Source organism: Kryptolebias marmoratus, linkage group LG13 (assembly GCF_001649575.2).
Source record: "Kryptolebias marmoratus isolate JLee-2015 linkage group LG13, ASM164957v2, whole genome shotgun sequence".
Lineage (NCBI taxonomy): Eukaryota > Metazoa > Chordata > Actinopteri > Cyprinodontiformes > Rivulidae > Kryptolebias > Kryptolebias marmoratus.
Window position 1 is genome coordinate 7,901,209 of NC_051442.1, and position 111,837 is coordinate 8,013,045.

Below are 111,837 nucleotides of genomic sequence, written 5' to 3' on the forward strand. Positions count from 1 at the left end.
ACTTTTTGTCACAACAAAAAATAGTGTCTGGTAAAATATTTGAGTGGCTGGTAAAAAATTTTGTCCACCAGCCACTATGGCTGGTGGACAAAATTTTTAATTTCCACCCCTGGTATAAACAGATGTTCAGTTGAACTGTATATTTATTTTTAAAGTCTGGCAACTTTTTTTTGTTAGCATCTCTGCATTTCTCTTAAGAAGGTATCATGTGTTTTGGTTTTGTTTATGCAACTTTTACTTTTTTTCTTTCAATGTGTTCCTCTTTAAGTAAGATAGTAGCCCTGTTACCTCACACTTACTACATTTTTCTTACTTTTTAGTCCAAATATTTCTATCGTAGTAACTACCAAATATTGTTTTTTTTATTATTTTTAGTAGCTGCCTCATTTCACGCATTCTGAGCTGATACTAAATGGCGATAATGAAGTGGGTGAAGGTGACATGGATTCGTGTTTATTTTAGAATCTGTAGACAAGAGTTTTGTGAATTGTGATCGAGAAACAAATCACATAGCTTCATTTTCTTGCATAAAGTGTTTCGCTGTCAACTCACTGTAACGAGAAGAGGACTCCAAAGCTGGAGAGGAGGATCATGGGGAGGAGGCAGTATCCCAGCACGCTGGCCACGCAGCCGAAGGACACACCTGTCATGCTCATAAGGTTGAGCAGGCAGTACATGGCGAGGCAGCCGATCGCACTGATGCCGTATACATAACCAAACTGGATTTTACCTGACTGTAAACAGAAAAACAAATTAAAATGTAAACGCACACAAAAAGATACATATACTTCAGTATGTTTAATTAAAATTAACTTAGTAAATGCCACATTAAAGTTCCAAGTTTCAACATTAAACTGAGTAAGTTAGAAAGCAAAGAGTGAAATCTCACACCTAACTAACAAGCTTTCATGCTTCTGCTTCAATATGACTCACAGTAAACCAGTTATTTAAAAAATGTGTAGAGTTGGGCTGAACGCCCCAGACAGAAACAGCACTGGAATAAACATCAGAATAAGTTTGGAGGTATAAAAGTACACTCCATATGCTCAGTGAAGTTTTGAGATGGCAATTTCATTACTGAGCAAGTTAACAGTTGTGGCACATTTAGCGGATCGTAGACATTAGTTGAGGATCAAAGATTTTAAGTGTTTTAACCTTAATTTAATTTGAGTAAAGTTCTAATAAAAATCTACTCAAATTAGCTGACACTTAGCAATTTCATTACCATATAGCAAATTCAGCTGATTGACTGTAGTGTAAAACCAAAGAGCCAAAAATATGTAACTGTCAAAATGCAATCATTCGTATCTGGATTTATTTTATTTTATTTTTGGCATCAGAGTGATTTACCAAGAGGAGTGTTGCCCCAAAGGCCAAACAAAAGACCATCGGGCCAGCCAGGTCTGTCTCGTTCATGATGCTGCCATCTGCTGCTTTCAGCGGGTGGAGCACTGTCAGAGTCTTCTGCCAGATGTGGTCAAAATTGATGCCTAATTCTAAGACGAAACACAAATTGCACATTCAGAATAGACATCAGTTGATTTATACAGTCACTTGATTAAATGATAATATCGACACTTGTCACTCTTAGGAAAAAACACACAAAAAGCAGTTTGTTATAATCCAGAAATTGTAGTGTTCGTGCTGTGCCTAATTTACCTTCTAGCAGCGGTGGCTCGTCATCGAAGCTGTTACTGTACATGGACTGTGGCGTGGATGGGTTGTAGGTCTGTGTAGGCTGAAAGATTTGTCCTGTGTATGGCTGCTGAGGCTGCATCATTCCCGGGGCAGAATAGCCCATGGGCTGGGAGTAATCATACTGACCGTACGGCCTGGAAAATGCATATTGACAGTGAACGATGGGACACAAAACAGTCTAACAAAAACCCTCTGCATAATCTGGTACTCGGAATAAAAAACATACATAACAGTACGTAACAAAGGAATACATTCTAAAACCCCCATCTCCCTCATACACACACAGAGATATTTTTGCAATCTCTAATCATCACTTGAAATATCAACAACATTAAATACAGTGTAGGCAGAGGCTACACTGCATGTCACACAGAGTAGGTTTTAGCTCCTTAAGTGGCACTTTAAAGACATGATTGTTTCTTTTAAAATGTGTCTGGAGAATCAGACAGAAACAACTTTTCTTTCTTACTTGTTGTAGGGGTTTTCAGAGTTGCTGTAGCCATAGCCACCCTGGCTTTGGTCATCTACACTGTAGCTGGACTGGTAAAAGTCTGTGTTGAAGTTATCAAACCCCGACATTTCTTACTCTGTGGGGAACAAAGAGACACAAATGACATTATGAATCATGTCAGACATTTCAGTTTTATTTTTAATTTGGTTTGAATTATGCATTATTCAAATGACTGCTAAGAAGTAGCCATGTAATAATTGCTTTAAAGGCATATTTAAAGTTTAATGTTTCTGATGTAAAGTAGACCTGAAAAAACAGGAAGCTCAACAACTGCAGCAACGTTTTCGAACAAATTTTTGGCAATTTACCTGGAGAGTTTAGGGTTACAGCTATATGAAATTTGGTCAACAGCGATGGCATTACTTTTGATTTAATAATACACATAAACTGTATGACAAGAGTAAAAAAAAAACCCATTTCAATCGAACATAAAATTGCCTTTGAAGGACTAACAATAAATAAACAATTGAGTCAATTTCTGTTTCATGGAAATGTATGCCCTCTTTTAATTAAATAACTATAAAGCTGGAAAAAACAGTTTTTATGAAGGCAAACACAGACAGCTGCTCAAAAGATGCAACCAACATCATCTATAACATATGTGGGGCATTATTGTGTTTGATCCACCGAAAGCAAAAAATTAGTTTTTGATGGGACGAAATTTAATATGTTGTAACAACCAAAATAAATATCTGCTTTCAACTCAATCAAGTGAGTTTTTAAAACCTCAAAACACAAAAAGCTGAACTTTACCTCCATCTAAAGCCAGAAGCAGTAAAGGTCTCAGAAAATGATGTTCAAGGGTACAAAACGTCTCTGCTGTCAGTGTATTATTTTTTCTTAACAAAACATCCAAACTCATATAAAGTAATTAATACAAATGAGTCCTTAAAATGTGATGTTCTACACAAAAACAGAGACTCCCCCACTTCTCTCTGAGTTTGAATTTGATACAATAACATCAAAACAAAGCAATATCAGTCTGCGTTTTAAGCCTACAAAACAATAATTAAGCCCAAACATGTTCCTGGAAGTGTCGAAAGTGATATTTGTATCAAACAAAAACAATGGGGCTACGGAAAGTTGAATATAGATAAACAATCAAGGTAAAAATTACAGGCAGTGTCCAAATAAATGCTTTATGCCTCACTACTGTCTCTCCAAAAAGCATCTGGATATTTGTGTTTAATTTTGTTTAACGACGAGGAGAGCAGCGTTAGCTTGTTAGGGATAACGGTAGCTTCCTTAAAAGATGCTACCACTTTCACTAACAAAAAACAAGACAACTACAGGCTGTAAACCCTTTTTTGGATCTTCACTATTAGGTGTACCAACTAGCAAACTATTTAAAAAGCGAAATCACCTATAGATAACCGACATGACTGCTTTAAAGCTGTTAGCATCTACTAATCTTTAGAAGGCTAATCGTTCACTCTGTCGCTAGTTTGTTAGCTTTAACAGTTGCAGAGACGTAACTTACAAATACTGCGCATATTACCAATGACGTGTTATTTTATTTAACTTATTTAAACGGAATCGTTATCTTTATTTTCAAAAAGCATTATAACACAGTGACTTGCCTGTATGACAGCGTACAACTCTAACCAGAGCCCTGCCAACTTGACAGTGGTTGCTACGTGTCAGGAGAAAGGTAGCGGACGGGAAGTCGTAAGGGACATGACACAGTACTCGTTGCAGAAAATGTGGCGCCATCTAAAGACAAGGTTTGGTACTACAAAAATCAACTTTTTTTACCTCTAAAAGAAGACACGTTGTTCTTTCGCTTCAATTTAAAAAATCATTAAATTAATTCAATTAAATAGCAATTTAAAGGTCAACACAAAGTGCAGGGAGTGTTTAAGGAGTTACAGACTAGAGAAATGAAAATGTCACTTATAACAACGGAAGTTGATCTAAGCGCTTCACAGTTAGGCCAAAACAAAGATATATTAAAAGATAATGTAAAAACTAAATGTAAGTTTCAATTAATAGAAATAAAAGATAAAAAAAACCTAAATCTATATAAGTTATACTGAAGCCTTATGGTCTATTAAAGTCTTTTTTAACAAAACCAAATGAGTCTTAACCAGAAATTTCTTTATCTCTACAGTCTGAGCATTGCACATAGAAAGAACTAAACTAAAGCCATAGCAAATGCCCGATTAGATTTGTTTTAATCTGGAAAAAACTGACTGGTTAATTGTATAGTTCTCAGTGTTTAGATGTTAAGAGCAATTAAACAACTGAGAGAAGATTGATCTAGATCAACATATAGAACATTAAATGTGACAAAAGCATAAATAAAAAATAAAGATCTCTAACAAGGAGATACAGCTTCATGTTGACATATACTCTGAGTAAATTTCAGGTCAATTTCACAACTACACCCACATGTTTATCATTTTTAAAAGAATCGCACACAGGTTTTTTGACAGCAGAATGAGAGCCAGATTATCCAAAGTAAACTAAATTGGATTAGATTTTCAAACCCAAATTACTTTGGTCTTGTTTCCACTGAGGTTGAGAATCAGCATCAGCCTTCATGTAATTCATTTTCTATGGCTGCAGCTTAATTATAACACCATAGACCAAAATCATTTTCTATGGCGATGCATATATTTTGTATTTCAAGCGCCAATAAAGTATTAAAGTGCCAGAAACCCTTTTGTTACAAGGTAGGTTATCCATCCTTTTGTAGAATCATGACAGGCAAATGAAAGAGTTTACTTAAAACACATTAAAAGCACATAAACTCTGCACATCATAAATTTAAAAAAAACTGCTGCCCGTTTGAGACCTAATTATGTTCTGACATGTAGTTTTTAAACACCAAAGCTTAATGGTTGCAAATAGATTCAGAGCATAGATGACAATAAAGGGTAACGGAACAGAACAAGCACCGGGCAGCTGGGAAGAACAAAGGTTGTCGCTTTGAACAGGAAGCAGAGGGGGAGATCAATCACCCTGTGTGTGCAGGATAGTACAGATAATGCAAAGTAATGGACCCATGACCTCTGCTGAGAGGAAGTAGGGACAGTAGGAAATGAGAAACAGTAACAGAATAACAGATGCTGACTGTTATAAACAGAAAATTAGAAATGAAGAAATGCAAGCAAAGACAAAGACAGAGACAGTGAGATTGAGAGAGAGAGAGAGAGAGAGCGAGAGTGTCCACAGTTCTGACACTCTTTCGTCTTTATTTTTTACAGATCAAAAGAATGTAAAAAGGAGGAAAAACAACTATATAAACACAATCAAATTCTTAAAGTGACAATTTATGTTTTAAAAACAGACATTCAAGCCAATTTTTTAACAATTACTGACTGGATCTCTCACTCTGAGTTTCTTAAAATTGAAATATTTCCTGTCTCTGTGCTGAAACAAAAACACTCTTGCCAATCCTAACATAGAAATACATTAGACATAAATTAACTTCAACAGTGTGGAAAGGGAACTAAATTATACAGTTTTTTTTTCTTCGCTCCTGGCCCGGAGATACAGAAATATTTTACAAATGACAGGTGGGAAAATAATACATGCAGAGAAATGCATGAAGAAATAAAATCTCATTATTCACATGTGACATATTGAGTGTTTTACACCTTTGATGGTAAAGATTGTTTGAGTTCTGGTCTCTTTAGGGAAAAAGAGCTTTCTGGTAAACATACAGAGCTGTTTCCTCATCAAGGTTTCACAAAGAAAAGTGGCATGCAGAAAAATCTGTTTGAAGCTACTTAAGAATAAATGCTATTGTTTACTGAATACATACATTGTATTTTAAAACACTTTTATGAGTGGCATTTTTTATGCTGAATGACTGCTAAAATTTGTTGAAGAAGCTAAAACTGAGTTTTTAAAGTTAAAACAAGCAGAACGAAGGCTAAAAGAAGCTAAACAGAAACTAAAGCTGAAATTAGCAAAACAGATGCTTAAAGTAGCAAAACAGGAGGTAAAATGAGTTAAACAGATGCTAAAAAAGGAAGACACTAGCAAAAAGTAGCAGAACAGTAGCAAATGCTAAAAGTAGTAAAACTGTAGCTAAAATGATTAAAATTTTCCTTAAAAATGAACAAAACCATTGCTGAGATGACCAAGTGTAGGAAACAAAAATATAGCAAGTGTGTTGAATTAAACATAACATAAAAATTTATTGATGAATTGAAGAGCTGTCATTGCTTTTCAGTGAAAATATTAGTAAATCAAGTTAAACTTGAAAAGCATAAACGTTTTGAAAAGTATAAAAGTTACAAAAACCAAAGGTCATAGCACACTATCCCCGATCAACCTGAACCTTAGAATATATAAATGGTTAAAATAGCACAACGTATGCAGAAATAGTTTCATTGCAAAAAAAACAGAAGAAAATATAAACTTGAAAACAATGGTGTGAATGCTGAGTCAGCATTCACACAAATATGGAGCACAGCAACCTTCTTGACTGGATTATTACTGTAAGAATAAACAAAATCACTTGGACTAATGAAACATGAATCCTTTCAGCAAGAGCCCATGACTACTCACGAGTAAGAAATGAGTCTCCTCTCCTTCATTGCCTTTCATCATTTTTAGAGTTTTAATCCATTCTATACATGAAGAACATGTCTTCCGTTTTAATCCACTTAATTAAAAAAATCTAAAAGTGCCAGAGAGGGTAATTGAATTTAAAGCAGCATATTGCCTTATGCTGTCATAATTGCTTTTTTAAATACAGGCTCTGCTGTAATCCTGTAGTCACTGTTGGGGTGGATGAGTGGATTAAAACCACTGAAGTTCCTCTGTGGCAACAAACCCTCATCTTCAGCCACCTACCGTATCCTCAATTATAGATTTTCTCCCCACCTCCACAGCATCCAGGAGACGGGGAAACTGGCATAATCTATGCTCTTTTGCACAAAACCTATGCAAATGGTGGGTCATTTAAATTGTAAATTTTCAGCTTGTTGAAAATGTCACAGTGGGAGAACTATTTCTGGCTAAATTGTAGGGGCACATATTTTCAAAATAGTTACAAAATTAACCTCCTTTAATATATTAAATTCAATTTTCTGCCATCCAACTGTTGTGGCTGCAGCACAGATCATAAATTAGTCGACATCTGGTGTTTGCAGGCTTCTTTCACTGGAACATCTTTCTTCACTTTATGAATGACTTAACACAAGCTCAGAAAGAATCATCCACAGCTGAGCAGTTTCTATCTTTCATTCCATTATGTCATATTCATCCACTTAAGATCTAAGAATTCATAATACTGAGAATAAGCCTCCTTCTTGAATGTTTTGATTATACTGATAACACCACAACATTGAGAAGAAATAAAACCAGGACATTATAAGTTGTTCACAATTGCTTAAAAAGTATTTAGATTAACAAAATTTTCCTGTCAAAAATTTTTCCAGTTACCAAATATTTGCAGGGCATTATTAGTGGTTGGGTGCAACATTTGAAACATTTGTATGAAAATAAAATTAAACAAAGAAGACTGAACAAACTGAAGAAACACAGGAGGCATATTTTGGAATTGTAAATTTATAAATAATCGACTCCTGGAAAGTGTACAAATAACAAAAGACATTTAAAATGAAAATGAGGAAAAAAAATTAAAAAGTGTGCTAAAACTTACATTTTACTCAAACACATACAGTTGTTTGCCCCATTTTACAACCTTTGTTTCTGATCTCACAAATATTATTTTTTTAAGGTTCATTTCATTTCAAGTAGAGTGTGCTGTGCCTTGTTGTCCTTTTCTTCGTTGTCTCTGTTGGACATCAGGGACTGCACCAGTCAACCCATGTGTGTGTTCTGTCTGTCAAAACAGATTTAGAGGCTTCTAAAATAAGCCTCATTTTATAAACAGTTACATTGTTCTCTTTTTTTTCCCGTTCATCCTAGCCTCCATGGCCTCTCAGCAAGTTTCACTGTGCCGTTTTCAGAACTTTTGTTTCAGGGACTGACTGTGGTGATTCCATTCACTATGATGGATGTCAGGCTGCTCATAAATGCTGCAGCATTTTGTTAGAGCACATCTACTTGGAGAAGTTTTTGTTTTCTACAAATAACTCAACTTCTTGCTCAATAGGTACACTGAAGGCAAATCTCAACAGGGACACTGATGCCAACAGTTTGTTTTACTGCTAATAGGTGGTAGTTTTGCACAATGTCACAAAAATAAAGTTGGTTGAATTTTAGGTTTCTATTTATAGTGCTCCTCTTTATTGCTAGTTAGAATATTGCTCATTTTTACATTTGAATAGTTATCCAGGATTATACTCCACTTCTGTCTTTGTACCACTCTGTAAGCTCATGAATCTGGTCCAATCTCTATTCCTCCAAAGTGAGGCCATTCAAGGAGCTATCTACAACAGGTAAGATATTAATTGCCTTTCCTCTGAAGTCCACTTCAAATGATCTGAACTATCACTTTTACAAATGCAATGCCCATTGTGGGAAATATCAGAGCTCGTTAATGCTTTTTTGTGGACATCTACAAGATTTCCAGTTACTGTTTGGGGATTTATTGAGGTTATTTTTTTAATAATGGTTATGAAACTGCAAGCATCATAATGAAACCTATTAACTTGGCCCTCTTGAGGAAAAAGATTCTGCAGGCAAATGGAAATGTTGATTTCTTTTCCAACAGTCATGGCAAATCCCTTGAGAAGCTGTCTCTGTGTTCCAGACCTCAGCTTGACCTCTGAGGTTCATATTAGCAGCAATTTTCTAATTATGATATGATCTGAGGTACTTTGTCTACTAGGTGCTTTTATGCAGCAGCTCGAAACCTAAATGCTAGGGATATTTGGGGCAATGTTTGAGTTTTGTCTTTTGGAGCCCAAACCTTTGTTCTGCCTCCCATTTTTCCACCACATAATATTCGTCAGAGCTGATGCAGTTATCTTGCCTAAATGTTGAAATGAAGGTTTAATCTTTACGACTGTGCTTTTTCTCTTGGTCAGTTCATCTTTTATCGTTGTTCACTTCTCAACTTCTGATGATCTTAGCCTAAAAATCTGTCATAAAAGGCAGCAGACGATATGCATTCCTTCAAGGAATGCGAGACTTTTATTTTTAAAGTAATTAAATAAGGTATGATTTAACTACATTCCAAAGTTTCCTTCAGTGAAACAATTTGTACGTTTTCTCCTTCCATTTCAGAACAGGTATGATCTTGTTGTTTTCCATTCTATTTCTGCTAAATGTCAGACTCATCTCCTTTTGCTCTTTTCAAGCCCCCGTCACATTGTTGCATAATTAAAGCTACTGTGAATAAAGAAACAAACATTTGTGTCATTTTAAGTGATTTCTGTTTCCCAACATCTTGACATGGTTCATGTTCTCAATCTGATGAATTATTGCAAACTTGGAAAACTAATTTGCTACTGACTATTTTGCTATTTATTTCAACCCCTTAGTGCCGAGACCTATTGGATTGATCTTGCTGGCAGTGCTGCTGCCCTCGGCATAGGGGCCAATAGTGATGTAGGAGTTAACATAAAGTTTGACCCAAATGCTTATTTTTCAGATAGCAGTGGCGAGCAATATTCATAGTGAGATTGTGCTCAGTAATGGTTCATGATACTGGTTTCTTTTCCCACATATGAATCAGTATACAGACTAATGTCGTCACTTTTGCTGTATACACTAATTTATTTTTTATTTTTTGCCACAACCCACATTTTCTGAACAGAGCATCCCAGAATCCTCTGAGCACCAGGCAGCACCAGGATCTGTAATTCCTGTCAACTCTTGTTCTTTGTGTGGGGTGGATTCCCCACTGGATGCTCTGCTTTCCTGAAGAAATCAATGATGGCAGGAGTGAACAGAGACCCCCAGCATGTTCAGTTATACATCTTCTACTCACCAACTGTCACAGCCACTTTCGCACACACCCAAATGCTAAATATTATATACGCAGCATCCTTTAGACATATTAGACAAATTACTGCTGGGTACTGCATCTTTAAAACAGGTTTTACAGTTCAAAGGACTTTCAAAGATTTGGTCCCCATCGAGAGATTAGTCACATGCTGAGGACCTGTGGAAACTATCTTTTAATCCCAAGAAACTGTAAGGTACTGCACTGGAACACCTGGACACCTGAGGAGAGAGAGAGACATGTTGTGCTGTGACAATGCCACACACACATACACAAACACTCCTACACACTGACAGAAACACACACTGCAGCAGAGCTGATATGGAAGTAAAGGAGCAAAGCGATTTGCTGCTTTGCAGAGTTCCCTTATGGCCTGCGAGCTGGCAAAGGGAGAGCGGATGCTTAGCAACATCTCATCTACATGGTTTGCCACATCAACAAGGTGAGGATCCCTTTAGGTTCAGTAATCTTTGCTGCGGAGTACACCACCAAGGAGTGGCCTTACAGAGACTTGTAGGAGCCAGAGTTCACTCCTTTCACTGCAAATACCTCTAAAGTTATGGTGTTCATCATAAAGAATCATCCTAATCAAAACAAGAACATCTTCAGTCAATCTATTTGTTTTTTGTTTTCGAAGCTTTTAGGACAACATTTTCAAAGACAACTTTTTAAACTGTAATATACAGTTTTAAACAAAACAAACTGTACTGTACAAATAAAGTCAGAATGTGTATATAAAGCCAGAATGTTGCATAGAATAAGTTAAAGAAATGTGATTTGCACATTTTTAAAACTGTTATTTAAAACTAAGTAGAGAAACTGCATTTTCTGTGAAAAAACGGTGAGTGCTGAATGACCTCTAAAATTTGCTAAAGACACAGAAACTGAGTTGTTTAGGCTTAAAGCAGCAGAACACTCGCTCAAAGCACCAAAAACACTACCTAAAAGAAGCAAAACACTAGTTCAAAGCTAAAAGTAGCAAAATGCCAGTTAAAATACCTCACCTCTTGCACAGTGATTGACTGCTGGAGATAAATACCAGCTCCTGTTGAACAGGAAAGGAAATGTGGGTGAAGAAAATAGATAGATGGATGGTTTGCATGGGAACAGAGGAACAACCTGATGGCCTGATGCTACCACTACCATGACTGACAATTGGTACATCATTCTTAGGTTTGAAAGCTTTAACCTGACTCCTCCAAACATAAAACAACTTTTGTGGCCAAAAGTACATAGTGTACTGATGCGTGCTGTGAAATTTCAACCATGACGCTATGCTTCTTAATTTTAATTTGTCATGTGGATTGAGAGCCTAGGGATAGAACAGCTTAGTGTCAAACAAAGTATATGACAGAATTGGGCAAAATCCAATTTCTGCTAACCAAAGCACCGGAATTTCCTCCATTTTCAAATCAAAGTAAAATGGCCCACTCTTTAAGTTAAAACTAGATTATTGGGGCCTGCATAGAAATGCATTAAACCACTCACCAAGCACAGACCCCTTCAAATTTTTCTCCAGGAATTTCTAGTATAGTTTTTATTCTTCTGTCAAATTTTAATGTGGCCTGAATGGACCAACATTCCCACGCAAATTATATATCAAAATGACCGGCTCTTACTGTTATTACTTTAAGTGAGTTACCATGGTGACATAATTGCAGTTTATTGTCTTTTTTGGTTTAAAAGCATCTTTTAACTTGATAAAAAAACGTGCACTATTAGATTTTTATGGTTGATATGGTTCAAAGGGCCTTCATTGCTATTTTCTGATGGGTTTTGTATGATTTGTCATGGATCTGGTTTCAGCTCAGCTGCGTTGTACATCTTATCACAGCTCATCTGCGTCTGATGCTTTCTGCATAGAACAATGAGTCAGTACACATTGGCACACAGTCTGACTCACTAGATGCTGTCTTTTTCCCTAATAAATAAATGAATAGTGATTTCTTCCTTCGCTGTGGAACCATCAGATCCTGCCATCCTTTCACAACACCCACAACTTCATTCTGGCCAACTGCTCGTTCAGAGCCACATGGTGCAAACTTAGTCAAGTTCCAGCTATTGTAAGATACAAGCAGATCTTATTGGTTTTAATACTGCATTGGAAGTTGGATTATCTCTGAGTGCACATTTGTTCTAAACAGTGAATAAGAACATCCAAAAAAACCATTTATTAATATTTTAAAACATCATCTTCATGTTAGAATATAGATTAATTGTGTTGGTTAAAATGTGTTATGGCAAAATTTTCTTCTTTTTTGTCATGGAACAAAGAAGAGGTGAATCTGCCAAAAATCCCCCCCACTACACACACACACACACACACATATATATATATATATATATATATATATATACACCAGCTAAAGCAACAAATTAAACTGTATGTAGGTAAAATGTTTGACTGATTTTCTTTTCTTTCAAAAGAATGAATCTATCCTTGAAAATCTTAGCAAAAACATCTATTAAGATAAAACATGTAGAGATTAACCAATGTGTTAACAACTAAAACATTTTTAGGTATAATTAACTTATCAATGACATAACACCTTCTTCTTAAGAACTAAAGCATAATGATAATCCCAGAACACAAGACTTTAGACCACAAAGAAGCCTTTTGTTGCTAAAAAGACAAGGCGTTCAACAGATGTGTCATCAAGACAACATTAAATACAAACAGTTTTTTTTTACAAGTTTTAGGCAAAAATATTATGCAGTGTGTTTTAATCAGATAATGAGGATAGTGCTCTTCTACTACCACACGCCATCTTGAATTGGGCTGACTCCAAAAGTTAATCAGTTGTAGAAGTCAACCCATTGATTACTTTGTGAAAGTTTAATTAGCATCCATTCTGTGGTTCATGAGGTATTTTGCTAAAGGTACCAACTAACAAACACACGTACACAGATACAAACATGGGGGAAAGCATTATCGCTCCTACTTCACATTTGGCAGTGGGCGATAAAGAAACTATCAGAGCAGAATTTGTAAAAGACTGTGGGTCTGTAGCTCAGACTTACACACAAAAAAACATGTATTTATATATCAACAACTTCTATAATCTGATTTCAGAAGAGTTTGGAACTAAAATATATATAATTAAAAACTGGATTTAGATAAAGACATTTCACATTTTCAGAGAGCCAAATGAATTAAAACAACATTTTAAGCACAATAGTAAGCCCCGACTCAGCTGGCTGAATCCAAAAATAGATTTTACATTCTCCTGCTCTGTTTGGACTTACATTGTCTTCCTCAATGCCTGTCTTGTAAACTGTACAACACACACCCACACACACACCTGCAGAGTAAGTCAGTGAGTGAGATGACAACTATGCTGCTATGTTGCAGACCCAATAAACAAGCTGAGATGTTCAACTTCCGAGCTTTCAGCTCTGTCTCGCAGGCTTCCACTTCTCTTTACTCGAGTCAACCTGCTGTGCTCTGGTTGCCAGAACTCCTGCTGTTCTGTGGGCTTCCTGGTAAATAGCCTTCTCTCCAGGGACAACAGTGGGCTGGTCTTTGCAAGAAAAACTTCACTGGCTTGTGCACAAAGTGGAAAAATAAAGAGAGGATTCAACGTCAGAGACCTAAGGTGACACAAAGCAGCAAGAGGTGGAACTCACTTCTTACTAAATACGAATACAGAGGCGCAGTTATTCAGATGCTTAGCTGCAAAAAGAATATTACCAAGGAACATGTTCCCCATTTTGTCATAAGGTTCTGAGCCTAGAAAATATTTGAACATCAAAGTATCACAGACCTATTTGTGATGTGATAATAAAGATAAGAACTGTTTGCGCAGTTTAACTCTATTTTGATGTATTCCTGTTAGCTGGAATAAGCTAAAAATAACTTGTTTTGATGGCAAAACTGGGGCATTTGGACTTGTTGCTGATTCCCACAACGACTTCATGTACTTTTGAAGATCAATGCTTTAGAGATAAGACATCCTGTTATGATTATGGCTTCATTGGCATACTTCTTACGCAAACTAGAAGCTTGCTTAGCAAATCTTTAAAGACACGTTTGAGACTGATGACTCACAGTTGCTGCCTGTCTGTGTGCACACATGCTAATTAGGACAGCAGTTCAGATCAGCACTTGGAAAAATCCCCACCACAAAGGCACAATGATAGAAGCACTGATAGAGGCTATGCATCAGCGCTAATTTAATTTGATTACCACAATGTTGTTCAAGGAAGAGTGATGATCCATTCTCACCCACATTCACATCTGGAAGCCATGTTCCACAACTACAGGTGCAGAGGGGAGTAAAGGGCATCTATAAAGAATACATCTGTTCCCCCAACTGTTTTTCTCTTTTCTTTTTGACAGTTCAGAGTTTGTTCCACTAGATACAGGTTTTCATCTTTACCATTTTAAACAGTTGAATTGTACAAAAACTAAATAATAATTTAGCTTTTGCTGAAGGAACGCTTATTGCCCACCACCTTCATGAATTTTAGCCTAAGATCATCTCGTTTTGAGAAATGCTGGAGATGTAGCTTTTCATCAAACCTTTGAAAAATATACAGATATGCACAGTCTCATGTGATACTGTAAGATGTGATGGTCAGAATATGTGTTTTGAATGTCTGTCAGCTTCCCCTAACATTAGATCCTAATTAGTTCCATGTCTGCAAAATTGACTTTTATAGCCACTTTTGTGTTGGTTAATGTTAATTAGCTGTAGTGGCCATATTGATTTAAAGTGACACCAGTTGGGGATGTAGATCAAATCATTAATTTGAGAGTTTAAGTAAAATCTGTTCAGTGGTTCTTAGACACACACACACATGCACAGACATCAGAAGCTATGTCTTTTGCGTTGCTTTCCGTGTTTGCTGTTAGGTGTTTCAGTTTTTCTCAGTGTTCCCTGTGCCATCAGTTCACTCTTTCTCAGTCAGTCTTCACTCCTCCCACTCTCACCTGTTCCCAGTTATCATCATGCCCAGGTGTCTCCACTCTACTCATCAGCCCCTGTCCATATAGTCCCTCAGCTTTTCACCTTACCTTCAGTCTGGCGTTGTGCTGCTGTGCGTCCTTGAGCTCGTTACTATTTTGTGCTTGTTGGTTACCACATCAGATTTTGTTATTAAAATCTTCCACATTTTCTCAAGCTCCTGAAGTTTGTCTGCTTTTCTGGGTCTGACTCTGAAAACATTGACAGCACAGACACGAACAACATGTACTTTGTGTTGTCAAGTATTTTGGCTCTTTTATATATTTCACTTGCACAATATAGAAAAAATGCATTATTGCAATTTCAGTATGCAATATCAATATTGCAGCAGAGAGCTTAGATTGCAGTAAAAAAGCTAATATGTTCTAAGTACTGTGTATGTACATGCTTGGCAAGCCAATCTGATGGTCTCTCACTGCCCTTGATGCCCACAGCAGGTTTGTTTTTTGAACATCGTGATGCCAGAATAAAATAAAAACGGAGTGGGACAAAATGTACGTTCACTGCAATGGAAATTGTCATCACATTAATACAGTAGTTCTTCTAATATTGTGCAGAGCCTTTTAGATAAGAACTGTGGACAATGTTTGTTTTGAACGTTAAAGTATTCTGATAGATCAACACTAAGCTGTGAATAATACTGCTTACAGTTAAATCTTTAAAGCTAACAGAGTGATTATCAGACAAAGGTTCTGCACATTATGAATATTGACTAAAACAAATAAACAAATCTTCAGGTCAGAGAAGTAGTTGAGGCTTACATAAAACATCATTTCGACCTCTCCAAGCTGAGTGAATTTATGCATTGAATGTCTGCTTGCTGTATTTGCAGATTTCTCATCGCCTGGTGACGTTCAGTGTGCGGCCGTAATGAGAGATGGAAGTGGGAGAAGTGTGCTGTTTATTTTCAACCATCTGTGACTGGCCTGAAAAAAAAAATTCCCTTCAATGCTTTACAATGCGGCGCACAGGAAGAAAATGACACACTACGGTGCGAGTAGAACTGTGCTGGGGAAGTGAAGTGAAGTGCTCATGATTTTGCTTCTGAGTGTAAAAGAAGTCAATTTTTTTTTCAAGTGAAAAATTAAAAAGCTCTCTGAAATCGTGTCCCTCTTGGAAAAATAATAAATTATGAATGTTGCTGCTGTGCTTGTGAACTGAATATTTTAACATATATTTTTGTATCGGCTAACCTAAAACTGAAATAAATTTTAAAGATATAGAATAACAGCCAAACTGCAATGGATGTTAAAGCTTGTAAACAGTAAATCTGTTGTTGTACAGCGGATTTGTCATAATGCAGTGGTTGATCTGAATAATTTATCTAGAGTTTTTTTTAAAATAAATAAAAGGCCTAACATTCATTGAAAGAATGCATATCACCCACTGCTTTTCATGCTAAAGTTATTAACTGTTTTGATCAAACTTTGTAAATGACATTGTACATGATTTAATGAAATAGTTGTTGTGAAATATTGCAAGGTGTGTTAGCACTCAGAGAATGCGTTTAAGATGAATTTCTACTACCATGCCAAAATTATGTCAATATCTGTAAGATTGGCTGAAATATAGCCATTTTTGTGTTGGCTAAGGTTGATTAGCTGTGGGGGCCATTATCTTCTGGATTGATTCCAGATGCTAATTAATTTGTAAATGTATGCACAATTATTACTTTCTGAGATATTTTTTAACAAACATACAGTGTTGATTTTTGGAGTTATTAGTTTAGTTTTAAGCAATCATGTGCACAATGTGTAGAGTTCGATAAATGTGTTAGCAATTATGCTCAGCTACTAGAGTTCCATTAAAATTCATCCAATGGTTTATATAATATTTTGCTAACACTTCAGACAAAGGAACACACTCACTCACACACAAGCAAAAACATTATTGCCGCTTCCCTTTCCCACATTACGCCAGTAAGGACTGAGGTATTTTGAAGTGCAAGAAAAAAATCCTTTAAAGGACGTATCACCTGATTTTGTGATGGTCTCCGAGTGTGCTTTGCAAGCTTTTATGTTATCAGACAGAGAGGTTGAATGCATCAGCTCAAACAAGTTTAACTCCTCACAGGTGGTCAATCATCTGCTCTTTAAATAGCAGCGCAGAGGGGAGTTTTGACGTGGGCACATGTATTTATGATGAAGCTGCCAACATGGCCTACTTCTGGGTGACTGCTCGGGTCCCAGTGAGGCTCACATCTCCCCTCTCTCGATCTCTTTCTCGGTGCTCATTTTCAGTCATTTTGTTTTAATCACTTGCCTTTTCTTTCCCATGTAGGATCAGGCCCACCAGATTAGAAAGGACATTACTGCTAGGTAAATATATTTTTTGTAGAATTTTAGAGCTAAGATTGCAAGCTGTGTTAACATTTCAAGAACTGTATTTAACAGCTTATCGCTCCTGATTACAAGCAAAAAACATTTATATCAAAACTCCTTTAAAACCCATTCTGTATTTAGTAATAGAATGAAAAAAATTATTTTTGTGTAAAATAAAAAGGCACTTGTATTATAGATTCTATATTCAGCTACATCTTTAAAATTTAGGGTTATTAACTCACAATTCCTCAAGGGGAAAAAAGAAGTACACTGTATCATGTTGTATTGTATCATCCTGCATCTGGCTGTAAGGTATAATATTGTTTTGTAAAATAAAAAAAAATCCTGCAGTTTTAAAGCACTTTAAAAGGCCCAAATGATACCATATCACACATAAAGATTTTTAAACCACTAAGCATCAGGGAATTCCAGTATTAAAGTTTAGGATTTTAAAGTTTTCCTCAGTGTTTCAGTCTGTATGTACAGTTTAAAAGGCAGGAACATATCTTTTACTAAAGTCAGAACTCTACACTAAAGCATTGCCAAATTTATTTTAAACATGGACAGTTAAAAGCCAAAGAAAACTATAAGCTATACCTTTGAGCTGAAAGCTACAATAAGAACATTGGTAATTCATACTGTTTGTTTTGAAATCTATGTAGACTGTAGATGTTTCACAATTTGGTTCATAAAGATGGTTTTTGCTCTGAAGTTTTTACATAACTTGTGGCTGTGTTGTGTGCACTTAGATCCAGGATAAACTAAAATTTAGAGTGAACAGTATTGGTTACTATGGTCTTTTTGTTGATGTTGTTGTTTTATTATTTATTTCTTGGTCTATACGGGAATAAATGTGATCATTTATTAACCAACCTAATAAATAAATTTGTTTTTCAGCAGCGGAAACCTTGTAAGGTTGCAGTTTATTTATGTTTGTACATTTAAACCAGGACATTTGATTGAACATGATGTTAAAATGTTCAATCATCACAATGATTTGCACTTACAGATGTTTTAAACAAAAGTTTGCAATATCTTAGTAAACAATATATTGTTCAATATGGTTTTATTTATTTTGTTTTCTATAGATTTGTAAAGAATTAAAAGAAAGCTAAGGCAAAAAACATAAGGCAACCAGCTGCAAAGTTATTTATTTAATTATTTTTAACATATACTTCTTGTGTTACACCAAGGTGTAAAAGTTAAGTTTGCCACTCAGTGAAAAGTTTTGTTTCACTCAACACTGTTCAAAAGGATGATGTAAATTGTACAGTACCAATACTGTATCTTTATTAATCTATACTTCTTTATTGTTACAATAGTGGTATTGTTTTTGTATTTACAGTATTGGTGCTGCATTTTTAGAGTTGTATTACTAAAATTTATTTCATTATATTGTTGTGAACTTTAACTTAAAGTATCAGTAGTGTAAATTACTTTAAAGTATCAATACTGTGTTTTTATTACAATATTAACATTTTATGTTTTTGCCTGTGAGTGTGTGTACGTGCATATGCGTGTGTGTTGGGTGGGGGTGGGGTCCATATCAAAATATTCCATGAAGCAAAGGATGGATTTTAATGAAACCTTCTATTAAAATGGAGATGAAACAGAATGTTTGAATGGTTTGAATAGCATGCCAATATACACTAATGCCGTTATGCACACTTACTATCTGTATAGTTAGAAATAAAAAAATAAATTAATAAAAATCATATGAGTAACAGAGGGAGGCGCTATTGCTCATTTTATGAAGCGAAGAGAAAATTCCCACTCAGTTACAACTCAGATCTATCAAAAATCATTCATCAGGATTGTGAACCCTCAGTGTTTTTCTTTTACACACTTAATATGTTGCAGAACAGCGTAAAGCTGACAGAACTGTTATTCGGAACCAAAATAAAAATCCAGCAATAATGCATTCAAACAAATATAAAGCAAAGTTCTTCCAACTGTGCGTACTGATATAATAAAGATGCGCTTCCATTACTATGTGCCTCGTTAAAAAGCTTTGAACTTGTTTTCTTTTTTTTGCACAGTAGATATTTTTTCTTTATGGAAGCCTGTGAATGTGTGTGCTTGTGTGAATTTGTGCTGGTGGGGGACGGGGAGTGGTGAGGGGGGCAGAGAAGACACCACCCAACTCTGTCGGGAAAGGGAGGTGGTGTGAGCGCGCGCAGGGAGGGTGAGGAGATGGGAGGAGGGGAGGCTGAGCTGCTCCTTTCAGCACCGCGGACAGCTCCGGGTACCAGCAGCCAGCAGAGACCGCTCAGCTCCTCCTGCTGCTGCTCCGAGGGGACAGGAACCATGACGGAACTGGGACTTTACCACCACAGGAGCAGAGATTAGACGTTTTTTTGAAGAGCTTTTTTTTCTCTTTAATGACAAACTGCAGTTAAAATCAACAGAGGACGGTGTGTGTGTGTGTGTTGCAATCTCTGCGAAGTTTCTCTCTTTTTTTTCGTCTCCCAGGGAATCTTTTGGTGTTCAGGGGAAGTTAAAAACCAAGCATCAGCGCCCTTCTCCTGTTTGGACTAAAATAATCCAGAAAGAAGTTTCTTCGGTTTAGTTTTAGTGGAGAAAGATTTCTCTTTATTGGAAAACACTCCTGGGAACAACAACAAAAAGAGTATTTCAAGGCAAGTGTGTTTTCCTCTCGGTGCATTAGGCTTCTTCAGCCTCCATCCTCCCTGTATAGGACTAATGCTATTTTCCCACAGGCGATAGGAGTCCGACAGCCACTAATGCAAGCCTCTGAGACGCTTTTCCTCTCACGCAGCACTGATTTTTGTCTTCTCTCTCCCACCACCGGTCTTTTTATTTCACATTTTTAGCAAAATCACAGTAATGACAGGGGACTAACTGGGATAAATCTTTAACTAGACATGATTTTTTTGAGATGAAGTTGAAGAACTTTTGACACTGATCTGTTCTATTTGATTTATTGTTTTCCATTTTTTGGGGGGGACTTGCTGTCAAAGAGGTGCCTGCTTGTTCATGACGGAAATGATGGCGCTGAGTGGAAACTGTAGGACTAATCCCAAAGACCAGGCGTCGGTCCAGAACAGTTTCCCAGATGTTGTTGAGCTAAATGTCGGAGGGCAGGTTTATTACACGCGCCACTCAACTTTGGTGGGCACTCCAAACTCGTTACTTGGTAAGCTCTTCGCCTCCAAAAAAGACGCGTCTAATGACTTGGCGAGGGACCCCAAAGGTCGTTACTTCATCGACAGGGACGGCTTTTTATTCCGGTACGTGTTGGATTTTCTCCGGGACAAGCAGGTCGTCCTCCCGGACCACTTCCCCGAGAAGGGGAGGCTCAGGAAGGAGGCAGAGTACTTCCAGCTGCCCGACCTGGTGAAGCTCTTGACCCCCGAGGATATCAAACACAGCCCGGACGACTACTTCCACAGCGACCACGAGGACGGGTCTCAGGGCAGCGACCACCGGCAGTGCCCGCCGCCCTCCCTGGTCCCCGCGGACAGAAAGAGCGGCTTCATCACGGTGGGCTACCGGGGCTCGTGCACCATGGGCCGGGAGAGCCAGTCGGACGCCAAGTTCCGGAGGGTCCCTCGGATACTGATATGCGGCAGGGTGGCCCTCGCCAAAGAGGTGTTCGGGGAGACTTTAAACGAGAGCCGGGACCCGGACAGGACCCCGGACCGGTACACCTCCCGGTTCTACCTAAAGTTCAAGCACCTGGAGAGAGCTTTTGACATGTTGTCGGAGTGCGGTTTCCAAATGGTGGCCTGCAACTCGTCGGTCACGGCCTCGTTTGTAAACCAGCACACGGAGGACAAAGTCTGGTCCAGCTACACGGAGTACGTGTTCTACCGTAAGTAACCTCTCCCAATGGCCGCTAGTGGGCGCACGTGCTCAGGCTGGTGATGTAAGAGAAACATCTGGAGGTGGGAGAATGGGTGGGCCTTCTACAGCTTCCCCTTTACAGATGTGTGGAGGTCACATTTTGACATTTTTTTTATCAATCTGATTTGACTTAGAAGTTCCAAACCCCTGTTAATGAACAGCTTGTTGGCTTTTGTTTGTGACACTGCATCTCCTTGCTGGAAATCCTGATGTCTGAGGTTTTTGTCTGAACCCAGTGCTACAGAGAAAGTGAATTTCATTGCAAATGCGTTGTGAATACGTGGTGTTTATCGGAAATTTGCTGAAGCAGCTGAAACTGCATTGTTAGCGTCAAATTTAAATGAGCTAAAGTTAAAATTAGTAGAACCATAGCTAGAAGCTAGATGTAGCATAATGATTACTATAAATACTAAAAGTTACAGAGAAGTAGCTAAAAGCTAAAGTAGCATAAAAAATAGCACAAGTACATTGGTGTAGGTTTTAAAGAGAGCAGACTTTTAGAAGGAATTGAAGAGATCTAACTGTATTTTTATTGGAAACTTTATTTTAAATAAATGTAAATATTTTGAAAAGTGAAAACTTACAAAAATAAAAGCTGAAGCACACTATTTTTGATCAAACTGAACATTTTGATACAAGGCATATGGATGGTTAAAATACCACACACTATGCAGAAGTAGTTTGAGTCCAAACAAAGTACAGAAGAAACTATAATCAGAAAAACAATTGTGTGAATCCTGACTCAGCATTCACACAATTAGATATCACCTTCTAATTGGGGTTAAGGTAGGGTGTTGTTATCACTCCGTGGAAGCCCTACAAAAACCATCTGCAAGGAAACACTTAACTGAGAGGCTAATTTGTCTGTTAATCTCAGCACTCAAACCTATTACAGCATGTTGCAACATTCAGCACATTCCTGCAAGAGTTTATATTTCAGAAGATTTATCCAGATTTTTTAATAATCTCCCTTTGATGCATCATGTCAGAGCAACGGTTTGTCAATGCTTTGCCACTTCTCATCATAGAGCAATTTGCTTCTCCACCTCCTCTCTTGCTCTCTCTCTCTCTCATCCTGCCCAGTATCCTTTCAACTCCTTCGCATTTCATTCTGGATTTTGCTATTACTCTCTTAGCATTTCTCCATCTGTGAGGCTCACCGGCTGCTGCCTATGTAGGAGGCTGATAGAGAGGTTGTGAGGAAGAGCTCATCATCAGTTTTATTGTGGCTCTTGTAAGGTTTTATGGCATCACATTATAATCCATATATTGTGATTTATCACAAGCACATGCTTAAGTTCTTTGCACAATAAAGTACTCCAGAACTAGTAGCAGTAAGCAAATTATAAATGAAATAAGGCCTATAATTGATTTGTCAACAAGATTATTAGAATTTGATTATATGTTGTAAAACACAAAAGTAACAATTGTAGATGCTGAATTGTAGATGATTCAACTCTCAACCTTATATGTGATTTACATTGAACCTTTATGTAGATTGTCATTTAATAATGTCCCCATAAAAGTATACATCTGTGTGTACCACATTTTCACTTATAAATTATTTGAGTAGGACTTTCAGCTCTAGAGTAAAGGCGTTCAATCCAATTTTAAGCTAATTTAAAGACTTCCCTAAAAGTCATTGTTTTAGTATGTCACGTGACTGAAACAAAATCCGGGCTGTGTTTTAAAATAAACTAATTAACCTGCAAATTCCCACATTCTCAAAAGACATACAATATTTTTTGCAATCATATGAGAAACCCACTGCCTGCCTCATAAATTACAAACATCAAATAAGCACATGAGCAAACAGCAGCTGAGGAAACACATGAACACAATTTCCTGGGCTGGGTCCAGGCTAAATGAGCTCTGCATTAATGGCCTACATGAAGCACAAAGACTGAATGGCTCTTGGCTCTTATAACTCCCAGAAGTAGCCCTAACAAGCCAAATCAAGAGCTGGTGAGAGCTGCTGACACATGCCACATAAACACACACGTGTGCACGCTACACATCCCACTAATGCAATATCTGGCAGTGTGTTTGTGGGCCACCGCTGCCACTTTCTGCTTACTGACAACAGTAAGAGCTTCCTGATTTTGCTGACAAATGCTCAGCTTGTTAGGGGCAGCACACTCAAAAGCGGGGGCACAAGTCGCCATGGTAAGCACACTGAAAATCAGGCAGGGAGTTTGTTTAAAGCTGCAGTCACACAGTGGATTAAATGCAGCGGCTGACAATCTACCTCCTCCATGTGCTTCTCTTTTTTTTCCCCTTCTGTCTTGTTCTTTCATGTCTCGTCAATTTGCTCGAGTCAATCATAGCTGTCTTTCTTTCTTTCTCTTGTCTCGGTTCCCGCCTCCCCTCTTCCCAGCTTCATTTTGCTCCGTGCGCCGCAGGGGCAAGGAGCACAGCGGCAGCACCAGTTGCCTTTACATGCCTCACTGCACCGTCACGCCTCCTGTCTCGCTTCTTATTCATATCTCTGTCTGCCTGTCTGTCCGACGCCATGATTTCTGCATTAACTGTCATCTTCAGCCGACTCATCTCACGTTTGAGTTAGTCTAAGGTCTGTTTTTGCATTTTGAGCAAGCCATTACTCATCGCTTTTAAAGGTACTCATTCCAAACTGTAAAGTAAAACATAGAAATGGTACCCTGAACTAAAATGGTGCGGTTTGAAAGTATTTACTCCAGGAGTTTTCCAGATATATTCTATTGATTTGAAATCCTGAAATGTGGGTCCACACTGGGTGCAAACAAAGCACTGGGGTGAATCCGCCAAAAGCAAGTTGAAGCTTGAGTCACATGATTGACCTACATTAGGCTGGTCATACTCTGTGCAGGTAAAGAAATATGGTTGAACTGAACAGGTGTAGAATCTAAGAAAAGTTTAGGTGGAACGATATAATTGAATCTGCTGCTAAATGCAAAAGAAAGAGAAGACAGCGTAAGACAACTGTCAAGAATAAACACTGTAGATAAAGCAAGGCGGTGAAGTGCCAAAAAGACTGAGCTCGGCATTCAGACATGCAACTTTTGTGAAACTTCTACTAGTCCAGCAAGTTTACAGTTTCAATGTTTTTTCAACTCTAATTTAGGATTGTTTTAAAAAGTAGTTGCCACGCTTTATTCAACAATTCTGAGTGTAAATACATATCAGTACATCACAACTCCATCCCAAACATCTCTTCTGTGGATGTCGCCATTGATGAACTATTTTCAGTCACTTTGGCTGTTTCCAAAGGCAAACAAATGCAAATAGAAGTTAGCAGCCATTCACAAGTTTTGCATACAAAGTTTTAATTTAAGGACACATTAACCTTCAATATGAGGAAAAAAGATGTGCAGATTTGTTTTCTTACTTTATGAAGAAAATGCCATGCCATTGCAGTGTCTACTTTTAAAATATTACCAATATGTGCTTTCCTGATTCAAGATTTCACTTTACTTGCATGGAAAAAGAAATCATTTTCTCAGCTTGGTGTAGAAAGAAAAAAAAAAACAGACTATCTTGTTCAAACCCCCCACCACCACCCCACCTCTACCACCCTGAACCTTATTGATCTTTTTTTCCAGGATGAGTTGCAACATCAGCTGCAAACTAGATCTTCCTAACTTCACTTTGCACGTGCCGATGCGGCTGAATGGGTACAAATCCTCCCCTTAGCTGGGTTCTTCCTGCGATAGAGGAGGCTGCTTCACATTAGTGATAACTGCTTTGTAATGACCTGAGCAACAATCACATATACTGCTGGTGTGACTCAAAACTCTTCATATATTTGCTCATGTAAAACATCTGTCTGCCTGACACATTAACATTAGTTCTGATGGTTGGATGTCATCTACTATTACCCACACACTGGTTGATTTGATGATAGAGGACCCACCAGGTGGCCAGATATAAATAACATGGAAGAAAAGTAGATTTTTTGCCTTGGACACCTGGTCCTTTAAGAATCAAGGCTAAATTTAGAAAATAAAAACTGATCTGATTATTCTGACATTAAATAATGTATTTGTTTTATTACCACAAATCTGCTTCACTGACAGAAATGTTCTTCTATATTTAGCATGAATGCAGTTGCCCATGGAGCTTGACTATTTGAGACATACTACAATCAAAATCAATACTTTTTTAATGCTTTAATGTTTTAATGCTTTAATGTTAGTGTTTTACCCATGTCTCTGAGTGTGTTTGTTTGTCTGTTGTGTTAGTAGCTAAGAGTGATCCCCAACTTATACTTCAACCTGATTGCACAAGGTCAATTTTTAAAACTCTGCTATTAACTATTGGAGGCAATTCACTCTGTCTGTTAGCAAAATAGCCTATGACCCACTGGAAAAATTGATGAAAATTTCAGGACATAATCATTGGCTGTACATCTACAACTGATTAACTTAATTTAAGGTGGCTGCCACAGCCAACTGAAATAAAAAACAAAACAAAAATGGCTATAACTGAAGAACACTACAAGGAAATGTATCGATTTTTAAACATCAAAATTCTTTCACTTCATTTACAGTTTAATGTTGAGCTGAAAGCAAACCAGTAACATAGGTATTAGTTGAATACCTGGAGATCCTGTGACCCTAATGCATAAATCTTTGCATTAGATGATAAAATCTCGGACAAAATCTCAGAGGAATATAAATCCTGGAGAATTTTTTTTAAATTTTATGTCTCCTATATTTAACTTTTCTTAACGATTTTAACTAATTTGATGAGCATTTCAAAACTGATTACCAGATTCAGAGACAACCACATAGTCTTTTAACAAAATATACATTCTTTCATTTGATTTCATTTTCACAAGTGTGTCGTCTTTACAAAAAAATATTGTTTCTATGAAAATTTCAAAGAGTTTGCTTGTACATAAATGCTAAAAAGACACATTTTAGTTGGGGATGAATTTAATATATAATATATACAATGTAAAATATATTGTATCGTATTAAAACTCACGTTCTGTTTCCAGTTTCATTGGAACAAGTTTGCCATTGTCCACTTGAAATTTTCACAATACTGTTACCCAAAATTCCAACATTTTTTAAGTATTTTCTCGCTTGTAATTTGTTATCCAGATTTGGTTTACTGACTGTAGCTATCAATCTCTCTTTTTTGTATGTTTTTTATAATCTGGATTGCCTGTGAGGCCGTGGAAGGCTAAATGTGTTTACCAATTTGCTGCATGTCTGGAGTGAATGATAATTAATCATCGCTGCTGACAGTTGCGGTATTGAATCCACTTCAGGGCCTAACAGAGCTGTCCAATCATAAAATCCAGAAACTTTGAATTTGGCACAAAGGAAGCATTTCTAAAATGTGCTAAAGGGATAGAAGAAATACTTTTCTGGCTCAGGATGTACTTTCACTTTTACTTTTTACTCAACAAACTGGCAGCTGGTGAATTGTGTCTCATCACAAATGGGTTCTCTCATGTATGCTGGTGTGCCATGCTGCACCATTAGCTTGTTACACACAGATGAGTAACTCCTTGTGGGGCAAATGTATTTTGGCAGGTGGCTGCAGTTACAGTGTGTGGGTGTGTGTATTTTTCAGTGTGTGACCCTCACTGCACTACCTGAGGCATTTGCACACCCGTTGAGCCACCAGGAAAACACACCTGCACTCCTCCACTAAGCTCCCACACACAGACGCTTGCACATGCGTATGGCAGCCATAAGCACTCATCAAAAAATAAAACCGCATGATTCTCAGAGATGCAGCTTCGCCAAGACTCATCTGAAAAGACATTAGCAGCAGAAGTCCTGTCCTGCAGACCTGTTTTAGTCTATTAGCCGAAGAGCAGAGAGGTCATGACAGCTCTGAAGAAAGACTTGATGGCTGCCTCCAGCCTCGTTTCTGCAGGAGAGTACATCACCACACCTCAAATCTGCATTATTTAGACTGAGACAAACACAGAAATGGCTACAGCTCAGTCACTTTTATACATATTGAACTAAGATCTGGTGTGGCAGTAGGCGAGAGTCATTCCCAACACATACTTTGATCACTAACGGATAACTTCAGTTTGTTTGTTGTAAACTTTGGCATTAACTGTTAGAGTGAACCCTGTCTGTCTGTTAGCAAGATCTCTAATGAACCACAATGTGCATTTTATATCCATAGCTAAATAACTTTTTGACTGAACTTTATTTAAGATGGCTGCCACAGCTAATTAAACTTATCAAACACAAAAATAGTGAAAACGTAGTCAATTTTACAAATACTGAGCAAATATTTTATGCAACAGAAACTTAGTGTCAGTCCTACCAAATACATTACAACCTTTATTTAAAACTGGCATACAAAGCAGTGGACAATATGCGTTCCTTAAAGGAATGCTAGTTTCATGATGCAGTTGTATTTTATTGTAGTCTGTATAGTACTTTTACTTTTTCTGTCCGAATATTAAATATTTATTGCATATCTTTTACCTAAGCTTTTAAAACAGTAAGAATTTGACAAGATTTGCTATCTTCTGTAATAAAACAATCTCTCTATAAGATTTTATTTTGAAAATAGGAATGTTTCAGCTTCTGTGTTCACACACACATATGCTCTGAAATTTTCAACACTGTTTCCATAGCGGCTGCTATCAAGAATACAAACATTTGCAGCAAACTGACGAGATTTTTTATAATTTACTCAGCCAGCATTATAGAATGAATTAAAAAAGAAGTTTCTAAATGAGCCAGTCTGTGGTGACTGGGCATGCATGCTGATAGCAGCTGCTGTTTCCAACTTTCTATCTGCTTGTTTTCTTGTTTCTTTGGTGATACTAGAAGTACTACATCCTGATATATGTTATAAAAATAATACACAAAAAAGTAATTATACAGATGTAAGCCTCTTCCACCAGACTTGTGCTGTAACTAGTAAAATACTGTGATTTTTGAAGCCTACTTTTTGCATCTCTAACCCAGTCTTAGGTCATGTAATTGATTTTATGAACAATGTCTTAACTTCAAGTGACAAAATCAGTTATGTTGTTTAATAGTAACACAGAATAAAGCCTCTAAATGCAAGCATTTTTTGTGACATGTCACCTTAAATGTGTGTGAAACTTGTGACTGTGTAAAGTTCATTCGACATGTAAATGTAGTAGTCTCGGACAAATTTAAAGACTTGAAAAATAATCCAGGTAAAGTAATTTGCGTCTTCCTGTTTGTTTTCTTTGGGACATTTTGTTGAGCTGATTGAGTTCAGTTCAACAATTGTGAGCTTTTACTTTCAGAGGAAGGCATCATTTTGTTGGAATTTTGACTTGGGCTAGAAAACAAAGAGAGTTCTATTTCATGAACCACGGGAAGGATTTTATTGAAGGTTTCAGGAAATGAACAATCCATGTACGTCAATGACTGATTAACTTTTGGAGCCAATCCAGTTCAAGATGGCTGTCATACCAATTGAATTTAGAAAATACAAAATAACTATAATTAAGACAGTTTTACAGATATTGTGCTAAGGTTTAGGGTGGTTATAGCTGACATTCATTATTAATACATACCACAAGTGCTATTTATTGTGTAAGATCTTTGCTTAAAACTTTACCATTAACCTATTTGTTTGTCAGCAAAATATCTCATAATCCACTTGATGAATTTTAATGAAACCTTCAGGAATTATATAATGGATGTACTGTACATCAATGATTGATTAACATTTAGAGTCAATCTATTTCAAAGTAGCCATCACAGCTATTCAACTTTAGCCAACACAAAAATGGTTATGAGTAGGTCAGTTTAACAGATATTGAACTAAAATGGGATCCAGTAGTAGCTGAGAGTCCATAACAATAAATACCCTGAGGGTGTCGTCTTGTGATATCTTATAAGATTGTGCATAACGTTATTTTCAAGGTTTGACCAGAACAGCTACAGCTCCACCATTTCCGAACATAAGATGTTCTTAGTCTAAAACTTTTGGCATGAAAGGCAGCGGGTGACATGCATTCTTTCAAGGAATGCTAAGCCTTTATTCTTTAATTAGTTTGTCTTAAACCCCTATAAGGCTGTTGTTGTTTTCGTTAAGATTAGGCACAAAAGCTATTTCATTCCTGCAACTGAGCTGCAACAATACAGAGGATGGGAAGAATGTGAATAGAAATCTGATCTATGGATGAGCACTGGAAGGAAAAAGGGTTTGATAGTGATCACTAAATACAGTTAAAGGAACAGAAAGTGAACTCAGTTTCAAAGCATTTGTTTATCATTTAAAATGATACAAATATACTCTATGTTACAAAGAATGTAAAGTAAAACAACACAGAGAGAGGTGAGTATGGAAGTTATAGGAAATTAAAAAAACAACAGCATAGGCAAAAGAATAAATAAAATGAGTCAGACATGGAGAAAGATCGTCTTTCTTGTTTGTCTCGCCTCCCTCTTGACCTTCTCTAATGCAAGCTTAGTGTAGCTACGTAGCAAAAACTCCCATAATCCCTGTTCCCTGGAGAACGTGGAGAACTATCGAGCTCTGACAGAAAGAGAGCAAGACTGGAAGACAGAAAAAAAAGAAGAAAACAAACGGAACACAAATGCAAAACCAAGCTTCCTCTGGTCCCCTGGGACAGTCTCCTCTTGTTGCTGTCTATCAGTCCATTTTCTCCTTCTGGGTGACTCTCCACTCTTTGTTCTCTCTCAGTCGGAGCTCACAGTTGATATAAAGCTGATGCTCTTCCCCTGTTGTGTTGGAATAAGTGCTCTGTGGTGCGATGAGGTGCGAAGCGTTGCTATAATGACAGAAACTGCAGCTGGAGAGACTCTTCACAAGGCTCAGCTCACCGGCTGGAGCTGCTGCAATGCATCAATGGTTTAATAGCCCCCGCTTTTTGCACGTCCTGATTGGCTGGCAATGCAATAAACGCAAAGTGAAGGGGATACAGAAGTTCTCTGGCATCTGTTTCAGCGCCGCCTAATCGTCCCAACATCTGTTTCCACGGTGGGAGAGCTTGTCACAGTTCAGATTAATGTCTCCTGCCATTTGGAGCTGCGTCCTGTATGAAGAGATTTAGATAACAAGAGACACGTTTCCAACATGTGTCCCTAAATTCTGACTGAATTGTCTTTATAGATCATGCTTTTCAAGAATGTATTGAAGTTAGCATGTCACATATAAGTTGTTGTTCTAAATAAATTCCAAATTGAAACTTGCAGTTATATTAATTGAAGGTTTTCAAGCCCCTACTATTCAGAAATGATTACTATTATTGCCTTTGGAGCTCTTTTTTTCTGAAAGTATTTATGTAAACCTAATTGTTACTGATCATGGCTGCTCATAGTTACAACATCTCCACATGTGAATCTAAGGCACAGGGAGCTCAGAACTCCTAAGTGTGAATTAACAACAAACGACTGACTGCTGATCAGATGGTCTCTCTGTCATCCAACAATTATAGAAGTGAAAATGTACCACTCACAGACTAAGAAAACAGGATGGCTTAGACTCCCAGAAAGTAATAATTTGATGTAACTTCTGGAGTTAACTTCTGGAGTCAAACCAATTCAAGATGGCCACCACAGCTAATCAATGTTAGCAAGCACAAAAAAGGCTTAAACTCAGTGAGTTTTACAGAAATTGAACTAAACTTTGATGTGGTAAAAGCTGACAGTCATTTGCAACACCCACTCCAAGTGCCAACAGATCATGCAAGATGATGTGAGATACTGCAATACAGATGATGCATAAAGTCATTTTCAAGGTTTGACCAAAACAGCTACAAGTTCATCATCACTCAACATAAGATGATCTTAGTCTAAAACTCTGGCATGAAAGGCAACAGGCAATATGCGGTAAATCAACAAATACTAGGCATTTGATTACAATTATGCCTTTTTGTGCTCCTAAAAGTATAAAGGACATGTCTTTCAAACATGCTCTGATCTGTTAAATATTTTAAAAGATGATGGCATTTTCCGTAGATGTGACCATCGGTTCTTTTTAAGAAAATACTCGGGTTTTAGATTTTTTTTAACAAAGTTTAGATTTTAGAGAGCCTTTTTAAAAAACACATAACAAGTTACCAATGTGCATTAGTTACTAAAATAAAAAAAAGTGAAATATTGTTTTGATAAACAGAATTTGATGTTTGGCTGTAAAATGCTTACATACTTCATCACCAAAGGGGATCCTTAATAAAATATGTATTATTGCTCAATAAATATGTTATGAATATATTTTTTTTCCAAATCCCATCCAAAAATACCTGTCTGATCAGCCTTTGGATAGAAAAACTGGGTCAAAACAGACTGACATTTCTTTCATTGTGTGTGTGAACTTGCACATTTTAAATTAATGTAAACATCTGCTCCATCTGAACTTTCTAGTTGGCAGCTTATAGCCCGTGAGATTTTATTGGCTTTAAAGAAATATCATCACACTGATTAATACCAAAAACAACTAACAACAGGAATGTTTTTTTTATTATTATACAACTAAATTTCAGCTGCTTGAAGAATCCTCCCAAACTAGTGGCCAAATCACAGGTCACTTCCTGATCCTATTATTCTGACATTTTTAGTGTTTTCTCTGCATTTGAACCCTTCAGGTTCATGTTCCCATGCTGTTTATCAATCTGCTGACAAACTGCTCTCCCCCCCGGAGTGAACAGTTTCAAGGCATCGTGTTAAGCAACTGCGGGTGAGCAAAAGCAGCTTTTTACTGCAAAGTTGCCCCATTTTTAATAAAGTCATCTTTTTGATCTTGTCCTTTTCACACTGGGATCAAAGAATAGTTTCACATGCTGGGCTTTTTCATCAACATTTTAACTCACATTTCCTGACAGTGGCTTTGCTCTTGTTGTTGCAATACTAAGCCACTACTTAAGTCAGCGAAATCTTAGAATGTTTCTTTATTGAGAATAGACATGACTGTCATACACACAAATGAAGCAACATTTTCAGTCGGTTGTTTCTTCTTATGTTCTTGGAGTTAATTTCTTTTTTTTTCTGAGGATGCATCATTGATTTCTCAGACAAAAACTTTTTGAATGTTAGTCCCTAAAACTTCACAGACTGATTACTTCAGGATCATTTCTTGTTTCTCTGTGCCTCATTAGAGTCACACACTGTCACTTTCTCAGCAGCGGTCCACAGATTGATCGAGCATATGGCCATAGTGCTTTAATTCCACAGCCTTGCGTCTTCCTGGGGCACAGTGTCAGTGCCATTTCATTTGTGAGCAGCAGCGAGGTCTTTATGTCCATTAAGAAAGCCAGAAGCACTAATGTAGAAACTCCAGGGAAATTAACTTGGCCAGAAATTACAACGCTAACTTGAGATAGAAGCCTACTGTGTCCTTTTCTTTCTAAATAGCATAAAATCTCGACTGGCAGAGGACATAACACTTGTTTTAAATGTATTTCTGTTATTGCTGCATAAAAATTACAAATAAATGTCAAAAATTGTTCATAAAAAGAGTGAAAACATTGTAAATAGTTGGGAAGAATAAATGAGCGATTCCTTAAAGAAATGCACATCCCCAGCCACTTTTAATGCCAATGTTTCAGTTTAAGATCATCTTACGCTGAGAAAAATATGAAATTGTAGCTGTTTTTGGTCAAACCTTTGAGACAACACTATGTGTCGTCTTATGCTATATAACAATCTGTCATCCTCAGAGTAATACTACCACATTATAATCTAGTTATAATCTTTTTTTTTCTAAAGTCAGGTGGCTGTAGTGTCTATCTTGAATTGGATTGACTCCAAAAGTTAATCGATTGTTGATGTATATCCAGTAACTACTTTCTGAAAGTTTCATTAAAATCTGTCAAGTGTTTCAAGAGATATTTTAGTAAAGGGCAATCAGGGTTGACACCGACAGGTAATCCTAAAGTTTTAAGCAAAGATCTCGTGCAGTGAGTAGCATTTGGACCGTGTGTTGTGAATCACTCTCGGCCATTACCACACCAAATTTTAACTATGCACGTGTAAAATGGACTGAATTATGGTCATGTTTGTGTTTTCTAAGGTGAGATGGTGTGGCGGTCATCTTGAATTGAGTTGGCTCCAAAGATTATTCATTTATAAAGATCCATCCACTGATTATTTTCTAAACATTTGAGTATAATCCATCTAGTGGTTCATGAAATGTCTTGCAAACAAACACACAAATAGTTAATGTCAGAATTTCAAACAAATATTTTGCATCCCTTGGCACTCAGCGTGTGTGTTCAGGATTGGTCTCAGCTACTACCACACCAATCTTTAGGTCAATAATTGTAAAATAAAGATTACTGCCATTATAGCCGTTTTTGTGGTTTTCAAGGTCAGTTGTGGAAGTAAATTAGGTAGTTGAAGTAAATACTATATATGCAATTCCAGAGGATTATTTTAAACTATAAGAATGTCTTATTAGTAATCTGTCTGAGTCATATTAGAGTACCGAGCTGCTTGCAAGAGCACACTGTCATCGCTTTTTAAACCCTGAGTATCTGTGAAGCTCTCTGCCCATCCATTAAAAAAACCCTCATGGATTCTGGTTATATGTGCACACACCATGCATGCAGAATCCCTCTCTCACCAAAATGCACATGTGGAGGTTAACTTATACAAACAGCTCATAGATGAAAAATGACTCTCATTAAGGGGGAGATTATAATCCACATTGCTCACTTAAACACACTCAGACGTCTAAAAACTCCTCACTCGTTCTTACACTGATTAATGCAAAGCAGGTTTTGATTAATGCTTCAAGATTCACGACAAAGACACAAAACATTGCTCACACCAGGCTCATATCGAGCTGCACCCTCAAGCTACCTCATGGCCTAAGAGTTCTGCCTCAGTATGCTTCTTTTTTCTTTTGTCTGGAGCTGATTTTTAAAGACAAAATAGGGTTTCTAAAAATATATTTGAGGTCTCTCTTGAACCAGTAAATTAATTTCTCTGCTCTCCCTGGAAACTTAGTAACAGCATCAGTGAATGCACTTTGTTAGACCATAGCCTAAATCAAGACTGTGCAGGCTATGAATTAGTGCATTTTATTTATGTGTTTATTTCAAACTGGACACCTGCTATGAACATTTCTGACAGTTCTTTCTTTTATACAAATAAAAGGGTAAAAATCCTACAAGAGGCAACACAAATCCTTTAGATCTTAGTTCTTTTGAAGTAGGGTTCTGTCGGACGGCTGAGGACAATTAATATCTTACCTGGTGTAACTCTTTGAACAATTTGAGTTTGGAGAAGTAGAGTTTAATTCTGTCCAGATTGATGAGCGAAATGCTAGCCCTTTACATCATCACCAGTGGTTATAAAGCTTTATAACATAGTGTTTGCATGAGCTGCTGTGTGATTTTTCTCACCTCTGCTGAGAGGTGAAGACAGACATGGATTATATTTTTGCCTGTTCGTGTTTGTTTGTCTGTATTACTAAAATATCTCATGAACCACTGGATAGAATTGAATGAAACTTTATATTAGCCAATATAAAATTAGCTATAACTCAGTCAGCTTCACAGATACTGAGCTAAAATTTGGTGTGGTAGTACATGAGAGTCATTCACAACACATACTCAGAACATGGCATCTTGCAAAGCTCCATAAGATTAGGCAGAGAGTTATTTTCAAGGTTTGATAAAAGCAGGTATAACTCCATCAACACAAAGAGATCAGTCTAAAAAGAGTTTAAATCTCTGGCATGGAAGGCTGTGGCTGATAAATGCTAGGCCTTTAATTGAAAGAGGAGTTGTTTTAAGATGACAGCCTTCCTCTCTGGTCTTGGCCTCACTCAGATTAGCTATGAAGTTTGTTAATTCGGTCACAATGAAACTATTTCTTCAACCGGAGCTTGTTCGAAGAGTTATCTACAACAGGTAACATACTGACTGATCATAATCTTTCCACAGAACCCAAGATAAAAAAAATCTGAACACTGTTCGTTTAAAATCTGTCCAGGTCAGCTCACTCAGAGTACAGCAACAAGGTTAGAGATCAGTTGTTAAATGTAACAGTTTAAATCTAAATGACTAATTTTTGTTATTATTATTTTTTTTTCCAGACATTAGAGTCCTGCTCTAATGTCTGCCACCCTGTATACAGAGAGAATGCTCATTAGGTTTATGGTCACTAGAATTGCCACGACTCCACCCAATAATGAGCGAAACAGAAGATTCACTTTAGCTGTGGCTTTGCTTGGTTGAACATCTGGTGGATTTGAAGAGTTTGCGGTTATCTGTGTTTTCTGTCTCGCAATAGCGATTTACGAAAACTACAAAAGCCTCCACAATCATCCCATCCAGGTTTGCACAGCTGTTTATTATTCACACTGTAATGAATTATTGAGTGATGTCTACAGAGGACTGCGCTTTCTGTGGCAATCCAAAAGAGGCTCTGGCTGTTTGCAAAAATAATGGGTTGCCAAGTCTGGTCCTATGCACACATACTACACGTATAATGACCTGCTAACAATTCACAAAAAATGTCGGTTGAGTGTGGAAAATGATTCGTCGGCTGTGACTGCGCATGATTATGGTCTGCAGATGGGAGGCTTGTCTGTAAATTTGTTTTGCAGGACAAAGGAAAGCATATCAGGGTGTAAACATCTGACAGCAAATATGCACAAATACACACAGGTACACGCTTGCAACACATTATACAGATAAGATCGGACTCCAGTTCGGCTTAGAGGGACACATTGTTTACTGCAAGATTAACCTGGCCAAAGCTTTGGAGGGATTAGTAAACAGCATGTGTCCTCTTAAATCAGCACAACTGTCGATTCTGTAAACTCCAACCGTGCCATAGATTGAAAGTCTAGATTTGATCTCTGGAGTGTGGTAATCAGGTGTAGCTGGCTCATAAGGACAGGTAGGGCAGCACCCTTCTAAAAAAATAACTTATCCCAAAAAATATGTTCTCCTAATAAAAAATATTAATTACTTAATTACTTAGCTGGCTGTGTGTTGTTTTGTTCTGAGTGTTTTTCAACTATTCTGACTATTTTAATTAGAATTCAAAATTGTTTTTGGTGATTTATTCTCGGTTGTTTTACTTATTTGCTGTTATGGGGCTGGAAAGACATCAGACCACTGGGTGCCATTGTTTGTCCAATCTGATGACTTCTGTCCATATTTATGAAGGGTTCATATAACCCAAGTGACTGTTGATTGGTAGTGACATTAAACAATTGTTTGCCTAACAAGCCGTAATATAACATTTCAAAGCTTTAAATGCTGATAAGAATTCCATTCACTGCCACTCAAAGTGGAGGGGAGGTTTCCTCCAAAAAAAAAGGTGGAGCATTGCCCAAAGGTGTTCCGCTACACTCATGTTAAACATTCACATCTTGTTTGGCCAAGCCTTAAATTTCATACCCTCAGCTTTACTGTTTACCAACAGTAACCACCGTCCTCTCTGTGCCGCTGATCCATCAACATATATTATTATATTTTAAAATACGGACAATGTGCTGATCAGAAATTTCACGGCACATGGCCAGCTGTGACTCCAACTGGCTCCTTGTTCCTAAATGTTAACCAATCATTGTTCCTCGTGAATCAAGTGTCACATGATCCCCTAAATATGACATAATCAGAAACAGCGTAGAAGGCTCATGACTTCCTGTTTTCAACTGATGTCCTGTGGGTAATGTAGTTTATAAGATTCAGCCGTAACTTACAGTTGGTGAAACTGGAACCTGCATACAGGCAGGTTTATGAGACGTGGCGGTACGCTATAAAAAAGTGATGGTACACTAAGGACAAAAATTTAGAAGTGCCAGTGGGTACCAGCCCACTTCAAGCACTGACGCAAATTGTAAATTTATGGGTTTAGTGATTCAGGATTTTGAAGCCAATGTCTGCTCCACTAATATTTATGCTCAGGAGCTGCTGCTGGTGGTAATGCTCATTTGGACATGAGCATAATGAGCTGGGAGGAGAAACAAGCAAATGAAGCAAGGCCATTCTGCACATCCATCAGATCATTTAGCCTATTAAAATCATTACAGGATGACATTTAGGTACAATGATCCCCTGTAATCACTAAAATTCACATGTCACTGTTAAAACGCTGGGATTAGAGCCGTAATGTAATTGTCTCACAGTATATAATAACATGCCTTCACTGAAGAGCAAATCTCATTCATCTTGATTAACTCTTTCTACGTCATACTCTTGAGTGATATGGTGCGTGTGTGTGTGTGTGTGTGTGTGTGGGGGGGTGTTGAGTGTGAGGTGGAACAAAGGACACTGGGTTTTTCAGAATTCACTCTGCTGTATTTGCACAACAACCAATAACAAATGCCCCACCATCCTGCCATCATCAGACATCACTCTCCCTTTGAAGCAGCTCCTTGTCTTAACTTCACCCAACCCCCCGGTCACGCATGGGTACACTAATAGTCCAGCTTAGTTTCTTTCTTTGGCAGAAGATGGTGCAGTTGGAGAGATGAGCCAGATTTTGCAGACAAACAAGCTCAAACTAGGCTTAAAAAAACAGACACAGTCAAGGAAAACACTGTATATGCTTATGGAGGTGGTCAACCAATAAGCTACAAATTAAGGGTCAAACTCAAAATTCAGAATGTGTTCCTCTGAGCTGAGTACTAACTGATCAGTCAACTGTGTCTGTATGTTAGCAAAATATCTCATAGACTGCTACACAGATTTTTAATGAAACTCCCAGAAAGCAATCACTGAGTGTACAACTACAACTGATTACGCTTTGGAGACAATCCAATTCAAGATGGCTGCCACAAGTCAGCAACCTTAGCAAACACAAAAAATGGCTAAAAACAAACCAGTTTTACAGATAGTGAGCTAAGATTTGGTGTGGAAGTAGCTGAAACTTCCTACACTTATTTTGAGCAATCAGCTTTGTACAATATTTTTTCTTAAAACTTAAGCATTAATTGTTGGTGTCAACCATCTCTGCTGGTTAGCAAAATATCTCATGAACCGCTGAACAGAGTTTAGAGAAACTCTCAGAATGTAATCATTGGATGTTTATCTACAACTCATTAACATTTGGAGTAAACCCAGCTCAATTTGGCCAACACAGCTAATTGACTAGAGGCCACCTAATTTTACATATATTGAGCTAAAATTAATGTGTTAGTCGTAGACAGTCATTCCCAACACACACTAGAGCACATAACATTACTATCTTGGTCTGACCAAAACAAATTTAACTCTGTCATTTCTCAATGTGGGATGATTATAGCTTAAAACTCGGGCATTTTCATGCCAGGCGGTAAATATTCATACTGTTTTGGAAAATAATTCATTCAGGCTAAAACTGATAATCTTCTTCTTTCTTCAACTCATTATCAGAATGCTCCAACTGAATGTTTGTCTGTCTATTTATTGCATCCAAGCAGCTGGTTTTATTCAAAAGTTTACATTCCACAAGACTCAACACCTGAGACAGAATCCAGTTTCAACCAGCCCTGTGCTGAGACATACAGACTGTACTTCTGTCTAAGTTAATACAGATTACTTAAAAACAGATAAACACATCCTTAAAGATTACATGAATGCATCAAACATTAAATATTATATTTTACCTTAACAATACCTTTAAGGAATGCTAGGCCTGAATGTCAAATATTTTAGGGGGCTTTTCATGCCTCTTGAAGGATATTGGAGCATTCTGATTTGTCTGTGTTTTTATTGCCAATTTTCTTTACTAATCAGTTAACACTTAGTGGATTACAATCCTAAGTGCACCATTAGCCATCTGGGTACTTGTTAATACAGTGTCCAATGTAAAGCAGGCAAAATATATTTGACATCAAATGGCCAGTTCTAGTCCACTGGTGAAGCCAAGTTTTCAGTATTTACTATGCTCAAAGCTATCAGCTTTGCAGAAATAACAATATATGCCTGGGTAAGCTTTGAGCACACACTGATGTATGTTTTTTTTTGGATTGGCATGTTACAAGTGGGCGTCAAATATGTATGCCAAAAGCATCTTTTCGTCTGTTTGTTTTGCTTTTCTTCCTAGGTCACACTTTCCTGTACCTTAACTGCTGCTTTAAGCATTTGGTTCTCAGCCAGAAGAGCAGGTCAGATATTTTGCTGTTTCCTCTGGAGCATTTGAAGCATAAAGGTGTTGTTCTAAGAGCACATCCCTCTGCCATCTGTAAGCAGGGTCTGGATGAGGTTTTAGTGATATAAAAAAAAAGAAAAGGAAAGGCCAAAGCTTCCAGTGAGATCCTCTTATGTTTTTTTTTAATTTATTATTATTTCAGTTTATTTTACTGGACTTCTTAGATTCTGCCTCTTATCAACCCCCCTCTATCCTTCTTCATCTTCCTGTATGTCCTTGACAGCCAGCTGAATTCAGTGAGGTAGTGTTATCCTTCTGTCTGTTTTTGCCTCACATCAGCATCTTTGTCCTCCAAGAGTTAGGTTTAGCTGTTATTTGGCTCTGATTTCCAGTGAGGGATGTTGCCTTTGAAGCACAGTCTTTATCTCTTTTTCTTTTTCTGATTCCAAGTGCCTGAGGAGTAAATCAGCTGCAGCAAAAACATTTTTATTCCTCCTTCTTTTTCTGCTCATCTCTCACTGTAGAGTTAAACTTCAGCACACGAGGCATTCTGCCACTTTTATGTTAAACCACAAAAACACCAGAACCAATGGACCAAACACTGTGGTCATTGAGAAGAGTGCAAAGGATATTTCTAACCCTGCAGACAAATTAACACACACACATGAACACACTCACAGACACAGGTAAAAATATTAATGCCCTTTTGCTTTCAGTGGTGGGCCATAATAATGAAGAGGTGCTGATCGAGTGAGAAAAGAGAAAGGTTAGGGATAAAAAAAGTATTTTGAGCAAACTTTTGAGGTGTCTTTGGTAATTTCATTTCAGGTATTCGTTTCATCACTGAAGAGTTTTGGATCATTGAATAGCCCTCAATTGCCAAATAACCTCATCAGCGTTAATTTGGACCAGAAAAAAGCCCTTCTCGACCTTAACTCTAGTAACCCCAATATGATTTATGTTCCAATTGAATGAGTTTCTACACAAATACTCTAAAAAAAAGTAATTTAAAATTCAACTTTTCCACAGTAGCAATTTCTTTTAAGGCCATCTGACCTTGGACAGTTTTTTGACATTTAGCCTTTGACATGTTAGTGGATCCAATAGCATATAAGAGCAGAAGGAACTAGCAGTTAATATTTGATTCCAGAAGTGATACAAAACAGGACGACGAGTGATGCATCTCATCAGGTTCATTCGTCCATCCAGTCTAACTTCAGCAAATCTGTAACCTTCACGCCCTTTTCCCATACCACGTCCTCCGGCTTTTCCTGGGATGTTTCCTGGCCAGATAGAATATTTAATCCCTCTATTATATTTTGAGTCTGCCTCGGGGTCTCCTATTAGGCTTGCGTGCTCTGAATACCTTGACAGCTAGGTGTCCTTGTATTGCAAAAGACCGGTAAATCTTCTTAGAGCTTCTCATATCTGATCTGCTTCTTCCTCCCTGAGTATTAAAAGACAAATTTAGACGTCGTAGAAAATATTTGCACTTGTCTCTGTGCTTACCGATCAGGTAACAGATGCTCACAACACTGACTTCTAGTTCAGTATTGGAGTTTATGCAGCCAAAGCGCCACAATTACACAGAAGCTTGTGTTACAATTAAGTGTAAATTGATGTACAAATTTTGTACAATGCTATATATATATATATAAATTCTGTTTTAGTGGCAACCATGCTAGTTTTCTATACTTAACCAATTGCTTTTTCAGATCTATATTTCTACATGGGCTGGCAGCTTCTCTCTGCAGAAAGAAGAGAAACAGAGGGCCAGACATGGGAATTACAGTAGATTCTAAAAAAGTTGTGTGAATAGGAAAAGCTGTACTGCCTAAAATAAATTACTGTAAATTCAGGAAAAAATGTGCAAAATCTATAAATATTTTTTTAAAATAATAAATCACATCATTTGGGTTCAAATCTGGACCAAGGCCAGACATTTGGGGACCTCTAACTTACACAATGAGCTTCTTTTACTTTAGACCTACAGGTATTACAGCCAGTAGCTTCATGTTTGAGAAGTTAGATGTTAGCTGTGACATACATGTCGCTGAAAATAAACAACATCAACACCACAATGTGAGTATTAAAAAGGAGTAAGATGATTTCAAAATCCAGTGGTTGCTCACACGCTTTTGAGGCTGTGCTTGGTGGTAAAAACTTAAAAAGGAAGAGTTTAATAATAGCCTTGTTTCATCTTAAATAAAGCTGGGAGGTAAAAGAGAATGACTACAAGTGTGAAAATGTAAAAATAAAATGGATCTATTTCACAAAAGCTTCACTCCTAAGGTGTTACCTTCTTCCTTTAGTAATGATGTCTATGAAGAATGTACTCTCTGTTAGTATTTTTAATGTGTTATGGTTTAATTAAAGCTAAGCTGTTATCTTTTACTAGTCAAAACCAAGTCATTTTGGTTTCTTATCTCACAGCAATTGAAACCAAACGTAAACAGCATTAAAAACCTGAAAACTAATTAGAAAAAAAACATATACAATTTTTCAGATGTTAAGATCTCAAACTCATATCTTAGGATTTAAAGCCTTTTAACTTTAACCAGCTAGTGTTGATTTTGATAAGTAGGCTGAATTTGGCACACAGGTGTGAGGAAAAGGTTGATCAGAGAGAAGTGAGTTCATCAGACTTTTCCAGTGTGAAAAGCAGCTACAGTTATAATATCCACTTAACTGTTATTTATTGTGTAAACTTATTGTGTAGATCTTTTCTATTTTTATATGATTCTAATAATAATGATTTGGCTTCTGAAAAAAGTGAAAACTGAAGTCTCTTACTTTCCATGGCTGCCTCTTCCCTTGTGTCTTCATGGCAGTGCTGTATTTTTTTTCTCTTTTTGCCAACAGAGATAAATACTTCATATTTTGCATTTATATATTACATTAAATCAGTTTGTCAGTCTCTAACATTAATTATGTAAGTATGTTTCAAGCCAATCTGTTCATATTTACCCCAATTGCATCTGTGTTTGTGTCTGGGTTCAGCTGTGTCAGACAATAAATGAAGAAAGTGCCAGAAATAGTATACAACAGATATTAAAATCTAAGCACTGCATCATAAACATCCAGAATATGAGAATTGGAGTTTTGGAAAACAGTCATATGCTGCACATAAGGCCACCCAGACACACACTCATGTTTCTGATAAGGCAGGAATCCATTGTGGGGTCGCTCAGACAAAGTGAGTGATGTGGCGTGAGCGGGTGGGGTGCTAATATGAATGGATGCCTCTCATATATTGCATGCACCTAGCAGTCAGCTGAACTGATGACTTTTTCCCCTTCACACTGAGCGGAGGACTTCCTGTGATCAACTTGGTCATGGTGTGATGAATGAGAGTCACAACATCTTCATTTTGGAGAGGTGACATGCTGCTGACCTCTGCAGCTGGATGCCATGACTCTGTTTTTGAACTTAGTTGAGGTGATATCTCACTGGGCAGCAACTGCTGAGGACTCAAAATTGAGAGAAAATGAACAAAATTTTCCATTAAATTTCACTGAATTCTGAGTGTTTGTGATCAATTAACCAGCGAGCCATGTAGCTGTGTTTTGAGCGGCCACATTTTTTGTGCGCACGACTTGCAAAATTGTATTCCAGCCTGTGCACATTACTCTGTCATCATACCCTCCTTGGCTGGCTCTGTACCCACCTTGGCAGCCACCCAACTTTTACGATTTAATCTGCCAGAGTACACTTTTGAAATGGAAACAGGCAATTTTTTTGAACATGTTCAAGGCTCAACTGACAGGAATGCATGCCTCAAGTTGACTCATGTGAAGAAATTGAGAATCCCTAAAACGTTTCAAGACACTTTTGAGGCTCCCTAGTGACCGCCGTTTGCTAACTAGTTGCCAGCATTCACAGCCCACTGAGATCCTACCTTTAGAAGTAACTCTAAAAGTGACTGACCAGCTGCAGGTTCTTGTGCAGATAAAGGTTTTCTTTTGCACTTTATATTTCAGATTATTGCTTAATTATGTTGAGCTACAGATCTAGAAGAAAAGCAGCAAGTAGGTGTGTAATAGTGCCTTATAAATTTGGCTGCTGACAAGTGTTTTAATCGTAGCTGTGGGAACATGTTTTCTGAAGAAGGTACAGTGAGAATGTGTAAAGTGAGAAAAGACCCAAACAGGAGCCTAATTTCCCACATTAATAAGTCATTTTCAGAAAATTAGAATTGGATTATAAACTTATATAACTGATGTGATAAATGTTTTTTATTTGTTTGCCCATTTATTCATTCCTTTTTCTAATTGATTAATTTTTGACTTATTTATTTCTTGTCACACACAAGGGGTGCTGTAGCACCCTCAGCACTCCCAGTTCTTATTGCCTTGATATTAATGCATTGTCAGTCGCTCATTTTCATCACTCTGACCTCAGTTGTTGCTTTTTTTTTTAAGCATTCATCTTTATTTTAATAATATCAACTAGATTTTAAAGAATTTTCCTGAATGCAAATTTATCTGAGAGAATAATAAATAACATTTTTGATGCAATGTTTATGCTGTGATTGCTAGATTTACTTGTGTTGGCCACTTGGCCTTTTTTCAGTCAGTGAATCAATCTAAATCCTGTGCAGGTTGTCACCTTCTTGACTGATACCTTTTTAATGCTGTCAGCTGTTCAGACTGCATGATGGGATGTCAGTGTTCAGATGGGACTTCTTATATATGGATCAAGAATGTGAACTTGTGTGTTTGTTTCATTGGCTTTTACCCTCTTTCTGCTGAGATAATATTGTTTCAGTGTTGTTTCGCTTAATTTTATTGACTCTCAAAAGAAAACATTCTCTTGTCTAAAGAACTCTATCGGGGTAATTACTGTTTAACTTTCTCAAAGGCACCTCAGCCGTGGGTGAGAGAATTACTCCTTCACTCCTCCTTCCCTGTGGTTTGTTTTTCTCGCAATAACCATCCAGGCCAGGTTATAATTTTTGTCTCACTAAGAAGTTTCCCAAGTGCATCCCCCTGCATTTTATGCACCATAAATCGTAAGGTCATGTGTGATAGAATAGGGGGTATGATCCGGTATTACCAAGTAATATTTCTACTCAGTGCTGCTTCACATGCTCCTGGATCATCAGATAAGGCAGCACTCTGACAGGAAAGTTATTGGCTGGCAGAGCCTCTGGAGCCCCCCTCCCCCCAATTCCACAACTCACACCGGCAACAATATGGCACTCATACGGTTTTCTTATTTGGTCATGCAAAATCCTGCACACACTGAGACACAGTGATTCACATTTATGTATGAATGGACATGAATTGTGCATTTTTTTTTTATTTTCAGCACAGATTAGAGTCTGCAACAGTGGGTTTTTGTCCATGCGCTTCATTCTGTGCTCTTTTCAGTGTCTATTTTCTACCACAGTTTTCATTTTATGTTTTCCCCACAAAGGATCAAAGCATCGCCCAGCCACAAACAACACTCTTTAAACTTTTTAAACCCATCATCACTCTTTGTGTCACAATTTCATTAAATGCTGTGAGGCAGTATTTCTCATTGTAGCTTATTCTGTGTCCAGGTGAGTCCAAAAATAAAGTCAAAGTGATGGTGGTCAATAAAGTGTAAAAAACTAATATATTTTGTGAATAAATAATCATCTTAGGTATTTATTTCCTTTATTAAACCAGGTTTAAAACCCCACTGAGATCTCGTTTGCAGGGGGACCTGCAAATGGAAACTTTATATATTGTATATGTGAAGAAAGAAACCAAGCAAACCACAACTGAAGCTAGAACAGCTACAACTGCATCAATTCTCCAAAGAAAATTATCTTAGTCTGAAACGCTGGCATGAAAGGCGGCAAATGATATTCACCCCTTCAAATCACTTATGTAAAGAGGTGAAAGCATTGAACTTTTTTTTCTGAAACATATTTGACAGACATGCTAATACCAAAAACAATAATTTGATCACAAAACCTAAAAATTAAGACTACCTCCCACTGTCATCTTGTCGTTAAAGGTATTTTAAGGTATTTAAAATATTTCTCTCCTTCTGACCCTCTAGTGGGACATTTGTCAGAAAGACAAGATGAAAAAGAGCAGATGATTTTCACAAGTGTTCATTTTAATAGCATCCAAAGAAACTCTTCAGTACGAAACCTGTCAGAGAAACACGACTTTGAGGTTTGCCTGAAAATGGTTTTTCACAGTTATTTCCAGGGTTGTGGTCTTTGAAGTTTAGATTGTTCTGGCTGAAACGTACCATGTGTCTTTTGTACATTATGATACCGGGACTGGTGCCTCCAGGAAATGTCTGGTCCCAAATGGAATTCTCTATTGAATTCAATTTATATGCGTCTCTGTGTGCTCTGGGGACTTATGGCTTCATAGAAAACAGTGAAAATGAAATATTCACAGAGGTTTCATCCTAATTTCAGACGATCTCATGCTGAAGCCCAGAATCACAGCAAACAGCAAGAGCCTGGTTTAGAAAGTAAGTACTGATATAAAAAAGGAGTTGTTGGTACTTACATTTTTAAATCATCTTTTTATCCCTGCAGTATTAATAATGATGAATTTTGCATCAAACACACATACCTTTAGCCATATTATACAATTTCTAGTTGAGTTTGTTTCACAATGACTGCTTCAAACTCTCTCTCTTGCGCTCTCTCTCTTTGATAACTGTGAGCTCGTTTTTATTTTCCCAAACTCTAGACACAAACCCACAACTCCAAAATCTCCAATTTCAAACTCAAAGCCAAGTTTGCCACATAACATTTTGCTAAAAATACTAACTTAGCCTTTAGAAATAACACAAAAAGCCCTCGCAAACACTACAACATACCAACAAGATCAATACAAAACACTATTGTAAAAGCTAACAATGAGTAATGTGACTGACAGACTCCAATAAAAACAACTTCTTGGCAACAATAATAAGAATAGATCGCATCTGATGCAGAGATAAAAGTGTTACAAACTCAAAGTGGGAGCTGACAAATATTCTCGGCTCGACATGAAAAATCTGCTGCGGGAGTTTAACAGCTGGGTTTCCAGCTGCTAGTTGATAAATCATGTCAGGAAAGACGCCTTGTTTTCAGGATAAAGATGCCTTTGAACCAGTTTAAACAGCAGTAAAGAAAATCGGTGATTGTCTTCACATTTTCTGTTTGTTTACTGCTTTCAGAGTTGGGAATGTCATTGTCTTTTTTTCACTGTTCCAGCTGAGACAATTTTTTTTTTTCCCGAAATGCACCAGTAAACAGGCTAAAGCCACCATTCCAGTCCAACTAGGTTGCTCATTATTTATCTGTATACGGAGGACTGTTGCATTCTCATTAATGCAGTAAAGTGCTTTGACCTGCAGTTTTCTATAATCAGATTTTTGCAGGGCAAGTTGCTCTGTGAGGAAAAGGAGAAGCACAGAAAGAGGTAAAAATTAGGCTGGATTGGACTGTCCTGCAGAAAGAGGACAACTTCACCCTGAAACATAAAGCTGTGTGATGGCTAAAATGAAATGTGTCTTAATTTTGCTCCTATACCTCAATTTATTTAAACATTTTTATCGACAAGAGATTGAGTAAACCATTTATTTCACTGCCTAATTCACAAATTGAAAAATTGTGTTTAGGTTATTAGTCATAGGCTGCACTTAGAGTATTTTACTGTATAATGAAGCTTAAAAAAAAACAAAAACAAGCAAACTATTAGCTTGTTTTCACCTCTTTATATGGAGAATGAATAATGTATAAGAAGTTTGTTACATTTATGAATTTTATGCAAATAGGATTTGCGTGTAATAACACACAATACTGCAACTGATGGACAAAATATCATTAATTATTTATGCCTGCGAAAAAACATACAATATATCTGCATGATGTCATTTAATGAATGTTTGACCACAATAGGTCAGGTCGGATAAAAAGACAAAAAATAAATGTATCTTTTTTTTTTGGTGAAATTATTTGGTCATCTTGTCCAGAGTGAGTCTATACCTTTTAGCACCACTCTGTTAAAGAGGATATAAGATGAGGGTATCTCTTAAATTGCTGTCTGTCCAAGCTGTCACCATGATTCAGCAAAACGGAGACAGCAGCCTCTCAAGCTCTGAAAAACACACTCTGCCACATGGCCATTTGCAGAATTCCATTCCATTCCTTTTCTTTTCTTTTCTGTTTTTTTGTCCTTTTCTTTCCCACACAATTAACTTACATCAATGACGAAATACCCATCCGTCTTTACCCAGCACTGCACTCTAAAAACCAATAGGACCAATACTGCCCAATCAAAGAACTTGTCCAATGTATTTAAGAATAATTATACTTGAAAAAACTCAATATCCCCAAAATTGTCAGCTATCTCAGTAAAGGTGCTTCAGAGCGCTCCACTAGGGAGCAGATACTCCACTAACAGAAAGTCAGGAAAAGCTGTGCTCTTTTGAACGAAATAGCTTTGTTTGGCAGTTTAATGTTCAGACAACTCTTTTTCACTCTTTGTTCTTAGAAGAGAAAAAGGGGACTTCATAGTTGGCGGTATGTGTTATGGTTCTTTAGTTTAACTTTTAAAGCAGAGTTTGAAAGTGTGCTACACACATATAGAAGGAGTTATCAGAGCCAAGGCATACAACATTTGGGTTGCACATGTTTAAAAAAAGAGCATGTCATGACAGTTGAATAGCTACTTTTGCAACAATAATGTAGTTTTAAGAATGCAGGGGCTGGAAGAGCTTTGAGTTGAATCTGCCAATCAGTATACATTTACATATGGACCAATCACATTCCCTTACATTAATTGAAGGTCCGTACAGAGTGGTGTGACACATCTGAGTACTGGATTAAGCCAGTAGCTGTGGAAGTGTTTAAATATTTTATCTTAGTTAAGTAAAAATCACTGAAGTTTAAAATGACTCCAAAACAGGTAAAACTACTTCAGCAAAAGTAAAAGTAATCTCTGACTTCCACACACTTGATTTTATTTGTTTATGGAGTGATGGCTTGCAGTAAACATTTAAGTATATTTCAACAAATTAAAATGGCTGACACTGTTTACCAATCAATTCCTTTCTGTGGCTGGAGTGAAACCATGAATCTCTCCTTTTTTTGCCCCTTTCTCTTTAGAAAAGCAAACAAAAATACAAACTGTTATTCTTTTACATTTCTGCTGGGCGAACTGCAACACAGGACCTTTTCAGCGCAATGTCAATATTATTCTCACGATGACCCCAACAGTTTTAAGTAGCTCATTTTCCCTTAAAACGGGGCGTGGCTGTTTGAAGGAGAAGGAAGTGATGTGATGCTGCTCCAATCTATCGAGCTGAGAAAGTGCCTGCTCTGAAGCAACAGCTAAAAAGGACCCATTAAATATAAGTGTAAAAACGGCCACAGTACTACCAGTGCAAAAACAAACTGGTTTTAAGGACTATGAACTGGTCTCCTGTGGTCTGAAAGCACATATTCCTTCTCTGCCTGCAGAAAAGGGCAGAAAAGGATTTAGAAGCAGTCTGTGTGCATAAAATCAAGGCTTTTTAGTAGCACATATGTCCTTTTAGCAGCTTTGATGACCTCACTCTGACATTACCAGTAGCAAACATTGGTAAGCCTGAACTGTCTAAAAAGCAACATAAAATTTAACAGTGATTTTCCTCAGGAGAATTAAACACCAGGTTTGAGTTTAAAGTAAAGCAGACACTAGACCTTTATCACATAATTGAGAGGACCACTCGAAGTGAGGGCTAATGAATCCTGGATATGTAAATGAGCAAGAAATGTATCCCATTATTTGAAGAGGTTTTAATTTGACTTCATAAGACATGACCTGTGATGTCTGCTGCACATACATTTACATGCAAAGTGCATATGTGTTTTATTATGCTTTTAGATAAGCCCCCCACCCCCTCACCCCGCCACACACACACACACACACACACACACACACATTGAGTGTGTTGTATATTAAAAGTGCTATGAAGATAACAATGTAATAACAATGTTTCTAAAGCTCATTCATGTCTCTGACAATCCCACAGAAAATTGACTCAGCTTTGCAGGTATTATGGAGCTTTGGGTGGAAGCAATTTTACAGTTGTGTGCTATTAATTAATTATACTGAGAAGAAGAAAGAGAGACACATAATGACAAAGAGGATATGAGTTTGGGTTTCACTTAAGGAAAATGCCACTGATAATCTTTGCGCCTGGAAGGTGAATCCTCTCTTTATCACCGTGAAGAGAGAGGTTGGTGTCCTTCTATAATCAGCAACCCTCATTTATCTGGAAAATTAATCTTAATTTTCCTCCTCTAGCACGCTCTTTAAAGCAACACAATTTATATTCATGTCACCACCTCAGGGGAGTTTTCAGAACAACAATTCACCACTGAGCAGCTTCACCACAGCGTTCGGTTAGCTCTGTGTTTCACTCAGGAGGACTTGACGTGTAACCACCCGTGTAACCTTTAGGGCAGACCCCCGGGTCAGGGAAATTGTTTTGCAAATGCCAACAAGGTGGGTGCCACTCTGGTCATGGAAAAGGTTAAACAAAGCGAAAATATGATTAAAAAAAGGAGAGAATTTCAAAATAAGCCATGGTTTTCCTTTAAGTAGAATGTCCTGCAGACTATGATCAGTAACTTCTACTTTCCCCCAGATGGCAAAAAAATTCTTTTTATTTTAACTTCTCTTCATCACAAATTCAGAATTATAAAACATCAAAGACACTGACTTCAAAGACGGTCAGATGCTTTGAGGTTTAATTTGATATATATGTGTTTGCTCTGGACTTAAGGCCCAAAGGAAAATTCTGAAGTTCGGTATTTATTAGATCAGCTTGTGAATGAATGGGCTTGTGTTTCTGTTCTTTGCTGTGCTTTGAGAGGATTTGTTTGTGTCAATATGCAGATGATGAGGTGTTAAACAGTAAGCAGTAATCTGAGAAACTACATGTTCACTGAGTGTCTGTAACATCCTACCTGTCTGCCTGTAAAAACCAACGATATGAGCCTCAATCAGAGGTTGAAGGACTGGAAACACAGAATAAGCATTTTGTCATGTTTTCTGTTTTGTTGTTTGCTTGTTTGTTTTTGTATCTGTTTTATGCATTTAACATTTTTTTCCTCAAAATCATAAATTGACTATGCTGTAATATGGAGATAACTAAACTAGTATTATCTCATTATCTTCATAATGACATGATTGTGGTCCAACACTGAGCAGTTCTTGTCCTGTACACATCATTTAGCTTTGCTGTCATGACACTTGGAAATGATCTAAAACAGCAATGGGTCAATCAGTGATGGATGTTCACTGATGTGACATTTTCAGCTTGAATAAGTTGATGGCATGACTGTCCTGAATCCTGATGAAGAACCCCTTTTTGTTTAATGTGATTTTGAAATTATTCTAGTTTTGCAAGAAAACAAGTTTTAGGTTAAATAACTAAGTATTTGAAACCATTATCTCAACACAATGATATAAATACACTGTTATCAAGACAAAATGAACACTCAATATCTTAAAAGTAAAAACAAAAAAATACATAAACGTGCATTAAAGCCAGAAGTATAGGCCTACAATTAAGATTATACTCGTCTGCAAAACATTTTTAGGCTTTGTTAAATATCTGTGTGAATGCCAGCAGGCATGTTGACCAAAATACTGCACTATAACAGGTTTAGCATGTTACTCTTTTTATTCATTTTACAACGACTGATTCCCAGCGAGATACTTGCAGAATCTCTCAAATTATTGTATTTTTTTTATTTTTTATTATTTGATTATTTAAACAATACCCAGTATGAGAAGTTGAAATTTTCCTTTAAAATCTTGGAATATTTGCTTTGTTTAGTAAAGCTCTGTATATCATGCTTATGTCTCTTCAACCAGTGGGATGTTGATAGACTTTAGGCCATCTTTAATTTTCTGACTAAGTTGCCATGGTGAGTTGCCAGGGGGATTTATGAGCCTATGTTTGGGAGATTCAGAGTCTTGTGTTGATCGACAGCAATGCAAATTATGCAAAGCATTCCTCTGTGACAGTTCAGTGCTCTCTCTGGGATGCTTCCTCTGAGCAGACGTCTGCCAAGGAGAAGAAGACTCGATGATGACACAGAAAATACTGAGCTGACCCAAACAAGAAGACAGTACAGTCAACCCCCAGAAGGACAATACATACACATGTCAAGAATGAAGGCATAATGGCCAAAGACATGTGGTATAAAAATAAATATATAAACCTACTTCAGACAGACAGTTCAGCACTGATTAGGTGGACGGGAAACACTGAATCAGTCAAGTGAAGAGAAAGCATACAAATGGAAAAAGCTAAATTATCTTCAGTATTGAATAATTTTGAACCAGAATGCTCATAACATTACAGTGCTTTTCTGTTTTATTAGATAAGTGAATGGCATGATTTAAAATGGCAGACTTGCATAATAAGATCATTAATATTAGTAAGAACAAAAAATATATATTTTTTATTGAATAACTTTAGTTTTTCATTGGACTGGGATGCATTTTTGTTGTGTTGACTGTAAAGTTGACTAGATTTTTAAAACAAATTCTGCACAGGATCCATCCAGTATAAGATATAGATGGATAAAAAAGGAATTAAAAAGAAAAAAAGAAAGAAAGAAATAGAAAGATACATGATTTTTATTGATATTGTTGAGGTTCTAGTATAAAACAAAAATGATAAAAAGCCTGTTGAGTGTTGTACAGCTTTTTTGAGCTAATATAACTTCTGTAAAATTATGAAGCCTAAAGTTTTCAACAAGTTTTTAGCCTTTTTCTTTTTTTTTAATTCTGTGAAATTACTATTTCACAGTTTTGCATAATGGCTGCATTATTTAGGGCAAGAAATGAGCAGCTGGCTTGCAGCTTGTTGAACCAGATCAGGCTGGGTGTTTTAGGTATGACGTCTTAAAAATACAAGATTCTAAACAGAAGACGATAAGAGGTAAATGTTATATATGTTTAAAATTAAGTACAGTGAACTACTCCTGGTGGATTGCTCAAATTACATACAAAATGTGTAAGTGAGCTTCATATGGGCTGTTTAAATAAACTGTTTTTTATGATTCTGCTGCACTGCATAAATAAACATAAAAGTTGGATCAGTTGTGTTGCTGCTTTTTATACAATATATTGTGCTTAGAGAAGACACAAAAGCGAGCTGCATAAATGAAGTGTGGGACAACCGTGACTGCTACTGAGAAAATGAGGTCTCCAATCACCCGGTCAACATCTTGAATTCACAGCAAAATAAGTGGAGCGAGTGAATGACAGGATGGCCATAAGAACACAATTTTCTTTGCTGTAAAGACAGATGCAGAATAGGCAAATAGCTTTTAAAACAGTTTTACTTTGTGTAACTGTGTAAGCTGTAGAGTTTAGATGTAAATTAGGAGCCGTATTGTTGTACATTCAATGTCTTTATCTTCTTTAGTGGAGTTTGTAAATCAGTCAATATTCTACCCTGCACAGTACAGAAAATAAAGCTATCACCTTTATCTATTGCCTATTTTTTTTTTTTCTTCAGTCATGACAGTCTGTGCTGGTGCTTCATAAAGCTTCTATAATCAACAAAGGTAAGACTAAACAAACAGCATAATTTGCCATGTTTGTTTAGAAAGTTTATTTGTAATTCCAAGAAATCAGCAGACTTATGATTATGAAAATAGTCTTTATCTGTATCCATGTTAGCAATAAAAGTTGCATTGATTATGTGAAATTTAAAAAAGCTTTTTTACTCCTAAAATTGTACGCTTGTGAGTCTGCTAGAAAATGGGTTATATTCGATGACATAACTTCCATCACTACATTGTTTTCCAGTGTGAATTCACCACCAACACAATCATTTCAAATTACTTTAGAATTGGGGCACAGCTTGTTCAACTCTGTGTATGTCTTTCTCTGCGGTGCTGAAATATTCAAACAGCCAGTCTCTGTGCTGCTGAAACATTCAAATACTGTCTTTTTTTTCACAAACCGGTGAGCTCTTTCTACTTCTTAGAGTCTCAATGTGAAAGCGTATTTGAACATACACAACCATTATAAAGCTTTTATGCTCAGACTCTTAATGATCATTTGAAACTTTGTTTAAAAATGAGCTACGCAATTCCATAATGGGTATCACTGCATTCACATTATAACACAAAAAACATTTTTCTTTTACCAGTGACAATCTGTGCTTTCTACCCGCCCACACACCATTAGGCAAGTTTGCCTCTCTCTTCAAATGTTTCCTCCTCTGTTTGGGGGCTTGAGAAGTCTTTTTTTCCTCAAAGTCGTATGCACATCAAAGTAGTCAGGTCACAGAGAAAAAGAAGAAGATTGAGTAAAAGAGACCACAGTGAAAGAATGGGAGGGTAGTGTTCAGTAGTTTCCAGCTGGATATGTTTCAGTTTGAGTTTTTTTCACATTCTCAGTGATGACACAATGCCTCTTTATTCCACTTGATCTACTCATCCATGCACACATCTATATGGAACAGAAGAATGGCATATAAAATATTGCTTTAACAGCAGAGCTAAGAGGCTGCATCTTCTTTGACTTAAAGGATCGTGGACTAACAAGATCATTCTGCAAACAAGACTCAGCAGAACAATGACTCATTTCTAGTTTAGTTTTCACACTTTTCTGTTTCTTTTTGTCTGTTTGCATTCCATCCATTGTAATGAAAGATCTTTTAAACCTTACCTCCACCCTTTTCTGACCCTCTATTGCTCCTTTCTATCTATCTTTCCTGGCCTGTCTTTGCCTCTGTGTCTCCTTCCTCATTACACTTTCTCTGGCTCCATCACCTACGATGCCCAAGTTCGACCCACTGCACCAATTTGTCCTGACAGCCAATTGTGTTGAAAATTATTCCCTTTGCCAAGTGGCCTGTTCTGGACATTCAGGCAGATAGAGCATGATGAGAAGGGCTGTGAGCCCAGAAATTGAGTGGTCTTTGGAAAACAGGTCGAGCAAAACAAATTACATTGTTAGCAAAGGAGGAACTTTGCAATGTAAATATAAAAATATCAGGTTTGTTTTAATGCCAACTTATTTATAAAGTAAATAATTGTTAAATGTATATAGCAATGGAAAATTCACAGAAGCATATACCTTTACAATTCAACTTTGATTATATAGTCAAGCAGAAAGCCTGCCGTTGATTTTAAGAATGTATTTGCATGTGTAAACTTTAGAAGCAACAACATAAAGCCAAAGAAGCTGCAGTTTCAGGTGAAACAATATTTTGGTTTGCAAAAACAAAAAGCTGTGTGACAACATAGGTTCAGTACTTATGGTTTCCAAATGCACTGTGGTCACCAGTGTTCACTGGTGAAGTGACAGAAGCTGCTGGATAAACTTGGAAGTATTTTGGGGATATGCTGCCATGTTAAAATCAGCCACAAACAGTAAAACTAAATGGACAGAGAATCACTGTAAACAATGGGCAATGACTCACAACATACAGCAAAAGCAGCCCTGGTGTTTTAGAGAATAAGTATGTGGATTACCAGGTGGGTGAATCACCTGACTCCAAAAAGATCAAGCTGCATTTTACTTGCTGAAAACAAAAGTGAAAGGAGGTAGACCATCAAAACAAGAAACCCACACAGGGGGAGAAGTTATTCTTCTGACAATCACTGTGAATAAAGAGCTTTTTAAAAAATTACAGTTATAGGATAAATTCCTTATTAGTTTTGGTCTTGATTGATTTACTGTATTTAAATCATTTCTGTTACCACCATGATGTACCATGATGCTACCACCACCGTGCTTGACAGATGATACAGTATTCATCAGTTTGAAAGCCTCACCTTGACTCCACCAAACATGCTTCTTGTACCTTAACTTTTCCCTAGAAAGCATTTGGCTTGTCCTTCTAATTTCAGTCAAGTTTGAAGGTGTCAAATTTGGAGCAGAAGATTCTTTGTTGGTCAACATCTTTTCAGTCAATAGCAATGCACAACTAGCTTCATTGTGGTTTGTAACACTGCAGTCAGTCATGATCACTAACAAAGAGCTAATAGGCCTCGGACATGTCAAGTTAAGATACATTACATTATTACTGGTAGGACCATTTAGTGAATGATTTAGGTGAATGTATGTAGATATTTAAGTATTGTAATTCTGACTCTGTGTAAATTAGAGACAATCAGCAATACATTCAAACTTGTGCACCCAATTGTTATTTATAAATTCATCATTCGAGTTGTATGATCCCGCCACTATAAAAATAATATCTCAAGTCAATCAATAAAAGAGCAAATTAATATCACCACAAATATAATTGTTTATCCTTGTTGAGTAACATTCAAACCCCTGAAAAATAATATTCTACATAACATATTCACTGCAAAACATAGTGAGTGAAAGCATAGACACACACATCTCCACATACACACAGACACACACATAATGGATTCTGCGGTTCCTGGCCAATGTGTTGTCTATCTGACATCAGTCCAACTGTGCTGGATGCTGACTGAGTCTCATAGCCCAGCAAGCTTTGGGGCCAAAGTCTAATTCCTTCACATTCAATAGCAATCTGATTAGAGCTCTAAATTGCTTTTCCGCTAAACCTCTTAGTGCTTTAACAGTTTCTCTCTCCTCTAACACCATATCTTTGTTCCATTCACAATCTTTTTTTTAACTGTCTCATTCGTTTTCTATCTTTCCAATTACTGTCATCTTTCTATCTCTTTCCTTTCCTGTGATTATGTATCTAACTATCTTAGCATAACTGTAATGACTGATACCGTTGCATGTCTTGCCTCCTATTTCATTTAAATCTGAATTTTATGTCACTTCATCTGGTCACATAGCCACTGGTGTTTGTTTCTTTTTTTTTTGGTTTTGGTTTTCTTTATCCTCAACAGGCAGAGTGGAAGCTGTTCTCCACTCTCACCCCATTAGCCCATTTGAAGCTGCAGCAAGATGTACATTATTTGGTTCTCAGGGGACAGCCTATCACTTTCATAGAGTCAGAAAGCCACAGAGAGAGGCGTGTACTTAAGGCAAGTGTTCCAGCACGCCTTGTTAGGTGTGTCTCAGGCTTGAACGATTAGCAATTACCCTGTCTGGCTAAACTTCTTGGGACTTGATGGAGACAGCACTCCTGCCCAATTGGACATGAGAACAAATATGTTTTTCTCCCCAGAGTAGATAAATATTTGATGTTAGTGTGTAGAAAGTTATAGGTCCACATTAAGGTTCATTTATGTTTATGCTAACACAAATTTGTTATTATTTCCACAAAGAATGTTATACTTGGAATTATTTCCCTTGTGCTAATACAACCTGTGCAAAAAAAAAAAAAAAAAATCAATCAAGCCAATCAGCAATAAGAGTATTTTCTGATGCATGCTTACCTTGGTTTTTTGTGAATTCACCAGTTTCTAAGCTGCACTTTTTAGATTAATTAATGCTCTGAATGATTCATCAGTGGCACAATCTAGCACTCTGCTGGTTTATGTCTCATCTGCAAAAGAGGCAAAGACATTACAGAATTTAAATAGTATGTCAGACACTTTGTTCCCAACCAATGAAGCAAAAGTCGTGTTTACCGACCTCCACCAACACAATGCATATAATGCCAAGTGTCACTAAAGTTTTCTTGTCATCGTTTAAAGAAGCAATTGGAAGACACAAACAAGAAACTTGGAGGCAGGCAGATGAAGGCGATAAGGGTGGGAATTCTGTCTGCATTTTCTAGGATCTGGATTATTTTGCTTTGCTCACCAGAAAGAATGAGCTCTTCCAGATCCTAAATGGCAGAAGGTAATGTTTTGCAAACCACATAGATTTTCCACATTGAAAGGCTGTTTTAGGAGATTAAAATGTTTAAATAATGCTTCGACTGTAAAAAAAAATCTTAACAATTTTCCATTGCGTTTCTGTGTAGACAATCAAAATGCAACAAGAAGGTCATAGCCCACCTCTAATCTAACCTACAACTCCAGGGCATCTTCTTGTTCTTATTGTATTTACATTTAGTATCCAGTGTGCTTTATATGCACGCTCCATACCTTGTTTCCTGTTTTTAATGTATTTTTATGATAGCATAACAGCTCCACATACAGGCTAGGCATAATTTATGCAGTGTTTTTCATGTTTCTGTGTGAATTTCTAGAAATGTTGCCATTTACAAAGATATATTTAGAAATGACAAATTAAAATTGTGTTTCCATGAGGACAAGGCCTGTGCTGAAATAGTTACAGCATAGTCTACTATATGTTCACATATTGCTGAATATAATCAATTTCTAAGAGATGTAGTGAAGTAAATTTTAATCACAAGTAAAAAAGGGTTAAAACATTACTTAATACTGTTACTTTTTCAAAGCAAAGTTTTAATGATTGTGACTTCTAAAAGACAATGTTTGTTGAACTGTGTGAGTTGCCTGAAAGATTTTCTAGACTATGTTTTTACTCGCAAAAAAAAAAATTTAAAAAAAAGGATCATAGGGAACTATCCTCATAGAACAGACTGAATTTACCTGATCCTATCTTCTGTCAACAGCCTGCTCCCATCTTTGGCCAGCTCAGCCTCTCTCAGAATGAGCCCTCCACAACAGAAACATAACTCCCCTTTTATTCCCATCCATCTTTCCATCTGTCTCTGTAACCTAAGGCTCCGCTGTGCCCCCTGTAGCCCATCAGCTCTCTGGACCTGCTACCTGGGCAGCAAAGTGATGGATTTGTTTTCATCAGACCTTGTAACCTCCCCTCTGGCCGTGCACTACACGGGCCAGACTGAAAATGACATTTAGCCCTCAGCTTCCCACCCAGTTTCTGCGAGGACTGCACATGACCTTTAAACTCTGAGCCACCACAGGCACATTTACTCTGCTGATACAACGTATATAAGGACACAGAGGAGGGGAAGGCAGAAATGAACAGAGGAGCTGGTGGCAAAGGTTTATAAGTGAGGTCAAGATCATGTAGTATCAAGTGATGACTGTCAGCAGATCGATGACACCACAAAGACAGCCCACTAAGTATGAACAGAAACACTGTTTGAAAAGATTTTAAGAATCCAGTTGTAATAGTTTGTCAGCTGTTTTAAATTGATAACCCTGTTGTGCCTTTCATATCCAAAAGCATTAAAGATTTGCTTTATTTAACATGTATAATTATCCAGTTTTTGTCGTCCCAGCATTTGTTTTCTGTACTCTGAATGCCACTAAAAACAATATTTAAGCATCTGTAACTGGCCGGTACTTCATGTGTAATGTTTTAGGTCTCAGAATGCTAGAACTCAACACACAGCCAAGACAAGGTAGAGGTTTCAAAAAGGTTTATTAACAGTTCAGTGGAGAGGAGGTGGAAGTTGTCCTGCTTAGGTCAGTTTTCACCAGAGAGTTGGGGATCTGGGTTTTGCAGGGTCCAGGAATCCAGCTCCATCAGGATAGGATGATCAAAGAAAGTTTATCGTGGAGGACCTCAGAGAAGTTTGCTGAAAGCAGAGGTTAGTCCATCCACAGTCCAATAATTTCTGGTCCATAAACAGTCCAGAGTCATACACAGGGGGTGACTATGGCTCAGTGGGTAGAGTAGTCGCGTTATAATCAGAAGGTTGTAGGTTTGATTCCAGCTTCCTCCTGTCACATGTTGATGTGCCCCTGGGCAAGGCACTTAACCCTAAGTTGCCTACTGATGTGTGTATCGTTGTATAAATGTGTGAGCGAATGTGAGTGCTGATGGGTGAATGCGGCTCTAGCGTAAAGTGCTTTGAGTGGCAAAAAACGACTGGAAAAGTCCTATATAAGTTCAGTCCATTTACAGCGGTCAGAAACGGGCCGATGAACAGCAAACTCTCATGGACCTTGAAACAAGACTTGAAGGCTGTGACAGAAGCAACATACAATGAGTAGGTGAAGCACAGGTGTTTATGTAGGGAGCAGCACAGGTGAGTATAATGAGCAATCAGCAGGAGAGGGAGAGTGAGAAGTGAGTAGCATGAATCAAGGCAGAACAGAAATTAGGACATCATGAGCACATCCAGCAGTACTCACTGTATAGCTCTGAATCAATAGGTAACACATTTGCAACAATTAGACAGATCAACAATTTATAACAATCAGTTTATTTTGTGAGAAGAATCATAATAGACCAAACAATGGTAAGGTAACAACAAAACCCAAACTGTAGAAAAAAAACAGCAAAACTCAGGATAAATTCAGTTTTTAAGAGAGAAATAAGGCTTGAATTCATCTTGAATCAACCCGATTCAAAATGAATGCTACATCTAATCAAATGTAGAAAACAAAATAAATTACTCCTGAGCTAAAATTTAATGTGGGATGGGAGTAGGTAATTTTCATTTCCATTACACACTTTAACCACCAACAGATCACATAAGATCTATGTTTTAAACTTTGGCATACGAGACAACAGGAGATACAGAATGCTTTTCTTCAAGGACTGCTACTTTTTTAATTATTGAGAGAATTCTGCTATGCTACAACATTTTATATTCCATGATAGCATTAGTGCAAGGCTAAGGAAGAAAAAAAATGACACAGAATTGCTGTCCTGGTCTTGAGCTGTGACTTGAACACATAGTTGATGTGACCTGAATGTCAGACAGATTTTAAAACTGTATGGATCAATGAACAAAGAAAGACATATTATAAAAAAACATAAAGGTACATTCTTGGTTTATATGTGAAATACTTTTATCACTGTGAGGCACATTGCAATAAAACAGTGGCCAAACTGTGACTTTTCCTTCACACAGCGACAGACATGCATATCTTACAATCCTGGTAGTGCAGCCTGCAGTGACACGAGACGTGTGCTTCATCATGACAAGCCCTTAGATCCTTAAAGTTGTTTTGGCATCACTTGTGCTGCCTTAAATCTTATTTTGTCTGTCAGCCTCTCTTTTGTCTTGCATGCTCTTTTTTTTCTGACCCACTTTATGACAAGTCTTCACCCTCCACAAGCTTTATAGGTCCAGGCAAGTCATTGCAAAGATAACCCAAACAAATGTTAAAGAGGGATGGGAGGCTTCTTCAAATCCACTCCCTCTAGGTCTCACTCAGTAAAATACCAGCACTAGAAATGTCAGACACGCTTACTTCTCTCTGTTTCTCTGTGTTTGTCTAGTTCTCTGCAGAGGCGAATTTCCAATTCCTTTTTTCTTTTCACTGCATGGCTTACTGTTAGTGAATTTAAAGCATGTACCCAGCTTGTTTAGGCCAGTGATAAGAAGGCTTGTCATGGATATGAGGTCAAAATGTTTTTCTGAAAAAGCTGGAGTGCATATAAGGCCATTTCAGATGCAGCTTCCTGCAACAAGTATTTACTTCATATTTAAACTACTGAAAAATGTGTTAGTTTTATATTAATAATAATACATATACAAAGACAAAATTGTTATCACCAGACCGAAAGCATGGAGATGAAATCACAAACATGCACAGAAAATAAATGTAAATTTAGTTCACAGTTGACTAACCCTGTTTGTTAGAAAGGTTAAAAAGTTTTCAAAAATGCAACAAAACTTTGTTCTGTAATTCAGTAATTATTTAAACTTTAATGTAAAAGAAACACTGACTGTATTTAGAAAATGAACCAGGTAGAAAACTTGATAGTAACTGTTTGGATGACAGTTAAACTGTACAAAAAAAAAATGAATTTGGTTAAAACATTAATTAAACTATGCAAATGATAGGTTAAACCTGTTCACAAGGTGACAATCAAAACTTTTCCATTTAAAACAAAGCCTTAAATGTAAAAGGTGGAGTGGAACAATGCAAAATACTGTTAATACATTCAGTGAGTCTTTGTACTGCGTACAATCCAAGAACTACAAATTACTTTTGGGCGTGTCTGACCCTCAAACTTGCAGGCAACCAACATGATCAAAATAGCCACATGGGGTCTTTAGTACTTCAGAAAATCATTGTCGTTCAACACAACTGCTTGCTACCTCATACCAGGCAACTTACAGCACCATGACTTGCTATATGTGAGCTGTCTTGCCCTGATCAATCTCTTAATAAAATTGGAAGGTTTAATCAGAACTCTTCAAAGGTCCCACCCCAGCATTGCCATTAGGCTGAGGTCTGGACATTGGTTGAGGTATTACAACAGGTTGATTTGTTTTTTTTTCAATTACTTTGTTATAGATTGGCTGGTGTGCTTGGAATCAATGTCCTGCTGCATGATCCATCTTTGACCATCCTCATTTGTAAAAAAAAAAAAAAAAATACTGTTAAATTTGACCCTAGATTTGCTGATCTACAGAGGAATTCACAATTGGTTCAATGGCTGCCTAAGTTATGTAGCTCAATCAGTCAAACCTAACAATAAAGCTAAAAGTAACTAGCAGTCCTTGAAAGAATAAATATTGTCTGTCAACTTACATGTCAAAGTTTTGAACTTTGCACTCAAAGTTTGGGATGGGGATGTCTCTCAGCTATAAACCTACAAACATTTAGCCTAGCTTCTGTAAAAACAACAGAGCTATTGTAATGCAATTTTTGTGTTTGCAAAGGTCACTTAGCTGTAGTGACCATCTTAAATCGGTTTGACCCTAAAAGTTAATAAGTTTTAGATGTACATCCAATGAATACTGACTGAAAGTTTCATTAAAAACTTTTTCACTGGTTTATGAGATTTTTAGCAAAAAAAAACAACAACAACAACAAAAAAAACAATCAACCTTTCATGGAGATAATATTTTGACTGGTAGCCAACACCACTTGTTTTTCTCATTGGTTTTACCACAGAAACACTTAAATTTGATATACGAAAGTAACAGATATACATCACAGCAGTTAATTACACTAACATCATATCAGACTTAGATGTAAAAGCTTAAAATTTAAATATGGTGTACCTAATGTTACCATGACTAAGATGTGGAGTAATTAAATGCATCTTTTAGCGAGTGTGCATTAGTAAGATATATGATAAGGATAATGCAGTTACTTCCTTTTTTAATTTTCCTTCCATTTTCTCATTCCCCTTTAATATCAGGAAGCCAATTACAAAGGAGCAAATTTCCAATTACGTAAACAATGATATCTAGCTTGGTGGTGGCAGCTGGTAAATGGTGCTCTTACTATGCTTAGCTTTTGCTTTAGTTGCCTAAACATTAATTGCATCCAAAGGAAACAGGAAATTACGTGGGTCAAGTACCCCCTAAAATAACTTAAGATTATGTCTCTTGCACTGGTAACTCTTTGGTAAGGAGCATTGTGTACACAAGACTCGGAAGAAAATAAAAAAAGAAATGAAAAGGTTTATAAATTTAGTTATAGAAACAGCAAGGCAAAACTTTAAGGACAAAGAAGACAAACCTCTTGCAAAAGACAAGAAACTCTGAGAATGATAGAGAGATAGAAGGATACACAAAAGGACTAAAAGAGAGCTGGGTGCCTCGTCGAGTAGCCAGCAGCAATCCTGCAGGTGTGACATCTAAAGACTCGCTATTATCACTGGAACACTACTTCCTCAGCCCGCTGATATCTTCTTGAGGCAAGCATATTGAGGTCAAGGCGGATGTTGTGCTAGCAGTGGAGGTTGCATTTATGGCCACACTCCAGATGCTCTGGGTTACTGATGAGCCCAGGGACCGATGCTTGGCAGGGATGTGGAGAGGGTATGGAAGAAGACGCCTCAGATGGACAAGTTCACAGTGGTAGTCCTAAGCAGTAGCCTGGCTCTCTTTCTCTTACACACACATAGAATTTTTCTATTTTACTGCAGTAAGGGAAAACAAATCCCTGTAATAACCAGAAGTGGCTTCCTCAAAAGAATCAATTCCTTGAAGCCTGTGAAGGAATAAATCTCTTTCTTTAAAGTTTTTATTGTTCAGCAGAATATTTTGTATTTTCCGACAAAAATTGATCCCAAAAAAAAACCTTTCAGCGCATTGGAACCATTATTATTAAAAGACCATAAAGTCTCAGTTAAGCTCTGGACCAATCAGACAACATCTTGTCTTACCTTTTCAACATTACTGAGTAAAAAGTCTTTGGGATTGGTGCTGGCAAGAGGAACAACAAATACTTAATGTGCACTCAACACAGGCTAAGGATCAATACGAGAAAAAGGTGGAATATTTGTAAAACACGTCAAATGTGGGGTGGACTAAATACTTTCTCAGACTACAAGAAGAAAAAATCTACAGGTTTTTCCAGAGCAGCTGATTGCCTTTAATGCTTTTTTGGTGGTTACCCTATTGTGGAACAACGTTGCAAGTGAGAGCAGCTCAAGTCACTGATAATTTTAAATCACTGATGAAAACCTGTTTGTTTTCATTGGCTTTTAGTTCTAGCTGAGCAGGACATCTTGATTTGTATTGCACAAGTTTATTTGTTTAATTTATTTTGTTTTATGTGGGATTTTTATTATATTTAGGTTTACCTGCATTGATTTTATATAAATTACTGATCATAAATTTTACATTTTGTGCAGCACTTTGGTCAACAAAAGTTGTTTTTAAATGTGGTGTAGATGACTTTCTTTGAAAAGTACATAACGTCATAGTTTTTGTCTGAAGATGACAGTTGGCCTTCGTGAATATTTCAGGCATAGTGTGCATTGTAGATGTACATTGTAAATTATACTTAAAAAGAAAAGAAAGTAAACACTCAAAAACTCCTGAACCAGACAATATCCAAGTATGTGCTCCTAAAGCGCACAAAAAAACTTTAATCTTTTTTTCTTGTCAGTAGTCCCCACATGTTTCAAGAAAACCACCATCATCCCAACCCACAGAACATAAAAGAACGTAAGCTGCCTAAAAAGAACGATCACCCCATTTCACTTGTCTCTGTTGTCATAAAGTGCTTTGAGAATAAAGTCAAAGCTCATATTGCATTGCCAGATTTGGCTGCAGGCCACTTTAACCCATTCCAGTTAAAATAAGGGGTTGCAGTGATTGAGTGTCTACTGGAATTTGCAGCTAAGTCTGAAACAAAAATGTACTACAATGACAGAGAAGATTATACTATCACTTTATAGTGATAGTATAATAAAAGTTTGTAACAAGATAATTAGACTAGCTTAGTGACTGGAAGGCATGTGCTGCTTGAGTTTGCTTCAAAAACATGATTCCAAAAATTAGTGTTCGTATGTCTCATTTACAGAGTCTAATTACCACCTGCAGAGTTAAACAACATGAAAAGCTAAATTTCCTCCAAGTAGCAAATGAACTGCAGTGCTGGTAAAAATGTCATATATACTTATCCAGAAATCTACATGAATAATAGCTTTCATCTTTTCACTGTGTTATCAAGTCAGCAGTTGGAACATATCTATATGGGCATCCATCACACACAGCTCCACGATTGATGGGCCTCGTTTGAAGGAAAGAAAACAATAATATTTCTGTGAAGTCGAGAGTAGTATCCATTTAGCATATTGACTAGGCAAAAAGTAAAACAGAAGCTCATTCATTTGTTTCAATAAAATGACAAATACTAGCTTGTAGAAATTATAAATAAGAAAATCTTGGATACTCGCTCTCAGACAAGTGAAAAATTTCAGGTGTTAAATTAACTGAATTATAGGATTGATTGTTCATTCCTGAATGTGCAAAACCATGAAAAGCTTTTTCAAAAGGTAGCATTTTTAACTGAGCTCAACCAGTTAACATTTATCAATGTATTATATGCCAAAAATGATTTGAAAAGGAATTTCTGCAGTGGGATATTAAATTTTAGACAGTACAATTGCCTGTGCAATGGCAAAATACACAATTGTAATAACACTTCTGGCTGTTATTGTGCTTTAGAGCCAACATATTGTAAGTCTAGTGTCACATCTAGAACATGCCACTGAAAATGGGATGTCTAATCACATCAGTCTGCATCTGTAGGGGAGGCATGTTTGCAGAAGTCAGCATGTGGGGACCTAATTGTAATTTGCAGTAACACAAACACAACAATAATCATAATAAAATATTTGTGTGTGTGTGAGTGTGTGTGTGTGTGTGNGCATGAAAGAGTGTCCTTTATTGCAGTACAAAGCTAAATGAATGGACCCCAAAAAATTGTCATTTTAAAACCACTGTTCTTTTACAAACATTATATGCTCTGCATCCAAACATGAGTGTTGTTTGTATGAGCAGCCTTTTGGTTTCTTTTTATTTGACAGTTTCCTTCTTTTTTTTACTTTTCGCTCCTGACTTTAGTTTTTACATTTTCTCCTGTCATCTCCCTATTCCTTTCTTTCTGTACCACACCTTCTATTTTAAGTGAGTATAAAAACTTCTCTTCCCTTTCCTCCTCTCCCTGCTGTTCTCAGGCGTCTGTAGCTCCTAAAATGAAACTAACATCATTTGCATTCCTCAGAAGTGCTCTTTGAAAGGTACTCTATTGCAAAGAGAGGCAATAAAATACAATCCAAATAAAAGAATACTGAGTCTGCTCTTTTTAGAGAAGTCAACCGAAATGACTTAGCAAGCAGGAATGAGAGACAGCTCCTAAAAGCTCATTTTTATTTGATAATGCTATAATTGTTTTACTGCATTGAAAAGATTTCTTTTTGTGTTTGTTTAAAGTGCCTCAGTTGCAGCCTCTAGACTTGTCATTTACACAAAAATACACTTTGCAAACAGAGTTACAACGCTATGAAAATTATGTGATGAGCTTACAAGATGTGGTATGAAAAAAATTTGCATTGTCCTGGGGGAAACTCCTTGCAAAGAAAACTGTGTGAGTCATATGCCAACAGCAGACAACTTCCACTTCGCAGAGTGGTAAACAACATCTAACATTTTAGTTTGGTATCCTACGAAGCTTCTATTACAGATTAATTGCACATAAGTTTCAGTCTCTTCCACAACTTTTCTGAACATGCCTAGGAAAGAATTATTTAAGGATGTCTTGCAATTAGTCCGAATTACTAAAAAAATATCTGCAGTTCTTAGGAGAGCTCAAAACCAAGTTCATTCTTACATTGAAGGCGATCATATAACACTGAAAAATTCCTTTTAGTATCAGCTTTAATGCACCTGAGTATACAGATAAGCTTAAGTGATGCATTATTATGCTATTATCTGATCACCTCACTAGAGTCAATGAGTAAAGTTATTACAGAGCATATGGAAGCAAATATTTAGCAGCTGTACATATCATACATCAGTGGTTTGAATTTAAATACATCCATTTGCCGGAGCCTACTAAACATACGGAATAATAAACTGCACATAATAACAGGACATGGAAATAATCTTTTCCTACATTTCCAGTATGAATTCCAATATGAATAGAAAATTCTATCCAAAGTAATAAAAACATTGACAAAACTAAAAAGCAGAGGTCCTAAAAAATGTTTCTCACAGTTCAGTTAATCCATGCGCATATTTTTGCTAACAGACATCATCCTGATTGACAGCAAACAATAGATCAGTGGTGGGTTTCAGGAATAATGAAATGCTGAATAAATTCTTACTTCTGGGATCAATAATATCTAAATAAACCATCAATCCACTGAAAAGTTGCAGACATTACTTATCTTCAAAAGCAGACAGTTTACCACACCCTAATTGAAATATTAATTTTCAGATCTGAACGAGCGCTTATTATTAATAAAGTCACACAAAGACAAAGATTTTCTGAAATAATATAAAGGCAATAATATCTGATTTGGTAATGAGATCTAGGTAACAACACAGACATTAGTATCGATGTTATAAACTATTTTAACCAGACTTGTAGACGGTCCCTAAATTGTTGCCAAAGTCTAGCCAGTCTAGCCAATTTGTAGCAGTCCCTAAACTTTAGTTTCTCTTAATATTAGTTGTTTGTTTTTTTTCCTTGTTTAGATCGAAAACAAAGCTAACCAAAACACTTGCTGTACATTGACACAAATGTTAATGCAAATGCTTTACTAAACTGAATTTCTATTTTCATTTTGATGCATAGCACCTGGTGGGCTCTGTAGATATTTGACCCTGCCAGCAGCAAGATCATTGTCAACTTATTTCAGTGTTAGGGTATTGAGTGTTGGAGCATTTTTACTGCTTAAACTTTTATTTCTTTAACCATCACTTGCCCCTCTTGTCTCCTAGCTGTTCAAGAGGGCCGGACTGACTGACAGTGTGATGCTAAAAGGTATATGGGGAGGAGGTCAACTTAGTCCCTATGCATGAAAAACATGGGTTGGTGGCTAACACAAGTCAGATTTCACTTGATTTTTATTTTCTCAACCTAATTTGATTACTGAGTGGTTCATCAGCAACCCACTGAGAAAAAGTATGCATATAATCAATCAGTCATTTAGAAACACAGCCATGATTTCTCCACTTTTCTCCACTTGTACCTTTCTTCCATTTTTCAAAATGGAAAAAAATCTGTTTTAGTCTGTTCCTCTCAGTCTGTTTTACCATCCCTGTCTGTGCAGACAGGTGAAGAGAGCCGGTTTTACGTTTTCTCACTCCCGCTAAGCCTATCTTTAGCCACAATGACACTGCCATCACAATGACAAATATATCATGGCACCAATCAGATGGAGCTTCACTGACATGAACCATCAACTGACTGACTGTTTGACATCTTTACTTTACTTGTTCCACACTTCGTTAGAGTTATTAACATTCTCAAATCATCTCAGCCATTTCTAGAAAAGTTGAAATGTTTACTTTCATAAATACATCTGTCTGGATTCGTGCAACAGCGTGATTTGATGCTTATCACCAGTCAGTGAAATGATGAGACACACAGCTAGTAAGGGTTGGGTCTATTGGGCTTTAAAGAGTTTATTAGATAAAAACAAACCATTGATTAACTGATGAAAAATAGGCAAAAATGTCACAGGAAAGTTTTGGAGGCCTGCTACAAAAATATGACCATTTAAACTGAGTCAAAACCATTTACAGTGCACTGACCCTATGTGCCATTACAGGATGAAATGATTATATATAGTTATTGCATATGGGTTTTGGTAATGAAACCGAGAATGTCATGTCATGTTGGCCATTGTAGCTCTGCTTCTGGTCTCTAAAGTTCTTCAATTACAAGAACCTTTCATCTCTTTAGCATTTGCTGTTTTCCCCTGGCTGAATTTAAAATGAATATAATTCTTCCCTCTTTTTTTCCATCTTCTTCTCACACCTTTCCCATTGTCCACTTAATTAAAAGGAAATAAATTGAATCATTATTCACATTCTCACACACCTCTGCACTCATTAATGTATATAACAGTGTACGTGCTCCTCAGCCTAGTTTCACTGATATTCACTGTACAGAGAACTATCAGGTGGGTCTACTTCTCATTTTTAACATTCATTAACAGGGATGATAACAGTTTTGATGTCACAATGGTCTAGAGGGAGCCAAATCTCCTGAATACTATACATGAATATTTTTGTCCTCCCTAGTAATAGGAATCACGTGCAGCTGATCAGACTGAAATGATTAATAGAGTGCCCGCTGAATAAGTAATCCACTGCAGAACTGGGGAATCTGGAATAGGCGACGCACAGGCTAATTACAGCGATGGGAAGGAGTGGAAATGGGACACCAGACAGTAGATGATCAAATGAGGAAATAGAGTGAAGGAAGGAAAGGTTAGAACAAGGACAAACTGGAGGCACTATAGGGGTGTTTGTTCACTTCAAGATGTTTGTCTTTTAGGTTATTAGTTATTTAGATAAGACTGCTGTCCTGGTTATTAAGTGAAGCCAGTTCAGGCAGCTTGGGTATTTGTCTGTCTCTAAGGGGAGGTGATTCAAACTGAATGGAGGCATCAGGGCAGACCTCAACTCAGAGAAGCAGAAGAGAAGAATTTGAATGCCTCTGTATAGACTGAAGCAGCAGTCTTGTAGTGATGTATGGTAAACCAGCTATTCAGTTGTTGTTTCGAGTCTTGTACATATTACGCCATACTATCTTTTAATTCTGATAAATTCTTTACCAACATTTAGGGCCAAAGTGTTTATTGTTTTTTGGTGCATAATTCTACCCAAAGTGGTAGTTCAGGTCTTTTAAAGTGCGAATCTGTGCTTAGGTTATGAACAGCCAATATTTTACCTGCTGTAGCTCTTTGAACAACTTTAGTTTGGAGAAATGGAATTTAATTCTGACTGGGTTTATAAACATTATAGCTAGTTCAAGCAGGGCCAAGACCAAAGTATCGTCTTAAAGCAATGGCAAAACCAAATATTTCATAGTGGCTCATGTAAACGTTTGTATGTAAATTTTTGCTTCAGCCTCACCTGCATCATCCAATTGTTGCATGATGCACTTCTGCTGTAGCCCATCAGCATAAGACCGCGCCTCGTCTTAACCAATCATCGAGCAAGCCTTTGTTTAAAAGGACCTTCAGCCATGGCTTCATCGTTCACCAGCCGAACTTCAACCCACCTCTGCCAATTATATTCCCAACTCCTTTAAGCTTCCTTCCTCTCTTTGACCTCCACCACCAGTGTCCGGCCCGGGGACACTCATCCAAGCTTTTTGCTATTCACAGCACCCTTGTCTTCTGTTGGGGTCCGAGCGCTAAATCTTTCTTTCTTTCATGTCTAATAAAACTATCTAATTAAAGTTCTCTGTGTGAGACTCTCCAGGTTAAACTATATTTAGACTTTCCTTGAACCAGGAAGTTGAAGCTGGAATGGGACCAGTTTTCCATGTAGGCTGGTTCCAGTACAAGTCCTGCTCCCTACTCATAAACAAAAAGAAAACAAAAACATTGTCCTTGGTAAAATAAAAAAAATACACCTCAATTCTTTTTTTTTCTTGCTGATTTACATAGTTGTTACCATGTTGCTGTACTTTCATATATTATTTTTTCCAAGATATTTAGCTGTAATTAATCATTTTACGGTTAAAATAAAATGTCAGGTGACATGATTGTGTTCAGAGAATAGGCAGGACTTAAAGCAACATTCCTTGTGTGCAGACTCTAGTTCCAAAAATACAGCAAGGCTGTTTCCGTAAACCATGACCTGCTGGCTTTAATTTCAAACAATGACAAAAGGCGGGGACACTTGGTCTATAATATATACAGTCTATGATGTTACAAAAGTGAACATGAGACAGCATAGAGATGGAACTAGAGACCACTTACCTGTGTTGATGTTAAGTGTCTAATGAAAAGGTAGTAATTACATGAGAAAATGGAGAGCTACCAAATGCACATTCATTTTTCTCTGAAGTGAGCACTTTGGACTTGTCTTTGATGTCAGGTTGAGCCCTTGAACTCTAAAGAAATCTGCATTGCAAATAAATTCAGCATAAAGGCAGCTAGGAAATGTGCTAGATGACTTAAAACTGAACACTGAACAGAATATCCTAAAGAGTTTGCTGTGAGGTTTAATGCAATTTGTAGCCTCAGGAAAATCTTCAGTGTTCAGTCAATAGTGTAGACACATATGTATGCTGCTTAAAACTGATAGCTGAAGTGCTGAAGATTTATTGTGTGGTTGAGATTATTTTGGTTTTTAAATTAAGTGTTGTTTTTGTAGCCTTGATTAAATTTCACAAATAGTTCAAATTCTTTTGACAAATTAGACAACCTCAGACTGAGACAGTTGTTTTACTCTAACATGTTTAGGAACACAGCAGTAGCTTCAAAAATACTGAAGGTACTTAATTTGAAAATCTGCTCCTGATTATATTTTTTCTGTTTCTATTACAGATGAGTTTGCCTCTTCAGGGGTAGTCAGAGTATATCTGTTTGTCTCTTAAAGATAAGAGTTTTAGAGTTTTTGATCAACAGAAATCCAGTTATTTGTCTTTAAAACACATCCTTTCCCTGCCAAGCTAATGTGCTAAATGTCCTCAGCTGATGGACAGAAATTATGCCAGAGCTTGCCATTTAATGTAATGGGCCCTTCGTTTGAAAATTTCTTCTGGGGCCTTGAACATTTCTGTTGCAGTCAGCACAAGGGATTGTTCAGTGTTCGCTCCCAGTTCTCCAGGGAGGACAGCGATAGCATTTAACATGTTTTATAATCTCTCATTACAGTAATAGAAGAGTTGATCCATCCTAAAATCATTATCCAGTTTTTGTGATTCTGTCGCCACTTCCAAACAGACTATTTCCAGCAGACTTGTGTAACATATCTCACCTCTAAACCTCGGGTTGCATCATTACACTTCAAAGTCATATGGTAGCATCAGACCCATTTAAACAGTATCGGTTGACTTATTTTTGCCTGGCTGATACTTGAGATCTGGTTTTAACGTTTTAAATATGAAGCTCTGCTGGCTAGACTTTGGCAACATTTGCTGTAGAGATGTAAAATATTATTTTGATTTGACATTTTTTCTCCAATAACCAACCAGTGTTTGTCAGTAAATCATTTATATATTTTTATTTTATCTTAAAAAATAAACAATTAAATAGTGTGTTACAACTCTAGACTGCCAGTAGTGCCTGTAAATCCAATTTCCAAGTAGTTTACCTGACTTGAACTCCACATTTGAGCTGTTATTGGAGTGGGACAGTAATGCATCACTGAGAACCAGACATCAGAAAGCAGTGAAGCATCTTAATGTCAAACCAAAACCACTCACAATGATTGTTATGACAGAAAAAAAAGCTAAAACAGAGTAAAAGACAAACTGTCAGCATAAACTGTTGGAATACATGGTTCGCACAAGACCTGGCTGGAAGAGGTATTTTTGCCATGTTGTTAGGTAAGTGCTAGACAACAATGGCTTCAATTCAAACTAAATCCAGGTATTAACTTACTCTTGACCAGTGTGCAAGGGAAAGACATAAGCAGAAGATTGCTACTGTCGGGATTGACCCGTTTGAGGTGAAAAAAAGAGGAAATGTCAGACAAGACAAGCCCGACAATTTGTCGCACATTTTATACTACGACGCTGTTAATTATTTAGTGTACACAAAGAGTGCTTACACCATGGAGGAGCTAAGCAGCCTGAAAGTATAGGACTCCAAAATCAGTGTTTCAACAGATTTGAAAAGGATGTCCAAACTCTTCATGGTAATAACAAAGTTTTACTGATTGGCAGGGTAAATAATATCATACATGTATATGTAAACATACCTTGTCAACAGTGTATTTATGGATCACAATCAGACCTAAAATGATGCCTTAATTTTAACACTTAATTTGTAACTATCATTCAATCATAACAATTTTTACTGTTGTGCTATATGTTATATCTCTGACAAAATCCTTTAACTTTTAAATTAATTCTTTAACCATAACATTAGCTTTGGGGTTTAGCACACAGCATAACTGAGTATTGTACAGTAAAGATGTTCTAAATCATAAAATCTGTACTTCTAGCACACATACAATTATACTCTAACATCCCTTAACTTAACAGAACTTTTATTTTTTTAAATGTTACTTTTATCATAATAAAAGTGATCGAAGCAGATTCTAGACGTCTGATGGCTGATCCATGCAGTAGATGCAACTACAGTCAAAAAAAGCCCGCAATTGAACTGAATGTCTCCTTTGCAGTGGATGAAACTGTTGCCTATTCAATGACGACAAGAGTGGGGGAATGTCCAGAAGTGTGACGTCACATGGGAACTATGTATACAATGTTTCCTAGCTGTTCTTTTGTATCTCCTTTAAAGAACCCAGTGTTCTTTTTCATATTCGTCCCACACATTCTGCAGATGAGTACAAGAGTGAAGTAGAGTGTATTTGAGAGTCCTCCATGATTGTCTGCTCTGCTGTCAGTCCCACAATAGCTCCTTGTCTACACATGGACAGACGCACTCCCGTCTCCTCTTTCTCTTTTCATCCCTCGATTGATTGCTCTAATCAGCAGGCTGCAGTCGAGCTGTATGAGAGTACTACGCTATTTTCCACTTTACTAACCCATGAAGGGTAGGAATACTCCCTATTTCAGCTCAAGCAGGTCACACAGAAAAAGGGGTCACAGGTAAAAGGAAAAAAAAAAAGCAAAGGCAAACACACACAACAGTTGCTTCAAAAATCAGATTATGCTTCAGGAAAATAGCAAGACTGATGTTTGAGTTTGTGTAGGAGCCAGACAAAAAAGACTGAAGTATGTATTTCATGTCACCGCATAAGCCAACGTTGCATCTGTTTAAAAAGAGTGAAAATCTTTTCTTCTTTGCATAAGCAGGGACATGTTAAGGTGCAAACAAGTTAAGCAGTTCCTGCAAAGAAATAAGTTGGCAGATGAGAAATCAGAGCTAGCAAGTTGTTTTGCAGCAAGAGACAGATGCTGCATCCAAAACACAAACCTTTAAACTCAGTTCAGACTTCAACTTTTGCCTGATGGAGTTGGAATATTAAAAGTATACAAGCAATCACTCAAAATGACAAAACTTCACTTTTCACATAATGCTGTTTAAACTACAGAAGAAAAAGCTATACATGCCAAAGGTTTTCTGCAATTTAAGATTTTAAATGTGAGTGACTGAAAATTAAACAAAGACTTTTATATTTACACAGAGATAATGAAAACTGCTTAAATATGGAGCAGGACCGAATGTGGTCTCACAACTGACTGATCATGTGGTTGCAAATACTCACATTTCAATGAGACTGCAACTGAAAATGTTTGGATTTTCTTGCAATATTGAGTCAAGTTTGAGTCACTAACTAGTCTCCAACAGTCAGCCCAGTGAGATACAACCTTCAAGTGTCAGTGGTAAAATCAACTTGGCAAAGACTTAGAAATTGACTCACAATCAGATCATCTTGTTTCACAACAACCACAAATGATGAATAAAATATATTTTTCTAGTGATTAACACTGACCAACTTCAAAGTTAGCATTCACTCATAACCAATTGCATTTTATTAAAAACTAGAAGTACTCAAAGAGCGCAAACCTCCACCAAGGCCAACATATCATTAAAAACATAATCAAATCTGGCTTATGATCTGGATCATCCCCCAACTATTAAACACATTTAATCAAAATTTGTCTATTGGTTTTTAAGTAAACTTGCGAACAAACCCACCAACCAGCAGAACCGAAAACACAACTTCCTTGAGTATTAAGATTAAAATTGTACAGTTTATTCAAGTCAATTTAAAGAAACACTCACTGTGATGCCACAACATTATTTGTTTATATTATATATATATATATATATATATATAGAGAGAGAGAGAGATGAGACAACACAAGGGCCCTTAAGGACAGGATAAGACATGAGATGACCTAGTGAGAAATCGGTCTTAGAGGAGGAATACAGGAAGCGAAACGTGTGAATCAGAGCAGGAATAAAAAACTGCAACAAAAGAGTGAAGCAATGAGAGTGACAGAGAAATGAGGGTGTATGTGTGTTTGTGGATGTGATGGAGTGAAGGCAAGATTAGGGAAGCGATATCAGACTGTCCATCAGTGTCACAGAGATTGTGTCCTCTGCACGTCATGTCATCCATCAGCCTGGAAATCCTGATTGTGTGTAAATCGCCTGTTTACTTATTTTACATCACAGCACTAAAATCTGTTTCTCTAATACCTGGTCTCAAATAGGCCTTTTTGGGATCATTACTGCAAAGACTTTCTGTGTAAAATTACAGGAAAATACTGGCAGAAAAAAAAACTGTATTTAATCTTTTTTTTACAGTGTGTGGGTTTTGTGTGTTATTTCAGTATTTCTTTAATCCTGCTCTCACATATAACCTACTTAAAACCTCATTAAAAAAAGTAGACAATGCAGGGTAATTATTGAAGTGTTACATAAAAAACAATGTTTTTGTAACACCTCATTCTTTTTTTAATAATTAGTTATTTCATGAGTAAGATTTCAAATTTACTATCACACCTAAAGTAACAGAAATTCATGCACAAACTCCCCCCCCCCCCCTTTCCATTGTCTAAAGCCTCTGTTGCACTATAAAAATCTTCTCTAAATTAGGTTTCATCAGCATGCTCTGTTTTGATCTGCAACCCAGCATTTCCTTGGGAGAGATAAACCACTTAACATAAGCCTTACTGAGTTTAAACAAGAGCTGTCATCAATCCAGCAACCCACTGCACTTATTATGTCAATATGAATAAAAGTGTGGGTGATGTCTGACAGGAAACAGTGTCTTATGCTGATAAATGAAATATATCCACTGTTATCGGTTAACTGACCACATTAACAGTTCATAGATATGTATAAAAGTATATTTAATGAAAAACTGTTGTTAATCCACCATTAAAACCTCACAGTAAATGATTGTAATGATGAATATCCATCCGTCCATCCATCCATCCATCCATCCATCCATCCATCCATCCGTCCATCTTCTTTACCTGCTTTTTCCTTTCCAGGTTATAACGGAGCTGGTGCCTATCTCAAGCAGCCACTATGCGAAAGGCTGAGTACATCCTGGACAGGTCGCAAATTCATCACAGGGCCACAAAGAGACAACTGAGACAAACAACCATTCACACTCTCACCTAGGGGCAAAATAGAGTAACCCAGAGAAAATGTGCTCGTATGTTAGTGCTTTGAGAATATGTTGAGATTTATTCTGATCAACTGGAACACCAAATGTAGTTCAATATTGTTAAAATTGAAAGTATTTTTGGCATTTTTGTGTTAGCTAACGCTACTTATCTGTGGCAGCCATCTTGAGTTGGGTTGACTTGAAATGTCAATGCGTTTTAGATGTACAATCAGTGATTACTTTCTGAGAGTTTCACTAAAATCTTTTTATTTGTTTAAGAGATATTTTGCTAACAGGCAGACAGTATGTGTTGATCTCAAAGTAAGTGTTGGGGATAATGCTCAGCCACTATCATACCACTTTTTAGTTCAATGTCTGTAAAACTGACTGAGTTATAGCCATTTTTGTGTTGACTATTATTGATTAGCCACAGGAGACATCTTGAATTGAGTTGGCTCCAATAGTTAATCAATTGTAAATGTCCATCTATTGATCACAATATATTCTGCTAACAGACAAATGAGCATGCACATGCACACACAGACTTGGGAGAAAACATTATTGCCTCTTACCTGCAGTGGCGGACTGCAAGAAAAAATCTTGAAGGAAAAAAAAACAAACAAACATAAAAAACAGTTTATGTAATAAATGATCATAGCTTCAAGCTTTAATAAATTAACATCACATTCAGTCTTTATGTTCTTAACACTGAACATAAAAAATAAAAAAAACAATTGGCACAACCATTCTCTGTGAACCTCTGTGAACAGCTGACATTGCATTTGACAGATGGAGTAGAGGGCTTTAGGAGGCTGCCAGTGCAACAGAGTGATTAATCCATTGTCCTCCCTTCTCGGTGATTTCTCTGTATGAAAATACCTTTTGGCAGGCAAGTTTTGACAGTTGGCTGAACACAAGCAGAGACTATCAGAAGGGTTCTTTGAGGTTGTTTTGTGAATTGTCTTTTAATTTGTATAAGAGCTTTTCAGGAAAAATCACTGATTACCAGGCTGAATCTCAGACAATGTTTTAATTAAAAGACAAGATGCAAGCAAGAGCTTCAGCAGCCCGCTCCGATCCAAATATTACTATTTTTAGCACACAGAAACACCAAACGCAATTCAAATGAATCAGAAAGCTCTCATTAGCTCTATTCTTATCTCTACCTTTTTCTGTTGCTGTTTTTTGAAGTAGGCACCCGTATACAGTTTTGGACTTAAGCCTATTTTACTTTTGCAAGACAAAGTTTATACTGTAGGACTTGGAACTGTTTTATGTTGAAAACTGATTAAAGGTCTCTTACGTTTAGTAACTGTCAAGTGTTTTATGGATTCTTCTTGGGGAGCTCGGGGGCCTGGGATTGTCCACCTTTATTACCATGTTCCCTTTTATGATTGTTTGTCAGACTAAATTTAAAGAAGCACCAATCAAAAGGCAGATGAGAGGATTTTATGTTCTACAACAAAAAAATATAAATTGCTTTGTCACCAACAGATAGCATCGACAGTTATTGATCACAGAATAAAAGCATTAAATAAACCGAAATTTACTTTTCTCTATCATATTCGTTTTCTCCGCTTGAACTTGTTTAAGTTTTTAATTTTCTGCCTTGAAAGAGAGCATCCATCATCTGCTCTTTTTTGTTGTTTGTTTGCTGGTATTTGGTCAACTGTGACAGAGCTTTATGAGGCTCTGCACAGTGTTAGAAATCACTGATTGTTACCATTTTCTAGTTCCGCTTAGGCGAATAATCTGGTGGGAGCGCTCACTGCAGGCATCAAATTACGTTTTCAGCTCTACATTTCATTCTCCCTGGAGAATTTATTCATTTTGTGCTCTGTATGCATGCAAATATTCCACGAGCCCAGATGTGACGTTGGTTCAAAAAGTTGCTTTTGGTTCACAAATTCATAATGAATGTGTATTCAATAAAATGGTGTGTGGGAAGTTTGATAACTGTTCATCAGCAGTGAAGCACTTCTGCGAGTATGTTTTTATTTGCCTCTAAACAAACGCCACTAAACTGTCTGATGATGACAATGATGTTTGCGATAATACTCATTTGCTAATAGAAAGGAGGGGGAGGAAGCAGACATAGTGACTCTGTCACTGGTGGAGACATTTCAGTTTGTTGCTGTCTCCGTTTCGGGTAATAAAACAATTAATCCAGCCGTTCTCATTTTGCCAAATGGGGAAGATGTATTTGACTTGCCTCCCTCATATATCTTCTCATCTCTCCCTTTCTCCAGCACTGTGTTCCCTCCATTTTCATCAGTCATCAGAGTCCATTAAAGGGTCGTTCATTTAAGGGGCCACTCTATAACAATAGGTGAATAATGCATCATTTCAGCCTGGTGGGAGCTGGTGGGGGTAAATTAGTGACACTGATTGAGAACCAGTTTTTCATTGATTACCTCTAAGCTGATGGAGCATGGAGAGGCATTTCATAAACCTCAATCTGTTTCATATTGAGCATGTGCAAAATATAAAAAAAAAAAAAAAAGATGAAGAGTAGACCAACAGGGCAGTAATAGAGACAAATTAAAGCAGTGTTCATTTTACCACCGCGCTGAGATTGAATGGCTGTTGCCTTGGATACCGTGAATTTAAAAAGCGAGCGACAGAAAGAGAGGGGGGCAGAGATAGAAAAATGGGCTGGGACTGAGAGACAGTCAAAGAGAAACAGAGAGAAACAGCAGGATACATCGTTTGGCTTTGTACGTCTTATCGATTCCACCCTGCCATCACTGAGAAGACGATAGTAATTAGGAGATTAGAATTGTGGTGTGTCTCAAAAGGGCAGCTCGATTGATGGAGTGGGGCAGAAAGAGGACTGTGAAAAAGATTCTTCAAACTCCAGTATTACATAAAAAAGCATAATGCTAAAAAAAGGAGTGATTCAGAGAAATATTAATTTCCTGTGTTGTCTTGCTGGGCAGTTCTAGAAGGAGTTGGATCTCGTACGAGACATTCTTCAAGCACAAATAGAAACAAATCTACTAACAACTGAAAGTCAACATTTACGCTGCTTTTTTTTGCCTTGGAGTTAAGTCTTCTCAGCAAATGCTTGTATATACATAGAAAAATGCAATAGGTGTAGTTTTTTTCAATCAATAAACCCCTTTTTCTAATTCAAAAAAGGAATAAAATAAAGTAAATCAAAAGACAGGCTTTGCTTAGCGATGTGCTGGCGCTAGTATAGATCAATTTTCTGAATGGAGACACAAGACATTAACAGTTTACTTGTATGTTGCTTTGTTGGTTTCCTTTTATAAATGTCTTAGTTCCCCAAGATCTAGATCACTTTCTGCACAAAGTATGTCATTAGCTTTGCTAGGTGGAAGATGTACAGGTAGTAAAACCAATTTTGCAAAACCAAACTGGGATTTTTGCATCTTAGTATAAGAAACTTATCAAACCTCTGATCTTACATCCAATTTAATCATCAAAAATGCCATATTTGTTTATTTACCACACATATTAAGCTTTTCTACTGCCGAAGTAGCAACGAAGTGTGAAAAAGTCTGTTTTTAGCTCACAGAGTGTTGTACACGGCTTTAAATGTTTGTATAAAACACTCAAATACAACACTTATTGTATGTTATGCAAATCTATACCTTCATGCTAATTATGGATATAATTAGGGACAAATCTTTCCAGGTAAAATTAATTTTAACTGCAATAAAGTAGAATTAATGAGTTTACAATATAGCTGAACAGCAGTTTAAATCACAAACCATATTCACAGATGTGCATTTTGAGACAAAACATTTTCTTTTTTATTATACATGAGCAAAGTATGATTAAATACAGGAGTCCAGCTGTTGTCATTTCAGCAAATTATTACAAATGTGTGTTTTGCTCCCTATTTAACAAAAATAGTTGGTCTCCAGCCTGACCAAGTGTGTTTTACACTTGTTTTAAAGTTTATTGTTGTTTATACTCTGTTAATGTTCACTTGCTGTATGGCGGGAGATAAAACTAGCTGAATTACAAAAAACTGAGCAAAAGTAGTTTTTCAAAATGTCTAACATATTCTAAATTAATGACAGTCATTTAGTCCTTTTTAAAAAGGGGGGAGAAAAATGTTTTTGCCACAATTGAAATACACATTAAAAGACTTTTGAATTAGTGTGGAAATGTTGCTTTACTTGAAATCAGAGCAGATTTGGTACGATGTAACACTTGAGTTAAATCCTCGGAGGAGGAATTAACAATTTCTCTCTTCATTTAATTGTTCACACATGGCTCTCTTCTACCCCTGAGCACCTGCTTGCATTTGTAAATAGTCCATCCTTATTTGAACATTTTCATTCTGACTCATTTTCCTCAGTGGCAACATGGCTATATTTTTCCCTAATGGGTTTAGGATATTTGTGTGGAAATCAGTTAAATCAATCAAATATAGTTTCAGAATATATACTCAACCGGCAATTGTGTAGTTTTGATGCATTTTAATCACCTCAAAAATCCTACCCTCGTTTGGAACCAATTCAGCTCTGTGTTTGCTCCTAAAACTGGCAAAATAAGTCTGTATATTATGTGTCTATAAGCAACTGTGTCAGGCACTTTAGGAAATTAACATACTTGCAAACACATGTCAGCAATGTGAGGTTTGCTATTCATGCAATAACTTTAACAGACTAGTGAGAGGCATTACAGCTCCCCGGAGCTGTTTAGGAACTGAAAACAGCTGTCTCTTTTTGGTGAGCAGAGCCAAATGATCTTTATCCCAGAAAAAAGCCATAATTTCCATCCTTAACAGAGACAAGTGTCAGATGATGAGTTGTTTAAGGAGTCAAATACAGGGGACAAAATGCAAGCGGGAGCTAATAAAGCAATTTAGAAACCTACTGGCGATAAAGTAATCAACTCAAGGAACTACCATGACATGTGCACAATACAAACAAGGATCAATTAATGTATAGAAACCATGAGGATATGTGCACTGAGGGAATTTTCCTAAAACAGGAACAGGTGTGTTGATTGACAAACTAGGACCAGCTGTGGAGCCCAAAAAACAAAATGAAAAGACAAGAACATAATTAAAACCTAACACAAAGCTATACAACTCATGACAAGAAGATGCTGTCATAGCTCTCAAAAGGTCCTTTTTAGAAATTGAACAGGAGGAGCAGAACAATCAGAGTCAGAGTTCTGAATGACTGATGAGTTTTGTTGAAGAAACTGAAACTGAACTGAAAGTTAAATGAAGCAAAACACTAGCTAAAAGCTAAAAGTTGAATAATGCTGACTAAAAGAACCAAAAGTACCAAGATACTACCTAAAAGTAGGAAAACCCTAGCTATAAGTATCAAAATTCTACCAAAAAGCTAAAAGCAGCCAAACTTAAGCTAAAAGTTAAAACAGCTACCTAAACACTAAGTAGCATAGGCAGAAGTGGTATTAGCTAAAGTAAGAGATCTTTATGTATTTTAATATTTTTTTTGTAAATAAAGTTAACTATTTTGAAAAGTCTAAAAGTTACAAAGAAGCATCCTCTCCTAAATGAGCTGAAAATTTTGATATATGAATGGATAAAATAGCACAACGTATGTAGCTAGATGCCAAAAACAAAACAAAACAGAACAAAAAAAACAACAAAAAACAGGCAAACAACTGTGTGAATGCTGAATTCATTCACAAGTTAAAGGCTTTGCTGTCTCTAATGGAGTATACAGACAATAAACAGGTGTGCATATGGTTGGGAAGGTAGAAGCAATGCTGAGATAACAGCTGCTGTAGCTGCAGGTTTACATTGACAAGAAATGTTAATGAAGCATCAACAAAAAGTAAGACAGACTGAGAGATTAAGTCATACTGCAGGGGTGATGACCTAACAAGGAGTTTTCAATCCAAAGGTAAAGTAAGAAAATTGTTATGGAAAAACTAAACTGTAAATGTATACACTATAAAACTTAAAAATTGTAATGTCAGGACATTTTTAACTCAAAAGTACAGTTGTGTTAAATAGATTCAGCATCAACATAACAATTATTCTAGTTTATTTCTGTATATATAACAAGTACAAGTGAACACTGACTGGGATGTTTCTGTATAAAAGGAAGAAAAAATGATTGTGTGGATTTGATTTAATCTATAATTGGCTTTATGAGACAGAAACTAAGAAACACCATATGGAGCTCTGTCAGTGAGCTGTGGAAGAGTAAAATGCAGGGTGCCAGAGTATATGTAGACACGGAAACAGCTTTTAAAACGTGTGCATTATTTACACACACACTGAAACACACACACTAAGGAGTGCTGTGAAAAGACATGCTTTAATGACACTTAGCTTGAGACCAACACAACAGACACTCTGGAAGTCACAATGAGCCAAAGCTGTTAAGGCTAATGACCCAACAAACTAACAAATTCATACACATGATGCAAGGGCATGAACATGAAAAATGCAGGAAATTAATTAACTAAAGTGACAAAATACCAGCAGAACACTAAACACTGTGGTTTCAGTTTGCCTCTTTGGCTTTTTCAAAAATGCGAAGTGGTGCTTTAAAAAAATAAATAAAAATCGTTCCTAAATTCTGTTTGCCATTCGCGTGGCACTTGATGGACACAGTAGTCGAGACACATCTCTTTACTGCCAGTAACTTTTGCGCTCTGTCAGACTTTTTCACACTGCCCCTGCCTTTATGTATGAATGTGTGTGCGGGAGAGAAAGAGGTGTGATATTGTGCTGTCTCTGTGTGTTTGGTTGCTGTGTCCTACTTCCTCCACATCCCCGTCATACATAGTCCCTAATGAGGCCCCTGGGAAACTGTCCAGAGCTTGTGTATCTCCCAAACAGCTCCAGTTCCAGCACCATTTCAAAGCAGTTGCCTGTAAGCCTTTGAACCACCAAGCTTGGTAACCAGCAGTTCAGTTTTGTCACCGTCCTCACAGACGGTAACACCACCAGATGCGGTCCATACATCGAGATAATATTTGAAATATTGCTGTACATCCAGTTGTTCAGAAATATTTGCACAAACTGACAAACACCTCGGACAAGCCTAACACATCATCATCTTGGTGTGATTCCTTGCTTGATGTGTATGTGTTTATGTCTTTTTCTCTGGCCAGTTTATCTGTCTGAAGGAGATCCAGTTGTTACCTAAAACAAAGTGGCCTCCAGTTGGAACAAAATTCTTGGAATGAATCACCTAACAGGAACGCTGAAAGAAACAGCTGGGAAAAAATGAGAGTACACAAATCGGCAAAAATTTAGACCAGGTTAGAGGAAAGAAAGTGACTTCCCCTGAGGGAAAATCATGCTCCTTTTGGTTCACCAACAATGCTCTGTCTTGCAAATCCTGCCATGTGCTGTTTTCTGGAAATCCTCCCTGCTGAGAATACTGCAGGTGAAATGGGACCACAACAATGAGCCATTTACCAGAGCGAGGCTCTTAACATGGAATGGATGCTTGGAGCGAAGTGTTAAAGGAGAAAAGAAACTCTAAGCTTAAGCGTTTTGTTTTTAGGGAGTTTGTGAGGATAAAATGTTAAACTCTCAAAAATGTTCTCTCTTGTGACCACTTGCGTATATAGACAGCGCAAAAGAGAGACATTCATAACCTTAAAACAATGTGCTAAAGTAAAGGCTTACCTAAATGTTTAATTGAGAATTACTCTTGTTGGCTTCAGACCAAATCTCCCTATAGAGCTCACTGGTTCTGCATACTCTCAATTTGTCATCTCTTTAAAACCAAGTCTGGTTCTGCTGGAGATTTCTGTTAAAAGACCTCTTTTTACGGTCATCCTTTGCCTCATGAATTTTGATTTCAGGGGATTGAATCAAGGTGAAGAATGGAGCCAATTCACTGACTTTCTCAGCTACATAACCCAAATAACACATTGGTATTTTTAATTACTGATACACAGAAAAAAACACTGTTAAAGTGAACCGGACTTCAAATAGATTGGATTGTACAAAATTGGAATTAAATTCATTTATTTTGGCTGAAGGTAAATCTAATTTGGCTCTGACTCCATTGGACTGCATTTAAAGGAACTGTATTGATCTGAATGGAATTAGACTTTTCATAATTGGATTTGAACTAATTTTTCTGTTTGTTTTTTCTGTATTAGCTAACTTAGATGACTTCTGTTGGCACTGATGGCACTAAATAATTAAACTGAATACAACCGGAACTGTGAACTGCTTAAAAATATAAAGATTCAGGAGAAAGACAGAGAGTAAGATTCAGTGAAAGATAAAGAGACCAAAATGGGGTACATTTTGACAGAAGTTGTATCATGACAGAGATTGTAACATTTATAAATCAATCTACATGTTTCAAAACAAACTACAGGCTCTGTAAAACTTTTTTTTTCTTTACTTTTATCACTCTGACCATCCATCCTGGACTTGAGCACTGGTTCTATATTCCTTATTTGTTCAAATTTGTTTAAACTCTTGCCTGATGTTTAGATTGTCTAAGATACGCTTTAGACCTTCATTTGATGCCAGCTACTTTCAGCTGACTATGTTATTCTATTTGTGAGCAAACATAAAAACTTATATGAGCAGTTCAAAATTAATAAACCATGTTAAAAATGAATAAACATGGTTACATTAATGTAATACTTTTTATTTTGGTAAATGTTTATAAATCAGAAGTAATATATTAGGTATTTTTCTGCAGACCATGTCGACGACATTTACAGTGCTTCTATAGGTTGGACTTAATAGGATTTGGTCCACATATTTCTAGCCCTGTTCTTTTAGATGGGGTTATGCAGAGTAGTTATCAGTTTTTGGTATCTTATCTGCTGTAGACAGTAGTTGGAACAATCTCAGTTTGGAGAATCAGGGAGAAGTTTTCATGGGGTAGTAAAGCTAATGGTTATTCGGACTGGGGCCTTTTCTGGGAGGGTGGAGGGGGTCAGTCTTTTAAAACAACTCACACCACTGACATTTCATGCTGATTCAAGCAAATGCTATTTCATAGGCTTTAACATTGTTTCAGCCTACGCCTGATTAGACATTCAGTGAAGACTGGCATGTTGGAGTCAGCAGTCCGTTACAGAACATTCATGTCGCAAAACGGATCACGTTAAACCTGGTTTTGGCATTTATACCATGACTGTAGCTGAAGTCATAAACTAATTGTCCATGTTACTGCAAGACAAGTGGAAACTCTGACTAATCTGCACATAAATCCTTTCCAACCTGTGTGTGGGAAAGAGAGTTTAACAGATGTATAATGAGAAAAAGTGTGTGACAAAGTGACACAGATAGCGGGCCTGTGAGTACTCTGCTGAGCTGTGATAATGCTTCTGCTGTTGTTTGCAGATTACAGCCAGTTTGTTCTGAAATGATCTGCAGATAAATCAGTCAGTGGACAAATCTGTTTGTTCACAGTGATGTGCAAAGCGCAGTTTTACTTTCACAAATGTGTGTTGCCACGATGTGTACAAACCTTTAGCACAATACAAAATGTGCTCAGAGTTTTATCTTTTACCTCAACAACCAACCATAGTAATAAACATTGTTTAAAGAATTTGATTTGAACAATATATTGACAATTTCTAGAGTCAGATTGGGTAAAGTCTGAAATAATCTTTGATCAGTTTCCTTTGCCTGCAAACACTTGAGACACTTTACATTTTGACTGTAGGGTGTTTACTCTTACATTGGTCATTTTATTTTTGTTAACACAGCACTCTTCTGTATGTTTGTCTCCATTTCCATTTGCTGCCCGCTCCAAGGTGCAAACATTTTCTGCTGCTTTAAGCCGCTCACTCAGATGCCTTTAGCTTTCAAAAACCATTTTATTTTTTTTATAGCCCTTCTATTTATCACCTCTGTTACAGAAGCCAAAAAGGCACCTCATAGTCACATTCACATGTGAATACCTGCCATCAGCAGGAAAGGAGGGAACTGACTGTACCCTTTTTCTACTTCTGAATGGCACTTTACCTGTAATGTTCTGACAAAAATTAAATCAGCCATTTGGTGGACAGGTTTTACAGGAAAAAAATAAATGAATTCTTAATGCAAATGTTTGTGATAGAACTATGCAACATATTAGAAGTGAAAAAAAAGCATCATGCTTCTATGCTGACTAAGAAAGTACTCGTTTTATTTCCACTTATTTTAATGAGACCAGCCCTCTTGGTTACCAACTAACGAGCACCGGCCCAGATCAGCCGTTCCACTTTAGTGATGAAACATGTTGAATTGTTGTGTTTTAAGTAGCATTATATCACATTAAGTACACAGTTTGAGCAAACATAAACAGATATGTTTAGTGCAGACACTTTTTTAAGCAGAAACGAAAAGAAAAAGAAAAGTACAACTGAGTCAAAACCTAAACAGCAACAATAAACAATGATGGTAACAATAGCATAACTTAACATGCAGCATGGATATTCATGCATTTTATCACAGAAAAAATGCTAATTGGCTTTCCCCTTGGATTCCATCTGTGGTTCAACACCTAGTTTCTAAACTTTCTGTGCTATCGCTAATACATTATTAAAGAGGTTTGGCTTATTTATTTAGTTTTGATTTAAAAAATGACTTTATTTCACATTTTTAAGAAACTTTTTCAAGTTCACTGTGTACAAAAATACTGTAAGTACATTACTGGACTGATCTGTAGATAAAAAAAAATTATGCCAACCAGGATAATGTAATTTATGGGGTCATATATAATATAAAAATATATATAACTGATCCACATGTAGCCTATAAATTAACTAGATATGTTGGAGTATTTTACATGTAACAGGTTTATATAGTAATAAAATGACTTAAAAATTTCTTTAAGTGTGACCTTTGTGTTTGAAGCAAGAATAAAGAAACTGATTTATTTTTTTTCATCTGACAGAAAGAAACCTGCAGTGAACATTTCTTCTGTAATAAACGTAACAGTCAGTGGGCTGGAAGACAGATTTATACTTTTAGAGAAAAATCTTTACCTTTGCATCCTGATCTATGTTTAATCAAGCGTATGGTGGTTTGAAAATACCAATTTTAGTTGAGATTAATAACAAATGCTAACAGATGCTGGTGTCTGTCACGAACATCTCTACATCTTAAATCTCACTTCAACACTTGGAGAGAAAGACTGATTACTAATCACATTTTTCAAAGGGGGTTAGTTTTAATGTGTCTGCATCAGCACTGCTATGAAACTTTTAATCCATTCAAATTCCCATTTGTTATTGCCCACCTCCAGAGGCGATACTGTTTTTTCCTGTCTGTGTGTGAGGATGGGTATGTTCACTGACTGTAAACAAGAAATGGAGCTAAAATATGGTATGATAGTGACGGAACATTATCAAACAAACTCTGAGCGCTGCCCATTTCCAAGGTTTGAACATAATGGCTACAATTCTGTCCCTTCTCAGAATAAGATGATTTTACTGCAGTTTCAATCTCTAACATGCATTCCTTCGAGAAATGTTAGACCTTTATTGAATCGGTTTGGGTGAAAGTAAGAAAAGGTCACTGCTGTTTTATGTTGATAAAACTTCCTCTTGTTGCACATATGCACCACAATTAAGAAAGTCTCAAATTAAAAGGTGCAGTTGTCTTCTTATCCCAGTGGATCTGAATGTTTGTTATCACCCACAGTTCAGTTTCGTTACAAATTTCAATTGAAAGAAAAATAAAAGTTTGTGTGATTTAACACAATGTACACCATTTCATCATGCTGTCATCTAAAAGAAAAATCCTGGCTGTGAATTTTTGTGAACCGTTTTTTGTGAATTATGCATTACATGCATAACCATACAGTATATGCTTTCTAAAACATATGTTTCTTAAATCACAGTGGGAGTTTATGGAAAGACAAAAAAGAAAGAGAGCATGAGAAAATGTGCAGCTAGAAGTGGAGCTTCTGTTAATATGTAGTGCCACTCTGTACATGTTATACTTATGTGTGTTTATTGTAGAGGTGAGAAAATGCTGGCATAGGAGAAGAGGGGGTGGTTTACAAAGCAAAACTCTCAAACAAATCATTTCACACTGCCTTGTGAGAGACTGATAATTTTGTGTTACAAGAAAGACAGGCGAAGGAACGTGTGGGAAGGAGGTTGGGCCATTCGTCATTCTTGTTATCAATTATGCCAACCTTGCAAATATTGTCCGAACTACGAATCTGCTTAGGAACAAACGCCCCCTGCATTCTGAATCAGGTTTTCATTTGAGGGCTGACATCTTTGCCCAGAACTTCATTCCGGGGGTGCGGACAGTTTAATCAATATATGACCAACCAAGCTTATCTTCTCACGACTAAATGCGAGACAGCAGAGATGTAAAGCAGGCTCCTGCCGGTTCATGCTCCTGACTCGACCAGCATCTGTCATGCTGAAGTGTCCTTGGGTAAGATGCTGAATCACTGCCAAATTTTATTGATGTTCTGTTGACCTCTTTATGGAGAGAGGCATGAGGGGGAAAATACAGCACTCAGTGGGACTCACTGAATCAATTTCAATATACATACATCCTTTTTATTGTAAAGGTTTACATCTGTTTGCTCTGAAGAGGGAAAATTGAAGCTAAAATTTCCAAAATACTTGGAAGAAAAATTGGCCTCTTTAGTGAACCATAAAGGTGTGGCTTGGACAAAAATGATTGATAAATAAGTCATATTTAGTTTCTATAAGAAAAAAAAAACATATACAGAGAAGGTTGTGACATTGCCTTGGGATCGTCTCCTGCTATAATATAAAAGACAAACTTTGTGTCCTCAAATGCTGTTTGTGTGTCCTTCTGAACTAAAATAAAATCCAATTTATTACACCGATACAGATCCTGAACCAGAAAATGGACTCATACGGCCAAATAATTCACACATCGTAGAGCCAGAGTATCATCTTCCCTCTTCTCTGATTGATTCTCTACAGTGCTACCGAAGGTGCTCCAAGGAGGAACAACCTCTTTCTTTTTCTAACTGTGTTTTTTATTGGTCAGTTTGAAGATGCAGTTAGAAAATCTAATCTAAATTTTAAAAGGAATCATAGCATGGACCTTTGAGGTGAACAAATAGGTCAGATTTAATATGTATAGTCATGATATCTAACCACAATTTGAGTAGCCAGTTTCCTGCTTCCAGCAGCTTGTACTGCGAAAACAACAGACATTTAGGCACTTTATACACTGGGGTTTAATTCAGAAACCCCGGTCCTACTGAGCCTTTTTTGGGTTGAAAATCTGTAAATTACATCTAAAATGGTCTTAGATAGCTGAGCTAAAATTTGGCAACATTCGGTCTAAAAGTGAACGTTTGCTAAACGTCTGAGACCAGATTTAGAAGTTCAAAAGTAACAAAGGTCAAAAGTAAGGCAAAAAGTAAATTAAAAAAAAAAAAAAAAAAAAAAAAAACTAAGTCACTACAAAGTTGTCATCCACTCTAACACATCCAACTAAACATCACACTTCTATTGCCAAAGAGAGAGAAAAATAAACACCAAATCTCAGTCACGAGTCGAAAGCTGCAGCAACACAGTCCAAAGAGTGCCACAAATGGCCCACAGCAACACGAGCAACTTCTCTCTAGGCTTTAATGCTCTGCTCCTGCTGAGCAGAGTGGAGTCAGCAGAGCTGAATTACCTGCAGGAGAACCTGGAACCTGCAGGCCACAAAGAGAAGAACCACATCTCAAGTAAACATGTACTGCAGTATGTAACACCCACATATTCCTGGCATCACTTGCTTTTAAATGTTGCTCTGTTTTCAAGCTATCAGTCCGTTTCAGAAAACCTGGTAATGGTAAATTAGTTTTTTATCAAGTTACAACATTTTCCAGTGCTTCATAATAAAACTACTGTATATAAGCTATAACACAGTTTAAAAGGAGCTGTAAATTTAATCTTTTTATCTTCTGTTTGTCTTCAGAGAGAAAACAATTATTTTGTTGAATGACAACACATTTAATTTCTAACTGCAGGAATTAGGTTTGGTTGCAAAATTAAAATTATCTAAAAACTCAACAAGTTACTTCTCAGATCCTATAAATCTTGTTGCCTTTAGTTTTCGTCTTACAAACTTTCTTCTCTTGCAAACTGAGTAGTTTTCAATGAAATGAGACAGATTTAAGGAACAAACAATTTTCCAACTCTTTTTTTTTTTTTGTACAAAGCTGTGTGCAGCTGCAGATGGGAAAAATGTCAAAACAATGACTGAGAAGACTTATAGCTTTTGCATTCTGAAACCCTTTTTGTGTTTTGCTTTGAATTTGTCTCATTTTTATTTTTTGTTTTTTTTTTAAATAATAAACCAGGGAGTACTTTGCACAACAATTTGTTTAGAAAACATCACTGAAATACTGCTTCAGAAAGCTTGAGGAACAGTGACGGTATGTGACAAAAGGAAATGGGAAGAGAGAAACGTTGATGAGAAAGTAAGAAAGAGACAATTATTAAAAGCAAAAGCCTTTTAGAGTAAAAACAGGGAAGAGAAGATGCGAAAAACTGCAGAAGAGGCAGGAAAAGAGGTGAGGACAGGAGGAAACAGACGCAGACGGCAGTTGAGATTTTGTTTTGCCAAGATCATTTATCTCCACTGAGCAGCCTCCTAGTGCAGAAAGGCTGCATGACAGAAATCAATCAGAGGGCAATCGTCCATACACAGCCACTAATGTGCCCACCTATCAATACAGGCAGAGCAGAGAGAAGAGGCATGGCAGCAGCCAGAGAGAGGTGAAAAGAGCTGAAAGTGGGATTCTGAAATGTCCTCACCAGTATATCATTAAAAATACTCAAACTGTTACAAATGACAGTCCTTATCTATTCATTTGCATCATAAACAGGTCTTTATTCTCTAAAATTAAAGTTGAAAAATGTCTTTTTATGTTTCTATGACCATAAAGCCCTCCAAACAGGTGCCTTAGCCTTGCTTGCAGCTCCATGCAAGCAGAAAACTCTAATTTTCTCCTTCTCAGAACAAAGCAACAAAATAAAGTTATTACCTGTGTCTGTTTGGACTCACCATGCTATAACAGCAGAGTCGAGTCACACCACATGAGCTCTCTGAAAACCTTTGAAAAGAAAATCAAGTACTGTTTACGTGTTGTGGTTTGCTTATGGTTCCGATACTGTTGACCTCTGATGTTAATCATAGTGTCTCAATTTTTTTTATTGCTTGTGAGTGTGGTGTGCATTAGCTTTTCTGACCACAGCTGACACAAGTTGTGGAGGTTCCTTGCTGAGATCAATACATCAGTGCCCGGAGCAGCTGTCAGGAGCCGCCATGTGTTTGTGTTTGTGTGTAATAGCATGTGACAGTCATTAGACTTCAGTCAGACCTTCGGCCCACCTGCCTGAAAAAAAGACTCAACACAAGATCACATGAATCCACAGCACGCACAAAAAAACACATCTCACAGCGGCACGTACAAAGTAATAACCCAATGATGACCAGAGGCATGGCCGGAAATCTGATGACATGAATGGGAACACCACCTGACACCAGAATCCCCTTTTCTGGACAGCAACATGCAACTAAAGGCAGGCAAGCAACTTTTATTCCCCCTTACACACACACACACACACACACACACACCTACACACACAGTAATTATGTATAATTTATTTAAAAAAAACAAGGGAAGGAATCAGTAAAATGCAGAAAGAGGCTCTCACATACCACATGGCTGCCTGTACATGTATGTATTTCTATCTGAGGTTAAACAGACACCCACATATACATGTACTCTGCCTTAAAGGCAAGCGTGACCTTTTTTCTCACATTAGAGCAGAGCAACACGTATACTTGACCTAAAGCAGAAACAACCAAACACAGCAGCACTATAAATGTAATCTGCATTTCATGACAAAGTCCAGGACATCATATATTTCAGGATAGGTGATTATGAGAATGAGTCAAAAGGAGTTAAATATATAATCTGTCTATATTTAAGCACTTTGACAATCAAAAAAAGGTCACAATTATTTAGTTAAACAATCCTGAGACAACTGATGTTGCCACATATTCACATGTTATGTTTGTTTTGAATTATGCTAAAGGAGCATGCCTTTTATTCACATCCATAGTAAGTGCTATACTGAAGGTTCTGGTTTTAATTGGGTCATAACATGTCACAATGACTGAAAAATGCCAAGTATAGATGAAAAGCCCATTTCTTCCCTCTGTATAAATGGCAGATGTGCCATATAATAGGAGAAATACATTAGACACATTTTTGGAACACAAATTGCACCTCTTTCCCACTTCTTGTCTCAAAAAAATCCTGACATACATGTGATAGTGTCTGACAGGACAAAGAAACCCCCTCTTCCTAAAATATTTCCTAACCTGAACTGCGAATCTCATTTTTTTATCTTCCGACACATGAAGGACAGGCAGTAAGTTGAAATTTAATGTGTGTGCTTGTGTTTCTTTGTCTGTTTTTTAGCAAAATATCTCATGATTGAATGGATAGATTTTAATGAAACTCTCAAAAAGCAGCCATTACATCTATACCTGTTTCTAATTAACTTCTGGATTCAATTCAAGATATCTGCCACAACTAATTTAGCAACCACAGCAATTACTATAACTACTATAAATTTGAGGAAAAAATTGATGTGGTAGAAGTTAAAAGTATTCCCCAGCACCAATTCTGAGCGCTACAAATTGCTGAAAATATTTCTTTTAAAACTTTGGCATAATTTATTGAAGTTAACCCTATCTGCCTTTTAGCAAAATATCTAATGAACCATTAGATGGATTTTAATAAAACTCTCAGAAAGTAATCCTTGGATTTACGTAAATCTACATCTGGTAAAGTTTTGGAGTCAACAATTTTAAAATGACTGTGACAGCTAATCGTCTTTAGAAAGAGAAAAATAGCTAAAACCTCGGCAATGTTACAGATACTGAGCTAAAATCTGATGTGGCAGTAGTAAAAAGTAATTCCCAACACACACTCTGACTGCTAATGAATCATTCAAAATCTTGCAATATCGTATGCATAAGGCTAAAACTTCAACATTTCCCCACATAAAATAATCTTAGTTTAAAACACTGGTATAAACTGTAATGCATGCGTCCCTTTAAAGAAACCTAAGTCTTTTTTAAAATTTTTTCCATCCTTATGATTCAGAATCTTTGTGCAATCATTGGGACAAATTCTTGGGAAATGCCCTCAATGATAGCAACAAACAATAAGCACCTTTTCCAAAAGTTAAAAATGTTTTAATAAAACTAGAACTGTAATGTTTTCTTAAATAAATCGCAGCTGGCACTTCATCATGTTAAACCTTTGCTGTAAGGAAGTCCTGCTTAGTGTCTTTGCTCCAAAATGATGAACCTGTTGCTGTTTAAATGACCTCACGTTTAGAAAAAAAACAAGTCAAAATTCTATTCACAAATGTCCTCCTGATCGGATAAAATGCATCATTTCTCTCCAGTCTAATTAAAATCTGACAGATTGTGCAGCCTGTTTAAACTGTGAGACCTTGACCTTTACTAATGGCACCTCTTTCAGTTTATGTTTTGAAGTTCCTCAGCACCCTGCCTGAAGCCATTATTCATGTCTGATTAGGAAAAACTGGACAAAGGGTGCCAAAGTTTTCTAGTCTCAACCAAATGTGTGTTGGCTCTAAATGCCAATCAAGCTGTTTGTAAAAAACAATCAATTATTAGGTTCAAAATAATTTTGAACCAAATTAAGCATTATGGCCAAACAATATGGACTTTGATCTGTTTCTTTTTGTATTTATTTAGTGCAAACAGCCATGTTACACTATAATGCAGAGCATGTATCTTACATAAATAAGATGAAGACAGCAGATAAGACATTTACCCTGAAAATGAGAAAAAGCAAGCATCAGTTTAATTCTCACCTCCATTAGCATGACATTATAACAATGCAGTGTAAATACTAATGAGAAAGTGTTGCTCTACACATTTACAGATTATTTTCACTTCAATTAACAAGAAGAACTGGTTTCACCACTACTGTTGTTCTGTGTGTTATGACTCATCTACGCTGCATACTGAATGCTCCTTTTGGGAGCATAATTACAGTTTCTGTGAAAATTAAGGAGACACCACTCACTTATTTTTCAGATCTCTATCAGTGCTTGGATTTCAAAGACCTTGTGAGACATTCCCTCTTTTCATTCCCACCCAATAGGTCTTAAGGTGTGAGATTTTATAAGAAAGTGAACTGGTCAAATTAACAAATCAGACCCCTTCCTGGTAGTTCTTAATGTTGGCAAGGCTAATCGCTCCTCACAGGACCTGTAAATTATAGCCGCATGTCACTGTCAAGGCTCACAGGATGAAGAACTAAAAGGAGGTGGATATAATTACTAAATGCCACAGTTAGATCAGAAAATCATACATCAAGCATACAGACCTGAAGTTTCACACTGTCAGACATAAGACAGGGCTCTTCGAGAGATTTGTTAGAACAGTGTTTGCCACTGTATTAATTCTACGCAGACAGGCAGAATGTCTCCGAGCCGATTGTCCACAGACCGGGGCCATTTTTCAAACCACCAGTTATGAGCCTTGTCTCATTGATCAGAAGATTCTTTATTCCTTCAGGGAAATGTAAATTTACCTATGTGTTCCCAATCAAAAATCTTAAGGAGAAACCATCTCACCTAATGTTTTTGTTTTTTGTATGTGTGTCATGAAACCTCATATTAAATACAGATTAACATGTAGATGATACAGTACTTCTGTGAATGAATGTGTCACTGCAAATTTTACCCCAGCTTATTGTGTTTTTTTTATTACAGTAGATTCAGTCTTTATTCCACGTATCCACAAAAAATGTTTAGTGACTGTGTTACTTTTGTATTTTTTTATTTCACTGCTAGTTAGACTCTTTGCAGAAAGTTAATATGTCTGCTATTTTGTACTAAAGCACATCACCTCACTGTTCAAACTATTGTAGCTTGTGCTTTTTATAGAATTTTTAAACTATTTTGTTGTAATTTCATAAAATGCGTCTGATGACCAATATACAAATGCAGATCAATTTGTAGGTTCCTTTACAGATTACTGATAAAATGCTTTATTGCAATTTTCAAATATATATCTGCATGCCTTTAGTATGTGATGGAGTAAACCAAAACAAATGTGAAAAGAAACTATTTGTTCTTTATTTTAAAAATATAAAATATGCTTAAATAATATGGATAGATTTGCTGGTACCCTAAATGTTTGCATTATAGTTATATTTCAAAGTGTTTGACCTTTAGTATCCCAGGTTTCTTTAAGTTTTTCATCAGACATTGAGCCTATTTAAAGGAAACAAACATGCCACTGGGTAGTTTACTATCTTCATGTGCACCACACTGACCATGGAGCAGAGAGAGTAAAGGTGAGAGCTGTCTGAGGAGCTCAGAGCAAAGATTATAGATATCTATGTAAAGGTAAAGGCTATAAGACCATCTCCAAGCAGCTTCATATTTCTCTGACATGGTTGCCAATAGTATTAAGAGTATACGGTTCATGGAACTGTAGTCAACCTCCCAGGGTGTGCATGCAAGAGGAAATGCAACCCCAGGTTGATCATACAGAGAGTGAGGATACTACAAAAGAGCCAGGGAAATCATTCAAAACCATTCAAGCTGAACTTCAAGGTTAAGGTGCATCACTTTCTGATCGCACCATCTGTCACATTTTAAATCGTAATGGGCTCCAGGGAAGAAGACCCAGGAGGACTTTAATACTGACAGAAAAACAAAGAAAGGATTCTGGGAACGATTAGACAAAACTGGGGCTTTTTTGGCCAGTCACATTAGTGTAGTTTTTTTTATTTGTTCTTTTTATGACCATAAAAGAGTACAAACCCAGTTTCTCACACAATGACCGCTGGAGGCAGGCACCAGCTCTCCTATGACCCTCAGTGGAAAAGCAGGTAAAGAAAATTAATAGATGCATGGATGGATGGAAATGTACCAACAAATCTTTCCGGATCTGTAGGTCTTTGTGATGCTGATTTTGCACACAAAGACTTTTAATTATTTTGCAAATGTGTCATTTTGACGATTCAACATGTTTAAATCTTATTTCGACAACCTTATGACCTCAGAACGATCAAAGCCTCATGCACCCTCTTTGATTACTGGTGACCCTGTGATAAGAGGCTGCAGACACCCAGTTGGAAACCACTGCTCTCTCTACGTGAGCATGTGTGAGCACTGAAGCATGTTTGTGTGTGTAGAAGTGGAGAAGTGGAGAAGTGTAAATGCCAGAGGTAATTAAAGAGATCCAGAGCTGGTATGGATGAAAAAAGGAGGTTGCGTTCCATTTCTGTCGCAGGCTTTGATGGCTGAGGTTTACTTCAAATACAGAAAGCAGCAGTGTGTGAGTGTGTATGTGTGTGTGTGCGTGCGCATGGGATCTGAAGTCACTGTCAAGCTGTCCACAAAATACATCTTCTATTTATACTCACATAAATATAGTTATGATGTGCTGTGGCTGTTTATGAGGGGAACAAATATTGGTCTATTGTGCAGTCACTCTATAAACAAGCCTGCATGCTGCAGAGGATGTAGAAAATAAAAAAGGAGAGTCATATTTTAAGCAGTATTATTTATAGTTTTATTTGAAGTTAATTGCTCAGTAGTAAACACCAACATTTTTATGATATTATTGAATTTAATGAACAAAAGACACATGGAAACATGACACTGTCAGTACCCGAATGTGTGGAAATGTAGATGAAGAGATGCAACTCTTACAATCAGAGGTTAGGGTGGGGCATGAGTGCGTTTGCCTCAAGGGTTTTGATCTCTCCTCACTAAACAGAGAGAAGTCCATCAGCAACAGATACCCCCTCAATTATTCAGGAGGTTAGCATGAAAAATAAATGGCTGCTTCCTGCAATGAGAGGTGTGGAACAGCTCTGGTTCCTGAGTCTTTCAGGCTTCCGTGCTTTCACTCAAAACATAAAAGCCTGGAAAACAGCTTCCTCTTTGTAGTAATTGTGGATCGCAGTTTTAGTATTATTCTTGATCGAAACCACAAGAACCGGACAGATGCCTCAGATTCATCCAAACTGAAACACTATTATCTTGATACATATCAGTTTGAGCTTTGAGGTTGGTGAAGCAGACATACTGTCAAGTTTAGACATAAAAACTACAGAAACCCACCTATCCAGAAAACTTTAAAAAAGCCTTTTAGAGGATGAAGAAAAACACTTAGCTGCTGTGCAAGTGTGGCTGAAGAAATGAACAGGTGAGGCTTTCAGTAAATCAAACACTAATCTTGGTTTAAAAAAAACTTAAAAACCAAACCTAGAAAATAGTTTAAAAGAAAAAAACTTAAAAATTGGACTTTTGGCTGAAATTATAAGTCAATAATAAGTCTAGTATTGCATTTTATACTGTATACAGTCAGTGGCTGAAACCAAAAGGCATGTAGGTTTGGCATTCATGCTACTTTAAACCCCATGATTTTACTGCATTGTAAGCACAATCAGTGCATTCCTTAGACTCTTTGAAACTTTTAAGTTTTTTGATAAAAAGCCAAAAACCTGTATCAAAGCTTACAAACATTAAATGCTATACTCAAATTTGCACAACACATTTTAATGTATTAATATATTTTAGTGTATTACAGATACAGCCTTAAAGAAATAACATATTCTTTAAATTTTAAAAAAATTCTTTCCAACAGTGACTTGCATTACTTTATACACCACTGCCTTTAGGCTTTTACAGTATATACATGTGTGGAGTTTAATCATGAATGTTCATTGTCTGTTCAAAAGGTTTCAGCTCTTTCACTTTTACATGTGACAGGATGGATGGAGGAGGGTATTTCTCTGAACAACGCAGTCTTTTCACAGTCACTTAGCTTACTTTTATGATTGGGCTGGAGGCAAGCCAGTTGTTCCTGATGTCACTTCACTTTATTCTAGGTGATAGCTGTTTGGCAATGGCTGACTTTTTGTCTTTGTCTTCTTTAGTGGTTCCTACTTTGCCTTTTTTCTCCCCTCTGGTTAATTTGTGCTCCTCTTTGTGCCGTTGTCAAGTTTTTCCTCTTCATAATGATTGGTATGAAAAGAAAAGGTTCAAAAGAGAAGAGGTTCTGTGAAGAATCTAATATTAGCTCCTCTCCTGCTTGTCTTTCTCTCCAGGTGGTCCATCACGTTGGTCCTCCCCTCCATGCGACTGCTGCTGCAAGAACCACAAGGGTGATGGAGAAGGCGAGAGCGGCACCTCCTTCAATGAGCTCTCCACCTCCAGCTCAGAGTGTCAGTCAGAGGCCAGCTCTCCCCAAGGAACAGTCATCTGCGGTCCAGTCAATCGTCAGTCACACCCTCATACCAAGGTCCAAACCCTGGATAGGCCACTGAAGAAAGGCCCGGTTAGCATGGTTCAGCAGTCTGAACAGCGACGGAAGAGTGACTTACTGCGCACCCTAACAGCCAGTTCTCGAGACACCAGTGGCAGCAAGAAAAGGCCAGCAAAGGAGAAGCTAACTGTTGAGGAGGAGCTGGAAAAGTGCATTCAAGACTTCCGAAAAATCAAGATCCCACAGAGGTTTCCTGAGAGGAAGTACATGTGGCAGGCTGACCTACTGAGAAAGTACCATCTTTGAGCATGGGTATAGGATGCATGGATAGAGCAAACACAAGGCCAAGGATCAGTTTGTGTGTCTTTTTGATCATGAACTTTTGCAACAAATCAAGTTTGTGGGAAAAACGTCATGCAAGGATTGTGAAAGTCACCACAGAAACTAGAAACAACCACACAAAACAAATTGTTCTCCTACTGGCAAATGTAGTATGTACAGTATGTGTGTATGTGTAGTTTAGGCCTATTACATAATATAGGTATGTGGTGTAACTTGCTGGATGCATCAGTGCTTTGAAAAAATTATCCCATTGGACCAATACATGTGGGTTAAACAAATGGAGGCCCACCACTGGTTGCACCTGGTGTTACTGATGGCTAATGGATTGCACACACTGTAATCTGCCATCATTTCAAAGAAAAAACAATCACAGAAGCTTCATTTCTAGCCCAACACAGATAAACACTGATTTATAGTGTGTGTTAATGTGTGTGTGTTTGCACCCAGGTGGCCTCGAGGTCACAGATAAATCTGCATCGGGATTCATCAATAATTCATGCAGTTCCAACAGAGCTCTCGCCATAAATACACCGAGAGATCTCAGCTGCCACGGTGACATAAGCAGCTGGGTTGATTACTTTACTTTGAGGAAACATTTGGAAACGTTTTTAAGGCAGGAGGGGCCACAGTTTCATCAGCATCTCAATTAATCTCCTTTCATTGGATATGTTAGGTTGCAAATGTGCCCCCGAGAGTGTCAAACAATCACACACTGCTTTGATTTTTTGCAGCGAGATGTGCAAGTGAAAGAAATGGTCAAACTATAAAGGAAATACAGAAATGTAATCAAGTGAATCGAAGATTAAGCACAGAAATATGCTTTTTCATCTGTTCAAATCTAAAGCATTTGGCCATATTCACATTAAAAACCACATTCACTTCCATATAGTCACACTGAACAATCAGTCATGAGGTGATTTAAGCCATACTCAATATGACATCTGCCATACAGATAGAATGAGGCAAAAATGGTATATTTCTTAAATCTGCCATCACAGTAGGAGGCTTTCCAAACTGACTGTTGACAAGCTGATCAATAGTTATTGATGATGGGTCTGGTGATCGAGTTGATAAATGTAGTTCTTGTTTACAGTTTGTAATGAAGTGCTTGGGTTCCTGACAAAGACAAGCAGCTCACATATTCAGTGTAAATTAGTCATCATTCATGTGTTTATTTGTGTTGCCCTGGCTCTGTTAGAGTCAAAGGGATGTATTGCAATGTAGCTACAGAAACAAAAATGGCAGACAGCTCCTCTATATGACCAGAGCCCATGAACACAATTTAATTTCCTCTGGAGACTGATGATATGTGTAAGACCTTTGCTGCAAAATATATTACTGCCAGAGTACCTGGCAAATTATTTCCAGGTGCAAATTAAATGAACATAATAGCAAAAGTACATAAACACCTAATTATGCTAAAATTTCAAGACATTCCTTTTTTTAGATTTATGATAAGTATTCAACAAGACCACTGGCATATTAGATAATTTCTGTTGTTTCATATTTAGAATATCAGTGGCATAAATGCTAAACAAAATGTACACTTTTATTTATATAAAATCTATAGAAATTGGGTTGCTACTTGAATTTTAAAATATTATTTACACTAAAAGCCAAATATCTGAAAACCTTCAGCTTTCACAGTGAGTCTTACAGAGAGAATTATATACTGTAATTCTATTTATTTTGTATTCCAATTATAAAACGTTATTTTAATAGCGTCAACTGCTGTAGATAGTATTTTAGAGACCTGACATTTCTCTTTTTTGTCTACTTCCCTCACTTTAAAAATACATGGCACAATATGCTATCATGGTCAGACATAGCAGCTGGACAGAAAATGTGTAAAAAAGAAGCCAAAGTCCAAGAAGAATAAAAATAAATACATTGAAAGACTTTCAGAAATCCTGAGTAACTGTTGATCAAAACCACCTTACACAATTACAAGAAAGTCCGGCTTCTTAGAAACAAAAGTAAAGAAATTAGGGGTGATTGAAAACTTTTGTTCTGTGCTGACAGCTTTTTGTAAAAATATCAACAATGATAAGCAAACTTATAGAAGGTTCTGCTATATTATACATTTTTGCTTTCCTAATTTGAAAAATAATAGTAAAAGTGCAGATAAGTACAGTTTTATTTCCAAACATTTGTTGTAATTTTTAACTAGTTTCAAGTTTCAAAGCACAAAGAAATGAGAAAAACAAATGCATAAAATACTTTCACTTAAACTGTTTTCCAAATATAAATTTATTTAAAGTTATTATGTTTATATATAAAAATAAATGCTTTATTACAGTTATTTTTATATCTAAAGACCTGTAATTTTATGTATATTATAGAAAAGCCCCTAAAAATGTAAGAAAGTTTATTTCCTGTAAGAAAAGTCCACAAATAGCTGAATTCATTGGCACTGAGCTCTGGTTTATTGTAGTATAGCAAAAAGTGGCTGGAGTTTGTGCTTTACAGAAATAACCCATTATCTCATGTCACAAACAAGGAATATAACTTTTTTTTACACTTCTATACTATTACATTTTTACTTTAATTTATTATATCAGTTGGAGCTTAAATCTGCTAATCCAGACCATATTATATGTAAATAAACACCATAAATCATCCCGAAGCAGAACAATGTATTATACTTTATATATATATATATATATATATAACATTCAAACACAGGAGGGGTCGGTGCTACTCTGCTCTCAGTGATGCAGTAGTCTGACCCTAATGTAATTCACACTGTCTTGTTTTATCTTTTTCTAGAAAGATGAAGAAAAATATGCACCTTTACCATAATATATATTTTCGGCCATAACAAATGACATGCCAAGCAGCTTTTGAGAAAACAGTGTCATAAATGGACAGTAAGCACATTTGTCTCAGTGCTGTAGGAGCAGTCGCAGGAGACAAAGATATTTCAGCAAACATGATTTGCCCCTTTAAAACCCTAATCCCTTTTTTTAGTAATTTCCATCTGCTAAACATATATCTGGTAGCAGCTCTACAACTTTAAAGGCAAACTGAACTACTTTGGATTGTGCAAAAATATTCCCTCTGAGGCAACTAAAATAAGAAGAGTAAACTATAAATCCTCTTTATCATAAAATATTATGATAGTTACTTTATTTTTCTAATCAAAACTTTATTTATTAAATGTTCTTTCATAAATAGATGCAGAATAATGAATTTTATTATGCTTTTATCAGTAGTTTAGTGGACCTTTGGCAAATTTGGAAAAAAAAACAATATCCCTTATTTAAACACCATCTACATAAATGTTATACCATTGTGATTTTATCTATCATATTTCTTTATTATGTTTATTGCCCCCCTTGACCCAGAAAAAAAAAGAGGGTAAAGAAAATAGATGGATGGATGGATCTTAGTTATGTGTTACACAACCCAGAGTTACTTGTTCTTAATGTTGCCCTAACAACAAAATTTCTGTTTTGGCACAGAGAAAGACATACAAACTCATGGACATATTTAGATTTATAAACATTTTATTGTGTTCTTCATGGTGAGGATCATGCGAGTTAATAATTAAAACTTAGTTCTGAAAATGTGTGGTTTATCGTTATCAATAAAATCAATATAGGATCATTATCAAACAGATTAAATCCTGGAAACAGGTCTGCATAAACATTACATTGTGGTTATATTTGGTGACTGATGAGTTAACACTTGACTGACTTTTAGGATGACAAATCATCCAGATTTTCTGTCAGTTATTTAACAGTTTGATGTTTATTTAACAACAGATGGGCCCTTTTAAAACAGTTACAATGACATTCATTTTCATAACATAATTGTTCTTGGGTCAGATTTTTCAATCTGTGGAATCATTGAGAAAAACCAGTGGCACTTATGATGCCAATTTAATAACAAACTGTGGCTAAAAACAACTCTGGAACAGGCTAGGTGTTCGGAATATGTTACCCTGGTAATCTAGCAAGTTTAAAATAACCTTTGCAACACTGAAAACTTTCTTTTTCAGCTCAACATAGCGATTAATCACATTTTATTCTACTCTCCTTCAGGATTTTTTAAAGTTGTTGGAGCACAAACAAAGCATGTCAAATGCACATCCATTTTATAGTCATAGCCGCACAAGCAAAGAATCCTTTGTTATAACAAATACAACCAGATACAGGTTAGAACAACAACAGCAACAACAATACCAGCAAAGCCTGTTCAAAACCGAAAAGTTACACAAAGTGTAAGCATGATTGTGAACCTTTTGTTATTGCCCAACACAGTTTTGATAGATATGTCTTTTTTTTTTGTTGCTTCAGCTCTTTTTTACTGAAGAATAAATGTAAAATTCAAAGAAAAGTATAGACTTTCAGCTTTCACCATGTTTGATATTGTCTTTTCAGCAGCATAGGACACTTATCTGTCCCCTGCTAAGGGAAAATGATTGCGAACACAGCATAAAGTCAAATAGGACAGTTTTTCAAACAAACACCTTGATCAATGAATTCAACCATTTGTTCTTCAAATAATATTGTTTTTTTCCCCAACAAGACTGAAGACCACAGAAAAATGATTTTTCTGTTAAAATTCAGCAAAGTGGGCAATAATGATTTTGAAGAACCAAAACTGGATCCACATTTCTTACATTGTTCTTGTCATTAGCTTTCTGTTTGAATTGAAACAATTTTAGATTTTCACAGCTTTTGTCAGTCAGTTTCATACCCCATCATTCATTATTAGTTCAGCACAATACCAGCTCACAAAAACGTGTCTGCACTATTTAACACCTGAGTTCATGGGAGAAGCAGTTTTAGCTGGTTGTTTCGATTTGAAGCAGTTTGATTGTCAAACATACATTTTATCTTCCTGTATTTGTTTCCTTTACTTTAAACTAAATCAAGTCTTTTTATTTTAACCTTACCATTCTGTGCTTTTAGTGGCTAAAACACAAGTTGCATCACAAGTGAAGGTTTTTTTGAAGAAGTGCTTATGTCAGTCTTGTGGTATTTATTTTCATCCCAGTTCATTAACTGCGTCTGTAAGCTGATACTAAGAAATTTGCTTGCTTGATTTTGAATGCCATTGAAAAAAAAAAAAAATCCATTTTGTTTGCTTACTTTGCCATGATTTAACAGCAAAGTCATCCACACATTTGTTACAGGATCAATTTCAAACATGCAGTCAGTAGGGAATTAACAATTTAAAACCAAGACACCTGGTGGCCTTCTAGAGTAGTATACAGCTGTTTTTGCACAATGTATGTAAGTTAACAAAGACACACAAACAAGGAAGTATTTGAAAATACAGTGAAAAATAAATCATTCACCTCCCATGCACAAAATAATGTAATTATATGTTGACCAGACCAGTTTTCACCATCAGAATGCATGAGATAATATTTGTTCTTTTTGCCTGAAATGACAGTGGATGATGTAAATTAGTAAATAATGTGTACAACTTGCGTTTTGTGACACATGATGTATGGAATGGATGAAAGAAAAAAAAAATTGCAGAATTATGTTATTTTGTAGTGCTCCTTTTTCAAGTCTGACTGATTCTGTTTTTTGTTCTAACGTTAAAGTTGAGGCCTGTATGTGAAACATAAGTACTTGACTGGAGCCCTTGTTCTTTTTCTCCTGCCTTTGACAAGCCTGCCAACCACAAAGGAAAGCATGGCAGACCTGAAATCTACTGTTTGAAACAAAGGGCATCTGTTTTGATGTTCGTCAATGTGACACACACATACAAAAAGAAAAAAAAAAAAGCAACAAAACCTTGTGAGCATGTTGGTATACAAAACTTATGACCGATATTACTCAGTCTGTTCTTGTGAAAAAGATTGTTGAAAACGGATTGTTTGACAGAAAAAAAAGAAAACTTCAGAAAAAAAAGATAAGCACAAATGTGCTGATAGTTGCTGTTCCTCCACAGATGTATAAAATGAATAAGTCAACTCCGCAACGTGACCAAACTCCTGCAGCACAAAGCAACTCTCATCAGGAGCTCAACGTGTTACATCACAAATCGTAGTGAAAATTATTAATATTCTTTGCTAAATGTAGCATTAGAAAGGTATGTTTATTTTCTTTTATATGACTATATAAGTAAAGATAATTTATTAAAAATGAATTTAAATTTTCATGAGCCTGGCATCTGTGCTGAGAGTTGCTCTGTATTCCAGGTGTGTCATTTTGTTTCTGTCTGCCTTTAGAGACGGTACAATTCATCTGAGAATCTTTAGATACAAAGCTTATAGTCCATTTGAAAGTGTATGAGTACAACCAATAAACAAGACAAAGAGTACAGTGCCTTATGAATTACTTTTTTTTATAAGGTTTAATGGTTTTATCTGTGGTGTGTGTGTGTGTGTGGGAGTGTGAACAGGTGTATTTGAAACTTCAAGTGATGGTAAAAGAAAATTATTAGCTACTATTGGTGCAGTTCTTCAAATATGAATGTTTTTATACTTGTGTATCATGTCAATTATTTTATGTAATTTCACATTTTATTTTCAGTATTTGTCCTGATTTAATTTTTAAATGTGTTTATCAGTCAAGTGCAGTGTCACAACAAAACTTCTCTTCTAAAAAAAAAAAAGTAAAATTATTTAACACATTGTTACAGTTAATGGCATCTATTTATGACAACAGAAATTGAAATTAAAAGGACAATATGATCATAACTATCAGCAACTTAGCAAATCAAAAGCCCATCTTACACCAGACTCCCTTCCTTACAGCATGGCAAGATGACTCCCCTTAAGCCACATTTGTTTCATTATTATGTGTGTTTACACACATGAAGCCGTATGTGTCAGCAGTACAATTGATTAAAATGCAGCACTGCACACGCTGCCTCCCACTTCACGCATACTCACCAACTCATCTCTGTAACTACCTCCCTCGCTGGATCAGAGGTGTATCAGTGCTGAATCAACTTCAACCCACCAGTGACACCAGAAGAATGTGTCTCAGGCTCAGCTTAAAAGGGTTTTCTAAAAGACTTTGAAGGAGAATTTTGTTGATAACTTTTGGAATTTATATGTTTACTTTTATTTCCTGATACAACAGATGGTGCTCTATTATGTTTGGTAATACATATGATCTTTTTCAAGATTTTATTTCACCTATTAATATATGCTTTTCAACCATGTACAACACTCCCCTGATAAATGGCTTCTTTCTTCATTTAAGTTAAAATGTCACAAAGTTTCTATCTTTAAAATGAGTCTTTATACCACTTTGGGCAATTTCATCATTCATGCAGATATTCCTCATAACGTTTGCAAAGATTTTGTTCCGGCAGTGGTCACTAATCAGCTACAGGAAATGACAATGGAGCAGAAATTAAGTTGACCTTTTTCAAACAGCCAATGACGCAAATATACAATGTAAAAAAAGATCCAGAAATTATAAAATGTTTCTCTTCTAATTCAATTAAATTCAGTTCATTTATATAGCTCAAAGTCACAACAAAGGTCGTCTCAGAGCACTGTACAACAACATTCACATACATTATAAAAGCCAATTAGTAAAAGTTATCTATTTAACGAAGCCAACAGATTGCTTTGTATCGTCACCTTGTCGTCGTCTCCCATCCTGAGCAGCACATTGGCAACAATGGACAGGAAAAACTCCTTTTTAACAGGAAGGAAACTCCAGCAGAACCGGGCTCAGGACAAGCTCTTTGACTGGCTGGGGTTAGAGGACAGGAAAAAGATACAGACAAACACAGAATGACTGGTCCAGGTGTAGTTTCTGTTGGAGTCTTAAGCAATTTTAGAGCTGTTCCTGTAATACCAATATCATGTTCAAGCTTCTGTAATGGAACATTGTGATCAGTTGTATCAAATGCATCACTGAGATCTAACAGGGCAAGTCTAGACACTGCTCTACTGTCTGAGGCCATGAGAATATCATTAGTAACTTTCACCAGTTCTGTTTCTGTGCTATGATTAGCTCTAAATTTGACCGAAACACCTCGAACAAATATTTTCTGTCAATATGTTCACATAATTGATTTGCAACTATTTTCTCAAATATTTTTGAGAAGATTGGGAGATTAGATAAAGGTCTATATTTGGCCAGAACTCCTGACTCAAACTCAAGTTTCCTAAGTAAAGATTTAATTTGAGTAAGCTTAAGGCTCTGTGGTACATAACTATTTGTTAGAAACAACTGAGCAGATTCAAAATCTCCTAGAAAGAAGAGCAGCTCCACCCAAAGTGGGATGGATGCCATTTCTCTGCTTCAGACCAGGTTTTCCTCCAATTATCTATGTACCCCACATTGTTTAAAACATGTCATTGCTGGTCAGGTTGGAGAGCAGACCAGAGAAAAGTACGAAATAGTTTTTGCAGTTCCACACCAAAGGAACATTAATTTTAATGACCTCTGATTTGCGTAACCAGGTCATTACCACTGACGTAAATTACAAATTTACTGTATTTAACCTTAGCCTTTGTCAGCAGTTTCAGGTAGGATTCAATGTCACCCGCTCTGGCCCCTGGAATGCATTTGACTATGGTTGCTGAAGTCCCTAGAGCCACGTTTCAGACTATGGAGCTGCCAATTACCAGGGTCTGCTTCTCAGTGGGTGATTCGCTGAGTGAGGAAAATTGGTTTGAAATGTGAACGGGTCGGTGGTGGACTGGGGGTTTAGCCTTAGCACTATGCTTACTCTGAACTGTCTTCTACTTTTCTTAAAATCCTCAAACAAAACTTCAAGGCCATTAAATCATCTATTTAGTATCGGCATATGGAGAGCAATCTGCTGCCAGGCTATCTCATCCCTGGACAATACTGTTAATTATACAGATTTCAAAGTCTCAATCGGGAAGAGAAAGACTGGTTGTGAGGAAGGAATGCGTGTTTCATGTCTCTCTTTGTGGCTGCCAGCTCTCCATGGAAGAGAAGAGGAGGGAGAGTATGCATGACAGGCTTAAAATAGCATCAGTGGGATCAGCTATCTTCTCAAGATCGGGGAATGAGGGACTACATGTGGCTCTAAAAGATGACTAGAGCCTGCAATGAAGACTGATAAAAATAAAAAAATGAGAGGATGAGGTGATAAAAGTGTAAGGAAAAGGTGATAAAGTGTGTTGAAAGAGGCAAATGTATTGAATTTGGATGAAAGGTGAGAAAGGAGGTGAAATTAGACATTTGCAAAGGGTGGAAAAAGGAGGAGGTAAGAGAATGGACAGAATAGAAGCAAGGCTCAGCAGATGTAATAAAGAAAAAGATGGGGAAAGAGAAGATAAAAGACTTTGCAAGAGAAAGCAGGTGTCAAGACAGTTGGAGGAAGAAGGGAGAAAAGTATGGAGTAAAAAGTAAACAGGAGCAGTGAAAGAAAGGTGCATAGGAGATATACGAGAAGAAGCGGTAGGGAAAATAAGAAACAGAGCCTGTGCTGGCTGTCAGCATCCATCTCCTAGATAAGAACTTCAGCTACATGATCTTTTTTCTTGCATTACAGATGAAAGCATGTGCTCTTACACTGCAATCAGATCAGCTGTGAGTATTGCCATTGTTACTACCAGTTGGGCTGATTCTCTCAGCAGCACCGCTGAATGGTGCACACACTGCCAGGCATTGTGTAGCAAACAATGGTACAGGCCTTTGTGCACAAATGGCTGATCCAGCTTCAGCTGTGTCCTGAAGCCAAATTCAAGCTGACAAGATTAGTAAAAGCATGTTCAATTCCTTATCTCTTTCTTGGTGAGCTGAACCAAGGCAAAGATTATTTAAGGTCTTGAAATAAAGTCACACCAAGCTGATTAATATTCAGCTGAGCAGACATGTCAGCAAAAGGCACTAAACATGAACAACATACTAAAGCATTCATTCCATCTTTTAGATCTTTCTTCATTATTGATTGTCAATATGAAATGATTTTTTTACATGTCCAATGCAATAGTTTTTTTGTATTCACACTGTATATGCTACATATTGATTTCTACAGGAGATTTTTAATGCTAATATTTCTCCTACTCTCTTACTATGCTTCATTTTCCCTCTATTTTGTTAAGTACAAAATCCTAAAAATCAGTAAGTCAAAATGCATTGGAAAAAAAAGAAATAGGTAAACTATTTCATAAATCAGCACTGCAAATATTTTACAAAGAATTATTCTTTCTTTGTTAGGTCTTCAAATTACCTACACTGCATGCTGTGAAATTTATTGTAAACATATTTGTTTACAAGATAAGTCCACAGGGAACTATTAATATGCCTTTTTTGTCAGCTGTGGAATTCAGGTTAATTATGCATCTCAGATGCTACACATTGTCCAAACACTGGAGGCATTGTTACCAATTTGAGACACATGATAAACAAGTACAAAGATAGAAACAATTTCTTTTGTGCATATTTTATGAATGGTAAATTTAGGCTGAATAAAATACAGAAAGTAAAATGTTGCCTTTGAAGAGAATGGTTTTATAGAGTATTTTTTTTTCACATGATGATTTTATTTCCTCTTTTTTTCCCCCACTTTCCTGTCTTGTGCTCTACTGGGATGTCTCTCAGAGGAACACATAAAATCAAAAAGACCCAGAAGTAAACAAAATAAGACAACAGCAATACACTGTATGACTCGATGCCAAACATAGCTCATTTTGCTGCTTTGTATAAGTGAAATTTTCACTTATTGTTTAAAGTATGGTACAGTCTGAAGACAATCATCCATCTTCTGCTGCTTATCAGGTTGCACGGGCAACAGATTGAGTAAATGATTGCCAGACCTCCCACTCCCCAGCGAACTCCTCCAGCTCTTCTGGGCTCTGATTGATTTGAAGACTTTCCCAGGCCAGTTGTAAAGCATAATCTCCCATGGGAGTTCTGGGTCTGCCTCAAGGTTTCCTCCCAGTGGGGGATATCTGAAACACCTCCCTTGAAGGAAGTCCAGGAGGTATCCTTAGAAGATGGCCAAACTACCTCCACTGGCTCCTTTCAATGCCGAAGAGCAGCGACTCTGCTCTAAGTTCCTCCTGGATAGCAAAACCTCTCCCCAAGGATGTGCTCAGTAATGTTGCAGAGGATGCTTAGTTTATCTCATGACCATAGGTGAAGGCTGGAATGTAGGTCAGTTGGTAAACTGAGTGGTTTGGCTTTCATAAAGCTTTGCCATAAGGGACTGGTACTGTGAATTGGGGACCATGTGGAGGTCTTGGCAGTCTGATACCTAGTTGCTAAAAGAGTAAAACTGCAGAAAATAAGCAAACTCAATAATTAAGATTCCACAAATCACCATGTTCAAACTAAAACCTCAATGTTGAAATCTAAAATCTTCTGAGCTTCTGTTTCTATCATTTAAAACTTAAAAAATATATATTTTTAGGTATGTTGACTCAAAATATGCGGTTGTCTGTGTTGTTGATAGATTGTGAGTCTTTGCAGCTGATACCAGAACAAACAGGCCAACTGATTCAATCAGAAAAGCATGGCATAAGAGCCGTTTGAAGGTCTTAAATATTGGACTGAATCATTATTCAACAGAATGCGTTTGAGAAGCCTCCATTATTCAGCCCCAAGTCAGGATGCCAAATTTCACAATTGCCAACACCCAATAATAAAAGAAATTTAAAAAAAGAAAAAAAAAATCAGCCACTCACTATTTCTGCAGCTCTTTTGGCAGTTGGCTGTGATTTATTATTAGTTCTACCAATTAAATAACTTTACAAAAACACTTAAGCACAAACACACACATAATGCATGCACAGACATGCAAAGTAACAACCATTTTTCTTGTACTATGAAAGGAAAAGGAGGGTAGTGCGGTGTGAGACATTATTATAGCACCATGTTGAAATGAATGTGTTAATTAAAATGCCCCGTGGGAAAAGAATCAAACATGCTTCATCAATTTGGTGCAAAAACACCATCTCTTCCTCAACAATGGCCACGCACACTTGATTTGATGAACATGTGTTATCATCACTGCATGTGTATTATTGTATAGTGAATTTGTTAGTTTTACACATTAATATCCCACCTTATTTGCTACACTTACAAGGCTGTGACTATTTATGTAATAACTCCTGTCATTACTAAAGTCTTTTATTAATCCAATCAATGTAATTGATTGTGTTAGGCATGACACAGCTGGAAAACAAATACAGCATCATAAACAATATTATAGTCTTATTGTTCTAAATAAATCTTATTAGACCTGTACTTTTGAGAAGTGTGCTTTGCATTTTTTCTCATTAACATTGTTTAACGTTGTAATCTACTCAGCTGGGATATCGAGAAATTTGTTGAATTATCAAGCACACTCAAAAACAAGTAATATGCAACCAAAAACACAACAATGAATTAAATGACTTTTTATGGATTATGATGTTATTGGATTTTTAATTAGCCATAATGTGCTCCTGAATTCATAAGGCCACTGAAGGCAAGCCATGTTTAAATGTCAAGTGTAATGTTTGACTTATTTCATAAAATTGAGGCTTTATTTTCTATTTTTTTTTTTCGTTTTTACAAAATTTGCAAACTATTTCTACAAAAACAACAAAATTAAATAAGCACTATGATCACCCACAGACATATTTTGCTGTTTTCACTATGGCGAAGAATTGTGTCAGTTCCTTGGGATTCTCTCTGTAACATTTCTTTAGACTGATCGCCAAACTTTCCCTCTGGAAGTCTGTTGTGTTTTTTTTTATCATGACTGATCAAACTGAACCAGTATGAAAGGGAAGCAACAGCATTTTTATTCTTTATTCTGTTGCTGTGTGAAGGTGCTTTTAGTTGAGGGGGGCTGTGAGCATGTCTGAATTTGGGTGAGACAATTTGCACAAACCTAAACACACATAAAAATACTGTGGTACCAAGTGATTAACACGGACATTCAAAAGTATGTTGTATGTGTTGAATGAACAATAACTATTAAAAACAAAAAACAAAAGAAAACAGATATTATTGGAATTTAAACAATTGTAGAACTGAAGAAACAAGTTTTTAGTTTTTATTATTCTTTAACTATATATTTGAACATGCATGTTCTCCGTTTTCCATCATAGGGTGCTGCAGCATCTCAACAAAGTTTGGCTCCAGACTGAGTGTTCATTAACTCTTTGAGGTTTTTTTTTTTATTTATTCTAGGCAGAGGGTCATTGTAATGCTGAAATATAGGCTTTGTCTAAGCCTGAGCTGTTGAATGTTCTTAAAAATGGGATCATTCAGGACTTTTTGTGTATTTTTAGCATAGAGTACATCCTTGTTTTTAATCTTGACTTCTTTCCCAGCTTCTGTTTTAGGGTAAACATCTTTATAAAATGATTTTCTTTTATCATGGGAATAAAACAATGCAATACCACTGAGCTGATAATGGGTCTGCAGCCACCGTTGGAGTTTAATAACTTTTTGCCAAATAGGTAAATTGTTGTTTTATCCACAAAGAATTCTGCTTTTTGTTTTCTGAGAGTCCTTTGCTTAATTCCCAGTTCACTCATTTAGAATAATAAAATCTTCTATTTTTTAGTTTGTTTATTTATTTATTCCAACCCAATGACTTGATTTTCAACTTGACCACCATCATTTTCCACAGCAAGCACACTGAATTTAGATGGATACAGATAAAATCTTCTCATGTTGTTCAAAATTCCTAAAGATTATTGATATACAGGTGCTGGTCATAAAATTAGAATATCATGAAAAAGTAGATTGATTTCAGTAATTCCATTTAAAAAGTGAAACTTGTATATTATATTCATACATTACATACAAACTCATATATTTCAAATGTTTATTTCGTTTAATTTTGATGATT

General features: G+C 36.8%; 2 protein-coding genes across 2 annotated transcripts in view; one reads left to right on the plus strand and one right to left on the minus strand.

Annotated features, from left to right (window-relative positions):
- Positions 1-3,893, minus strand: part of yipf5 (Yip1 domain family, member 5) — a 6,683-nt gene extending 2,790 nt beyond the window's left edge. The window contains exons 1-5 of the mRNA XM_017421258.2: positions 3,790-3,893; positions 2,168-2,285; positions 1,660-1,832; positions 1,351-1,496; positions 553-734 (exon numbers count right to left, since the gene is read on the minus strand). Of these exons, the coding sequence (XP_017276747.1) occupies positions 553-734; positions 1,351-1,496; positions 1,660-1,832; positions 2,168-2,277 (611 nt within the window). The 5' untranslated portion in view covers positions 2,278-2,285; positions 3,790-3,893. The remainder of the gene's footprint in view (positions 1-552; positions 735-1,350; positions 1,497-1,659; positions 1,833-2,167; positions 2,286-3,789) is intronic.
- A 15,550-nt stretch (positions 3,894-19,443) lies between these two features.
- Positions 19,444-103,853, plus strand: kctd16b (potassium channel tetramerization domain containing 16b). Its single transcript, XM_017421402.3, has 2 exons — positions 19,444-21,205; positions 97,583-103,853. Exons 1-2 carry the CDS (start codon positions 20,368-20,370, stop codon positions 98,044-98,046), a joined length of 1,302 nt encoding a protein of 433 aa, XP_017276891.1. The 5' UTR covers positions 19,444-20,367; the 3' UTR covers positions 98,047-103,853.
- The last annotated feature ends 7,984 nt before the right edge of the window (positions 103,854-111,837 follow it).

What these genes read in the sequence shown, in the direction of transcription:
- kctd16b (XM_017421402.3), top strand. Translation starts at nt 20,368, where the DNA reads ATGACGGAAATGATGGCGCTGAGTGGAAACTGTAGGACTAATCCCAAA. An exon ending in CACGGAGTACGTGTTCTACC is followed by an intron (nt 21,206 to 97,582) that starts GTAAGTAACCTC and finishes CTTTCTCTCCAG; the next exon opens with GTGGTCCATCACGTTGGTCC.